We start from the raw sequence: 116,365 nt of genomic DNA, 5'->3' as shown, positions 1-116,365 counted from the left end.
CTAATTATAGGTAACCACTAAAAAACTAAAAAAAATACTTGCTTCCATCAAAGGTAACTGCCTAACTGCTCTATCATCAGACCTCAGAAACTACTTTTGATCAAAATAAACCCTATGTACTGAACATCTGTGTCCTTAAAATCTGATTTAGTTTTGTCAATACTGATGAAAGCGACAACGAATTGATTTCGACCTTCATTTTACTTAACTGTATAGGACTTACGTAATAATAGATATCAAGTATTTAGTAGAAAGATAAAAGATTAGGCCATCTCGCGATAGCGACAAGCTGAATGTTGTTTAAGTATAATATCTACTGATACGATGGATTTTTTAGTGTCTGTGACTATTGATACAAGTTGAGTCATATTAATTGCTGTACTAAATATGTTATGTGCTACAGAGGAACAAATTATGACGTTTTAAAATATAACATTGCGTGTTATGGCGGTTACGCTTTAACTCTTCGTGTTTAGTATTTGCGATTTGTTCATTCCATATCGTTACACATGTTAAACCCATGATTTACATGTAAATGTCGTATTTTTGGTCAGACGTTTCGTTTGCAAAGTTTAGATTTGACAATAACATTTGATGTTTTAATGACGAACAAAGATCTTGTATTAAGTGCCATTGTAAAACTTTATTTTACTCTATAGTAATACCTCGTAATCTCAGACCAAATAAAAAATAAAGATAGAATTCTGCATGCAACGAAGTACCTACAGTAAAATCACGCATGGTCTTGTGCGTTTGTGTACAATTAACTAGTTCGTTTGTTAGGCGGTTTAGTTGCGCCTATAGGCGTAGTTTTAGTAGTCTCTCTTTGACGTTTCCTGATATTTAATTTTTACCTTGAAACTGGTCTGAGGCTGTAATAAATTTGCTTATTTATAATTTTTGAAAATTGAACAACGATGCACCATTTTAATGAATGAATTTTCAGAAAACGAGTTTGGTACAATATTTTTAAGTGTGAGCAGTTAGCTCGCTACAAGGTAAAGTTATGTCTTGTGTGTGAATGTATGTAGATCTCTCCCACACAAAAATAAAGAAATTAATACAGTTGATAAGCATTAAGGCATTGCATTGATGCATTACTCTTGTATATGCAAAAATCCTAAGCGACAGATGCCATTTACGAAAAAAAGATGTTAAGTATCGTGGGTAGATGTGAAATCAGGATACTTTTTGAAAATTCATTCTTTAACAGTTTTTATAAACTTGCGTATTTTTAATATTTAAAACAAATGATAGCATTATCAAATCAAGTACACAAATCAGCTTTATATTTTACTGTGTTAAGTTTTTGTTAATTATTGTATACATATATTCCAATGCCCTGCCTGTTAACTTGTTTAGGTAAGTGTAAATGTAAAATGTAAAGTACATATTTTGTGATGTTAAAGATAACCGTTAAATCAATGAGTGAAATATTTTTGTCCTATGTCATTGTTGAAAATGTTTTCAAATTAAGTATAAAGACCAAGTTTTATTATGAATTTGTTTTTTATTGCTCCTATGCAGAATATGTGTGATATGTAGGATAATGAACTGTTATCTGGGTCTTGCCTCTTACCCCAGCTAAGACACCTTATGTTTCGCTACAAGGATGAAAAGCAAATTAGATGTTCCGGAACGAAATTGAAAATAAAAATACTTGTATTCTTTTTTTTGAAGGCCGGCAACAGACCAATGACTCCTTGGTTTTGGTACTCGGGCAGTTTGATCATTAGGTACAATCCCTGAGCGCTCATAAAAATAAAAAAGTGATATAGTAACTAAACTGGTAAAACTAATTTCAGTCAAGTAATAATTGCATAATTGCATGTTTAGGATAGCCCGAATGATCGAAGAAGTATAATTGCAGTTTTAAGATAATTTAAATTTAGTCAGAATTTAAATTTTGTGAACATTTAAGTTAACTAAACTGGTTATAATGATAATAAATTAAATTTTGGTTATCTTGTCTCTTGTCATAATGCTTTGTATGTACCTAGTTGATAATACTGATGATATGTAATGAATGCAGATAATAACGATGTTATGCAAAGGTGGTGTAAAAAATAAACTAAATAAAACATGTCCTTGCCCAATGCACTATGGCCAGTGACTGCAAGAAACGTGATTTGATTAGATGAACTGCTTGCGATATTCAAACAATAATAAAAGTTTATTTTAACGGTAGACTTCAAAAAACAAAGACAGGTGTCAAAAAATTCAAATTTTATTATTTAAGAAATACCGGCAGTGATTCATTTTCTTCCTATTTTAAAAGTGTTCTAATTCTAAAGTCGTTTTGTGGTTTAAAAGAATGCGCGCAACCTAATTTAACTTTTTTAATTCGTAAAGGTAAAAGAAAGTGCCTGTAATGTCAAACGTGAAAGTGAAAAACGTTTTTAGTGATTTTAGGAGTGTTTTTATTTTGTGTGTGTTTTTGTTTGGTAATAAATGGTGCTGGTGGGTGTTTTGATAATGGTTGGGGTTGCTTGGGGTCGGATTGGCTATCGGAATTATGTCCCGCGCTGGACGTCATTGGATCAGCGGTTACGGATTTATTTAAGACACACTCTATACGTAAGTATGATACAACTTTAAATTTTGATGACCTCTTCATAGTGTTTAGTCGATACTGAGGAGTTTCGGGCATTGCTTTTTCATTTGACATGCTCATGAAATTATTATTTGTGCTGGATACAAGTTGGCTAAAGTAACCTTTTATGCTCTAGTAGTAAAGCAAAATCTTCGTTTAAGACAAGGCATACAGGCGCCAACAGCTGCAATAGAAGTTTATAAAACATAGTTTTTTTTTGTTTTTCTAAATGGCGTTTTATCTTAGTTTTATATTACTAACTAAATAAATAAAACTAAAAAATTGTAGTAGCTAATAAAGCAGTAAGTTTTACATATATCTAGATATATGTAAAACTTACTGCTTTATTAGCTAAAAAACTTTTATGTTTTACGCACTGCTAGATCTAGATCTAGCAGGGCGGAAAACATAAAGTTTTTATTTAGGTATCTTCTAAGTGAGTGAAAAGCAGATTATATTTATGACTGACCAGAATGATAGGTTGCTAATATGTATACAGGGATGTCGACAGAGACAATTGCAGCTTAAAGAAGTGACTATTTAGTCCACAATTTTTTGCAGGGTTTCGAACCGGTACCTACCAAAAATACCGTTACCTACTACTTTAGTACCGGTGTTTTCGGTATTAGTGCTTGAAACTAGACTAATAGTATCGGTATTAATAGTTAACATACTGATATATACTGTTTTAGTACCGGTAATAAATTACCGGTATATACTGCCTTACTACCGGTATTTTTGGTACTAAGTGATTGAAAGTAGAATGAAAGTACCGTTACTAAAGCCTTCTCTTTTTTTTGGTACCGGTTTCCAACCCTGATTTTTGATCATGTAATTTACAATTAGCTAGTGGCTATTAAGTTCCGATTAGCTAGAAAATACTGTTTCCACACTTTAAAGACAGTATACACAGTGTGTCTTACGCACACATGTTGCTTAACGTGCAAGTGCGCCTGCGCAGGTCACGGTTGCCAAATCGCCTTAAACGCACGTTTTAGTGGTTTAAATAAATGTTAGAAATTGATTGATTGATTATAATGACACGAGACTTATTCTACTTTACTTTAAGTTTTTTCTAAATGTCGAGCGAGATCACTAGAAGTGGTGAACGTCGAATGCAATTTAAACTATAATAGTAGCTATACTTAGTTGGGCGCAATGACCAGGTGTGACTAAGGGCGTCGCGAGCCGATGGCCCAGGAAGGGGCAAGTTGATATGGAGAATGGGAAAAGTATGAATTGTAGGTATTTATTGGAATTGGTGAATTCATTCGAGTTTCGGTTTCGACGTACGGGAATGAACGATCAAGCAAGTCAAGTCAAAGACTTAGGACTGGTTTGGTTGCTTTACATTTGACAACCTAGAATCTCTTGGGGGCAGCTGCCCCTCCCTGCTCCCCGGCGACGCCCTTGGGTGTGACTCTTGCTATATGATAACCGGACTATGGTCATACCGTGTGATCTTGGGCCGAACTGACCAGCCACGAACTCAAGATCCGTGCAGAACTTCGTCCCTCTAACAATAGTACATTACTGCAGAGGCCGGGAAATAAAGGCTTGTAGGCCGAGTATGTATACGGAGTAGGCTGGCATGTTCTTTCACGCCGAGGCTTGTATAGCGCTTTTCTCAAACATGCACTAAAAGAAATAAAAACTCCTAGAAATCAATGTTTTATTCGTAAGACAACTAAAATTGTACCAGACTCAAATTATAACTACCATCTATATAAGTGTTTATTTCATTCTAACATGATTTTTTAAAACGTTAAAATAATCCCCATAAAATCAAATTGCAAAACATGTAGATATAACGGACTGCAACAATAAAAAATCACGTTTCTAAACGAAACTTATGGAATGACAATGGAACTTACTTGCAAAATGGTTAAAACCCAAGTCCAGTCAATCAAAAAAAAAAACTGATACTTTTCCCGCCTAAACTTTTTTTATTGTGTTTGCTGTTCGGCTTTTAGGGCCATTATACACGAACTGCAGCCCATTTAGTCAGCAACATTAATACTTTATTATATAAATTAAATTGTAATTTAACGTAAAACGCGTCGGTAATATTTATATTTAATTTACATATAGAATATTCATAGTCCTGTGAATTAATTCAGTAACTAATACTATTAAATGAACCATAGAAATTCAGGTTATTAATTTCAAGTCGTGTATAGTCGGCCGTTATCGTGGATATTTGACGTTTTGCATTGAAACAAAAGACTGTTGTTTGCAGGCCTAGGCCTGTTTTATGGAACACAACATAAACATTACATAGCATGTTTGAGAAAACCTAATTTACGGCACTGTAACTGATAAAACCTTTGAACCGTAATTAAATAAATAAATAAATAAATATTATGGGACACTTGACACATTGACCTAGTCCCAAACTAAGCAAAGCTGTACTATGGATACTAGGCAACGGATAAAATCTTATATAGATAAATACATACTTAAATAATTAAAACATCCAAGACCGAGAACAAAATTCGTGTTATTCACACAAATATCTGCCGCCGGGATTCGACCCAGGACCTCAAGCTTCGTAGTCAGGTTCTCTAACCACTTACATCCGGTCGTCAACAATTATTCGATTGAACGATAATCACGATCTTGCCTACTTATTTTCAAAGACGGCCTCTAAACTCAACGAGACTCAACGTTATTTTTGAATTTTTCAACTGCCTACCAGACGAAGAAGGACCAATCACGTCACAGCTGGTAACCGAGTCCCTCCGATGCGGGCGCGAGATCTCCCGAGCGTCGGCGCGCCGGGGCAATGACCTCGTGAGGAGCGGGGTTAGCCTGGAATATTCCACACCCGCCATGCTCCATCTCTTCTCAGGTAAAGCAAAGTGTAATGCAAATTCTAAGAAGAAAGAGTACATATACAAAGCTTTGAATCAGATGTTACTTTTTAAAGGTCCGTAAACGAAAACAAAATTAACTTCAAAATTCGGTGATTGCAAATAGCAAGATTTTGGGCCATGTTTGCAATTGATTAGCATAACAATTGTGCTCTATTATAAGTAGCTACGGTAAGGGCTGTCCCGCGGCTTTGTCTCCCCGTTCCTGTTTTTTTTTAATTTTGCTTAGCTACCTACCTGAGACCCCTACCTGCTACCCTTGTCCTGACAATAGAGTATTTTTTCAAAAAGTTGTCCCGTCTGGAAATTGATAAGAAATCTTTTTGTCAAGAAATTATTAACACTAAGGACGAGATCATAAAACATAAACTGCATAAAACATCCAAAATTTCTTGACGTCAGGAAAACGTCAATCGTTCAAAGGATAACTGGAAGAGATCTTTAAGGGATAAGTTCGCCTTTGTAATCTTATTATCCTGTGTATGTTATTTCATGTGTGTTATGTACAATAAAGAGTTAAATACAATACAATACAATACGTCACGAAATCTTGTGAGGAAAAATCTTAATTTTGTAACTATTTACGAGGGTGATCCAATGTAATGATAACTAATATGTAAAACAACTCAAGTGGCCGAAAACTAAATTTATTTCTCAATGTAATCTCCACTCTACTCACTTAATCCATCTCTTCTCCAGACCGCGAATTTCTTTTAAAAAAAATATTTTGCGACTCTCCAAATATGCCTCTACAGCGGCTATGACCTCGTTGTCGTTCAAAAATTTTTTGCCTCTGAGGTTACACCTCTTGGTTCGCGCTTGTTTCATGGCTTTTCACACGAATGTGGAGAGGCTATAATATTCTGAACGTGATCAGTGAAACAAACTTCCTTTCAGGGAAGCTGCCCGCGGACGCCAAGGCTGCAGCAGAAGTGTCCCACGAGATCCTGACAGCGACGAAACTGTTGCAGTTGAAGCTATGCTCTACGTAGGATTTTAATATAATAAGTACCTACAGCTCCTGGAGGTTTAGTCGGCCGCCATATAGCTAAAGTGCTGGTTTGAGTTTAAATACCTAAGGTATCACTAAATTAATCCGAAATATTTCGTTCAGTTCAGTGGTTAAACGCGCCAACATGAACAACACACTTGCAAAGTATTTTCACTGAAAAATTGCAGTCAAGGCAACGTAATTATGTTGTCTCCTTATCCTGAAACTACTTAATCGATTGGTTAAACGTCACTAGACAGATCGAGTGTACAGTCGAGTTCATAAACTTGTGAGCTAAATTATGATTAAAAATATCTGAACACGACTCGATTGTTAATGGCGTAGAAGCGTGTTAAAATATTTTTGATCAAATTTGAATTCGATGTGTTTCGGACACTTTGCGTAGGTACTAGACGGTCCCGAAAGTCCCGATTACGATCCGACTAGTGGCCGCAACGACCAGATGAACTAAAGAAACCATAATGAACGCACACTTGGCCGCAACGGCCGGCTGGCCGTTTCTTTACTTAAGTAATCTGGTCGTGGTCGTGGCTCTTATGCCTGAGCACAGAATAAGTAATAGTACAGGCCTGAGGTGCCTTAGCTGATCAACAATTATGAAATCATAGCGTTTCATGATAAATATGCCTACGAATTTCACGATCGTCAGTTTGAACATCTGTTGTACTGAAATTTTTGACAATCTCTATTAAAAGTTCTGGATTTTCTTTTCCAAGAGTATTCAGTTACTCTAATAATCCTATTCGCCACAACATAAAATATTTCGGATTCATTTTGTGAACCTGTGTCACTCCAAGCGCCGTCCAAAAATACGTTATTTCAAAGAGATAAGTATTCAAGTATTCAGACGATGTTTTTTTTAAATTGATAAAGGAAGCACTCAACCACATGCTCCAATATTTAGGGGCTGTTTCACCATCCATTGATTAGTGTTAACTGACGGTTAAATGTTGATGCCGTCTCCGTCTATTCGAACAAAACAAATAGAGACGGCACCACATTTAACCATCAGTTAACACTAATCAATGGAAGGTGAAACAGCCCCTTAGAGTATAAATAGATTTTTTTATGATGAAAATAGCCTGAATGGCTTCGAGAAAAGTATGGTACGGCCGTGCCTTTGTTTTTGTTTTGCTCGACTTGGTGGGGTGTTCCGATTATCCGAGATTCCGGTACTAAGTATGTACCTATCATGGTTTTGTAGAACGTAATATAGAAGATACACTCAGCGGCACAAAATTTGGCCAACTCTACAAACAAAACTTACCGATTATACTGCATACATTTGAAGGCCAGATTTTTGCCGTTCAGTTCAGGTTGATGCTTTTAAGTTTGGACGAAACAGTCAATAAGCAAATAACTAATTTTGTTTGTTTGTAGCTCTTAAACGAGTGAATCGATTTGAATGCGGTTTTTTATTTGAAAGCAGGTTTTGTAGCAATGGTTCTGAGACATGTTTTATCAAAATCGGTTCTGCCGTTTTTGAGATATTGAACTTTGAGGTGACAATATCGGGGGTTTTCCAATTTTTCGTTGGTTGGGTTATTTCTTCTTCAGTGGATGTGGACATGGCTCTTAACTTTGTTCTTAGTTTACTTCCAGAAATAGTTAAATGCCCTGACCTATACTCAGCGGCACAAAATTTGGCCCACTCTACATACAAAATTCATTATTTCTGCATACATTTGAGGGCCAGATTTTTTGCCTCTCAATATATATTTTATTATGTGATCATTTCGTACTGCCTTTCTTTCAATAAAGCAAAATTTCACCCGCAGCACCAACGTGACCCCAAACACTTTTATGTCCTTCCTGGAGCACCAAGTCATCCGCATACACGACCCTCGCTACTGCAAGCCTGTCAGCGTGAGCTGCAGCAGCAGCAAATACCGAAGCATGGACGGCACGTGCAACAACCTCGCGCGGCCCGGCTGGGGGCGGAAGGGGGCACCGTTCACCAGGATCGCCGCACCGCGGTATGCTGATGGTGAGATAGGCTAAGCGTAATTTAAGTTTTTGTTTTCTTTTTAACCTCCGGCACAAAAAGAGGGCGTCTGTCTGTGGCAACGTAGCTCTCAAACGGATGGACCGATTTTGTTTTGTGGTGGTTCTTATCATCATCATCATCATCATCCCAGCCTATATACGTCCCACTGCTGGGCACAGGCCTCCTCTCAGAACAAGAGGGCTTGGGCTATAGTTCCCACGCGGGCCAGTGCGGATTGGGAACTTCACAATTGAATTGCTTCGCAGGTTTGTACAGGTTTCCTCACGATGTTTTCCTTCACCGCAAAGCTCGTGGTAAATTTCAAATGTAATCCCGCACATGAATTTGGAAAAACTCAGAGGTGCGAGCCGGGGTTTGAACCCAAGACCCTCTGTTTGAGAGGCGATAGGTCAAACCGCTAGGCCACCACGGCTTTTTATAGCTATGCTTAAATAGAATCGGTTATTAAGCCATTTTTGAGATATTGAACTTTGCAATGACTATGTCGAGGATTTTTTAAGTTTTCCAAGCTGATTAGGTTATTAACGCGCGTCCACACTGCTGCTTAAAAACGCTAACAAAATACCACGCACCGATACCTCCAAGTAAGTTGCTTGCCCCTACCGAGATTGGGCGACTAACCACTCGCTATACCCGGCCGGTTCACGCCGAGTTCCGTCGCTTCACCCTGGGTACTGTAGTACCCAACACTATTTGGACGTTGCTTTAGCTTGGGTAGGTAATATAGTGTCCACGACAGGGTGAGTAGTCGGAGCTCACAAAATATATATCTTATTTACTTATTCTTAAGAATAAAACGGCTAGTAAATGTTTGTATCCTTTTCTTCAAAAAGCTACCCTTATATCGACCGCCAAAAGGCGCGGTGAATCAACGGCATTTTGGCCTCTGTCACGGATGAAGCAACGGTTTATTGAGGTTGGGTACTATAGTACCCGTAGTAAAGCGAGTGGCTAAAGCCACGACTTTAGAGACCCCACACTATATAGCGTCTCTCGAGCGTCGTCGTCGTGCCAGCATCCGTGTGATGATGACGCTATTGCGATGCAATCGAGATTGCTATGCTAGTGTTGGGGGACTCTAAGAATACGGGATTAATTTGGTTAACCGCTGAAAATCCTCTTCCAGGTATATATGCCATGCCGGTGGCCCGTAGTGGCCGTCCTCTGCCGAACCCTCGGGCTCTCTCCACCAGGCTGTTCGCTGACCAGCCCATCGCCAGCTATGCAATGTCCAGCATGAACATGCAATGGGGGCAGTTCATCACCCACGACCTAATGTTCCACGCTATGGAGACCACTGGTAAGACACAAGTGTTGGGTATCTCGGTCCTTTATTTTATTGGTTGTAGGAAAAGATGGAGTTATTCAGGCAGCGATCTTATTTGTTCATCGGTTTATTGGAAGAGGACTCTGTGACATTCACCATATATATTGTAACCTACGGCGTCGAAGGCATTCAGCTATAGTTATTTATGCAACTGTATCGTAATAGGGGTCCTTAAAACACGAGTGTGGTTTAATAGGCTGTGGATAATAGGGTCACATGAATGTTCTAAGGCCTAATTACGTACAGTTGCATACAATATTTTATCTACATCCATATATTAAGTCCTCTATCATGTGTTCCGCGAACCATTGAGACCATTGATGACCTGCATTAACTCTAACTAGATAGGTATGTCTGCCCCACGAGCTGCGCCCGCGACGACCTGCTGCTGCTCGTGCGCGCGGCGCGCAAGCCCCGGTGCTGTAATGATGTATGAAAACTCATTACGATACAGATATCTGTATCGTAATTACCATTACGATGCAGCCGTGTTCGTAATAGAATCCAATGTCGTAATACTGGTCATTATATATGGTTTTTGAACGAATAATAGAGGATTTACTATATGGGTGTAGATAAATTGATTTACATCCTCCATTTCGCCATGATCACCTTTTACGTTCGCGTTATCGTACTTACGTATTTTTTGTATTAGTTATAGTTGTAAATTAGTATTATATAAGTGTAGTGTGATAGTATCGTGCAAGGACACATAAAAAAATAATATCTACCTATAAACAATATTGTTGTAGTAATATGTGTAGGAAACATGAGTAGTATGTACGTACACAGTCGCCATCACCACTTCGGCGAATTTATAGATAATATTTTTAAATTTAGTATAATAATAATAATAGAGCGGCAAAGAATCTGGTTTCTCTAGACACAGATATTAGACAATTTTAAGTCAACTTTCATACTAACATTATTTGTCGGTAGGTAATTAATTAATCTAAAATAGACATCGACAACCCTAAGCGTCCGCGCCGGAGTAGGCAGTTAAGTCTACTAAAGGGTCGGAGTGTGATTACTTGTTCTCTTTTACTATGATTATGCTCTATACCGCCATTCTGAACCGTTTGAAAGAAAGAAATGGTGAATTATACGATTGTGATTTAGATTAGAACGTATGTATTTGGTTTATGAGGGGCATCATTTTAAACAGAATAGCACATAGGATAGGTCCACTGTTGAACAAATACCTCCCCCTTAGAACGCCACAATGAACGACAACTGGCCACTTGCATCCACAGATTGCCTACAACTCTCAGTTCACCTAGTCAGAGGCCTGCCAACACATCGTCCTAGCTACGGGTAAAAGTTAGTGCAAAAATAAGGTTTCTTCAGATCATTAAAATTATTAGCACATAAAAAATCTCAACTGCTATCTTAAAGAACTCTCTTGAATAAAACCACAAGAAAGGATCCTCCCCTTTATTCCCATCTTGAAGCCAGATAGATACCTTAGCAGTTACTATCGAAAGGGGAAAAATATTCCCGATTCGAATAAAGCAAAATTTTCAATTCGTAGCTAGCTATCAAATCTGGCTTCGAGGTGGGACAATCGATCCCATTAGGTAGCTAGCAACAAAATGGGAAAGCTCAATTCCTCTTTCGAATTTTACTACCATATCTGGCTACGGTTGGGAAAAATCGGTCCTGTTTGGTAGCTAGCTACCAAATCTGGCAACGAGATGGGAATAAAGGAGGTTTCATTGGATCTCTCCAGATGAGGGTGGTATCCAATGCTGTCTCGGCAACGGCGCGGACATGCTGCCGCCAGAGTTGCAGAATGACAAGTGCATTCCAATCTGCGTGCCTGATGACGACCCCTTCTACCGGTACTACGGCATCCGGTGCCTGACCTTCGTGAGGAGTGTGACCACGCCGAGGGAGGACTGCAGGTTGGGGCATGCGGAGCAGGTAAGGTATTGTCAATATGTATGTGTCAGTCCAAGCCATCTCATTCTGAGCCTGATGAGATGAGACTGATGAGATTCATGCCCAGCAGTAGAACGCATGTAAACATTTTTAAAAACATGTGTACTTAACAATGTTTGTCAATTTGTGTACACACAGCTGCGTCACCAGTTCCTTTTTCTTTGAACTTGGGTGGACACACTTCCGCGTGTCTAGGTCACTGCTGGACAGCCTTAAATGGGTATTATGCTAGACCCTGATGCTGCCACTTCTTCCTCAGATGAACACGGTCACCAGTTTCTTGGACGGCTCCCATATCTACGGCACGGATCCATCGGCCGCCAAGAAGCTCCGGACCCTGAGTGGTGGTAAACTGAAGGAGGAAACCAGGAAGCATTGCCAGCGAGGCTTTCTGCCCACTGTTGATGTCAAGTCTGATGTGTGCGATTTGAGGAACTCTTCTGAACCATGTTATCTTGCTGGTAAATGTTTTATAAACTACAGTCTTACGTGGGGTGACCTTTGGTGTTAGTACGCTGATGTAACGATGACCAGCAGTGGTGTAGCGGTATAGCACGCGGTACGGAATACCGAGGACCTGGGTTCGATTCCCAGTGCTGGTCTTATTTTTCTGGTTTTTCTGTGCATCTATATTTCAGTTTGTATTTTCAATTTAGGTTTTACGGGATGACCGTAAAAGTAAAAATTTGGAATTGAAATAAAAAATACAAAAAGATTCCAAAAAACCAATCTTAATTTGATGTCTTAATAACGATATCTCTTGTCCGGGTGAGCGGTTAGTTCCAATGGAATGCCGAAAGTTTCTCGATGAGGGCTACGGTATAGATGTCGCTAGCGTCACTGCTTAAGTGGCTAAATAAGAAACAAACAAGCTGAGATATGTGGTGCATAGGGGAAATTCGTGTCTGTACCGTTGTCCAGCAGTGGTGTAGCGGTATAGCACGTGGCACGGAATGCCGAGGACCTGGGTTCGATTCCCAGTGCTGGTCTTATTTTTCTGGTTTTTCTGTGCATCTATATTTCAGTTTGTATTTTCAATTTACTTTTAACCAACTTATTTTTAATTGACAAATAATTAATAATACGAATACTTAATGCAGGGGACATCAGAATAAACCAGACTCCAACTCTGGCAATGACTCACACTATCCTGCTCCGAGAGCATAACCGCATAGCGACCATCCTGGGATCCCTTAACCCCATGTGGAGTGACGAGAAGATCTACCAGGAGGCGCGGAGGATCGTGATTGCCGAGCTGCAGCACATCACTTACCAGGAGTGGCTGCCTTTGAACTTTGGTGAGTACCGCTTGCAGCGCCGGCCCTGGGGTAGAGCATCAGGGGCGGGCACTTTAGGCACCCTTTTCCAGTTCCAAGTGCAAAATAGAATTTAGGTGGTGCCTTTTAAGAGGCGCCAAAGCGGTGTAGACAATTTCGCTCTACCTTGATGAAGGGCTAGAAATTAGGCTTTGAATTTATTTCTTTGAATTTTGTACAATGTATAAATGTTTGACGTAACCTACCCCTCTGTGCACTTCTGTGTAGTTCCGGCCCCCTCTGTGTGCGCTCGTGCCTCACCTCAATAAACGTGTTGGTATTCCAGGCGAGAACTACTTCCGCTACTACCGAATCTCTCCGTCGTCGTTGTACAGCCGCGACTACAGCGACGCCGTGCATCCAGGCGTCATCAACAGCTTCGGTCATGCTGCTTTCCGGTACCTGCACTCCATGGTAACCGAGACCATCATGAGCTGCCCGGCCAACTACCAGACCGCTTTTGTTCACAAGTGAGTTTTATGGTGGTACAATCCGTGAGCGCTTAGAAAAACCTTAGGGTTTCGGGGGAAATCGGAAGGATTCGTGTAGTAGAAAATGACAATTGTCTTTTTGACTTAGTAGCAATCCATCACTTGTTGGGTTTTCATTGATTTATATAGAGCAGTTAAAACCACCACTTACTTATTTATTTAGTTTGTTATTTTCCGAAAATTTATTTCCACGGGGAGTCAACTTAAACAGGGTATTTCTGTAAATAGCCAATCAAGGGAAATTGTTTATCATGTACATAAATATTTTGTAAAGAAGCTGAAAGTTTTGATCTTAAATATTTTAATAAGGTTTAAGACCGAGTTATAGAAGCAACGAGGTTTTCGAAAAGAACCTACTTACATTAAAAAAATATTAAACGAAAGCAGACCAAATAAAAATCATTTGACCCAAGAAAAGTAGGTACATTACAACACTATAACAACAGCTCTATATACTTCCAAATAAATGTAGTCTGTTAAGGCGGAGTGTTCTCTATTTAAATTAACGATGGATGAATTCGAAAATGCTGATTTTGTTTTATTTGTATCATGACAAAAAGTCATTATTGTGTTGAAATTAGAAAAAGATAAAGAAGCGTAATATTATTACAGTAAGGTTTATTTTGTACTGATAGTTATTCTTTACATAAATTTTTCGGTTTTTGAAAGTTGATAATAGGGAACCGCATATCACGATCGCGTGTCATCGTCTATACCCGAAGCATGCTTCTAAAATCCGAAGGTTTTTTTTAAGAGCTCACGGAGAGTAGGTATCTGCCGTTTACCTTTACTTACTTGCCCGAATTTCACTTGCCATACCAACGTTTGCCATAATATATATAGAACCGTGCTGTTTTCAGGATTTTTTTAAATGTTATATGATGATATAAGTAGAATGCAGTAGGTTAGGTTAGTTTAATATCAACTCTGAAGAAATTACTATTTCAGAAATAAATTACTTTATGGCAAATGAAAATTCTAGAAAACGATACATTCGCGGGCATATGAAATTCGGGAAAAACATACAACTTGTAGAGTTCCTTCTCAGGAATGTTCTGATATTGTAAATTATTTGATTAGATGAATATTAAAATAACCTAACCATAAAATTTTCATTTTAAATACAAGCTTTTTTTGATGACTGTACTTTTTATGATGATGGATGGATGGATGCATGGATGTTTGGATGGATGGATGGATGCATGGATGAATGGATGGATGGATGGATGAGTGGATGGACGGATGAATGTATGGATGGATGGATGGATGGACGAATGGATGAAATATTTCCTCATTTTGTTTGAGAAAAGCACTATACAAACCTCGGCAAGAACAGGGATTGCTGGACTCGTCCATCAATCCCTTACTTCATGGCCTCTGCAGTAATGTACTATTTATTACGTAGGTACCTACATAGAGGCTGTTCCGAATTCAATAGGAAGTTGTTTCAAAATTGATTGATATTGAGAAAATCAAAAATTACGTATCCATTATTTTCTTATAAGCCGATGGACGGACTAACTAGCCTATTATTAAGTTCATTTTTAATTTGGATTAAAAATATCACTTTTTTTCAAGGCTTAGCGACCACTACTTCAACCCAAGCCTTCTCGAGACCTACCCGGACTCTTTCGACGACATAGTGCGCGGGATCCTTGCACAGCCTGCAGCGGAATCTGACCCTTACATGACTGGACAAATTACCAATTTGCTATTCAAATCCTGCAACCCTTGGGGCTTGGATCTGATTGCCATGGATATTCAGAGGGGGAGGGACCATGGTCTGGCTTCGTACAATGATTATAGGTAAGTCTTGTTTCGTTCGCATACAAAAACAACACCAACACAACTATAAAAAAACAAGAATTACAACAAAACATGAACAACTTGTACAACTTAGTGATCTTCAAAAAACGAGCTTACTCTTCTCAACACATCCGTAACTCAACTTGTGTTATGTTATGGTGTCCATGGGCAGCGGTGATTGCTTGTGGTGGAGCCGGTCATGGCCCAGTGGTTTGGCCTTTGAAGCAGAGGATTGTGAGTCAAATTCAGGCTCGCACTTCTGAATTTATTGGAATTGTTGTGCGAACCATTACATTTGAAATTTACCACGAGCTTGGCACACACACACAAATTGGCTAACAAGTTTTAAGTTTCCTGATGTGGTTTCAGAGAGATCTGCGGCCTCAGAAGAGCAAGGAGTTTTAATGATTTGATTGGAGAAATATCTCAAGATGTAAGTTTTCTTAAAATATCTACTACCTAAGTGTCTCGACGTACAATCGCTTGTATTAATATCTGCCACAGCGAAGCGTTTGAAAACATCTGATGGCCCTACCGGCCCTAGAAAGAAATAGAGCCGTATCAAATATTTGTGTACCTAGGTACGCTTTGTTGAGTCTGATATTGGTGATGGTGACTGTACCTAACTACATAAAGTTCATTGACTAAGTTCGATTTCGCAAGCCCCATCAGAGCCTGACATAGCGACAACCCAGATCAAAATATTAGAGGATATTCGCACTAATATTTAAAAGCACGCCTTTAGCAGGCATGTACGTATGTACTTAAACTCTTTATTGTACAAAAAATAAACAAGAATGGACCAACGTTAAAGCTTTATCTTCGCGGATTTAATATAGGCAGTACGTAGGTATGTACATAGAGTTAGTGTGTAAATTGTGTCTGGGTCTGACAGCAAACATATTAGGAGCAAGAAATCGTACCATTTGATTCCTGACCCACCGTCGAACGTTCTCACAATGCCGGATTCCAAGCTGGTCGGAAAGTTCGTCGGACTCCAAGTTCGTCGGATTTCAAAATCGTCGAATTTCAAGTTCGTCGGACTCCAATTAAGTTATTACATAGACAATTTAATTTGAGTTTTTTTTATTTATTCATAAAAAGTATAAAATTTATTACGTATAAAAAAACGGTTCTGGCGCTTCGCTGGCCACAACCGCGGCACGCTCGCTTCGCTTGCTCGGCTCGCGCGCTGTTGGGTCGCAGTTCTACCTAACACTCCTCGCTTCGCTCGTCGTCTTACTCTTACCTAACGGTGACATGCCTTAAGTTAGGTTGCTTTATAAATTTAATAATTTGATTGCCACCAATCCGACGAGTTTGGAATCCGACCGCTTGGAACCCGACGAGTTTGGAATCCGACAAACTTGGAATCCGGCGAAGAAGGAACCAACGCACAGTGAACCACAAATTCAACTGGCTCGTAGTACCTACAAGGGTTAGCTAGCTAGCACATCGATATTTCAAAAATGCAGGGTCCCAAGGGTATTAAGACACCTTGTATACAGGCAACTCATCCATTTTTCAGCGCATCAACGCCCTAGCACAATTCTACGAATGCGTGGACGACATAGACCTCTTCGTGGGAGGTTCTCTCGAAAGCGACGTCCCGGGTTCTATCCTGGGGCACACCTTCCAGTGCATAGTTGCCGAGCAGTTCTACCGGACCAGGGTTGGAGATAGATTCTTCTACGACAACATCGAACAGCCACATTCTTTTACATCAGGTAAACCTGTAGTAATCAATAGCTCTAGACAAAAGACATCATAGCGTTCATTCTTTTTACGGCCTTGCCGAGAGTCGTGGCCCACGTCTCGCCCGGAATGTCGTCAGTGGAAGGCCTGTTAACGCTTCGTCTTCCGGTTCGTGGTCGCCACTCGAAGACTTTTCTCCCCCAATGGTTATCTGTTATTCGAGCAACGTGGCCCGCTCATTGCCTCTTCAAATTCACTTCAGATCACGAAATTCCTAGGCATATCGTGAAATGGCGCCATATCATGAATTGGCTAAGGGACATCCGCCATATCGTTCAAAACTCACTGTTTAACGATTTGCCTAGTGACGTTTAGGAAGATCATTAAACTCCTAGGTATATCATGCTACGCCGCCATTTCATGATTTGGCCAATATAGGCAGATCATAAAATTCCTAGGCATATCATGAAACGCCGCCATATCGGTTCTGGCTCTTCGCCGGCCGCTGCTGCCTGCTGGCGCCACTTCACGATATGCCTAGGAATTTCGTGATCTGGCGGATTTTACGATCGGCCGCCGGCACATATTTTTGGAGCTATGTTGGTGACTAGTTCTTCCGCGACTGCTTGCTTGCTGCCTAGCATGAACTTCGCTCACATCTGTCAGTGCTTCAGGCGCTATATCCTTACTAACATTATAAATGCGAATATAATTATGTTAGAATCACTTCGTCCAAAAATCAGATGGTCTAAAAAGCAACTGTTCTCAACCTGTTTGTGATAGAAACTTGAAAAAAAAAAACATGGGCTTGGTTAGAGTTGTCAAAACGCGGAAAGGGACGCACTCAGATCGACTATAATAATATAGACGTTCGGGGAACTTTTCAGACCACTTACCTATATACGAGTACTACTTATTGCTAGACCAGTTGCTTATTAGACCGTTGCTACTTAGACCAGCTGCCTTTTAAATGAAATGATACTTACTCGCGCAACCGATTGATTCCTAACACTCTACGAACAAATAATAAGTCTTATTATTATACTAAGTTGTCTTACTGAGTTGTAAGACTTGGTTAAGATCGCGGGATCGCGGTGGATGCGGAAAGCACAAGACCGGTCTGAGTGGAGAGCCTTGGGGGAGGCCTATGTCCAGCAGTGGACGTCTTTCGGCTGGCATGATGATTATACTAAGAATCAAGTAGCTAAATAATAAACAAACGTATCCACAGAGCAACTGCAAGAAATAAAAAAGTCGTCGATGGCCCGGCTGATCTGCGACAACACGGACGGCGTGTATTTCGTGCAGCGTCGCGCTTTCGAGACAGAGTCCCCGTACAACCCCAAGTACAGCTGCGACGACTTCCAGGCCATCCCTTACGTGGACCTCACGCCGTGGCGGCGGCCCGTGTTCGACTACGACTGAACGTGAAACAATAAAGTATTAAATCATCTAAAGAAACTTTCAATGCCCCTGAACAAGTGCTTCTCCGGCCGTATCTGCGCTTACCATCAGGTAACTTACCTGAGGTAAGATACAGGTTTTTGCTGAAATATTTGTCATGAATGTCAGCTTTTTACAAGCTTTTATTTAGTTTGGCCTGTTTGTTTGTAGGTCAAATCTTGCAAAGGAACTAATTTTGTTTCACTTCCAGAGTGAGTGAAGACATAGATACTTAAAATATGTAAGTTGGGTGATTGATAATAGGTACAATACATTTCTTACCTAGTGAAATTCCGGCAAGGATCGTCTCCGCGATACGGAACTCCTCAAAAGTTATAAGCATAGATTTGAAATTTTGTACGGAAATGAAGTTTGGCTGACAATGCAGGTACAATCAACAAAAAATACAGTCAGCGAAAAATTTTTGTTCAAAACAAAAACTTTTTGTTCAAAGTACCTACTTAAGTGAATATGTTGTATGAAACTGCGCTCAGCGAGGATAAGTAAATGAGCCGTTTCTATTGTTTCATGACAAATACATTCCTCGTAATGGTGAAAATTATGCTAACGAATACAGGAAGGGGTGGCGCTGTCGGTAAGTATTTTTTTTTATACACACTATACTGGAAAGTCTGGAAACCACAGGTACTACCTACAGTCAAAAGTTACAAAAATATGTATACACGCCCTGAATGTTAAGTCAATAAACTCGTGTATACATATTTTTGTAACTTTGACCGTATCGATCCCCTGTCGTCGACTGTATCTGTTTACCTATCATTTGTAACAAAGGTTTACTTTATATTACAAAATAAAAACAAACTTATTCGATTTAAATTTATTTATGTAAACAATTAAATAATAAATACGTGTATAAACTTTGCCTTAACTAGCCTTATTATAGATAACACTTAAGAAGAAATGGACGAAAGATAGTTACGTATTATTGTGGAACTTTCATTAGGTAAATATAGGACTTCCAATCAATAGAGATTAGGGGTAAAATACTACGATTTGATTAATTCATTACATAGATACAATTTCAAATTTAGTTAAAAAATCTCGACACCTTTACTTATATTTTATCTGGTTCTTTGAGTTAGCGCAACAAATTTGTCAAATTTTGGCATTGTCAATATGTCAGGTACTCTTATTAAAAATTGGGTCAATCAACTTTTTTACCGACACTAATCTGTCCGCGACATTTTTCAAACAATTGCAGATTTTTGTAAGTAAACATGTTTTTTCTGTAATTTAATTGATGGTGTACATGAATACATGCCATCCTCCGTAAGTTTAAGCTATTAAACCGTGAAATATCTTGTTGGAAGTACGATTTTATGGTAACGCTAGAGACAATTTTGGTAACACAGGAGACGCCAAAAGTGTCGGTAAAATAGTTGATTGACCCAATTGCAAAAATCATTAGAAAAATCTGTCTCAAGCTATAGTTCAATGTCTTCCGTCCAGCAGAAAAGGATGCATTTATACGTCAGAGCGAGAGAATCTCGCTTCTTTGTTCTTTTGTACAGCATTGTCCTTTTCAGCTGAACGTTTTGGGTAGAATTCAAAATGTTGGGTTACGGTAACTGGTGGACGACGAAGACCGGATAGGCGAGTGCTTAGAGACCCTGACTACAAAGCTTCGGTTTTCAGGTTCAATCCCCGATCGGAGCACTATGAGTATATAAATAAATAAATATTAATAAATATCATGGGACACTTGACACCAATTGACCTAGATGAAAAATACAAATGTTTGTTTTCTAGTCTCGTAGTAAGTAGTTTGCCTAGTACAAACACAAGCTTTGCTTACTTTTGGGACAAGGACAATTGGTGTCAATTGATAAAATTAGTTATTTATACAAAATGATAGGACACATTGCCGTTGTGACATGAAAATTATTCATACATTTGTATAGTGAATAACTGCCGGTATTAAATGTAAATATTTTTGAACTCCACCCATTTAGTTTTAATCATGTTCAATTTAGTTACAATTTTACGAGTATATTTTTAATAATATTACAAAATGTCAACTCTTACTTTAAAATACTCACTTAATTTAGAATTTGTCAAAAATTTTAGAACATGGACACTAATCAGTCGTTCATATGAAACACCAATAGGAGACAAACATTAGATATATAATAAACACGTTATAATGTATTGCTATGGAATACAGTCCAATGAGGGTTTCTTGACAGGCGGAAATATCGCTAGATGGCGTTAGTATCAAGAGGTCTGTTTTGACGAGAGAGCCGATTGCCTCATTTGTTATTTTTCATCACACTTGCTCGTAAATAGTGTCGTAACATGCAGGCTACCTTGGTTGCAACCCCCAAATAAAATCCTCGACCTTCTTGTCATGAAACCCAAGGTCGGTCGCATGAGTCATTGCCCGTACACTGCTGCGGGAGGGGAAGGGGCCGTGGGGTGCTGGCGCTGCCAAGAGCGCAGCCAATGGTATCGGCAATATACAATTTTACTCGCAAATGTGATGAAAAAGATTGTATGTCGCAACTAGACGGGCGGTACTAGAATTACGAACATCGTTTTTGAGTTATTGCCGAAAAACTGCGCTTCTCAACAAAAGAACGTAAGTGCCGTGAAGATGCGCTCTTTTTCTGGTAATAGATTTTAAGACTGTAGTGTTTTACTTGTGTTATAACGCACATAATATAACTTGATTTTTTTCGTAATGGCTACGGAACCCTATCTTGGGTGTGTCCGATACGCTCTTGACCGGTTTTTTGTGTAAGTATTAACCGATATTGATGATTAGGGAGTAGATACCATCAATCAATAAGGGTTTCTCTGACAGGCTAGATGGCCGTTGGCCGATGGTCCGTTCGACAACTTTGAAGTTTGTGTCACGTTTATGTATGATTGGTTAGATAAGTAAATGAGACAATCGCAAGCAAGATCATAACGTTAAACGGTACTCTCGATACTGCACGATTTTTTCAAGCTGAGATATTGTAACTATTTGGAATTTAAAAAGATGTTTTTCGGCGTACTTTTGACAACCAGAAAATTATTTCAAATTATCAGTTCGACCACGCAATCATGGATACACATGTTTCAATAAATTATACCTTAACATTTTTATCGCCAAACAGGTATCAGCACATGTGACGCGGACACGGTAGAATGTCGAAATTGATTGATAAAATGGTAAGCTATCGGAAAATCGATATAGTTTTCGTCACTGGTTACATTAGGTACATCATGAATGACTCATTGGCAATATTTTACGATGACTCTCTTGAGTACTTACCTGCTAATATTGTATGCAACCATTTTTTCTTAATAATTTAAAGAGTAAGTATTTTACTCTTTATAAACATGTTTTTAAAAGAAATTACTTTTTGCAAATTTTCTTGCGACGCTTCTTGAAGATGTTCTTTTCGGAAGCGCTAGTAGACCCAAGAAAACAACATGTCTGCGATCAAAATATTTTGATTTTTGATTTCATTGCCAAATAAACCCTTTGTGCAACTTATATTTCAGTGTTCATTCCCAAAATACCAGATTTAAAAAATATAATATTTCCAGAATTCTAGACAAGCATGCTTGCCAATTACAGTGCATTCAGCTTTTTGAATAAGTTGACCGCTTGCATAAAAAAATAATAGATTAGTGTCAGTTGACAGCAAAATTGTAGCAAAAACTAGTTTTATTGAAATATATTTGGAACGAGCAAATGTAATGGGAATTAATTTACTTTGTATTTATGATTTATCAATAGGGAATATTACTGCAATTTTATCCCGTCAGAGTGCAGCACTAGCACATACCATATGTTTATGGTTTATGTTTTCTGAGTATCTTAAATGTCCGTAGGATGCCGTAATATCATAGGTATTATTTCAATATTTTTTTTGAAATATAGCTCTTTGGTCATGATCCGTCATGGCGACAAAATATAAAGAGAACTGACGTTGTCATGGCGGTTTCATTACGGTTTGTGCTAGTGTCGCCCCCTGCGCAGAGCTTTGCCCTATTGCAACTGCAACATGAATTCCTTATTACCTCAGATGAAAGATGAAATAGAAATATTTATCACAACCAACACCTTAACGATTCAAATTGTAAATGACAATTATTGCTTGAAACTTTAGAACATTTAGTATTTATATAGTCTCATTAGAATGACTTAGGTATTTTCTTACGCTACGATACGGAATATAAGAAACAGGTTGGAATGGCTCTCGTTACAAATGAATAAGCTATATTCTATTTGTTCTAAGATGATTCAAATGACACATGTTGATTATGTAACTTTGTGAGGCGGTAACTAATTTTTATTTTTTTCCAACAGAGATATAATGCTTCAAAAAAATGAAATCGCATTAAAACTGCTGATTGTTCGAATATTTAAACTCAAATTTGCTAACATAGTTACTGCGTTGCGTAGGCACTGTGTTATATTAACTTACTTTCTTTAATGATCGCCCTTACAATGTTGTTTCAATAGGCCGCAATTGCTAGAGGTGAGGGTTATCGGTAAAAATTAAAGCGGTAAAATAAACGAACTTATTAATAATCTGCAAGATTGTTCGTCAGAGTCGGAAAGTGACACTAGTAGTAGTAGTGACACAGTGACACACAGTGAATAAAATTATATTTTAAAATTCAAATAAGACTTTCAGTTCGATAGCGTAACGTTTAAACCAACAAATAATGCTATTGTCACTTTTAGCACTAGGTACATGCAAAAGTATCGATAGTTTGCGTAACAGTAGGAGGGACTCTAGTTACGTCAGTTTGGCATCTGTCATTTGAATCATGTTAGAACAAATAGAATATAGATGATACCTGATTAAGCGGGCGAGGTTAATGTACGTCCAAGTAATTTTAGTCCCGGAATGTAGTATTTATGACCTAGACGTGGAGCATCAGCTTTGTTATTTTGGAATTATTTCAACATACTTAAAATTCTTTATTCAATGAACATTTGTTCTTTATAAAGTACCCAAGGACTCATAAGGTTGAAACAGGCACACTGAATTTTCAGTGAGTTTACTTACTGAGCTCATCCAATATCTTTGCCTTCTATTCCTTCAGCTTCCTATTTAGCTTTTGTGAAAAGCCAATGTATTTCTACACAATAAGTCTCATCAGAGGTAGGGCTGGATTTAGAGGTCTGAAGGCCTTGGGACAACAAAGGAGCGGAGAACATCTAAGTTTGGAAGAAAAAAAAAGAAATGTTGATCCATCATAATGCGGATATTTTTTGCTTTAGCTGTGGCCTCGGATGCTCTGCCCTAAATCCGGCCCTGATGATAGGTCATTTTGGTTGGACCACAATAAGACGTTTTTTTTGCTTTCTAAGTAATTTTGAGTGACAAAATCCACCTACTGTGAAAACAACCATTCTCAGACCAACATGCTCTCCGTAAGAACGTCGAAACTAATGTCATGTATAGACCGTTTCAACACGCGTTTGTGCCACGAATTCAACCACATAAATCTGCCTTCGATAGCATTAGACATTCAAATCAACAAATTCCTGTTATCCTGTTTATCCTTACCCCAAAGGGAAGAAATTTTATTCTGCACACTGCTCCAGCTGACAGAGGTTTGCATGAGCTGTGAGATCCCCCCGGAGTTCGGCTTCACTATCCTCTCGAAGAACGGCCGCCTGTACAGCCGCTGGGCTTCGGATTTCTGGTCCTCTGTTACTTTGCGGTCGTCTAAGTGGCTCAGTGACGGGAACTGAGATATTACGAACAGCCTGGAATGTGCAAAGTTTGAATAACAGTTTAGAAGCTGATAAAATCCATACTTTAATATTATAAATGCGAAAGTGTTTGTATGTTTGTCCGTCTTTCACGTCGAAACGGAGCAACGGATCGGCCTGTTTTTTTGTCATAGAGATAGTTTATGGGCCAGAGAGTAACTTAGGGCACTTTTTATCCCGAAAAAATGCACAGTTCCCGAGCGAACAGCGCGCTATATCCGAATTCCACGCGGACGAAGCCGCGGGCAAAAGTTAGTCTATCATAAATGTATTTAACAATCAATAGGGTACTGTACTAAAAAATCTAATTAGTCCGTCAGTTAGGGCGGTTTCAGACTAGCGTTTTTTTTATACGGTCGCATACGCGCTACGGATAACGAGTCCGAACCGCTCGTCATTCCTTTTCATCGCATTATTATACGAAAAGAGCAAACCTGCAAACTTGCGTTAGTTTTTCTCGATTATTTGTCTCGCATAATAATTGGAGTAGACACATTAAAGTATATACAGAACAATTCTATCAGACCACATTTTTAATTTTCATTCCAACTTTTATGGAATAATCGAGAAAAACTAACACAAATGCAACGTTGCCAGCTCAGAAGGTATAAGCGCTCTTAAAGGGCTGCCATAAACAATTTACCTGTACTGCAAGTAATCATAGAAGTTCCCCCCATTCAGATAGCTTGGTGCTGCTGGGTTACCCATGAGGCATAAGTACTGAAGGTTGGGACACGACTCTTTCAGCTTCTCCACCCATGGGTACAGAGATGCAATCTTGCAGTAGTTCACCCTAAAAAAAAGTTGTCAAATATATTTTTTTTTTAAATATTTGTATTGGCCATAAGCAATCTGTAGTATACACAGCCTCAGCTGTTTCAATTTCTAAAACACCCAAACGTATTTTTTTACAGTTGTCACCTGTGTAATGTGTATTTTCTGAAATAAATATCCGATATTTGTAAATGAATGGTTTTTTTTAAGTAGTTTATTAATTTGTCTCTGTGAAAGACGAAAGAAAAAAGATATTTATTCACTATTACAGAAGACACACAAATACAATAGAAACATTGACTGTGAAACCCTTGGCTGCTATTTTCACAATTTGACATTCCTAAGCCCAAAAAAAAATCAGTAAAAAAATAATTCATATTTTAATAGCTATATGTATTGTTACTGTGAGACACGCAAAATAATAAATAAAACTATGTTATGTTGTTTACCAATTACCTAAAAAAAAGTTAGAAAAATGTCATAAACTGATAAATTTATACCCAGAGAGTACCAAAGTTAAGGCCTAAAATATCTGTTTTCCTAAAATGTACAATTCTCAAAACGTCTGCGTTTTCACAATGTTAGCACTTCTATTTTGTCAGATAGAGAATAAGACTTTTCTGGAATGCCAAAATTGTAAGAAGGCGGATATTTTGAGGTTGCGCATATTTTGGGAATAAGCACTTTCTGAAAAGCGAACATTATCGAAAACCGGCCATTTTAGAAGACTGTCATTATGCAAAAAACGTGCTGGTATTACAGGAAAGCAGACATTTTTGGGAAAAATACATTTTAGGAAAACCTACATTTCAGGCCTGAGCCGAAAAGTCATCCCAATAGCAATTGATATTTTTGTTGAAATAATGCAACCCGTGAAAAAAAATACGCTGACTTTAATAGAATCTTGGACAAAAAATTACCCAGGCCAATTTACGACTGATGGCACTGTGATTATCTGCAAGGTTTGTGAAAAGCGAATACCTTCATAAAAAAATATCAAATAAAATTAGAAAATAAACGTAAATTCTAATAATAAATGTTTTTGATTGTGCATATTTCGCCTTTTTTTAGTGCATATTTTGGCATTTTGACATTGCATATAACATTCATAATTAACTATTTCTAAGCAATATAGTCATGGGCCACAAAAATAAATATAAGCCACAAGCCTCATGTTCTATCTTTGTTCTTACCATAGTAACTGCAGCCTTGGCAAGGGTGGCAACACACAATTTTCAGTTATGGGGTTATCATCAGCGATCAGGGATGTTAAGTGCTTGAAGTGCACTAATGGGTCCAAATTCCTGAAAAATAAATGAACACATTACGACATTACTCTTGTCTTTAGCTAGGGACTTAGGTTTTGATACATTTTCATTAATAATAATTAATGGTATGTTAAAATAATGTACAGATTAAATTAATTTGAACAACATAGAGTACTCCAGTGAAATGTAAAATTAACTGACAAACTTTTGACCATGGCAACAATTTCTTATGAGATTTATTTGTACTTTTCTCATTGTTATGTGATTTTGGAAGTTATTTTAATAGGTATATTTAGTTTCATGACATTGAAAAATTGGTACTCTAACTCTACATAGTACAGTACCTGATAATAAGCATTTTCGCAGAGATAAGACCAAGCTAGATTGATTTGTCATTCCCGAAAACCCACATACATTAATTTAAGTGCTGAATTGTTAGTTTTATTACTCTTTACTTACTAAGCTATGTCTTTGTTTTGAAGAATAAAGATTATATCTATCTATATATATCTATCTACATACCAAATTTCATCAAAATCGTTGGAGCCGTTTCCAAGATCCATAAAGTATGTGAGGATTGCCATGATTAATACTTACGTAATTTTATTGTGGCTGATGTCTAGATGTGTGACATGGTCTGAAAATTTCTCAACAATTGTGCGTGGGATCTCATATAGTCTTTCATATGCTAATGTCAGTCTTGATGGGTCATCTGCATTCTCCCCGCTACCTTCTGTAGACCTGCAAGCCCTTAATATTTTTAGAACATTTTGGATTGAGACACAGAGAGCGAGATGTTCCATATGGCATAGAAAATCACAACAAACAATCACAAGAAAAAGATCATTATTGTCCCGTTAGTATTATTATTATTATTATTTATAATGACGGTATTCGGTATATCGGTATTCGGTTTCGCCTGATAAGTGTGGACTCCGGTGCCCCCCCCCCCCCCCCTCCTCTAATTTCAGTATTTCAGTACAGGCAGTTATACAACTAGAAACTAGGCTGAGCCTGTACCTTGGCACTCACCGAGTCAAGTTACAAATCAGACAGATAAGTAGAATGTCCCATATACATATTGACGCTTGAAAGGAGAAATTGAATAAGCAACATTTTTTTACGATAGTGAGTTATATACATGTTCGGAATCAGTAAATTTTTCTCTGTCATTTGAGCTATGTCACAAAATGTTGCTTAGTCAATTTCTCCTTTCAAGCGTCAATATAGTGTAGTTAAAATTAATGTTAGGAACACTACTAAGCTATTACAAGATTAAAACAATATAATGTATCTTTGATGGCAAAAACAAAGAACAGTGGCGATGGTGATGAGAAAAAGAAATAACATTAAAATCAAAGAGCTAAATGCAGTTTACATTAAGGTGTGTGCGTGTATGTGGAATATGGAAAATATGTCTAGTGTAATTCTGTGACCTGTTTCAAGCTGCAGGTATATGCTGTACTGATTTTAATATCTTGACATGTCTAGGTACAGTGGAGGAAACTGAATCACATACAGGTGTGGAACCTTTACATAAGTAATAAATTTCGCTACGATTTCTTTCGCATATGTATGGAAAGAAATACGTAAGTATGAAAATGTTCCTCCCTGGTACATGGTTCAGTTTCCACAACTGTACTCAGAAGACCAATTGTATAAAATTTTAAACCAGTAGCAATTAATTGTAGAGTGAAGTTAACATAGTGATCAGTTAAAATTATAACAGTTGAAACAAAGTAGACCTAGGTAAAATTAATGCAAGTTTAATATATTAATGATATAAATACAATAAATAATATTATACTTTGAATGGTAAAAACTTACATGATTAAATCAGGAGGAACTTCTGTAACTGAATCTACGAGAAAGTTACTTGAAATATCAACGGAGATCACTCCTCCATCGTTACTAGTTGATGTACTCGGCAAACTGGGGAAAAAGCGCTTTGAGAATATTTGGTTAGCCACACAATCAAATAACAAGAAAAATAACAGGAATTACCTAATTAAAAGCAATAATCTACTAAAAAACGCAAAATATGAAATAGGTATCGGAACGCTACAGAAATTATAACAACAACAACAGACTACTTAAAGATACTACGTAGTCTACGTATAGTATAATATGACGTATAACAACAATGAAATGAATGAAACAAAGACTATTAGTACCTATAGAAAGAACCAAGGTGACACTCTTTCCCGGCCCGGATAATACCGACATGAAAATACCGTACCTGTTTTTCGTGTACACGCCCATGGAGGCTCATGTCAGTTTCTATGGGCGTGTACACAAAAAACAGAGTCGGTATTTCCATGTCGGTATTATCCAGGCCGGGAAAGAGTGTCAACGGCTGTCAACCAAATGAATTGAAATGTCATTTTGTTTGTTCAAGTCATTATTATTGATTGGAATTTGAGAGTAATTTCTTCAGATAAAAACCTTATGAAATCAATAACATAATTTTGAAACATCACAATAAACTTACAAAATATTTAAAAGGCCAAAAAGTTAAGTAGTATAAAAATTCTTGGGACGAGGGTGGAAAGAATTTTATTTATAAAAACCTTTACTAAAATAGTTTTTAAATGTGACAAGTAACAAAAAAGAATAGTATTTCAGTAAATCATAACTGATCAGAGTAAATTATACAATTAATATTATACTAGGAATCTATATCAACTAATCCTATCCTATCGTAATAATTAGAATTTGGATCATTGGAAATATGGAAATATGTTTATTACTCAATCATACATGGATCGATTTAGACGGCATTTGATAAAGAAATATTAGATAAGTCTCTATTAGGAAGGATAAAGTTTTTATTCCAAAAAAATGCATGAATTCCTGTGAAGTAGGAAAGTACGCGAAGTAGCGATGAACAAATTATTTGCAAACGAAGTCATGGGGGTGACGGCTGGTGCAAAATAAGTGCAAAGGTCACAGTCTTGAGTAAACTTAAAAACAATTTTAATGTAAATTGGGTATTTAAAAACAGTGCAATACTCTTCTATTCAATAAGTATATTTGAAATTAAAAAAATAATATTATTAAGGAAATACTTACAATAATAATTCTACAAATTAAATCTACGTAGATATTTCTAATATGCCAAGCAAAAATTATACCAGTTAATTGCCTAGTTATACAAACAATTATAATTATGCCTACTTTTAAAAATTACGCTTTTTAAAAATATTATTCTAATTATTTACTTACTTTTGATCAACAACAGATCGATTTCGGTCCATATTTTCAGATCTGCGACTACCTACGTAGGTATTTTTATTAACACGTTTTAACAACTCATTTGCAATATTTTTAAATTTCTATCACTTCGAACTTAGAATAATGACACCGCCTTGTCGTTGGCGTGGTTGAGAATTATCAATCTGAATCAAGAACGCAAAACCGCAAACAACATGATAAGAACTAGTTTAGTTAGGTTCATGTAACTTTGTGTTATCTATCAGTATCAGTACTTATCAATATGCAGCATTACTTAGAATACTAGTTATTTTTGAAAAAAAAAAAAAAAAACTTCAATCCTAAATTTTTGTAGTAGATATTTAAGGGGTCAAAATTATTCATAACACATATAACTTCAAACTCGTTGATTTTTAATTCACTTAGTTTATTTTATCTAGTAGAAAATTGTCTAGGCTGGCAAGGCAGGACTTCAAGATGTCAAAACTTTGTTGACAAGTTGCCACTTTCCACGTCACGTCATATCATCATCATCATAATAATAGAGCATATTCACAGTTTATGTTAAAATTAAACATAAATTTGTATAATACTTACAAATATGGACGTGAGTAAACCCACGCGCTTAATTTCATTCCATACTAATAAAATGTCGAATGGATATTTCTCAAGTTAACCTTGCATTTTAGGAAAGCCACATACCCATTGACATAAATATTGGAAAATTGCAAGACTGGCTGGTCAGCCGACGGCACGTGAACAAAGAATGGCAGAAGAACATCATAGCGGTTCGGGAAAAAATAAACAATGCTATACAGGACATGCCAGTTCACCAAGACATAGCAGCTTTACTTTCAGGGAGTTACATCAATTATTTCCATTGCCTAAAAATCATAGAGATTTTAAAAGAAACTGAGGCAGACACTAAGAACCTTTTTGGAAGATATGGATCACAGAGGATGAAGGACTGGCAGGATGTAGTTAAGTGTTATGAAAAAGAAAATTTGTATTTAGGTGAAGCAGCACAGATGTTGGTCAGGAACATAAATTATGAGATTCCAAGTTTGAAGAAGCAGATTGCTAAAGAGGAGCAGTTGCAAGTTGTAAGTGCTCCTTCCACATATTTCTTTTTAGGGATCCAGGCCTCAAAAAAAGAAAATGGAACCCCTATAGGACTATGTCTGTTGGTCTGTTCATTGGTTCATAAGCTTTTTTTTTTCATAAATTATATATTTAAAAAACCTATTTGAGCTTCTTGACTGTATTTATTATTTACTCAACACAGGCTTTTTTCTAAACTAATGCTAATATCCCTTCAGAAGTACTGTCTGTACTGTTAAACTTTTATTCTTTTTTAGAATACTTTCTGAAATATATCATACCATTATAACTTTCTAATAGGTATCAACAAATGCTTGTGATCAAAGCATTCTTCAATAATACATGATGAAAATTTCACAATATATTTATTTTTCTATTTACAATTCTTATTTTTTTTTTCAGGAATATGAAAAAAAGAACACAGATTACTTAAAGAATGAGGCATCCATGAAATCAGAGTTTCTTGGGCAGTGTCGCCAGCTTGGCATCCAAGGTGACCACATCAAGCGGGAACTTGTGGAGCGCCTGAAGGAGTTGCCTGGGATATATGAAGATGTATGTTGGAATTCCCTTTTTTTACACAACAGGACTAGGTACTGGTCAGATCCAAAACTATCCTATCTATCAACAAAGGACCAACCATTTACATTTTAGTGAAATTGGTTTAGAGAATTTGGAGATTAATAAGTATAAACATAACTATGTCAAAAGCCATGGTAGCCTAGTAATTTGACTTATGGCCTCTCAAGCAGAGTGTTTGAGCCTCTTAAACTCTAATAAATACTAGAAAAGAAAAACAAGTCTTGTAGTCTAGAACTCGACCCCTCATATGCTGGAACTAAAAAAAGTACTGAATTCTAGTCACATCTGTTTTAATAAGCACAAAATGTGCTAATTAAAAAAAATACAAAATTTTTGCTTTAAATTTGACACCATGTCTTAAGTAGTGTTGGGCCGAATATTCGTTTTATATTCGGTATTCGGCAGGTTTACCGAATATTCGGCTAAATCATCGAATGTTTGGCACAATGATTGGATGATGCAAGAACAACTTCGGGTACAGCAGTTTCAGCAGCTTCCATCCGCGCGCTTTGTAACAAGAAGTTCAGACTTGTATTGTTTACGTAAAGGAATCAATTATGCCGAATATTCGTATTCGGCGAAACCCATGTTCGGCCCATCTCTAGTCTTAAGCCATACAAGGGGTTAAAAATTTAACAGTCGGGAACTATTATTGGAAATTTTTGCAGTGGTCCTGACTGTTGAACTTGAAGTTACTAAGTTGTAGTCTAGAGCACTAGAGTTGTTGTATCCTTTTTTTGTTGTTATTTATAGTTTTTTTATAGCTTTTTGTTTTTTATTTCCATTCCGAGCTGTCTGTTGTTCAATCAGTATTTCTAAATAAATCTTATCATATCTTTCAGATCGGCAACTCCCTAAAACTTATCCAGCCTGGCATAGACCTTTACTCAGCGTTTACAAAGTACGTCCTCCGTGACAAAGCACCTGAGGTGCTTCCGTTGCTGCAGTTTGTGGTGCACCATGGCAATGTCACCGTGTACGAGTGGAGCTACGGAGAGCCCCCGCTGTCTGTGGAACCGGACCCTGTGCATATTGAGCTGGATGATGAAGACAAGGGTAGCGGAGACAAGGTAATGTGCAGTCCTAAAATAGCAGCCTGCTTAGGGCAGGCCATATAGTACAGAGTACAGATGACAGTAGCACGTACATATTAAATTTCATAAAAAATGCAAATGGGAATTTCCAAAAATTACATCATTGTTTTTATCAATGTTGCATTAAAAACAATCGTTCTATCTTGACTCCATCCAGCAGCTGAGATTTCAAGGTTTTATCCCGATCCCACGGGAATATCGAGATAAAAAGTAGCCTATGTGTTATGGCAGGTCTCCAGCTATCAGAACAGTAGTACAATGTAAGTACTGTTAGTGCAGTGAAAATTATATGTTATGGAAAATTCTAGTTATGCAATATTGCAGTATCACCGATGATATCAAATTTCATCCGAATCCGTCCAGCCGTTCCAAATACACACACACACACACACACCGACAAACTTTCACATTTATTAGTAGGATTAGTGGGATTAGGATTAATAACGTAAGTTTCCTTTTAGATCGACTTTGGCGACTCAAACGAGATAGACTTTGGCGCTGTAGACGCGCCGGCAGACATAGATTTCGGTGATGGAGACGCAGCTCAGATTGACTGGGGCAACATCGACAGTGGACCCGCTATAGAACTGGTGAGTTGCCAAGATTTAGAAACATTAGAGTAGTGACTTGTAAGTACCGATAGATGGCACCACATGCCATTATTGGATGCTTGCGGTCAAGTTATTTGCGTGCAGCAGAAATCCCTCCAACTCTCTCCTCTCCGTAGTTAAGCTCCAGAGAGTTGGGGATGTGCAGCCGGATTTTTTAGCCAGTTCGGCACTCTCTGGACCCTACCTAATAATCCACACCACATTTCTAATAATCACTTCATAATAACTTTTAACAATTAAAAACAAGTAAATAAACGAGTACGTAAGGATTGCAAAGTACGGGTGAAAAAGTCCTAAACCCCGAACTTGTCTTCAGGATCTGTCAGCAGAAATAGCGTCAGTGCCGTTAGAGGAGTCTGGAATAGTGGTCGAGGCGGCGGGGGTCGCGGGGGGCGCGGCGCGGGGTCGCGATGCCCTGACGCTGCTCGACAACCCCCTCACTAGGAGCCAGATCATCGACCAGCTGGTGGAGGTAACTATACTGTGCATACATTCCGCTGTAGAGCGGTGTCAGTTACCTGTGCACCATTCTAATTACCGTGCCGCTTTTTTCCCCAGCCAATAGTGGAACAGTAATGGGCTAATTAAAAAAAAAAAAAACTAATTGGGCCGGCAGTTAGATTGTCAGAAAATATTGGACATGTAATTTTTCTTTTGCCCGAACTTTGAGGCGCTTCATCTTTGTTTACCCAGAAAACTACCCAAATAAAAATATCCTATTTTTTTAAAGATTTAATTTTGAAGATATAAATGTAGGATTGAGGCCAGCGTTGCCAGACGTCTCGATTTTGACGGGACGTCCCGATTTTTAAATCAAAATTAAATGTCCCGCGCGGGACAGGCTCAGTCCCGCTTTTTTGAAACGCCATATTTTTCTAATGAATAAAACTTTTTTGATTTTGATTTTTTTTTTATTCTGAAGACGAATAAGACTCAACTGTTCAGCGATAGGTTAAACCTGATTTTAAATATTATATTTTTATTAAAATACACATTCTTTGGCTATTTTTGCTATCTATTGTCACGTAAACGTAATTTTAATTCAAATAAAAAGATAAATAGGTATTTGAAAACTTCAGATTATATACGTTTTTTTACTATGTCCCGCTTTCGACGAAATAATCCCGCTGTTTTCACCGGAAAAGTTCAAAAATCCCGACTTGGCAAAAAAAAACTGGCAACGCTGATTGAGGCGGACGGGTGCGCTCCCTGTGACTTGGGATCATCTCTGCTTACAGGTTTAAAAATAAATTCAATCAAAGTTTTATTTGTCCAGTTGGAGTCGTTCCTAAAGATGCGTCTCTACGAGACCAGTACGGGTGCGGAGCAGGGCTTCTCGCTGGCGCAGGAGCTGCCCACTGAGAGCGCGGACGCGCTGGCCGGCATGCTGGCTGGCGCGCAGGCCAGCGCGGCGCGGCTTGCTGCCACCGCGCATCTGCACAACGTGAAGCACTCGCCCAGGTAAGGAGGTCGCGGGAACGGAGCGAGGCAGCGGAATGAGGAGGTAATGCAGAACGGAGTTGCGGACTGGGTCTGGGATAGGCGCGGAGGTAGATAGTGGAGCGGAGCGAGAAAGTAATGCGGAGCTTGGCAGCGGAGCGAGGGGGTAAGGTGGCCACGAGCATAGAGCGAGCCAGCGGAATAAGGGGGGGGGGAAACTTGAAATGTTGTCTGAAGGGAGGTATTTATAGCACAATCATTAAGAAAAGTTTTTTCCTTAGTAGAGGGCCTCTGCTAATACTGGATATTTATAAATACCTACAAATTTGTACGGAATCCTCGTTGCGTGAGTCCGACTCACACATGGTCGGTTTTCTGTTTAGATACGTAGACATGCTAACGGAGCAGCTGCAGCAGAAGCTGGCGGTGTGCGCGAAGCTGGCGGGGCTGGCGGCGCGCGCCACGCTGCAGGCCCGCGCGGCCGCGGCGCGCGCGCACGACGCCCGCCCCGAGCTGGCCGCGCTCACCGAACGCACGCGCCGGCTACAGGCCGAGGTGAGTGTTCAATACGGAATATTACTGCAATGAGGGCTATCGTTTTTTGTCTCACTACATGGCGCACTGTCGCGTGAGGTTTTTAAGTGTGGCTTTCAGTCTGTTATTACGGGCGTGAAAACAAAGTTTAGATTAAAGTCATATTTAAAACACCTTAAAACCGTACCATAAAAATATCCAGCCACCACAGTGTTGCTTAGTCCGGTTTTATTCGGAAAAAAGGGAGGACAAAGGTTTTCGAAAAACAAATCTGTCTCAAAACACAGACATTCATTGCCCCGTAACGCATAATTGCCATAATTAATTTCAGGTAATGCAAAATATTCACAAAATTATTCTAATTATAAATAAACCCGCGTAGCTCACCCAAAAACTATGAGATTTGACATTTCGGAGACCTCACGCTACACTAGCGCCTCTAGCGGCGAATTCATTCGCGATAGCCCTCATTCTCTGCCGTCAGAGTGCAGCACTACCACAAACTGTAAATTGTTTCGAGTATCTTAAATGTCCATTAGGTGTAGGTAGGCATGTAGGATGCCATAACATCATATTATGTAGCTATTTCAATTATTTTTTTGGAAATATAGCTCTGTCAGGCGTGGTCTGAAGGAGGGGGGGGGGGGGGTATTTTATTGTATTGTAAAATGTAAAATAAGATGTATAAAGGCGAAGTTATCCCTACACACACGCACACACACCAACATGCCGCCAAAATCGTATACATCAAATTGAAAAATCTTCTAAAAATTTACAAAATGAAAAAAGCATTTTTTTGCCCCTAGCCGATACTTATTGTATCAAATAAATTCACATTAATATTTAGAAAACTTAATGAATCCAATTTCTTTGATAAATATTTGTTTCTCATCTGTATTATCCTGTTTTTTTGTAAGGAAATGAAATGAAAAGTTTTTATTGATGCAGAAACAGTGTAACATATACAGGGGAAAGGGTTTGGCAGCCGGCATTGATAAATTCAGCGGTGTCGAAATAGTAAGAGAACACCATTTAGCATAAAGTAACTACTTACCCCCTTATTCATAAAACTTAACAAGCCTATGTTAACTAACAAATGCTTTGTCCCTTTCTAACAAATACAAATGTCGAAGTGACAGATAAGGACAAACGAATTTTAGCGGCATTTTAACTAAAATAGGTTTGATTGTCGTTTATGAATAAGGGGGTTAGTATTTATTTGTTTCCAGTCAAGACTTTAAAATTTTTGACCGAACTAAGAATTATATTTTTTGTACTTCTTTTGTTTTAGATCGAGAGCGATATTTCGAAGAAATATAAAGGCAGACCTGTCAACATTATAGGCGGTGTCAAGTTTTTATAGGGAAGCTCAAATTGTACAAAATTACCAACCTGTATATTGTTGATGTCTGTGTTAAATATATGGATTTTTTCGTTTAAAACCAGCACGTTTTATTTATATTTCACTAGTATGCTTGTTATTTTGATGTCTCACTCCACGCAGATGTTAAGCCCAGTGTAGACAAGCAAGAAAAATAGTGAAGCATTAAATAATATCGCAAAAGTGGTCAACCGAGCGCTGCCTGTGGAGTAAAGCATAACTGAGCTACTTTTGTTCTGCAACTTTTTAAATACATGTCCTGTGGATTTTTTTTTTCATAAAGACTAAGGGGCTGTTTCACCATCCATTGATTGGTGTTAACTGACGGTTAAATGTGATGCCGTCTCCGTCTATTCGAACAAAACAAATAGAGACGGCATCACACCTAACCGCCAGTTAACACTAATCAGTGGATGGTGAAACAGCCCCTAAATATAATTTTTAATGTATGCAATACGATACCAAATTGACAGTACTTTGATAAATGTTTATCTTAGAGATTTCAAATTATTAAAGACCCCCGTTTCAAGGAAATTTTGCCTTCGTATTATGAAAGACAGCGATAACATCACCATTACGATACACTGACTTAACAATTCACCTTTTACAATGAAAGCGAGTGTATAGTCTATCTATTGCAAGACCGGCAACGCACCCGCAGTCCTAATAATACTGTAGGTGTCCATGGGCGGCAGTGATCACTTATCAGGTGACCCGCTCGCTCGTTTGCCAGCTGTTAGATTGAAAAAAAATCTAAATATAAGTTATTTGAAATGTTACAAAATAAAAAGTAGCTCTGTTATAATACGCGAGTAGAATTGAACCTTATATTTAAAATGGGCTTTAAAAACAAGGTTCGATTCTACAGAGGTCAAAGGCCTGTATTCACAACCGGGACATCACTACGGATCGTGACGTGATACAATAAGGTGACAATCCCGTACAGAACGTATGGATAATCTACCCATCGAACTTGTATATTGCCATTAATAAAAAAAATAATAATAATAATAATCGATCAAACCGCCAGGCAGTGCTCGTCGACATCACCATCCCACATGACGAGAACCTCGTGAAGGCCGAGAAGGACAAACTCAGCAAGTACCTTGACTTGGCTCACGAGGTGACTGCTATGTGGGATGTTGACTCGACGATCATTGTCCCGATAGTCGTTTCGGCAAACGGTCTAATAGCGAAGAGTCTCGACCAACATCTCAAGAGACTCTCGCTAGATGGCTGGATCAAGGGCCAGATACAGAAGGCGGTACTTCTGGACACGGCACGCATCGTCCGGAGGTTCCTCACTCTGCGGCCCTGACCACCGGTAGCTTGGGCCCTACCCCGTTACCGGCGGCAAACTAGGTTAGGTTTTTATAATATTTTTATTTTGTATGTACTTTTCTGTATTTTACTTTTTATAACTATTATAAAAACCTAATCCTAAGAATGAAAAAGAAATAAAGAAAATAATAATCTACCCATAGATTGCACTTGTCAACTTCGTACTGTGTTGCCTCATTGCATTGCTCTAAGTATTAAGCAAACGTGTGATGTTTGAACAGCCAAGGTGTCAGTTGTTGACATAGTTTGCACAGAAATATTGGTATTTATTTCGAATTCATGTGACCTATGTAACTGAATTTGACCTTGTTGTATGCACAGTTGATTTACGCGGGCACATTTTTGTAGACATGGTAGAAGATTTACAAGTTAACTAGTAGAAGTAAAGCACGACTAAAAATATAATCAAATAGTTATTTGTGTCACAAGGGAGCAAAATAGTGTATTTACGGCGAGGGCGTACATTGAATCCAGAATGTAGCGAAGGATTCTACAATAGAATCCTGAGTGTAGCGAGGGATTCTAAAGTAGAATCCTGAGCGTAATGAGGGCTTCAAGTGTTAACGCCCAAGATGAAAATAATTTTGCTCCCGAGTCGCTCATACAACTTTTCACACCGAGCATTGAAAAAAAATCTAAATATTATTAAAGTACAACCAGCATAGAAAATGGAGTGGCTTTACAAATTATTAACTTAAAATAATAGCATTTGCAATAAAACACTTAGAAAAGCCTTGAACAGAAAAGTTGCACTTTGCTCCCTGTCGTCAGGGAGGAAAAGTTACTTTTCTGAAGGAGAGGTGTGAAAAATATCATTAAATTCTACAGACCTTTCATAAAAAATGTGACCGTTATAATTTATGCAATTAAACCCTCACCCAATGTGTGAAATTGTGTTCGGTACTTTTAACAAAATCAAATGGTTTTTGATTTGGATAATGCAATAATTGGGCATTTCTATCTACCGTTGTAGGTACCGTGAGTCTCTCCGATTTCAACAAAATTTGGGGGTAGACCCATGATTCCGAGCTGAAAAAACAAGGTCTCCAGATGTGTCCCCAAAATATTATATGGAGTCAGTTTTGTTACGATATTTCTAATAATTTTCGTAACAAAACGGACACACCCATAAAATATTTCGGGGGCACATCTGGAGACCCTGTTTTTCCAGCTCGGAATGATGGACCTCCCAAATCGGAGAGATAAACACAGGGTACAACGGTAGATAGAAATGCCCAATTAGGCATAATTATCAGTGACTGCAAACTATGGCGTTCTAAGGAGGCCTGCTACCAGTTGTTAGACTAATAAACCACAACCACCGTTTTAATTTGTCATCTTCCAGCTGATGATGATGATAATGAATAAAATATCAAAATATTAAAATATCGTCGGGGATAGTGCAAATCCGCACAACTAACATTGGATCATCATCATCATCAGCCGGAAGACGTCCACTGCTGGACAAAGGCCTCCCCCTTAGAACGTCACAATGAACGAAAACTCGCCACTTGCATCCACCGGTTTCCCGCCACTCTCACGATGTCGTCAGTCCACCTGGTGGGAGGCCTGCCAACGCTTCGTCTTCCGGTTCGTGGTCGCCACTCGAGTCATTGGATAATACTGCGTAACTGACAAATTCAGCTAATTTCCTTTTTTACTTACTTCAAATTTGTTGAAGTTTTGGTTAATCTAGCTTGGATAGATTTAACCATTAATTTGACTATAGATATGGGTAGATATTGATTTTTGAGCGTTGCAACCGCCTTAATTTTCATGGCAACATTTTTTTATGAATGGGCTGTGCTTAGAATTGGATGCCAATTTTCGATTAATTCGTAGACGTCCTGTACTTCTACTAGATAACCTGGAAACTAACAGAATCTTCTGCCATCTCAACAGAAATGTGCCCACGAAAATAACAAAAATAAATGCTCGAATGACACATAGGTACTTATGTGAGCATTGTTCAAGATCACGAGAGAGATAGTTTGATTGTGAGATTGTTTATGATTACGATTATGATTACCTATAGAGGTACTATGCATACTAGGCAACGGATAAACATACTTAGGTATATAGATAAATACATACTTAAATATAGGTACTTATATTAAGCATCCAAGACCCGATAACAAACATTCGTATTATTCGTACTTGGTTCAATCTATTATTGTAGCTCTGCATTGGCAGCTGTCTTGTCTAGAGTTTCGTAGCGTCTCGGAAAGTAATTGCAAGTTATTATGTGACAAGTAGTTAGGTGTCAGTAATTAAGTGAACTTTCGTTTGTCACGTTCCATTTGTAGCTCGCGATATAGACGTTAAAACACTTTCGCTGACTGTGCAGGCGCAGTTGAATTCAATTGATCATAAAAATGCGTAGGATTACCTTCGCAAGCCTAAACAGAGTTTATAATAATATAAAATTTACGTTACTTACTCTCTGCTCTTCATTTCTGCTCGTCATTTCAGTTGTAATGACGAAATTAAAATAAAACAAGTGCCAGTCGGATTCGCGCACCATTGTTCTTTGTGAATGTGCAGTTTTGCGAGATTGCAGTGATATTTGAAGATATGACACATTACCAGCTAGTAGTAGATTGTAGGTATAATAAGTTCATTGAATGCACCATTTTATCCGAGTTATTTATATCCACAAGAAAACGAGCAGGCTGTCACCTACGAAATAAGGACCTACCTATCTACCTAATATTTTTATATCTCACCGCATAATGATTAACAAGCTTGTTAATAAGTCTGTCTGTACACAATTTAGTAATCTCTAGAGGTCGCTCACACTAAGTTAGCGACAAGACTTAGCGTGAGTTATAATTAATTCTCTAACTATATTATTCCGTAGATTTAATGACCAAGTCAGACTAACTTTTAACAAACTATTTCAACATTGTTGCTAGATTTGTCATAAAAATAAATAAGACGTAGTTTTGTTTACATTATTAAACCTACTTGAGGAATAATAGATTTCGTTTTCTAGAATTTTTTTACCGTACAACGGCAAAAACTACTAGACACTGGCAAAATTGTCCTCCGATGGACAGAGCCATATTTTTTAAAGAAACAACAACAAACCTACTTGAAAAAGTTGTGGTATAACCTAGTGGTTTGACATAATAAAGGCCTCTTCAGCTAAGGGTTGGGGGTTCTAGCCCGGCTCGATCTTTGAGTTTGTCTTAATTTATGTTCGAAATTATACCTATTTGAACATTTACTATAAGCTTTATGGTGATGGTAAACATCATGAGAAAATCTGTACACATTCGTAGAAATTCAATGGTATGTGAAGGTTCCAATGGGTCTTCTCATTTTATGAGGAGGCCTGTGCCCTGTGCCAATATAGGTCAAAATAATGATGAGTTAAACAACTTGTAATCATTAAGAAGTTTTAATTAAAGCATTTAACTAAAGATAACATGCTCTTTTTGGATGTATTAGCCAAGTAAGCTTGGAATACGGGCGTGGTGATAAGTCTGGTAAAAATCAAATTCACGGTATTTTTTTCGCAATTGCAATAATGTCAATTTATAGTTGAACCTTTCCGGAGATAAAATAGTTATTTGTGTCACGAGGGAGCAAAATGGTGTATTTACGGCGAGGGCGTACATTGAATCCAGAATGTAGCGAAGGATTATGCAATAGAATCCTGAGCGTAGCGAGGGATTGTAAAGTAGAATCCTGAGCGTAATGAGGGATTCAAATGTTAACCCCCAAGATTAAAATTATTTTGCTCCCGAGTGGCTCATACAACTTTTCACACCGAGCATTAAGAAACTATTATAATTACTTATTTGCATGCCAAATTTGAAGTTTCTAATAATCATAGTTACAGAGATAGAGCTACTTTACTTTGACTCTTGCGGACCACTGATGGTCATCGGATCACTGGTTGGAAGCCACGGTTCTAGAGTTTAGAGAGCGAAATGGTGGTAGACCTCCTGCAAGATGTAAAAACGATCGCGGCGAGCTATAGGATGCGGGTATCATAAAACCGATCGTAGAGGAGATCCTTAAGGAAAGACATGATGCCCAGTGAGAAATCTGTGCATAATTTATGATATTACAATACAATACAAGACGTCATATTCTAATTATTTTAAATAAACACCCGTCGCTTAGCGACGTCCGTAATAATAATATGGATAATAATAGTACGCTGGATAGTAGAAAGGATAGTAATACGGGTAGGGAGCAGTGGCGCCCCAAGATTTAGGATAAGTCACGCATACAGTGAGAGAACCATTGTCATCCTGTTTCCTCGAATTGTAGCAACGTAGCGTCTTAGATTTTCTTGAGCTTATATTTTCACGATTCCTCCACGAGTTCTTTAACGGTTCAATACCTTGTGCGTAATTTTTTATTTTCTTGGCTTTTTTCACCTTTTTTACTTTCTGTTTTAATGTTTCTTTGTATTTCATTTCCTGTTTGAGTGTACTAAATATTTTTAACTTCTTCAATGTCGGTTTCTTCTTCTTTGCGAGAGATTCTTCACTTTTTTGGCTTCCGAACCAATCTTCTGCGAACGGCGAATCGTCTGCGTCAGATTTCTCCTTTATTTTTATCTTCTTCGCCCTTGCCCGGGAAGTCAGACGTTGGTCCGGATTTTTGTAATTTGTTGAGAGTTCTCGTACAAGGAGCTTTTGATCCTTTATATCGTCTGCTGATGACTGTATTTCTTTTAATAGTTGCTTTTTCAGCTCACATAGAGTTAATCTACAAAGCGGTACCATGTTTGATAATGCTCCATCTTTCTGATATTCAAATGACGTATCTAAAGGAACTACTAAATCTGAAAGTGGGGGTTTAGATGAGAGAACCTCTACTTCTGAAATATAATTTGAGTTGAGCGATGATAAAAGAGGAAGCTTCTTTGAATCAGATTTCTGAAGATACAATGATGATTCTTGGCCCTTTGAAAAAATGGATGATTTTGGTGGTTTTGATAGATTTGTAGATGCTGAATTATAAAATGGTGATGATGTTAACAGATCATCCAATGACTGTGATGATTTTGGTGGTTTTGATAGATTTGGAGATGCTGAATTATAAAATGGTGATGATGTTAACAGATCATCCAATGACTGTGATGATTTTGGTGGTTTTGATAGATTTGGAGATGCTGAATTATAAAATGGTGATGATGTTAACAGATCATCCAATGACTGTGATGATTTTGGTGGTTTTGATAGATTTGTAGATGCTGAATTATAAATGGTGATGATGTTAACAGATCATCCAATGACTGTGATGATTTTGGTGGTTTTGATAGATTTGGAGATGCTGAATTATAAAATGGTGATGATGTTAACAGATCATCCAATGACTGTGATGATTTTGGTGGTTTTGATAGATTTGGAGATGCTGAATTATAAAATGGTGATGATGTTAACAGATCATCCAATGACTGTGATGATTTTGGTGGTTTTGATAGATTTGGAGATGCTGAATTATAAAATGGTGATGATGTTAACAGATCATCCAATGACTGTGATGATTTTGGTGGTTTTGATAGATTTGGAGATGCTGAATTATAAAATGGTGATGATGTTAACAGATCATCCAATGACTGTGATGATTTTGGTGGTTTTGATAGATTTGGAGATGCTAAATTATAAAATGGTGATGATGATAACAGATCATCCAATGACTGTGATGATTTTGGTGGTTTTGATAGATTTGAAGATGCTGAATTATAAAATGGTGATGATGTTAACAGATCATCCAATGACTGTGATGATTGCTGCTTGTATAGGAACGGCAGTAACTTTGACTCTGACGGTTGCACATTTGCTAGTTCTTTTAATAGTTTAGATTCTGCGCTGCCAAAAATGTGGAGACATTCGTCAGCTGGTACCAGAAGAAGGATCACGCTGATTATCACCAGTAGAAGTTGAAGCATCTGCAATAATGTTAATGCTCTTGATAGTATTATTTTTAACTTGGCATGGCAAGGTATACTGTGGTTCCGTTTTATTAGTTGTGAAACGAAATTGTATGTACCTAGGTACATAAAGCTTTTAAATAATCAAAGATAGTAATTAAAAAAAATTAATTTATTTGACATACCTTGTCCTGTCTGTGGATACCCCTAAACTATTTTGTTTCAACGGTTGAAGTTCAAAAAAACAATTGATAAAGTGAGAGATTATTATGATTTAAAATTCAGATTATAATTGCATTTTGTCTGCATATTGGTAAGTTGATTGCCAAATTTGTGTCGGTTTAGTTAGAGATTGTCTGCAGCGAATTGGGATGGTTTTAAATTTTAATTGAATGTGCACTGATATGAAATTTTGAGTAAATCATTATTGTAAGACATAATTAGATTTCCATTCGAAGTTTTCTGTTTCGAAATTCGTCAACAAATTCAATTTAGTTCCACATTTTAGCCCTTGTCATATTAAATTGACTGTTTTGCAATCTTTGCATGTCAAGGAGACGCAGCAACGACGATAATATATATTTTCTTCTTCTTAGTGAGATACGACAACTTCCAGCAAGAATGCAATCGTCATCAGAAAATCGTCGATCGTATTCTCTGATATGTTTGAACTATATTATTAAATTCTCCTACGGGAACCCGTTATTTTCGAGAAAAAAATGTCTTAGGTTAGGGTGTAAGCCATCTAATCTATGTTTTAAAATAACACACATACATATCATTTAATATGAGTGTCTCAGTAGTTTCATGTTCATATCAGTATTGCCGATTCGGCATGAAATAGTTACAAACATGCACACATATACAAGTATCTCAAACTATCACGATACCAAACTATATCCCTAAAATTAGGCAAACTGAAAATAGGCGAAAAGTTGTTAGGCAAAACAAGGTACAACCATGTGTTGATATTCCACAACTACTCGTATGATAGGCAGATGCAAGACGTCTGTATGTGCAATTTACGCTGGCTGCTGGTAGATTTGAACATCTATTTTAAAGATCAAAGTATAATAAACCCAAAAAATAAGAAAAAACTAGCATTGATTGAATCATTAATAAGCAATAAAAAAAGGGCATATATATATTATTATTATACATATATTTAATTTAAAACTTTTTAACCGACTTCAAAAAAAGGAGGAGGTTATCAATTCGGTTGTATTTTTTTTATGTTTGTTATTACAGAACTCCGTCATTTATGAACCGATTAAAAAATTTTTTTTTCGTTCATCTGGGAATACTTTCAATTAGGTCCCATAAGCACGACTGCCAAAACTAAAAGGAAGAAAATAAGTCTAGTGGTCTAGAACTGTTAAGTAGCTAATTTAAAGTTCAACAGTCGGGACCCATTACTAAGAGTTTTTGAGCGTCACGATTTAAATGGGTCACGACCTTTTTTTTATAATTTATTCAGCGTAAGTAAGGTACGTCGGGCAAACGCGACAGCAGGGGGTAAGCGCGCCTACCATTAAAATATCGAAAAATATTGATATTGCACTACTAACGACATCTTACAGGTCAGGTATTAGGTGGGTGGTTGTAAGATGTCCTTATTAGCAGTCCTGGATTTATAAATAGGCCGTATAGGCCGCGGCCTAGGGGCGGAAGATTTCAAAAAAATATTATTTTAGAAAGTTACATAGGGCGGCGGATATAAAGTGGCCTACACTTATAAAAAACATAAATCCGTAGCTGCTTATTAGTGCTAGGGAATGTGAAGTTTTCTGTTATATTAAAACAATAAATGTGTTACCTTTTGGTATTACCTATACTTGCAGATTTTTTAGCGAATGATAAACCCAGGGTTCTCTGTCCGCCTTAACTGTTGCGTGCGTATAGATAGTGAATAATAAAACAAATAAAAAGTAACATGTGTTATGTAATTTATTATTATTTAATAATTTGTACCCTTTTTCTTTTCCGTACCTAAACAGATGTTTGAGAAACAATTTATTGAATCAGGCGTTACTTTGCGGAGGTCCATGTCAGTGAACTGAAATAATTACTTTGCTCACCCGCGACCTTATGATAGCTACGTTTATGCAAGAAATGTGTGTTCATGCAGTTTGGCCAAACGTAGCTATCATAAGGTCGCGGATGAGCAAAGTAATTGTTTCAGTTCATTAATATGGACCTCCGCAAAGTAACGCGTGATTCAATAAATTGTTTAAGTCTTATTATGCATCTTTTAATTTTATTAATAGGTACCATTTTAATATGGAGGAAAATCTGTTGTAGTAGACTTTGATAACTTCAGATGTTTAGAATCTACTGGCTGCCTTAAAACAGTCTTTATGTGCTCCTCTGGTTCTCGTTGGGTCTTCAAATATAATAGAAATGATGCTATTATGGATAGTTCTGATAACTCCAACTTACTAAGTGTTGCTAGGGTTTGGTTCCTCGCCAGTTCTGTAAGTTTCTGCTCTTGCTCTGAAAGCATGACTGTTTTCTCTCCAGACCGGAAATTCTTCGAAACTAATATTTCCAATTCTGGTGGTCGGGTCATATAGTTCTGAATTTCTCTTGGGTTCATCGTTGAGGCATATGAGTAGGGAGTCGGTTCCCACTGGTATATTCGGTGGCACTCGTATGTTGTTAGCAGACACACAAGCAAGCAAAGATTTGTTACTAAATACAATTTAGACATCTGGAATATCCGTGTTCTCCAGATACCTACTATGAAAAGAATCTAAAGATAGCTTACGACAATATGAGTAATTTTGAAGCTTCCTAGTATTCTATCGTAAATCTTATGGTTGAAGAATTCTCATTTGACGGAGGTGAAAGCGAACTAAATCGATTAACATGGCTCGATTAAGGATTTAAAGAGTTTATAATTCTGTTTCTGATAAGAATTGTGAATTTACAGTACATGTCCTCTTTTATGTGGAAATATAGTATACCTTACGATTTTAATGGTAAGATCTTGTGTTCAGAGGGTCCAGGTGCATACAACTTAATATGGAGTTGCTAAAGCCCGTGGTCAATATAAATATTGATTACCTACTGGTGATCAACGGGCTATGTCTCCTTCAACAAATTTACATCACCGTTTAGCGAGTAACACTTTCAGCCTTCTGAGCATAATGGGACGCCAGCCTTAGTAGTTTTGACTATTACTTTTTATTTGTGGAAATTTTTCATTTTTTGTAATTCTAAAATGTTAAACTAACTGTTGAATTTTAATAAGGTCATCGATAATGCCTCCCAATTCTTTGGCTCGTTTCTTCTCAGGATGAATTTGCAGTTCTAAATCTTTTAATTCTTGCAGTAAATATACCACATTTGAATTAGGTTCATATTCTCCTGCTGACGATTTTAGTTTTAAATCTTTCAGTAATGGTATTAATCCATCATTCAGGTCGGGGAATATTACGTCTGGTATTTCTGGTGTAGAATTAGTTTCTTCATCTAACTTTACCAAATCAAGAAAATCTAAATCAGGTTTAGGCTCTTTTGGTTTTGTTTTTGCTTTTCGGCAATCACTTAACGCTGTTAAACTTAGTATTATGTAGAATAGTATCAAAAAATGGTGGTGAGGCATCTGAAATAAAATAGTTTTAAAATCTGCCATTTGAGCAAAATCTTATTTTGAGCAAAATTGGCACGTTGTGGATGACATGATCGAGTGATTTGCTACAGTCTTGTGCTCTGTGGGGTTGTCTCATCAGTAAATATTATTAATTAAACAAAATATCCCGAGTTAACTTTTCATGAACATGAATGTGAGTACAGTAGATAAATATCATGTTGAATTTAGTCTGATCAAAATTAAGTGTTTAAGTTAAGATATGTGACACGTGTGTTAAATGATAAAATAATATATAAATAGAACCTACATCATTTATTCCAATGAAATTTGGAGCATAAGAGTTTACTTGAAAGATTACTAATGATAAAAAATAAACATGGAATATTTGACACCAATAATATTGACGGAAGCGAAGTAATATATTGCTTTTTTAGCATTAGAAAGAAGGTACGCTTACCTTACTATCTTGACGTGTCTTTTTATTGAACACTTTTGAAAAGTCACAACAATAGTAACAATTAGAAAGGACATTATGATCATTTACATGCTTTTGGTCTCATAAGTAATAGATAGTTACTGTATCGAAAATACAAACTGAGACATGGATGCACAGAAAAACCAGAAAAAGAGACCAGCGCTGGGAATCGAACCCAGGTCCTCAGCAATCCGTGCTGCGTGCTATAACCCCTACACCAACGCTGGACAGGAATCTAGACACGAATTTTTCCTATGCATACATATCTCAGGTTGCTTATTTCTACTACGCTACTTATGCAGCAGCACTAGCGACATCTATGTTCCGCTCTCATCGAGAGACGTCACACTCTTTCGGAACCAACCGCTCACCCAGACAAGAGATGTCGCTACTAAGCAATCAAATTATGATTGTTTTTTGTAGTCTTTTTGTATTTTTCATTTCAACTCCAAATTTGTTACTTTTACGGGTATACCGTGGTCATATGGTTTCACGGTATACCCGTAAAAGTAACAAATTTGGAGTTGAAATAAAAAATACAAAAAGACTCCAAAAAACAATCAGATAGTTACTGTGTTTTTTAAAACGTTTTTCAATAAAAAGACTCGTCAAGGTTGTTTACCTTTTTTTGTAATTCTAAAAAAAACGAAGTTTAGGCCAAAAGTAAGCAAAGCTGGTGTAATGGGTAGTAGGCAAAGGATACAAACATAATACATAGGTACTTAAATATACTAAATCTGAAAAATATGTATAAGAAAATTTGAGTCTCGTAATTAACTCATTGAACAAGAACAACCGCACTGTTTTCTTCTCTAACAATAACAAATGTTTTTTTTACCTTTATTACCGGTAATTATCTTATGATTCGTCAATTTATAGTGCAAATATCTTTAAATATTGGGATGGAGGAATTTCTAGTATTTTTGTAATATTTAGTGATCATAAACACGGTTGTTCGAATACTTTTCTAATTTAAATGATTTTTTTTTACAGTCGTAAACGCTTTTAATAGTTAACTAGTAATTAGATTTCTACACTGTTACTGCATTAAATAAGTACTCATAGGCGTACCAGAGTAGAACTTTTTCACAGTAATTTTCACGATGATTTCTTTAGTAAATGTATGGAATAATTAGGAAATTACTACAGTGTTTACTCGTGATCATGACCGCTGCAATATTTAGGAATTTAGGGATAAAAAGTAGTTGATGTGTTATTTCACACGTTTAGCTATCATCATACCAAATATCATCCAAATCCGTTTAGGTGTTTAGCGCGAAACAAACATAATACACGCACACGCACGCATACACATGCTCACATCGCATTTATTACAATTGTGTACCTTATTTTCTTGGATGGTCCATATTATATTTTTTTATCGATAGTAGATTTAAAATGTAGCTCACTCCTGTAGATAGATATTTTTCTTCGCTTGCCGTTTTTTTATGAAAATAAATTGAAACTCTATTTCGACAAACCACACGTTTCGTGAGGTTTTGTGCCTTGTTCTGTTTGATTTAAAAAAAGAGGTCGTATTGACAACTGTGTAGCCCGTTGACGTGATTGAAACGACAGATATAGTTTTGATTGGTTTGATTGACAAGTAGCGGCCTTCACATGCACTAGACAACTCAATGCACTATACTATATCATATCCATACTAATAATATAAATGTGAAAGTGTGTGTATTTGTGTGTTTGTATGTTTGTAATGACAGCTAAAGTTAGCAAATAAAGTTTCAATATATTTTTACAAAAAAACAGAAAGTGAAAAAAAAAAACTATCTACAGGAGTGAGCTACATTATAAGTCTACTATTGATAAAAAATATAATATGTACCATCCTAGAAAACTTAGGTACCCAATTATTACACCAGTAGAATAGAATAACTAAAGATTAAATGTCGTGGGTAACATGACCTATAATTCTATGAACAATGCACACAAACACCAGGAGATAGTTCAAGCGACAACAACCACTCGTGCATGGGATAATCGCCCTTACGCAACGCTTATAATGGGTGCGTAACTTTCGAAGTAAGATGATAAAAATCTTAATGAAATGTACGTACTTAAGTATACGCAGTTATGTTTATAAATGTATTAAATTAGATGTTCCGTGAAATTTATGATGCTATTCGGGTGGAGGTAGTTTGTTGTACGTCGTTATATTTACTTGTATAAATGAGCCAGGCTATGCTTGGATTTTATTTGCACGATAATCTGGAATACGGAAATTTGTCGAAGAAAAAGTCATCGACATAACTCGAACGATATGCAAGTTGAAGTGGCAATAGGCTGGACAACACATATAACCCTTGGGGGAGAAAGGTCCTCGAGTGACGACTGCGAACCGGGAGGCGAAGCGTTGGCTGGTCTTCCACTAGGTGTATAGACCACATCGCATGTCGCGGGTAACCAGCGGATGTAAGAAGTGTTTTCGGTCATTGTAGCGTTCTAAGTGGAAGGCTTTTGTTCAACAGTGGACGTTTTCTAGCTGATAATACATATAGTAGATTATATTCGTGTAGTATAAATACGATTCTTTTTCCTTAATTTCATCTCGATGTATAATGAAAGCCGTGGTAGACAGTAGTTTGATCTCTGGCTGACAAAGGGTCGTGGATTCGAGCTTGGGCTCGAGATTGGCTTTTTCATTGCTCCAAAGAGTAGATGTGAGTGTTTGATATTATTCACCTTGATACCTCCACGCGATCCCGAGAAAAATGTCTTGACAGAAGGACAATAAAGGGCTCCTGTAGGGGTTTTATTGTTGCTGTCTGATGTACGGAACTCCAAAAGACGCTAACAGCATGCGCAGTTTTCTTATTGCTAAATTTTACCTCGTTCACCGCTAAGCTACCTCGCACAGTCCCCAATTTCTCCATAGGTGCCTATAGGTAATGTAATTGTAATGTTACTCCTAATTATGATTACTTTTCAAAGGGCTTTCGAAATTTTTGGGATACAATATCCCGTCAGAGCGGTTACATTGTTTTTACATACAATACAATGGCTATTTCGTACAGATTTGGAGATACCATAGAACGCTGGCCAGTCGTGCGTACAGAGAAATGTTATTTAACACCACATTTAGGGTAATCACATCAGTTACCACAGATAAAAAGAAAAAAGGTGGATCAGTTTTGTAATGGCAATTTTGTTACCAAAGTATGGTTTGTAAATTTTCTGGTTTTGAAATAGGTACGAGTACATCGGTGGTACCTAGGCTGACCACTGTCCTAGTAGTTATCAGTTTTAATCTAATGCCATTAGAAATACAGGTTTTGAGCAATAGAGGGCCCATGTCTTCTCGTGGGTGTCGTAAAAGACGATTAAGGGAAACGACTGTGAGTATATGGTACCAGTTAAAATACCGGTATATATCACTCGACGCCCTGGAGCCCAGGAGCGACGACCTGGTTAAGATCGCGGGATTGCGGTGGATGCGAAAAGCACAAGACCGGTCTGAGTGGAGAGCCTTGGGGGAGGCCTATGTCCAGCAGTGGACGTCTTTTGGCTGACATGATGTGATGATGATGATATATCACTCAATACCGATTTTTTTGCTACCAGTTTGAAGCCATGATTATATGTAATATCGAACTGGGTGCAGTGTAAATTATACAATAATAAGGTAGAATTATCATATTTAACGGTAATGAAACAAAGTAATAATTCTCATTTTTAATTTTTATTGTCACTTTATTATTTAGATCTCTATTTACAATAATAAATAGCTATATTTCTGAATCATGCGTTACTTTGCGGAGGTCCATATCAATGTAAGTTCGATAAACAATTACTTAGCTCATCCGAAAATATAATTACTTGCTCGATTATTGTTTACTGAGTGAGTAAAGTAATTGTTTGTAGTTCATTTATATTTTTGGACACGGGAGATGTCGATTACCTACTAATTAAAATATGTTCTACTAATCAATTTACATTTGGACTAAAATCATAACATGACGCCAATTATAGTTTTTGTTTGTTAATACATATATAAATAGCTTATTATATCATCGTGAATAATTTGCGACTGTCTGAGCAAAAAAAGGAAATTTACATTTATTGCCACTTTACTGGTATAAAATCGACTTTTTGTTCATTAATAATTCATGCTAATAAATATCACCAACTTTATCTAATAATAACAAAGTAAGTGTCACAATTTTATGCCGTGTATAATATAAAAGAGTGACTTACCAATATGTGAATACATCTCTTGTCATGCCATACCTATTAAAATATGAAAGTACATACCTACTCATTTACTTTACAATACTTCTGTGCTGACTGTACTTATTGTCAATTGTACTTGCATTGTCATCTAAACTGCATACTTACCCAATCAATAGTGGGCAAAATTAGATTTCTAAGATTTGACAACAGCTTACATACTAAAAACATTGCAAATTCAAAGTTTTTGTTTAAAAATGATAGTAATTACCTACTCGTAGTGTTGTGATGCCCCGCGCGCCACAGCGGTGCGTAACTATTCATGATTCGCCAATTTTTGTTAAGAGTTTCGATCACCTTTTAACATGACTGCATGTTATCTGACAGCTACAATATCTGACACAACAAAGCGTGCATCTGATTCTGATAATCATAAATTTCTAGGGTCGGTAGGACGTGTCAGATATCTTTGCACGCTCCACTGTGGCAGATATTATAGCAGGTGACGGTACTTACCAGAAATCCAAAATCACCCAAAAAAGTTGTTGGTCGCGCGACGGGCTAAGTAAAAGATAATTTTAGTTTCTCAACTCTTTTCTACTTTACACAAGTGCGAATATTATAAACATACTTAACTTTTATATGGCCTTTACGTCTCAAGTTTCTTAAAAGGTATTTGATCATGTAGGCCAGATCAACAAACAACTTAAGATAATTTTATTTACATTGAGAATATGTTCGATTTTATTGTTTTATAATAAAACTTATTTGAACGAAGACTAGACTAATGATGATGAAACTTTCATTTTTTATTATCTCTACGGCGAACATTTTTGACTGCTATTTTAAAGGCCTCGTTTCTTTGGGCCAGCAAGATCTATCTATCATACAATCTCACGATAGACATTGATATTTCGATTACACCTAGAATCGCGGCCCTTTACATATTTATTTATATTAAAAAGTAGCATTGTAATCAATCTCACTTAAATATACTCCATGCCTACGTCTATATACCTACCATATACCTTGTATAGCGTGGGTACACCACAATTAGCAAAATCTCCTACAGAATCCAAAAATCGTTAATGTTGTGTTTTGATATTTCAAGCTGTTCTGGAGTCCTTACATACATATACATAGTTAGGCCCCCGGATTGAGAGGTCTGAAGATCTCAGGACAACGAAGCAGTCCAGGCCGAAAAAGACAGCTCGAAAAAAACGGAAGAATTGCTGATCCGTCTAAATTTGGATATTCTTTTAACACGTCAGATGTTGGCCCCTCCTACAAAGACTTGCTCTCAAATGCCCCTATACAAACAAGAAATCTTCATTTTCTAATAAGGCAGCGCCAAAATAGGGACTATTGGTGGATAGAGACGGGTTAATTTTTTATTGTAGCGGCCGTCCTATGTAGCCACAGATGACCACCTTTGAATTCGGCCCTGCGTATACATACATGTCACTTATGTCCCTGTATCACGAGTCTTTAAACAATACTTAGCAGAATATTTCTACCGGAACATCAACAAGTTTTGCAGCAAACGAAGCGGTGAGGACCTGCATAGGGCCCGTCTCCTTGGACAGGGGTATCTTCTCACGCACATGGCGAACTGCCTGTCGCACTCACACAGCCTCGCTGCGCACCCGTTCACGAACTGATGCTGGCTGCTGTAATTCTCCAGGGCACAAAGAGGCTCCCCGCGATGGCACTTCCAGTAGTACGGTTGGAAGTAGACCGTGTAGAATGGGCAATAGATGTTCTCGTAACATTGATCATGCATCTTGCAGCATCTGTAAAGACATATATCTATAGATATCATGCAACAGTTGACACTAATTGACCTAGTAGAAACCGTAGTAGCTTAGTGGTTTGACCTATGGCTTCTCAAGCAGAGAGTCATGGGTTTGAGCCTGGCTGCCTGACCTGCCTGCGTGGCGGCCTGAGCGCACCTATGAATTTTATGGAATGTGCGAAATTACATTTGAAATTTACCATGAGCTTCACAGTGAAGGGACAAATACTTGCACATACCTGCGAAGAAATTCAATGGTATGCACAGTTTACAATCCGCACTGAGCCTGCGTTGGTAACTATTCTCAAGCGCTCTCATTCTGAGAGGAGCCCTGTGTCCTGCAGTGAGACGTATAATATCACTGACGTCACGTAAAACATTTAGGCAATGAGATGGGAATAGAAGGTTACGGCGCCCGCTAGGGATTACATCAGTTTAGTTAATACTAAACTCTAGCTAGACTCTAGCTACTGGCTACACCAAACAAGGAAGATAACAAGGTCGAGATACCAATTTAGAACAACTAACCAGTGTGTGGTATTATTAATTCTTGTTGTTCTGACATTTTGTTATTGCATAGGTATTATCACTAATTTTATTTACTAGGCAAACCGGTAGAGGTGTGGTGCCAAAACGTACCTATCCGTATTAAATGTTTTTTTTAGCAAAAATGTAAACAAGTTCTTGATTTTAAAATAGCATTGCAATGAAGATTATGTATACAGGTATAAGTGAAACAAAACAACCAAGAAAATCTCTCGCATTTACATTAATGAGCACAGCATTTAGATGCTTCAAACGATGGACCGCTGTCCGCTGAGGGAGACGCGTTAATAAAACATGAGTATAATATAATAAACATCGTAGAATGGTCATTGCTGCTTAATCCACTTACCATATGTGCATCTTCAAATAAAATCATAACTGACCTGTCGATTCCGTCAGTGGGTCTCCCCGATCCTAGGAAGCCACAGTAGCACCCATAGCCCTTGTAGGACAAAGGGTCACAGCCAGTCGCACAGTACATCATATTGTATAGATGCAGGACCCCACGTTTGCCGCGATTCTCGCCTTTACCAAAAGTCTGCGGGTTGATGTTTCTGTAAAACGATTATTTTTGAAATGGCTTCTGTACAATGGAAAATCAGAAAAGAGGAGATACGTAGAAGAACGAGGGTCACCGACTAGCCAAGCGGATTAGCTCATTGAAGTGGCAATGGGTAGGTAATATTCATATAATAAGAAGAACAAATGGTCGTTGGGGCCGAAAAGTTCTTCAATAGCAACCGCGGACCGGCACGAACAGCGTAGGATCTACCAACGAGATGGGTGGATAACCTGGTTGAAGCAGGCTCACGGTTGATGCAGGTCGCTTCCAACCGAAGCAACTGGAGGTTTATGGTGGACGTCCTACGGCTGATATGATGATGATGATGAGGTACAATGGGACAATTGTGTCAGCGTCAAGGTTGAGTGCTACAGGTGAATACAGGTGCGACAGGTTCCTAATTAAGTCTTGAGTTGAGATATCGAAATATCATACAAACTCGTACTGACTGGTAGGTAACTTAGCAAGACGGCACCCATTAATAGTGGGAAATACCCTTAACCCCGGAAAATAATTACAAGCAATTGACTTTTGCCTTCCTTCCACATTGTCAGCATTGCAAACGCAGTCGGAGGCAAAAGCCAGTTTTAATACACAGGGTGTAGAACGACATGGTCTCTGTAATATTGGCCTTTATTCGAATATAATCGTAAGCTGTTTTTGTAGTGAAGCAGGTCTCGTTTTTTTTGTTGCTGATAATGTCGTAATTCACGGAATTAATGTAGCATCCTCTTATGACATGCGATTTATCGTTATTTTATATTCAGATATTTCTAGTGACATGTTTTGGCTTTGAAGTTTGGTTCATTAATTATACGCTTATTATCGTGATCATCAATAAACTAATTGATATGTTTGAAAGGGGGAATAACCAGGGAATAAACACCAACGTTACTCAAACATAGCGAGATCATCATCATCATCATCATCAGCCTACAGCAGTCCACTGCTGGACATAGGCCTCTTCCATGGCGTGCCACAACACTCTGTCTTCAGTCCCTCGCATCCATTCGCCGCCAGCGACTCTCTTAAGGTCGTGCGTCCACAGTGCCTCAGGACGCCCTACACTACGTTCCCGTCCGTATAGTCTCCAAAGCAAGTAAAAAGCTGTAAGCTTGTCATCTTGAGATGCTCGTATTATTTATAAACACCGTTGTTAGAAATTGGCAGCATGCAAGGATTTTTACATTTGTTAGATTTTTCTAGAAAAAGATGTAATGCAATCTTCATTCGCTCATATATTCCTTAGATTTCAATAGATACTGATGATTTATAAGTCATTTGTTTTAGTTAATTTTTTTAATGATAAGGGAGAAATTTCCTCGTAGCCCGACTCCACGCGGCCGGAGGGAACTTATTTATGGGTAAATTTGTGTTTTATGCATATTCTCTATTGAACTCCAGTGAGTTACTAAGTACTTAGTACTATAATTAAAATTAGACATTGTATGTCTATGAATTACAAATACCTGACTCCTTTAAGGTAATCTGCTTCAGGCACTGAATACCTGAACGGATCATGTGCAACCCCAACTAGCAGCTGGTCTTTATTATTAACTGTTTTTATATTCTTAAATGCAAATTCTTCATATTCTAACTCATTATCTTTGGCATCATCTAAATATGTATCTCTATCACTAGAACTAAAGGGATTGGTATAATTTATGGTGTACTCGAATGGTGTGTGTGCAATATGTGCATTTGGCAAAATATATGGCCTTGGGGTGTGCCTTATTTGGACGTAGTTTGTATCATTGTATATTTTCTCGTAAGTGAGATGTCTGGACCAATCTGAAACAAAGAAAAATTCGTTGATTAAATTATTCAGCACGTCGATTAGGTAGGTGGGCCAATCAACTATTTTACCGACACTTTGGGCGTCTCCTGCGTTACCAAAATTGTCTCTGGTGTTACCAAAAAATCGTACTTGCAACAAGATATTTCACGGTTTAATAGGTTGAACTTACGTAGTATGGCATGTATTCATGTACACCATCTATTAAATTACAGAAAAGACATGTTTACTGACAAAAATCTGCAATTGTTTGAAAAATGTTGCGGACAGATTAGTGTGGGTAAAAAAAAATGATTGGCCCAGGTACGTAGTGTATCTGGTTGGTGTCTTTCCAGATATATTTCAACAAATTCTTCCAACGATGGTAACACACATTAAAGATAAAATGACTAGGACTAAAACAAGTTTTCCCAAAGATGAGATCTAACTAGATCGAGTTTCCGTTTCAAGAGCTCTTACATATTTCATTGAAATCGTTATTATTTAGGCCACGTTAAAAAGTAAAATAAAGTGCGTACGAAAACTGGTATAGGTACTACTAAGAAATGTTAAATCCAGAACACAGATATTTTTTGTAATACTGATGTTTATTTTACATTCTACGAGCAGAATTAATAATCGCCTATTTGGAACTTTAACTTCCGAAATTGGTCAAAAAATTACAACACCAGGTTTCCATATCAAATTCACCTAGTAAACCATTGAAAAATCGCCGCTTTTCACGCACTAGATCGTGGAAACAATGCACATCCATGGGCTAATTTTCAATGTAATGTACAATGGCTATTGTATAATAGGCACCGTTTCAATGGGAACTCAACGATGTGTGAAAACGCATGGGAGAGATGGTTTATCCTATCCCATGCTTGTTTCACACTTTATATAACGATATTGGCGTCGTTTAACGAATTTGCGCCTATTGTTACGCTATATTTTATTTTTATTCGACTTGCCGCGTCTGGTTTTAACCGGACCAATCTCTTCTCGTGGATTTCTTCTGCCAGAGTGAGCAGCAGCGCTTTCCGTTAGCAACTACGACTAACTTCTATGAAGCAAGACACTATGGGTAGATAAGAAACCCTTCCAACCCTTTCGTCTCCGTAGTAAGCTCCAGGGTCTTTTTAAGTTTTTTAAGCCGGTGAGAGTCCAGCACTGTCTGGGCTCTCTCTTCCCAGTCGTCTATAATGAATTTTCCCGAGTGCGCGCCCCGTCTCCTATAAAGCACCTCATATAAAATTTAAAAACTAAAAATACCTAGATATATAAACAGAAGCAAGCCAGGACATATTTATTGACTCTTAATGCGATTTTACCCAAAAAAAAACCTAGTCTCCAGTTTTGCGGTGCGGAAGGCAGGGGGAAAACAACACACTATTTTCTCAAGAAATTGTCAGGAAGATTCGTTACCAGAGCAACAATTTTCTGTATTCGGCGTGCAATGGCATGAAAAATCGTGCAAGTTGCATTACATTGCGGCCCTGCTTATTGACCACTACAAACTCGTTGGCTTTACGGCCTCGCAATGTAATGCAACTTGCACGATTTTTCTTGCAAGTCTAAACTCGGCCTAAAGGTTCTATGTTAATATTCCAGTCTAATAATAAGTTCAACGAATTAATGCTGGTACATGTTCAATGAGATAATGACTCATTATTAATGACTAATTAATTCATCTTTGATACACTGAAACAATGGATTCCAGTACATTGAGCACACAATGCTTAACCTCAATTGTTAATTCAGTCATAATTTGAATTTGAGGTTCAAATAATTTACTAAATTACGGTTATTGCGTGTTTTGACTTCATTTTATGAGGTCGCCGTGCTAAGAAGCATTTTAAAAACTATTTATTGGCATTCAAACTCGCAAGATCTACGTCAAACTTAGATTATTAGAATTTTAAACTTAATTTCAATCAGTAAAACAACAAGTTGACGTGTCCACACGTGTCCTAAATTTAGAACATTGCTTGAGGCTTGCGAGGTTAAGTTCTTATAGGGTTAAATCAACAATTGTATTAAAGCTGCATAAGGGGACCAAAGAAATAAACATGTATGTATTTATACAAAATCTAATTTTAACATTTACAGGTTAAATTTAGGACAAGTGCATTTTAACCTGATTAATTACTAGTAATGGCTTGATCGTCGTGCTTGACGATTGTTACAGCTATAATTTGGGTGGCGTGAGATATTGGAAGATTATTCAATGTGATTTGACACGTTTTGCTGATAGCCACTAAATTTGTTTTGGTCTGATGTAGGTACTCGTAGTTCAGTTTAGTTTAAAAACTTACCAAGCGTGAATCGCAACAGCTCTTTACAAGTTTAAGAGCTAGCATAAAAGTGTACCTACTTCATGGTATATTTCTATTAAAAAACACATATTTCTTTTACTTGTTCTGAGAGGCTTCACTTTTTACAAAATTCGATGATTTTCATACTTCGCAGGTTTGTGCGGGTGGGTTTCCTCACGACGTTTTTCTAGCCGTAAAGCTCGTGGTAAATATGAAATGTATTTACGCATACAAATTTCATAGATCAAACCACTAGGCCACCGGTTAATTATCGAGGTACGGAAAAAATAATGTCATGTTTTCATACATGAAAAAAATTCGTGTCACGGTGTTTAGTGTCGCACTTCTCCGAAACGGCTCGACCGATTTTTAGGTTTTTTTTTTGTATAAATTAGATTAGATTTATTTATAACCTTTTGAAAAAATACATTATAAACACATGTCAGTTAATTACAAGAAATTCACAAAAGGATCGTCAAATGTATACAAAAAAAAATCATATTAGAATAAATTGTCAGCCAAAATAAAAAATAGAATTTAGAATGTCAAATTAGAGTTCAATTCAATAATAATAATTAAAAGCAAAACAAGAATATACTTAAATCTATATTTGTTAGCTATGAGAATAAGTCGTAAAGTATTTTTCATTCCCCTACCGCCACACCCCATTTTCTAATCACGATTTTAGTATTTTTGAATGAAAAATATCCAAACATACTAACAAGCTCGATTGCTTTAAAAAAATATATGGCAGAACAACGTTAGCTGAGTCAGCTAGTAATACAATTAAAAAAGCAGTATGACGTCAAAAACGTGTTGCACGCAGCGTAATGCAAAATAAGCATTAAATTACATGATAGCACAAGAAGTGCAAGGTTTATTGCAAATAATGATGTTATTACGTACATATAGTTAATATCTGTTACGGATTAATAATGATTAAATTATTCTTCTCTAATATTTATCATTATTTGATATTTACTATTATGGTAATAATAAAATACAAAATATCCATAGGACTAAAACTACTACTAAATTAAAACAACTAAAACTAAAACTTTAATTAAAAAAGAGAGGTGGGCCTCTTGGCATGGTGCCCATCACGCAGGCAGCATTCCCGCGTTGAACTGCGATTGAGATTCTTTGCGCGAGAAAGCTGCCGGCGCGAGGGTTGCCTGTTGCCTCCCTTAACCTATTGCTGAGCTCCCTGTGTAGCTCCAGCGCACCCTTACCCCAAGGACCTAGAGTCTCGACGCCGAAAGCAAAGAAATGATATTGGGCGCCGAGACAGCTATATTTTGTGACCTTGAGGCGTCCCCGGGCGTCTGCCGCCGCCCCCGCACATTTGGTAGTTGCTGGTAGGTAGGACGCCGCCAGGGTATCTGTACAGGTAGCGTCCCACACCAGCGCACGGCCAGTTAAAATTATAGTTAAAAAGAATACAAACAAATAAAAGACGATCACGGTCATTCAGCTCCGTGTAGGCAACCTCTGTTTGTGATTGCTTCTATATACGAAATAAGCTAATTGCTGACGTTGGTGCAATAGGGCTGCTGCTAGGGTTGCCAATTCACTTCATGTATTTTTAATATATTTTGAATAACGATATAGTAGGGTAAAGGTTCCGCGGATCAAGCGTAGTGTAGGACGTCCACCAACGAGATGGTCGGATGACCTGGTCAAAGCCGTTCACGGTGGGTACAGGCCGCTTCCAACCGAAGCAACTAAATAGAGGTTTCTGAGGGAGGCCTATGTCCAACAGATGACGTCCTACGGCTGATATGATGATGATGTTGATGATCATGATGAGGTAAAGGTTCAATCAGGGGACATATAGGTAGGTCATTCGCTGGTCGATATGAAATAAAAAAAAACTTATTTTACGGGCTATAAAATATCTTGGTGATGTGTTCTGGATGGCGATGTATTGGTTGGACGGTCTGGTAAGAGCATCCTGCGCTTAGCACAAAAACGATCGACTACAAGAATACAAGTCCTGCGTTTCTTGTAAAACTAAATCTAAATTATTTAGCCAGTCTATAGCCTCCCCAGAGCATCATAAATGGTGCATTAAGTATAAACAACCGTGCCAAATTTCATGACTCTATACCCAGCGGAAAAGATTTCAAGGTTTTATTCCGATTCCGTGGGAAAATCGGGATAAAAAATAGCCTGTGTTATTCCAAATGTCCAGCTATCAACATGCAAAATTCCATCCAAATCTGTCTAGCCGTTTTAGCGTGAAGGAGTAACAAACATACACAAACACATACCAACTTTAGCATTTATAATATTAATAGGATTTTGACCCCTTTTCTCTTATATCTTCCATTATCCATTATGCAAAAACGTCTCATTCGAACATTTGTCGTCTCACTTGTGCTCTGTGCGTCATACATTAGCCTCGTTTATACCTACAGACATACTAGCAAGGGTTTTATCTGTAAGAAAGTAACACAGCACAGTAACACAGCCACCCACACACATCCGAATCAATCTTTTTGCGACCCTACGTGCACATGAGTTTGAGCGATTTAATCATTGTGCAAGCAGCCCCATTCCGTTTGGCGATCTCTTCATGTCAAGGTGACGAGTGGTGTAAATCGTGAATTGACGCTATTTTTAAAGTAATTAATTATAGAGATACATCATACTCGATTTCAAACAACTTTCAAACATGTTACGACACCGGTGAAAATATGAAGAATGCATGTTTTAGTTTGCAAAACTACGATATTAAAATAGCTATGTTATTAATAAAGGATCCTTTTTTAAGTGATAAATGGTTATTTTATTTGTAATGTTTTGACACTTATACAATTTTATTGTAGAATTGTCTGTAACGGATTTTACCTAACTCAGTTCATCGATATTCGAATATTTCTACATGATTACGTTTTATGAATTGTACAATTAAATACAATTATGGGGCATGACCATGACACCCCGATCTATAGCTATAGACAGAAAAAATTACCTACGGCAAAAGCCTTTTACAACACTCACTTAAGATATTGTGTTTAAATATTGACCTTTCTTGACCCGAATCCAGATTGACATTAGAGTTGATCATTTGATTTCAGTGTATTCACTTTTGTTTCCGTCACCCCAAGAACAAAATAAAATAGGGATGTTGACGCCATTAAAAATAATTCGAAGGCACGACTCCAGTAAAAAACGCTTTATATTAGCCCTGAAAACCTGATTAATTTTCGATTTACTGTAAAATTAGATTTTTCTTGCTTTAAAACAAATAAATAGTTAGTTGATTGAGTTGGCGTACAAATAGCGACTTCCTCGCTATTGCCATTGAAACTCTATGGGAGAATTGTGTTTTGACAGCTCATAAAAAGTATGTCAGTTGATTGGTGGTGTCAACATCCCTATTACTAAATGACAGTTAACACATTGGCCATAAAGACGCACGTCGATTTTTTATAGCATCACGCTTTTAAAATTCGAATTACAGCAGATTGCTGTCAGTCAGAACGATTCTTGAAATTATTGCCGGCCAGTAATAATAAGTTCGGGGTAATGTGAGAGAATCGGGTCGCGCTCACGATGTGGCAATTGCAATGCAAAATTGTTTCCATGAACACTCCCTTAATGAAAGTCGATTTTTTTTTAATTTACTTTGGTGTGATGGGGTCAAAGTTTGTGGAAAAATATTGAAGAGAAAGACAATCTTATTATGTCAGTTTAAACCGGGTTCCTATGATCTGAACCCAGATGGCCAGCTTCCGATATGATTAGTGATTTTGACTTAAATATCGGATACATTGAGCAAACTGACCTGCGGCAGATCTGAAAGACTGTACAACCGCATTATGTGGCCTTCCCACGGTCGGCTGATACACGCTCATCGGATCGGATCGGGTCGTGGGAAGTTACCTTTAAGGCGCTGACAGACTAGAAGCTAGCTAGTCTCTATAGTACAGAGCTTTGAGGAATGGAGCTTTTCATCAGAATCAAGTTTATGTTGGTGTACATTGTATAACAACGCCTGAAATACCTAGTCTAATGGTTAGAGAATATGACTACGTAACAAAAGGTTGCGGGCTCGAATCCTAGTACCTACATGCAAACTTCCTTAATTAAAATTCATTTGTTTTCTATGTAGCCGCGGCCTCTCATCGTGTTATTACGAGGCGTGTAAGAAGTTGTATGAACTTAATTATTGATTCACCGTCAAACTGTCTTTTTTAATGCAGTAGGACTATCAAATACCGATGATTGTAACATAACATATGACTCATCATAACATCAAGATTGACGGCGTCCTTCAATAAGACGAAATTAGCACATACTAATGTCATGGCATTTAGGTTTCGCGAATAGTTGCCACATAGAATCGGTATCACTATATTAAACAACGTAAAGATTTCATCAGACGAGCCTTTCTTGTAAATTGACCCTCAGGTTAGGTTAGGTAGGTAGTATATATTGACATAGTGATGATGAAACTGTACCATGTTCGATGAAACAAGTGAATGAAATTAGCTTCTGATTAGCTAATTTTAAGTAGACAATTTTTTTTACTGCCAAGTTAAGAGTTTTCAACTAGTGTGTGTTGCCAGTGATGGCCTAAGGTTGTGAGACGCGGTCTCTTGGCGAGACTGGCTGGCTCGGAGAATCCCAAATACGGGTATTCGCCGAATTAAAGTCACTGACTTAGTTCGAAGAATAATGCAAATTGAAGTGGCAACGGGCGGGCCACATCACTCGAAGAATACATAATCGTCGGGGAAGAAAAATTCCTTGAGCGGTGACCACAACCCGAAAGGCGAGACGTTGGTTGCCAATTTCTAAATGGGGGTTGAATTCTGTCTTTGTCCTGAGCAGCAGAAATCTACGTTACGCCACTAGTTCACCCGTTTTTTATGGCCAGTTGAAGTGACTTGAAACATCCGGTGTGCAAAGACCATTGAAGCTCATTTAAATTAGTTTTAGCAATTGACTCGCTCTAAAAATTAAACCTAACCTTGCCACTCCCACTTGTTTAGCAACGAGAAGGCGGATTACTTGCAAAAGAAGAGTAAACTTGCATTCAATTGAAATAAGTGTGTTCTTGCACAACTTGTTTCTACGTAGGGTACACATATACTTATTTGACAATAGCGCTCTTGCGAGGAATATAATAATATATGCATAATTACGATTCAAACGAAATCAACAAGATTACTAAAGCATTTAACAAGCTGTGTAAAATATTAATTGTAATCATTATACATCGATAAATCACGTGATAATTTTTCGATCATTGTTTTTTTCTCTTTGTAAACTGTTTTAGTGCAAGATTTTCCTATATAACTTGAAAAAAGTAAGACTTATAGTTAGGTACGTCAAAAAATATAGTTAGGTACTGCCCCTCATATGGCAGAAAGCGGTATCTAAAAAAACGCACTTGAGTTATTAAGCTACACAACGGCATAAATAATTTAAAATAGTTTATTTTGAGATATCGCCTAAAGAGGGCAGAGAAGTCGTAAATAAGTCCCAAAGTATATTAGTTATAATATAAAACATTGCATTTACACGCGCCTTCTCTAAATTAAGTCGCGCTCCAGCGTCTTAAGTCTCAAATAATAAAAAGCGTTACGTAAGTGAAAGTGCGTGATTATGGTAAAAATGGTGAACTTCTTAATTCCGTTGATCACCGGCGAGCGACCGGCTGACCGTCAACGAAAGTGGTTGGGAGCGTGTCCACTGATCCACTGTCACACGTGTCTGCGCTCGCTAAGGTCCCTCTAGTGTGATCTGTTTGTGACCAAGGTTGCGTGTTTGCGACCTACCTTACGAGACTGCGGGGCTTCTACGAAATTCTAAAATCGAAGTTCGTGTATTTCCGTCCCTCTCACTCTCGTATTAAATAATATAAGCGTCAGCGGGACGGCAAGATACGAAGTTCGAATTTTGCGTTTAGTAGTACGGGCCCTGGAGATGGTATGGAAGCGAGAACTAGAGATAATGCAGGAAATGGAAACAACAATATTTTTGTATTTTCCTTTGAAGTAATTTATTTTAACTAAATTTATTTTAATAAATAATACATTTCCAAATTAAAAAAATGTTTTTATTTAAATAAAGAAGGCATTTTTGATGTTTTAACTGTAAACTAACCATTATTGACACTATCCATTACTTTGAGTAAATGAGTTGCAGTTAACTTCTGTTGCGCTATTGCCACCAATTTATCGTAGCATTTAACCTCGGACGCATGTATTAGCAAGTGACTTGCTAATTTTATGCGCTGACTTACTTGACAATGAACGTTAGAACATTGCAAACAACTGACGTATTGACTGTGCACCATTAATTGTTGCAAAAGTTGTCACTGTCTTGTTTATTTACGTACTAGCTTTATCTGCAGCTTCACTCAACTGCAATTGTAACTCCCGGATTTTCCTTAATACCAAGAGAATTCCTAAGAATAATATTTACTTACGTCACAAAGAAGCGGCAGAGCTTTTGAAATATGGTATACATTTCAGATATTCAAATGTATCTATGATGAGAATCTATGTATTAAATTGAGTCCAAATAATAACCCATTTTAGCTTGAAACAGTAACGACAGACGCTCAAAACGAACTCACAATCTTTCCCATTTGCTTACGAGTAGTAGGATGTACCGTGTATGCAGGACGGTGCCAAGATAAATGACGACGCTGTTTGTCGTACCAGTTTTGACGTAGTGTCGTGGAAACAATGTCTATCGGTCATGAGTGTCGTGATCGTGAAAATATTATTTATACCCATAGCATTTTCATCATAGCATTTCTTTTCGTAGAAAGTGACATTGATTTGTAGAAATGATGACACACCGCTTATTGATTTGGAATACGTTACTATTCAGATATTGTTTACTGCAGTAAATATATAGTTTCACGCGTTGACGTAAATGGGAGCGTGATTAGGTGGTTGTTCTTTTTTTGCGTTTGTGCCATAACGTAATTTGTAAATTTACGTGTTTCTTTGTTTAAATCCTTATTTCATAAGATAAGTCCGCCTTTGTACAAGTATCTCAAAGTTTGTCAATTGTGTTTTGTTTCTTTTTTTTGTACAATAAAGGCTTTACATACATACATACATACATACATTTCATTAATTATTACTTATAAATGTGAGAGATGACGATGATGACAGATGCCTGCGAGGTCTATAGCGTAACTCATCTAGATATTATCTTAAGTATTGAAAGTTTGTGCCGGTTTGGCTTTAGCTGTAAGGGTACAAATTAATTTTAATCTATCTATATAAATAAAAATGAATCGTAAAATGTGTTGCTAAGCGCTAAACTCGGGAACGGCTGGACCGATTTCGCTAATTCTTTATTCGTTGTGTTTGTTATTGTCAGGAGAAGGTTTTTATGAAAGAAAATTTGGAAAAAATTACAACGGGGGCGAAGCCGCGAGCAACAGCTATGGTACAAATTAATTTTAAAAAATAAATAAATAAATGTGTTGTTTTATTATTATAAATGTGAAAATTTGTGATGATGTTTGGATGTTTGTTAGTCAATCACGTCTAAACCGCTGAACCGATTTAGATGAAATTCGGTATAGGTACAGATAGTTCGAGTGCCGGGGAAGGACAAAGGATAGTTTTTATCCCAGAAAATTGCATATTTCCGGCGGGATAGCGATAAACGAATACTTTAAAAAACTACGTGGACGGAGTCGCGAGCAGTTGCTAGTTTATTATACATTCAAAAGTAGCTCTGTTTATCTATCTGTCTGTCTATCGTTATGTTACCATTTCACCTGTAAACCGCTAAACCGATTTAGATGAAATTTGGGAAAGACGTAAGATAGTTTGTATTCCGCAAAATATTGTAAGTAGATTCCACGAGATAGCGAAAACTAGTTGGTCATATTTGATATTAAGTAATACGAGTATTGAGGTATCCCATCTTAGCCTTTTAGGCCTCTAGGTTGGGAACGCATCGGCACACACACACACACACACACACACACACACACACACACACTCACAAGCACTCGCACGCACACGCACACACTCACGCGCACACACACACACACACATTAACACACACATTTCATTTTTATTTTTATTTGTAATGTTCCTCTGCTTGCGTTTCTTTCCTTTTTGTTTTATATTCATTAATTATAACATTTTTGTAAGTAAGTTTAAAACCTATAAGCCATAGTGTAACTAAGAAAATTGGTAAATTTGTAAACCGACTCAGTTGAGTGCCAAGATACAGGCTCAGCCTAGTTTGGTACTCACCAGATATATCTAGTATATTGTAATAGTGGTCATTTTTAGATAAATAAAAATTATTCTTATTCTTATTCTTATTCTTAATCCCCTGGTGTTGCAGGTGTCTATGGGCGGTGGTGATCTCTTACGATCAGGAGAACCACTTATATATTAATTTGTATCATATCATAAAAAACACAGTTACTCGTATTTATAGGACTTTTGCCTGCAACTTCATCTGCCAAAAATTCGTATGTTCACGGAAAGGAAAGGATAGCTGAACTAGTTTGGCTACTTGACGTTTAGCCAAAATTTACTAATTAGGAACCAAAATAATACTAATATTGCAAAACTGATTTTGTAAGACGACTAGGCCTTAGTTTTGTAGTCCCTCAAGTTATGTTACAAGCAACATTTTTTTTTGTTACTGTTAGCAAATCTTTTTTTCAGTGTTGCTATTTCGCGGAAACTATTACTATTGTAAGATTTTTGATATGATATAACTAAGAATTTTCCGTTTTCGATTTTATTTTTTTGGTTATGCATTGCCTTGTTTTATGATTCTATCTACTTGTACAACAATAGTGAGTACCTACATACCTATTGTTATTGTGAAGCATAGAGCAGATGCCAGCCATTCAGTTTAAGATCGTAAGCTCTATATTAATATAATAAAACATATAAATGACGTGCTTTCTTGAAACAGGTTGCGCAAAGTTCAAATTACGCGAAAATATGACATAGGCATATTCTCATTTTGATCTAGACAAGCAGTAGTGAGTCCGGCCAATTTGAAAATAAAAGTTTGCATTTACGAATTATCTTATATTTGGCTAATCTATTAATCGTTATACCTACGACAGTTAATGTTGGTTAGTAAATTGTAAAGTCTACAAATCTTACTTGAAAAAGTAACCAATCTTGAGCTTCAGTTTATCTTCTTTGCTTTGTCTTTTACAATTATCTATAGAAACTGCCACTCAGGTTCTTTTTCTATTGTCGACAAAGCCACTTATTCTTAATATTTATTGAACTTAGTTCCCATTTTTACTACGAGTAAATATCATATTTTAGACGTCCTTGTACAATAAGCAATAAGGCTTTCCACCCAGCAAAATGTTCACATTGGTGATCACATATATTTTGTAACATCTTTGTAAATATATATTGTGGAAGAGCAATAAAGTATCGAGTATTGAGTATATCCTGAATAGCTTACAGTTTTAGAAAAAAAATCGATCGTCCATATGAAACAGAATAAGTTATTTGGGAAATATATTTTCGGCGTAAATTCAGGATCCCACTTAAATCAATTACGATTTAATTTTGCAGGAAGTCATATCATCACAATAATATGCTTCCCCTTTGAAAAAGACTTTGGAAACTAAACACGTATGTGACTAACTGTCGAGAACGACGACGCTTAAGTGATATAATATACAAATGATAATATTACTGGGCTTTTGAACTTGCCAACTACGTGCGGTGTAGACAAATGGGTTTTATTTATCTTGGTGTACGAGACAAGGACTATTTAAACAAATGTATACGGAAAGAACTTGATTTCCGACAAGCAAAATGGTGTAGGGAGCCTATCAGACTTCTATCTACGTATAGGCATTTATTTAAATCAAATAGGAGAACGTACAAGTGAATTATCAACAGACATTTCAGTTGCCAAACTAGAAGGCTATTTTGTAATGCATCTTGACCCTGTGAGTTAAATGTTATAAACGTTCCTATCCCGCGGGAAGTTTGCATTTCCTTTGTCATAGGATAATCCGGGAAAATGCAAAGTACCGTCGGGTAGTATGATGATGGAACTTGGCAGCAACGATAAGGTTAAAGAGATAATTATTTACTTATTGATAAAAACGTTTACATGACATTACAGTACTTAATGACCAATTCATCATGAAACTTAGACTATCTATGAAAGATTATTGTTTTAACGAATAAACACTAACAGGTAACAAACAAATTATATTGGAACAGTAGAACATCTATCGTCCATCGCCTCACAGTACCTCAAGCATTCAGTACGAATTGCCGCCCATCGCCACGCAAACAAGTCGCACTCAGGTGTCGATGCCAGGAGCGCATTGAGCTGTGTAAGGGCACGGGGCAGCGGCGAGTTTCTGTACGACACGGTGCGCGCCGGCGGCACGGCCAACAGATCGCGTCGTCGCGGTCTGATGGCTATCCTCGGGATATCCGGGACATGCAGCAGACATGCAATTATCACATCTGATACAAAATACAGATTTATAAGACCACAGATGTAACTCACAGGTTCACGATAGGGATGCAGCCTAATATCGGTCAAAGCATCATGCGTCTTACTCTCCAAGCCGTAGTAATAAAACACATATTCGAGGATACTGAAGGGGACTACTGGGATGGAACCCATGATTTTCTTTGGCAGATGTATAGAACACGTCATTTGCAGTGAAAATGTTCCATCCTGGGTGATTCAGTTTCTTCGACTGTGCCTGCTGGCAAAGCTAAAAACTAGGATGTGATTTCTTTGTCGTTATATTACATGCTCTCAAGTAAAGATTTATCTTGAGTTGTCAACCTCCATGCAGATTAAGTTGTATTTATTGCTCTCGCCTTTTTTGGCTGTGAAAAAGGAGACAGCGCACTGCTGACACAAAGTTTAAGTAACTGTGGCTTTATAGACTTATATTTAAAGATCGGCGTCACCTTTTTCGTTGAACTTAAGAAGCCTTAAATTTTTTTGCTACAACCCTGCTAGTCTGAAACTACACAACTACTGGTACTTACTTCTTGTTGGTTACCACTTAGTGTAGTTGTGAATTAGCAAAATCAAAAGTTGTAGTTCATGGACATGGATATAGGTACTCGTAACATAAACTTCAGCAAATGAACTCTTGTATCGATCAATTACCCTGTTCACTGTTATCCCTTTGTCATCCAGTTCATTGGTCAAGTATGCATGTAAATCTCTTCATTGCACAAAAAAAAAACAATCGGCAAATTGAGGAACATGTACAAAGAGATGTAACCATGAGATGTATGTGATGTTTTACCATCATATCCCCTGAGGCACAGGTTACAAAGTAGTTTAGGGGTCGAAAGCTCGACCACTTACTTAAGATCTCTTTGTACAAATTTAAGTCTATGCTGTCTATGACACTTGTTATTGTGTATTATAAACATTTTTATTTTATATTTTGTCCGACAAAATAGGTACGATGGAAAAACGTTAATCACTATATCTGTACTGTCTTTATATCCTGTATTGTGTTAACCTTAGATTACTTTGTTAAATAGTAGTTACAGACATCTGGGGGTCTCTGTCACACGGGTCTGACTGTAACTAAGTTCAATACTGATGTTGTAACCGGTGGTGGAGAAATAAATAATAATAATTATTATTATTCTTATTAAAGGTGCACTTATCCTTTTAAGGTTAAAGTGACTTTGTCGTTAAATAATTTTATGAGTTTTACTGGTTATATTCAACTTAAAAAATAGATAAAGCCACATACTCTTAAACAGCTTTACCTACTTTGTATTAGTTCCAACGTTATGGAAATTCACTGATAAATACCTAAACTTTGATACCCAGAAAATGTATAAACTTTACCTTGTGAGACGTGACTGTTATTTTTATATTTAAATGTAATATCAATATCAACAAAAATAACTTGTTATGAATACAACTTTGACTATTTGGGCGTGTTAACCTCCTGCGTCATTCAAAATATCAATGGGAGGGCATATCAACACAATTTTTTGATAACTATCCGATATCTGTCTGTCTGTGTGAACTTTGGAATCATTTTTTGCTAAGTAGGTACATGGTTCAATATTTTACGTTTATAGATAAGTAGACCCTTCAATAAGGGTTTCTGTAACAGGCTAGAACGTGAATTCCGTTCGACAGCTTTGACGTTTGCTTCACGTTTGTGATTGGTTGATGACTCTGCACTCTGCTGGACCTGTCGATGCTAACGCCATCTAGGGATATTTCGCAAGAAAAGAAACCCTGAGTGCCGAAACAAGTGGCGTTTTAGTACGATAATATGAGTAGAACTCCACCTGCATAGTCTGTCTGTCCGTCAAGTTTTACAAGTTTCATAGCCTTCCTTTTATTTGCCATCGTAAGTTCACGTGAATAAACTGAAGATAAAAATGAATGGAAATTTTATAGTATCGTACACGGATATTCAGATCTGGCTTGTGACTAAGAATTTATGTCCTAAGGTGTCTTATTGACGTAGCTCGTATAAAATATGCGACATTGTAATCCGGTAACCGGTTGCGAATACTTCACAGTATGTCTCATGGTATGTGTAGGTACCTATGGTAAATGCATACAAATATTTATGTATAGTAAAAAAAACAAAGAATGGGAGTTTATGTTAGTTTTTTTTTTAATTTTAGAGCTCTAGTTTAATTTTAATCACGCGCAAGAGTGGACCCACCTTTTTCTGATCAATTTACGATGATTTCTTTAACAGATATATGGAATCCCAACGAGAGATATTCAGGTTTCATTCTGTTCGCAAAACAGGTTCAGCGACTACACGTGACAGTAAAGCGACAAGGAACATAAGTGACCAGCTACTTTTGTTGTTGATTGTACCTTTATAAACAATCTTGTTTGAGCGGTTGGGTTCTACTAAAGCAACCTATTAAAATACCTTCCGTAGCATTTTATTTGATGAGACCACATTTGCTTTGTAAGTATTCGCACGTTGTGTAATAAAATCACTAAAATGAATTCATCCAAGTAGCAATACATTGTGGGCTTTGAAAAATCCATCACAACATAACTAGTTCTAGTTCTGCAATCTATAGCTATTCAGTTAATTTTGCTGATATTGTAAAAGATCGGATTAAAGACATTATCATGAAAAATTTGTTGTATTTGTGTGTCTTTGTTAATGTGAATAAATGCCTTCTTTCTTTCTTTCTTTCAAAAAAGTAAATGGGCCCCGTGGGCGCCAGAAGGAGATGAACTTGCATCCCCTGGCATAAAACAAAATACCTACACAGAATAAGACTAAAGTAGAGAATATAAGTAGAACCTTTAAATAGGTAGACCACACCACCAACCAATTGTTGGACTTTCTATGAGCTGTTAAACACGATTCTTCCATAGAGTTTGTACCACAATACCTAGCTATCAAGACACTTTTTCGCCAATTCAGTATTTATTAATTTTAAAGCAACTAATATTCTAATTTTGCAGTTATTTGAAAATTTATTTTATTTTAGAAGTATTTTTTATTAGAGTCACGTCTTAGAAATATTATTTTATGGCGCCAACCACCTTGATATAAAAATGAATGTACCCTTATGTAAAAGTTTAGACTTCAAAAAAATCGTGCAATTCGCTTTACATTGCGGCTCTCGATTTACCACTTTAAACTCGTCTGCTTTACGGCCTCGTAATGTAATGCAACTTAGACGGTCTTTCTTGCAGGTCTAAGCCCAGTTAAGGTCTAATGCACCCCCCGAAAACAATCCTGCCGGTGCCTATGGCGGGGACCTTTAGTAACGGCTGCCTCCGGTAATTTATTCCGGTCCCTTTAACCGTGGGATAGCACGGTTAAAGTGGAACTAGTGATGCCGTAGCAACGGAGCATTGCTCTGATAACCGATCACGTATAACCATCACCGAACAGGTTTGATTCTAACGTAGATTCTAACCGATAATACGGCGGCATTGATTTCCACTCTGTTTTATAACTTTTATAGAAATGTTATTGCCCGCGAGTTCGTCTGCAAATAATTATTTTATCGTCTGTGGGGACTGTTAAATTTTTTGAGATGAAAAATCCTATGGCTTTTTCAGGGTCTCAAAATAACTCCATATTAAATTTTATAATGATCGGTTGCTTATTTTAGGCGTGAAAGCGTGACATATAATCGTATTTTTTTATTCGACTGGATGACAAACGAGCAAGTGGGTCTCCTGATGGTAAGAGATCACCACCGCCCATAAACATCTGCAATACCATGGTTATTGCAGATGCGTTGCCAACCTAGAGGCCTATTACGCTCGTATTACTTAAGGTTAGGTAAGTAAAAAAAAGCCATGGTGGCCTAGTGGTTTAAACTATCGCCTCTCAAACATAGGGTCGTGGGTTCAAACCCCGGCTCGCACCTCTGAGTTTTTCGAAATTCATGTGCGGAATTACGTTTGAAATTTACCACGAGATTTGCGGTGAAGGAAAACATCGTGAGGAAACCTGCACAACCCTGCGAAGCAATTCAATGGTGCGTGTGAAGTTCCCAATCCGCACTGGGCCCGCGTGGGAACTATGGCCCAAGCCCTCTTGTTCTGAGAGGAGGCCTGTGCCAGCAGTGGGACGTATATAGGCTGGGATGATGAGGTAAGTAAATATGGTTTTTGTTGAAATTACTCTAAATTAGACTAAATGAAAACCATTACAACCGGAGAAAATATAAATGACCTCACCTGTCTCACAAACAACCGATGGCACTAAATACACTATCAGACCCGCATAAATGGTCTCCAAACTATTTAATTTCCACCGTTTTCTAATAAACTTCGTCCCACAGCAGTTACTATTTGACACAAACTCTGTACACTCCATCACTTTACCAATATAACGGCAAAATAAAACAAAAGCTACATGCTTTTTTAAAAAGAAAACAATGCGTACATTCTGATTTTAAAACTGGCGCGTCAAAAGCGCGGGAAAAAGACGCGCGAGGCGCATGCGCGGAATCCGTATAATGAACCGCTTTTTTTTCTCGGGCTGGCACAGACCTCCCGCCATAATGCCATTTCAAAAGAAACGTATCTGATTACAGCACCTACAATAAACTGGATTCCGAATAAAACGAATCGACATGGGAATATACCTGACACTGTCACTGGATGGTGAACTTACGCAAAAAAATTAAAACAAATTGTTTTCTTTGTGTTCGTACCTTTGCTGACGTGATAAACAATTGAAAGTGTGTAAGAACAATTGACACTTTTATACTTTTAGGGTTCCGTGTAGTCCTACAAAGAACTCTAGAGTTTCGCCATGCCCGTCCGTCCGTCCGGCTGCGAATTACTATACTTACTCGTATGTGTAGACTGCTATAAAGCTGAAATTTGGCATGGATATGTTAACACTCTCGTTACAAAGCCATAAACTCCAAAAATAAGTCAAACTTAAGTCTGGTTTTTACAGCTCTATTGTCAAACTTTTGTACGTACCTATTGTATTGTTATCTAATTCATAGATCGAAATGTAAATATAAATTGTTAAACTAAATACAACTAGGAGCAAAGTAATAAACTGTGCATGGGGACCTACGATAGTAACCTTTTTGTTTACGTGAAGGCATTACTTATCATTTGAAAAATAGATAAGACTGACTAGATTAAGTGCCGCCCGGGTACAGATTCAACAACAAAAATAGGTACAACATTACAATAGGTATACACTATTGTAATTTTATCTAGTATTTGATGCCGATTAGTACTTAACACATGAATATAATTAAAAACATATCACACCGTCAAAATCATCGGCTCAATTAACTTTTTGAACAAAGGCATTCTTTTACAAACCTTTAATGTGAGTTACAGAACATTTAATATGAGGAATAGAAATGTTGCTTGCCTAATGAATTTATTACAAGTTAACGAGTAAAAGAACCTTCACTTCGTTTAGCCCGACACGCACTTGTTTATAGATGATCGCTGTAGAAACAGCGAATGTACATAGAGTTTTACCTGCTGTATTAAAATATTTTTTTGTGCCTTCAAGATACTAATAATAAATAACTTATGAACCTTCATTGGTGTCAATATTCCCATTATAGTTATTTCTATAGCAGGTTACTTGGCGCTAGTGTCGATCGAGATGTCCGTTTGACAACTTTGACATTTGTGTGACATTTGTGATTAGTTTCTTCTTCTTCTTCTATGACCTTTCTGTCCTAATTAATAGGACAATTTCACCACTCTTTGAAAGGGACGTTGTACGGTGATTGTAGTTTTGCAACTTGATAGTAAAATTCCACAAACCACGCGGAGACAACTTGCGCATTAAAAAATGTCAGATACGAGAGCAATATAGAATTTTGTGATCACTGTTCACTGTTAAGGTGAATCGCCGCATAAAACACTATCAAAATTATACTTCAACTAGCCAAAGAAACAGAAATAGCAAAATTAGATATTGTCTACATCCGCCATGTTCGAATCTTTGTGATTAGTTAATAACAAGTACCCGTAGATTATGATTGTTGTATGTGTATACTCGTAGATCAGCTGTTTGAAATGTAAACCAGTCTGCATACTGCACTTATGTTTGACTTACGTCCTCCCGGTTGTAAAGCACGGCAACAGACACACATACTTATATGTATAGATAAATACGTACTTGAGTATATATTAAACAGTCCAAGACTCGAGAACAAACATTCGTATTATACAAATACCTGCCCCGACCAGGGTTCGAATTCGGGAATCAAGCATTTTACTTTTTCATATCTACTTCTCAAGTAAAAGTATAAGATTCTGCTCTTCAAAATACTTGTTAAAGCTGGTTTAGGCGTTATTTCGGTGATGTACCGTTAGCTTGGTTTTGGAATTCAACTTGTATTACGTGTTTGGATTAAAATTTACTGATAAAAATGCTGGACGGAATAGCATAATAAATTCCGTAAAACGACTCTCTTTTAAAGTAGAGTTGGAGCCATGGTAAAAACGAGAGCGTTAGTGGAACGAAACGCCAGCTTTTCATGTGCTGTCTAGAGTAAAACTAGTTATTTAAGAAACCTTATGTTTGGTTTTTTTTTCGTCAAAAACTACTTAACGTTATTAGAAGAAAACAAAAAAATAAATAAAATACGAAAAACCATTCCTGAGTTAAATTGTGAGATGAACGATTTATTTTCTGTAGGTTTATGAATAGGTCTTACGAGAGCTTACGGAATATTAGAACCAGTGTTGTAGAAAAGGATGACCATACGGTTGGACATTTTCACTAAGTATTTAAATTAATTCAAATTTTATTATATTAATAAAAAAATAAACTATCTTTCATTGGTTCATTTGGCACTTTTTAGGGTTCCGTACCCAAGAGGTGCCAACGGAACCCTATTGCTGAGACTCTGCTGTCTGTCTGTCTGTCCGTCCGTCTGTCACAGGGCTCTATCTCTTAAGCCGTAATAGCTAGGCACTTTAAATTTTCACAGATTATGTATTATTGTGGCTGCTATAACAACAAGTACTAAAAACAGAATAAGATAAATATTAAGGGGGGCTCCCATACAACAAACGTTTTTTTTGCCATTTTTTGCTCAATATTAATAACGGTACCAGGTTTACCGACGCTAGAAATATTCACAGAATATTTAATTGTATGATCACTTTAAAAATAAAGAATTAAATTAAAATAAAGTCAATATTTAAGGGGGGCTCCCATACACCAAACTTGTTTTTTTTTTGCCTTTTTTTGCTAATATCTAATGTTGTATAGATAATGTACGGAACCTTCGTGCGCGAGTCCGACTCGCACTTGATCGGTTTTTCTATTAGACACACCAACTTGTCTCAGCCACAGCAACAGCATTTTGAAAGTCACTGAAAAAAAAACCGTATCTTGCTGCTCCAGTGTCCATTCCGCTCGCCTGTCGCTGCCAGCGAGGCCGTAGCCTTAAAGTTAATACGTGTGTGCCGAAAGTCACATATTATCCACATGATGTCGGCTGTGACATTAGCTAACTAATACGCTGTTTGACGTAACATTAGATGGTCGAGCGAAATATGGCTCGAACCATCATCATCATTATCGTCAACTCGGCCTATATACCTACGTCCCACTGCAAGACACAGGTTTCCTCTCAGAATGTGAGGGCTTGAGCCGAGTGTGGATAGGGAATCTAAGTAAGACCAATAGAAACAGACTAGAAATGTCACGCGAGATACAGCAGGAACCACCTATGTATAATGGCATAAAAAGCAATAATACTGATTTATTTATTTCCTAGTCCAATTTGAAAGGAAGTTAATTTTATGATTTAAATTCGGGCTTTGGTCCACGTACCTCGATTTTAGAGAAGCTCGATATTTTGGCACAGAATTGAGTTACTTAGTCAATAAATGCCTTATTGCAGAGTTTTTAGTTCAAAAAGCACACATAGATTAAAAAAAACTTCTAGTCGGTTCGGGCTTTGAACCCGGTCTATAGAAAAATAAAACCTACCTTATTTCTATTTCGATATCGATCGTGTAGGTCATAGGCAGTAATTCAGTTTTTATTGTCACTAAAATGGATGTCATAGTTCCTAAAACAGATATTTGCATGTCTTATAGTTACAGACTTGCCCATACTGACTAATCTAATAATCACGTAAATGCCACCCTGTATAATTAAAGATCTCTACCCTGTATTACACCGTATCATGTCATGACCGTAATATGAATGTGTCAGGAACGGAATGCCAAGCGCATAATAGTAGATTATTGTCGTGGCCTGGAAGTAGGCAATTGCTGGCTGAGTATGAGTATTAAACGGACGAGCTTGCGAGTCCGTTTAACTAATACGAAGCCAGCAATTGCTATTCCAGCCGAGACTAATATAAAGCTTTTCTCAAAAATGGTGAATAATTCTGAAATAGAATAAACTTTTTCTCAAAATATATTGTAAAATTTAATTTTATTCCAATATTTTTCTTATGCTTTCCCGCCTTTTTTCATTAAAAAATAAACTGCAGGTGTATTTTTCCACCGAAAACACCACAAGCTATTTCAGACCCAATAGAAAAAGTCCGGAGTTCCAACAAAATATCTGATACCGGCCATTAGACTTGGCTGTATGTATACGACTTGTGCCAATATTGCCATGGCCTTTTTAACTTTAAAAAAAATGTGACTGATTGCAGGCGCGCTAATTCATTATTGTCGAGCTAGCGCGCCTGCAATCATTTTAACTTTTTAATTTTTCGCTGACCATAAACTATGCACTTCACCTTCTGATATGTAAAGAATAATGTCAACTTTTACGGTCATTTTTGAGAAAATGACACGTGACGGCGACGGATGGTTACGAAATATGCTAGTGGGTATAGTCTCATTCTTTTCTATACAAATACTTAATACAGGTTGTGGCCTGTAATACGAGCAAAAAATTATAACGTAGATCGTCCTCGTCAAACTGAACAATATTAGTTCAGCTACTTTTAAAAATAATGGAGTATTTGAACTTTCCATTTTTCATACTAATTAAATACTGCTAACAATGTACGCTATCTCAGAACACAACTGACGTCGTCTGTCATGCTACAAACATCAAGCATTTATGCTTTACATTGCTTTTTCGAATAAAATTAAAAGTGTAATAAAAATTAAAAAACAAATTATTTTTAATAGTCGCTGAACTAATGTTGTTCAGCTTGACGAGTATGATCTATGGTCTGTCCAGAATTCGAGATACTAAAATGACAGTCTGAAATGTCAAACGTAAAAATAATGTGGCCAGCATAAAAGGAACAGTGCTGCTCCGTGATTTCGGTTTCGTAAATAACCGATAAAATGTTTATTTTACGATAGCAAAAATAACATTAATGCATTCAATATTCTACTTTCCATTTTACTTTATCATACGATAAAGTGATGAAATCTAAGCACAGGTAAAAATACAGTGTTCATCACTTAGTGCCAATGTAAAAAATAATACAGAGGGGCTACTACAAAAGTAAGAAAAACGAAGTTTGTATGGCACCGTCCCTTTCACTCGCGTATTGAATGAGATAAGAGTCAGCGGGACGGCAACATACGAAGTTCGAGTTTTGCATTTCGTAGTCAGGCCATGCAGGGCTACTACGAAATTCGAAAATCGAAGTTCGTGTCGTTCCGTCCTTCTGACACTACTATTTAATTTAATACGTAAGTGAGAGGGACGTTACGGTACGAACTTTGATTTTCGAATTCCGGAGTAGGCCCTCAGATATCACACAACGTCATTGCTCATGTTTTTCGTATTCAAGTGGTATTCAACTGATTTTCGTTACTTTGCTCGTATTGCCATCGGATGTGATCAGTGCGTTTTCTCGTGTTATTGTTGCTGTTGACGTTATTTGTTAAATTTGTTGAGATAGACTTTTTATTTGTTAATTTTGTTTTGTTTGGTCGTGTTTTTGTTGTTTTGTTTGATTAAACATGGACTCTGAGCAGCCAAGTACTTCGTCGCATAGACGACGCAGCGAAGAAATACTTTCGCCTCGGAAAAAACGGAAACGTCAACCTCTTATAGCAAAGCCGAGAAGTGTATGGTTGTAAAACTTACTTAGAATGAAATTGAAACTTAAACATCAACATCTATAAAAAGTCGAAATATCTCGAAAACGGTCGCATTTTTATTAGACCTATTTTACCTTTTCTAGAATGTCCTAAGTGCCCTACATTTTAGTACATCACGGATCTGTTCATATCTTAATATTTTACGACATACATACATTGGTACCTACAAAATCTTTCGGTGATAACCGGTTGCGGCACATCACTATTTATGAGACGCAAAAAACAGGTAACACATGAAACGTCATTTTAGTATCTCGAATTCTGGGACAGACCATATGTGTTAATTATTTGCTCATATTACAGGCCACACCCGGTATATTTTTGCCTGACACCTTGCTATAACGGTCATGGTATGTTACGGTGTAATGGGTAGAGACCTTAAACGGAAATTTGACTTATATTATCTTGAACTGAATTATATTTTCTTTTTGAAACACCATTTACATGAAAAAAACCCTACGCTTTCATAATTAGCGTATTATAAAACATTCATTCAAGGAAAACCCTGAATTAATTACATTATTCAAAATCAACTTAATAAAAACAGGGAAAAGAATTTCATTTCAAACAATCTACAATCAACTCAACTGTTTTCTTACTGGCTGACATACTTGGAATCACAAAGGTTGACTGGAGATCCTTTAAAGGGATGTTCATCACAGTCACACCAACAGATGCACCAGCAGATGTTCCTGCACTCTGACTTCTGGCCGGAGGGCGTGCTCTTCCTTTGCTTTAAGGAAGCAAGGATAAAAATAAAAAGGGGGGTTTGGGCTGGATTTTTGTGTGTATTATAGTATTTTGAATCGGTAGCCCAACGTCCTGGGGTCACTAGACCCTACTGGTGTGGACGCGGCCCACCTAGCACCACTCTGTATACGCCTATGGTGCCACGGCTGCTGACGGGGACCATCGCGAGTGCTGCTTTCTGGCTGAAAGACGTCGTGTTCCGGTGGTTCCCCGGAACCGGAACCGGAGGTTAGTAGAAAAGACACCGACTTCATTGAACCCTGTCCATGATATCAGCATGGTTTCATTACAGCCACCCGGCACCTGGCACCCGACCAGCACCGCCTCGCTTCGAGCGGTTAGTATTCTTCATATGGATTTGTATGGGTATGCACTCACTACATCAACTCCGTAGCGTCACCGGATCGACTCACTTGCGAGTGTTGCCACGCGCGGACGGCGGATGGACCACTCGGTGACAGCCCGCTGCTCGCCGCCATAGTGACTACTAGGACATTCGTGGAGCAGGCGAGGTCCACTCGTTGTCAACGCGGCGTCCACCCGTGGACCACCTGTCGACAACGAGTGGACGCCGAAAGTCGAGGCCGGGTGCCGGGTGGCTCTAATGAGTTGTAACTTTTATGGACAGTCACAGTCTGCAACTCCGCTCCGCATCACCCCCTCGCTCCGCTCCGCTATCCAGTGGAAAGGCAGCCTAAGTATGTATTAACCACAAACAAAGTTTAATTACATTATTCTCAGAAAGCGCTTAGCCACCTATAATACATGTAAATAATTCGAGCAATGAGGGTCCCGCCACCTTGAAATGCGCGAGGCATAAAAATTATTACTCATTCGGTGCAAAAACACGCGTTTTATCAATAAAAATATGCAATAACTGTTTTACGGCAGTATTATGAGTATTGGACGTGGTTACATTTTGATTACCGAGCCGAGAACATGGAAGTTACCTACATCATTTTAAACACAATATTCTTTTTTGCTAAAATAATCCTAACTTACGCAAGCAATATTGCTGTCAATTCTCTCTCTCTCTTTCTTCTTCAGCCCTTATTCAGACCTTATGCTGAGTCTAGGCCTCAAGCAGTGCACGCCATCTTTCTCGGTTTTGTATATTCCTCATCCACTCCTTTCCGGCAATTTTGACCAGATCATCGGTCCATCGTGTGAGTGGTTTACCGACATTTCTATGTCTTGTTTTGGGTCGCCACTCAACTACTAGGTACTAATTTTCTTCAGTGGTCGTCCCTGGCGCGAAATATTGGCACGGCTGTTAATTAATCTTTAGGTACTAATATTACAAATGCGAAAATAATCCGTTTGTCTGTCTATCTGTTATCTCTCCAGGCTTAAGCCGCTGACCCGATTCAGTTAAAACTTGGTATGGAGATACTTTCTGCCAAGTTTTTTGCGGCGCATTCTTCGTGGCAATAATGGTCTTTCCGAAAGCGCTGGTAGTTTAAAAAATTACGTGTAAAAGTGCCCATTGCGGCCTATTTACTGAACAAATTATTTGGATTTAGTTTGAGAATTAGGATAGTGTTTATCTCGGCAAGTTGCATAATTCCTGCGGGCTCGCGACGAATGAATCCTTTGCAAACAGAGTGGCGGGCATCAGCTAGTCAATTAACAATCTATAACCACTCACTCCCAGCGGCCGCCGAAGTGAGAGTAAAGGTGAGGGCCAGTTGCCGCGATATTTCTGCTCCTATTATTAGTCGTGGAGATGACGGTTGCATACATCAACATGTATCGTGTATGTATGTATGTGTATTGGCTAAAAAGCCAATTGTTTATTTTATTACATTGTCAACTGAATCTATAAGAAGTTGACTGATATGGAAATGGGTTATTGCAGAGATTGAGAGGATAAAACGGTAATTAAACTACGATAAGTAAGTGCTATAAAAAATCTATGTATTGAACTAATTCAATTCTATCCAAAGAAATAGGTTACCGGGTAAGGGTAGTAAGGATATACTGGGTAGTAGTAAATCATGGGCATTGCAGGGACCATAGGCATAGGCATAGAATCAACAGCCGGTTTTATTGTACAGTTTGTTGGTGATTGTGTTCTTCCAGCATTGAAATATACCATGAGCAGTAGCAGTTCAATTTTTATAAGCATGTCTGAAAAAAAAAAAGTTTAATTCATCAAGATTCTCAGCTATAACAGTTAGTTATAAAATACAATATATGCATATAGCTATTCGCAAGGTATCAAAAGGTAAGGTAAAGGTATGATTCATTGTTTCCTTGGTAAATTATAATCGTTCAAAATCGTGATAATTTGACGCCTACGAAAAGTAAACGGCAACGATTTATTCGGCTTCCAGAAATAGGTTCATTACCTAATAATTTATTCTGATTTATGCTATAAAATTGAAATAAATTACTGTTTTACGTAATATTCATCACTGACACAACTATTTTTAACCAGTTTATGTAAATTAGGTAGGTATAATTACCGACCGAGCTAAAATCGTTTTTTTTTTGTAGTTCACGTATTTGCTTCAGTAGAACTGTTTCAATCAACCTCTTCAAGTTTCATGGTTTTATCTTCGACAGCGACGAACTTCCACCATATAAACTTTCATCCCCTATTTCAACCCCTTAAAGCCTCTTTTTCGCGATAAAAGATGGCCTTTGTTCTTTCCCAAGGTCTATTCTATCTCTGTACCAAAATTCATCCAAATCGATTGAGCGGTTTTGGCGTGAAAGCGTAACAGACAGACGGACAGACAGACAGACAGACAGACAGACAGACAGACAGACAGTCAGAGTTACTTTCGCATTTATAATTTTAGTATGGATGGATTAATACTCGTATAATAATCGCTACGTTTGACAAATAAAGTGTCAAATATGTGAACTTACAAAAGTCCTAGGCTAAAAGTCAAAAATAGGTCAAATACAGAATAGTTTTGGTCAAGTTGGACTCTTTCCAAAGGATCAAATTAGTTTCACTAACATTTTAAGCAAAAGTTCTCATTACTTGCGACAAATTCGCTAAGTTGGCAACACTGGGATGCTTTATAACGGATGTTTTACGGATGCTTTATAATCAGCAACAACCTGTTAGTGAGTTAAAGCCACTGGCCTAATTTTAACTTCAACAGAGCTATGACGTTCAAATACCTGTATCTCAACTCGTGTATCCGCCGTTGTCTTCTCAAATAATAATTAATTGTAATCGTGATTGAATTTCCGGAGGCTTCCATTAAATTCGGGACAATAAATTATTTCCCTAAGTAATGGCTTTTAACGGGAATTTATTAGCGGCAGAGGTTTCGTAAAAACAATTTGTTGCGGCCGAGTCTTGTGTGGGATTAATTTTCTTGCTGATATTTGAATGGTTCTAGACATTAATGGTTAGCTTGTTAACTTAACTGATAAGGAATAGTTATGGCTTTATTAACTTCTAGTTTTGTCGAACGCATAACCTAGTCTTCAGTTTAGTGACGCAAAGTTATCTCGGCGAATGATATAAGATATAATACATTAAAAGAAGTACAGCTGTTATGATATTAGCGCATTGACAATGAAGCCAAAAGAAGCAGAGAGAATTGTAGTCTTTGGCCTCATACGTGATGTTAAAGAAAAGGATAATCGTAGGTATTTCTTTCGCAACGGGAGCAAAAAAGTTACAAAACGTGTATGTATGTGAGTGTTGTCGCTGCATCTGGATCATGTTTTTCGGTTGTTTTAGGTACTTATGAAATTATTGGAACCAATCAAAACTGGTACCAATGTGGGAACAATATCCAATGTCAATGTACCGCAACTGCAGCGGAATTTGTGGTTGGTAGCGGGTTTTGGTTGATTGAAGTGTCTCTATTGCTATTCAATGGGGCAATGCTGCTGGCATAATAGGGACCTTAGTGTGGGACGAGTCCCTACTGGGTCTGACCGAATATACTAGCTTAGCACTAGCCAAAGCATGTTATGTTGCGGATATTTACAAACTTTTGAGACAAATCTTGTAAGTCGATTTTAACCCACTTCCAACGGACACATGTTACATGAAAATAAATGATTTGAATTTGAATTTATCTAGGTTGGATGACAATGTAAGTTCCATCTTGCTACTGGTCAGTAAAAAAAAAAAAACGGCCTAGTGAGTGTCGGACACGCCCGAAATAGGGTTCCGTAGCATTACGAAAAAATTAAGTAATAATAATATTTTTCTAAGGATTTCGTATTTTATACGAAATCTTACAAGTTTAGGTATATTTTATACCTTAGGCTGCTATTTACTCTTAAACTACTAATAATTCTCAAGCAAACTTAGCCGTTATAGTTTTCCTTGAAAGTTTGATATACTTACTACCATCATGATTTTTTTCAAAATTTTCCACCCACCGGTTTAGATTTTAGAGAGGGGGGAGGAACGCTTGATTTTAATGAAAATTTGCACTTTAAAGTTGAATATTTCGCAAACATATCACTGAATCGAAAAATCGTCATAGCGAACCCCTAATTGTTTTAAAAGACCTATCTAACGATACCCCACACTATGGGGTTGGATGCGAAAAAAAAAATCACCCCCACTTTACGTCTATGGGAGATACCCTAAAAATTTTTTTTAAATTTTTTATTGTACCATTTTGTCGGCATAGTTTACATATTACAAAATTACAGCTTTCTAGCATTGATAGTCTCTGAGCAAAGCCGCGGACGGACGGACAGACAGACAGATAGACATGGCGAAACTATAAGGGTTCCGTTTCTGCCATTTTGGCCCCGGAACCCTAAAAATGTAGGTATTAAAAATAAAGACATAACGAAATGTTTCATTCTTTAATGAAATTATTTTATAAAGTGGCACATGGGGTATAATAGAAAATCTAATTTTACCTAAACATTTATCAATATTCGCCGTTGTTTTTCTCGCTTTGTTTCCCTTTAAGTTGTTCGTTTCATTGGAAAAGTTTCGTTTGTGGGCTTATGGCTGAATAAATTTCTTAAAGTTGTGGGACTTAAAAGTGGTAGCCTGTCATTTTTAGATAAAATTATTAATAGAATTAAATCGATTTAAACATTTTTGGAGTTCCGTGTCTTAAAAGGAAAACGGAATAAAATAAAATCGGGATAAGTACTTAATAACATAATGATTGTATGAAATATAATGTACCTAATAATAATGTATGGTCTTGTGTTCAAAAGTGGATGTCTTCCAGTTGATGATGATGATACTATCTGTGCTAAGGTATCGATACAGCTAGGTACTCTCTTCCCTGCACGATAGGTAGAGATGTCATCTTATCTCTTTAAATGTTTAGAGTTAAGTTCTTAACTAAAGGACCCCCTATCCATGTAAAATCTAAATATTTATTCTAATATTTCAAATTCAAATTTTAAAAAACGGCATTCTGCCAAAAACTCTTGCGGCGCATTCTTCTTGGCAACGATGGTCCATAAATTACGGCACACCAATTTTGTCAATTTTTAGCGCCCTCCCCCGTTGTCACGCTTAATTACTATGAAAACCGCTATTATTTTGTTCCTGTCTCACAAACCACCTGACCCCCCCTCCAAATTTTTTTTATGGTATAGGGTGCACACGAGCAATCGAGCAACCTGCCGGTAAACGATTACCGTCGCCCATGGACACCTGCAACACCAGAAGAGTCACAAGTGCGTTGCCGGCCTTTTAGGTAGGAGTACGGTCATATGTCATATCGGTCCGGGAATACCGCAGGCGATAGTTCATTCCAGAGCTTAGCTGTGCGAGGCAGGAACAACAACCATCTATATGGTGAGGATGGAAGTGTTGTCGCGTAGGGCGGTGGCGGAAGGATGCGGCAGGGATCAACCCGAATAACTCCTCGGAGCACTCCCCGTTGTACCATCAGCCAAATATGTGGTCTACCACCCTAAAGTTGATAATCGTTTGCATGTCATAAAACAATAATGCCAATAGACGTGTCTGTCAACTTAAAAGTTCGACTTTAGCGACATATTCATTTGATAGGAACTTGTTTAAAAATTGGTAGACCACTTATTTGGCTGATGGTACATGCGATAGAGGATGCACAGTGAAGCTACATCTCTACGCAGCGCCAAGGAGTCAAGTCGGTTATAAATGTGTGACGTACTTTATATGTGGTCCTTTTAACAGTGACATGTTACCTAATTTTTGCAACCTAATTATGGAATTAACTTCTTTTTCATCACACTTGCTCGTAAACAGTGTCGTAACATGCAGGCTACCTTGGTTGCAACCCCCCAAATAAAACCCTCGATCTTAATGTGCTTGTCATGAAACCCGTGGTTGGTAAATGAGTCATGGCCCGTACTAATTTTGTTGTTATGAAGCCCAAGGTCGGTAAATGAGTTTGTTACTGCATGGCGTGCTGCTCGTGCTGGCTGGAGCGCGGCGCGTGCACGTCTTGGGCACATGCTGCGGGGCGGGGGGAGGTCGGCGGGGAGCTGGCGCTGCCAAGAGCGCAGTCAGCGGTATCGGCAATTCTTGAAAATATAATTTAATAGTTTTTCTTTTACTCGCAAATATGATGAAAAACATTGTTCTAATAAACTCTCGTTCGTAATTCCTTATTTACCGCCCTTAAGACACAATGTACTATTTACAGCAGCCAGTGACTATCGCAGAAACTAATCTATCACAGAAAGTGAAAATACAAAAATATAATACAAAAAGCGCAGTCAACAACTAATAAAAGCGAATGAGAGTGCAGACCATTATGGTAATGAGTGCCATTGATTCAGCGCAACCGGTGCGCTCCGCCGTTTGTTTAAATGCTTCGTTATAAAAAGGCAGTTAATACATCTGCAATTGAGAAACAAAAAAAAATATAGGCTTTAATTTGCGGTGTCGGGTTAGAATTACACCTCTCCATTTCTACCGTGGATGTCGTAAGAGGCGACTGAGGATAATAGGTTAAGGTATACCGTAGGCGACAGGCTAGCAACCTGTCACTATTGTACCTTTTTTTGTCAATCTTTAAACCTAAAATTGCTAAAAGTGGCTCCGAAGCGGTAACGTTTCGTGTGCTCTGCCTACCCCATTTGGGAATACAGGCGTGATGGTTGTGTGTGTTTAATTTTTTGGCTCGTACAGTCACCAGCATTAATATCTGCCCCAGCGGAGCATGCAAAAATATCTGACACCTCCTTCCGACCTTAGAAATAGAGTCGTATCAAATATTTATGCACGCTTTTTGTGCCCGATATTGGTGCTGGTGACTGTACCTAAATGTCTCAGAGAGTGACAAAAAAGGGTCAGAATATTTACAAATCCAATTATTAACTACTAGCCCTTACCCGCGTCTCCGCGGGAACTATGCAGTTTTATGGGATAAAAACTATCCTATGTCCTTTCATATATATTTCATATATCGTGTTAGCGGTTTAGACGTGATGAAGTAACAAACAAACAAACAGACTTACAGACTTTCGCATTTATTATATTAGTTGCAAAAGTTGGATTAAAAAAGCTTAAGTCTGTGAGTATGTTTGTTATTCTTTCAAAGTTAAATTAAATACGTTAATTTTATTTTGATTTTTTTACAGTCATTCAATTAAAGAATTTACAATATTAGAAAATTCCGGAGAAGGAACTCTATAACTCAGGATTATGGTCTATGTCCAGAAGGTTGTATAATTAGACTGAGACACGTTGTATAATGATGGATGATGATGATGACATTGTCATACCTATTGTAGTGTTGTCAAAACAAAAGACGTACGTAACCGACCACAAACACGTGAGAGGACGATTATTCACAAATTTTGCAGCTAATACCGACCTAGTTTCAATAGCGGGATTATGCTCATTAGCTCTTATTTGACAATCACTTTGAAAAGCATAATATGGCTTATATGGATTGACACCGTTTAGAAGTTAAAAGCCGTAGTAGCGCAATGGTTTGACATGGCATCTGAAGTAGAGGATCCTGGCTTCGAGCCAATAGCAAGACTGAGTGCCTATCGCATTCGTATAACGCCATCTAGCGATAGTTCTGCCATCATACGGAAATAAGACACATCCGACATTTCTTCCCGAAACTTGGTTATGTATATTCAGATGCGTCCTATTTTTACTGATCCCTAATTATGCATTTAACTTAATTTCGAAAGGAAAAATGTCAAATGCGTTGGTTTACCGTAGACGGCAGAATTTGTCTGTCATGAAATCCTCATTAGGCTCTCTTAAGTCTTGAAACGCTCGTACTTAATCCATAACATTTGCTTCGAAATGCCTAACTTATCAGATGTAATTGTACTAGGATATTGATAATAATAATAGCGCCTAATACAAATCATGAAAGGGGTACAAAGTTTCCGGGCAACATTGCATTGTATTGTTAAGCAGGCATCTTCTTAAAGTTAAGATTCACTTCCACGACTGGAATTCATGCGACGGGCACCGGAGCAGCAGGCCTACTAAGAAGTTCGAAAATTGAAGTTCGTGTCGTTCGGTCCCTCTGACGTTTATACTAGTTAATACGAGAGCGAGAGGGACGGTACGATACGAACTTCGATTTTCAAACTTTGGAGTACCTAAGCCCTTATACTTTGAATTTCGTATAGATGCCCAGAGTGACCTTACCCCCGAGCTATCTTCAAGTGGGCATTTGAAATTTAGTAATTTAATCACGCAAAACTTAATAAGCGATTATTATTGTACAATAAGCTATTAATTTAGTCACATTAAATTTAACGATAAACTGCGAATATTTTGCAATTCATGTGTAATGTTTTCTTATATACGTATACAAAGGCGTGTGGCTGTTACTAAAAATGTATAACAAAATGCTGAAATTTAAGGTTTGTATTAAAATTGATTCAAGTAGGTACTCGTAATGTTACCGCGCTAAAGTTGCATTTATCTATTTTGTGTTACTTCCTGTTCATTTCTAACTGATGCACTTTAAATTAAAATAAACTAAAGTAGCGCTACCATCATTTTTTTGTGGTACTTATATTTCAGAGAAATGTTCCTGGCTGTATTCGTTTTGCGTAAACCAATCGAAGTAAATAATTTATTGAATCAGGCGTTATTTTGCGGAGGTCCATATCAATGAACTAAAAGAATTTCCTTGCTCACCCGCGACCTTACGATAGCTAAGCTTATGCAAAATATACGTGTTCATGCAGTTCCTCCACCTCCACACTGTAAGAACACACACAAATCACACAAACCCACCTATCACCACCACCACACTACACTGACGCGTTTCGAACTCAACCAGAGCTCATCTTCAGAGTGACACAACCGTACACCATGCTACCAGTTGTTAGACTAACGAACCACAACCACCGTTTTAATTTGTCACTGTAAATCCCCAAGTACCCACATATGTTTTATGAAAGAAAACAAAACTACCCACATATTATTAATATTTTTTTTTAACCGACCTTGATTTTTATTTATTTACTGCCAAGGCATGTTTTATTAACTACCATTGCTGAAATTAGATCCAAGCCGTAGCAAGGGAGATGAAACTAAATTTACCTGCTCATTAATAATAGACCCCATACTGTTGTATATAACTATCTCCATGCATTCTAAAACATCGAGACGAAACCCCTTGCCACAATAATGTAACACTTCATACGAATCTGAGCCCGATAAAGAATGATTTAGTTCCAACAAATGTTTGGCAAAATTCGACTTATCAGAATGCTCATTCCTGTATGCCGAAAATTTTAAAGAGCATGTTTCTGGCATAAAACATAGGCTACTTTTTATTCCGATATTCCCACGGGAATATATCAAATAAATTATCTAGTAAACGAAACATTCGGGCAAATGAAGTTTCGGGCATATGAACTTCGGGCAAATGAAATTATGGCATATAACTTTCGGGCAAACAACAGATAACCAACTTTTAGAGCATGAGAAGTGAAAAAGGTGTGTGTGTGTGTTTATGTGAATTTTATTAAAATTTCATGGATGGTATATTTTTCAAATTCGGGACATGTATACTGTTTCAATGACGATGAAAAAGTCAAATATCCCCAGAAAAAAAGTTTGCAATAGAAGTGTACTTACTAAACTACTTTGTATGTTTCATGATTTTTTATTGCAGGTCTTCCTTCTCACCCTATCATTCATCGCAGTGCAATCAAACAGGAGGCCTCCCAGTCGGCGCTTCCCACTACCAATACCAAAACTACCCGCATCCCTCGACTCAGACTTAACCGACCAGCTTCGGATCCCTAACAAGGCCTTCTGCGACAAAATGGAGTCACAGCCCATGGACTCTGGCAAAATTCTGCCCTGGTGGACCGACTACTGCCAGCGATTGAGGGAGAAACAAGAGAAAAAGAGACTCAAAGACGGGGTGATTGATCTGTCACCTTATAGGAGGGTGCTGGATAAGTTGAAACAGTACAGACTGAAAGAGAAGAGTATGCCGAGAGACTAGTTGTGTACTATTTACAAATGAGGCTCGAGAAATTATTTCGGTACAATGGTAACTTTTATTTAGTACTATTGAAAGTAATGAGTTAATAACGTTGTTTTATTTATTTAACCAATACTTTAGGCCATTTTCTATACATTTGGGCATTGAAAAACAAATTTCAGTAGCAAACGATGAGCAAACGCCTACAGATTGAACTTGACTGATTTAAACCTAATTCCTAAATGTATTAAATTTGTAAGGCGCTCAAATGATTAATTTTCTCAATTTAGCGTAATTGTCAATTACTAGAAGTGGGATCCCCATTGTAAGTCGTAGGTACGTGTGTTTGCGAGTTATAAGGAAAAAGCTTCAATAAGTAAATGGGGTAACACCGAAGATCTTACACGTAACACGTGGGAGCATTACGAGACTGTCCTTATTCTGAGGACAAATTATCTACACAGCCTTTGCAAAAACGTTATGGTGGTTATTACCTGACTGTATTTCACCTGCTACCTACTTATTTCCCAACTGCCGTCTGCCCACTACCACTACGTTTTCAATTATAGCAAAACTGCAAGCAAACTGCATGCTAGCTGCGTTTTAAAAATGTCATAAATATATAATTGTACTCGTACTAAAACGCACTATCAATATCATAGATTTAAAGAATAATTTGTATTTATCAAAGTTTATCTTGTAGGTAACTTATCAAATTTTTGAATAGTTTATTTTAATTTGAAATGTATCTAGGCTTGCTACAGTGGAAATTATATGCGCAATCAGCAGTTGCCAGTTATACGTTACAGTCGGAATGCAGTCCGTCTAGTGGCTCTAAAGCGGCACAGAGTCACATAAGTCTACTACACGTCTCGTTCTGTTCCCCTTGTTGACCGAGCGTGTGCGAAGAGCGAACGAAGCGTCTCCGTTTTGCCTCAGGAAAAATACTTCTGTGTGTCCGGATGCCCAGCAGTCCTCATCTTCATCATCATCATCATCCCAGCCTATATACATCTCACTGGCTGGACACCGGCTTCTTAGAATGAAAGAGCTTAGGCCGTTGTTTCAACGCGGGCCCAGTGGATTGGGAACTTCGTTCGTCGTTGAATTGCTTCGCAGGTTTGTGCAGGTTTCCTCACCGTAAACCGTATTATCGCACATGAATTTCGAAAAACTCAGAGCTGTGAGCTCGGGTTTGAGCTCATCTGCTTAGGTCAAACCACTAGGCCACCGCGGCTTTGTTTTCATTGATTCACGTGAAAATTTGTGAACATTTGAATTTTATAGTCGATTCAATTTTGTTTTTTTTTTCTAAATGGCAGAGCCATAAGAATGGAAACCGTAAAACATAACCCTCCTTGGACGTCGAGTAAAAACATACAAACGACCAGACATACATACAGATGATAAAGTCTATTCGTGATAAAGTTTTTTCGTGATAAAGTCTATTCGTGATTAAGTTTTCGTGATAAAGTCGTTCGTGAAAAAGTTTTCGTGAAATAGTTTTCGTGATATGGTATTTTCGTGATAAAGTCTATTCGTGATAAAGTCGTTCGTGAAAAAGTTTTCGTGAAAAAGTTTTTCGTGATTAAGTACTGACACCAAATAAAAGCCTGTAAGAAGTGATTTTAAACGTCGCAGGAAAGTAATAACCAACTTTTTCTCCTTTTGTTCGCTAAACTCGGTTTTCCCTTTTTTCAACGTGATTCTTAGCAGTCGGTTTTCTCGGACGTTATTTACAAAACACCTCGTTATGATTTCCTCTACAGCTTCAGGAGTTTCATTGTGATGGGACATATTCGTTAACAGCGGACATGGATTTTCTATTCGTGGTAAGACTTACCCATTCTTTTTAAGTAATTTATTAAAACTCGTGTGATAACAATTGCTTTTAACTAAATTAAATATTAAAATAATGCGGCCAAGTGTGAGTTCCGACTCGAGCACCATTCGAGGTTCCTTACAAATTCGTAGGTATGTTGAAATACAGTGTAGGTCATTTTATATTGAATGATTGAGACACCTTAACGGAACCCTTATAGTTTCGCCATGTCCGTCTGTCTGTGTTTCCGTCCGTGGCTTAACTTACTACAGACTATTAACACTAGAAAGCTGTAATTTTGCATGGATATTATGTAATTATGCCGAAAAAATGGTAAAATATAATCCAGCAATTTTTTTTACGTAGATACCTCCTGTGTGTTTGTCTGTTTGTGTTTTTCTTTAAGCTGAAGGTAAACATAATTTCGCACGCAAATTCAGATAATTCAGAGATTGGAGCATGGGCATTCACGACCCTCTGGGTAGGCTATCATGGTTTACATAATGTAACGAATAACAAGTTAAATGATAGCATAACGTTTCCCAATTATTCCAGGTAGCACTAGCCTTACAGATCGCAGCCATCGCCTCAAAAAAGTACGACTCATCATCAGACGAGAGCAGCATAGAAAACATACTGTACTATAAAGACTGTAGCCATAAAGCGAAACAAGCGCCAATCGAGCAATTGAGGGCGGTAGTCTCTCCCCCAAAACCACAGACAGAATGTGTTCCCAAAATGTGCTGCTCCATGTCCTGTGCTAACAATTGTGGCCAAGACGCAAACCAAGGTGGTAATCAGTTTCTGCAGTCACAGAGCATGCCGATGATGCAACCGTTCCAGCCACCCCCTCGCCAACCACTCCCGCTAAATCAGAGACCAAAGAAGAACAAGCAGCAGAAACCAATAGGAGGAAGGAGATCCATGGGAATGGGATTCACAAGAGAACATATAAAGACACTGATTTCTCAGGATGAGGATATAAAGAAGATTTTGAAGGATCTCGTGAGGGTTACGATGCAGAAAGTGGATCTGATAGACATGATCAATGCTCGGAGGAACGCCAATAAGATTGCCCAGGCGCCGTCAAGTGGTCGGGTGTTTAGTATTAATCATAGTGAAGAAGATGATGACGAGGCTGATATGTGATTTTTAAAAGTAGTACATAAATTAACGTTTTAAACTTTCCTGACTTTCACTTATAGTCAAAATACGTAAGCACACGAGTAATATTTACCTCGACTTTTCGACCACACTGCAGTGGCCATGGTCAATGTTACTCGTGTGTTTAATACAAAATTATTTTTAAAATAAATGTACCTAGTTGATTTTATCGTCTTGTAACTTCTTTGAGTCTTGGATACACGTCATTCAAAATAAGCATAATATTTTCTTTCAAGCAGCAGCTTGTAATTCAAAGTGAATAATTAAGAATAAGAACAATTTTTCGCCAAAAAAAAACTCACAGTTCAATAGGGTTTCCGTTGTTTCCTTTTCAATTGCGGAACCCTAAAAATGCCCAAGGTAAGTAGCTAAAGAATAATGACAAATTAATAGACAGTGACGAAATGATTCCCATTGCGCTTAAACCTTTTTAACGCAAGAGATATTTTGAATCTTTTGTCCAAGTTAGCAACTTGACGGGAGAAGCGCGGATGAGCGAAGAATTTCCAGCGCCAAAAACTTTTGGCAACAATTATCATGTATTATGTAAAGTTGAATCTCGGGAATGTTAACAATAAAATGAGAATCTTTCAGGAAAATGTCAGGCCTGGACGTGGACAACATAAATATAAATAATCGATTGCCAAATGTATAATTTTAGAATGATTGCACCTATTTTGCTAGGAACTATTTTTCACCACATTAGCTGTCTTCTAGTTCGGATCCAGCGAGCAAAAACATTTTTTTCAAGCTAGCGTGGAGAAGGTACTGTTACGGGGTGGGTTTTTGAAACTACTATTGTCCACAAAAATAGTTTATTAAATAAATTCGAGTTACATAAAGTTGGGTGTCCGCCACGAGTTTCAAATCTAGACTGGTCTAAAAAGCAAAAAGAGTGAATAACGTGAGTGCATTGCGTGAGTGCCGCGATTGAGAGTATAATAGAGTATGTTTAAACGCAACGCAACAAAAATAGAGCATATAGCATTGAGATTATCATCATCATCATTTCATCATGTCAGCCGAAAGACGTCCACTGCTGGACATAGGTCTCCCTCAAGGCTCTCCACTCAGACATCTTGTGCTTTCCGCATCCAACGCGATCCACACACAAAGTAAGTAGTTATAATTTCCATTAACTTTTTCCATTGTGACACGAAAATTAATCATACATTTGTATGGTTAACTACTACCATACGAAAAATCATTTGATTATAATTGGTGAAACATACTGAAAAAAATCAAAAACTAGCGAAAGTATTCAAACACAGCAGCAGTTCAGTAATCTTTTGTGACAGCCATACGTCAAATTCAAAATAATACACTCTTTGTTGCTAGGCAACGAACACGAAAAAAGCGAACCTTCAGAAGGCTCTCTCTACATTCTTGATACTTGGATACTTTCGTTAGTTTTTTTTTTCAGTATGTTGCACCATAAATAAATGTATACCTCGTTACGTTTCTTGCCGCATTCTTCTCAACAGAGGTTTTTCTGAACCGGTGGTAGATTTTTTTTTGCTTGATAGCCTAAATTGAATAAAGATATTTTGACTTGAACTTTGACTTAAATTAAGAAGTTATTAAACACAGAGTTCGTTAAGGCCGTATCCCCCTACCCCCCCATCCGCATTAAAAATCCAGGTGGCTCCACATCGGAAATCCATCTTAGCAACACAAAGATCAATCCTGCTGAAGGAAACCTTTGGTTCATCAATAGCCGTATTCGTCGTTTTTTGGTCGTGTACGCACACCACTAAAAAGGTTTCTATAAATTTCTTTCAGTTTTGCCTTTTTGTTATGAACTTCAAGCGATCTTCCTGATTACGCTCACTACAGTAAAATTTCAAGGGAAAACTCGACGCTGTAGTTAATTGAACACATCCTGTATGTCAGAGAAGATATACCTTTTGCCCTCATGTTGGCACAACTGGGAGCCGTAATTCTTTTGTACGAAACTCGATTCTCCTGTGTTTATGAGATAAATATCGCCGCATACGAACTGTGTGCTATGCCTGCTCCTTGGCTTTTCTTTATCCACTCTGTAGTGTGTGCTAGTGATGCGCTCACGTGATTCGAATTCTAAAAAATTGAAACTCGATAAAATTAATTTTGGAAAAATAAAAAGTAGTGAGTAAGTCTCAATTGTTCAACGCTATTATAATAAGGAATTTGAAAAAATAGTGAAATACTTCAAAATAATAAAAAATAAGCAATGAGCGGCCTTAAGGCTGTAGAGCGGTTTATTCCAATTTAATTGCAATAAAATAGGTACCATGTTTTAATAAAATACATACTCCTGTAATTATATTGATTAGTATGTAAATAAAACTAGTTTTTGACATAAATTAGTTTACTAACAAATGGATTTATCTTATAGCACTGAGTTGAAAACAAAAGAGATTTAAGTTTATCTGTCATAAAAAAACAATAAATTTAAAAAATCAAAAACCCGACTGCCTTAAAAAATACAAAAAAGAAGAAAACAAGGCTAGTGGGCTAGACCTTTGGTTCAACAGTCGGAATTCATTACGTAAGAATTTTTGAGTGTCACGATTTAAATGGGTCCCGACTGTTGAACCAAAGTTCTAGCCCACTAGACTTGTTTTCTTCTTTTTAGTATTTTTTAAGGCAGTCGGGTTTTTTGATTTTTTAAATTTATTGTTTTATTTCACACTTTTCTGTGAAAATGGTATATTAAAACGATTATAAACTATATATATTTAGAATGGGCTAATTATTAGCTTTCATTTGATACCCCACTCGATAGGTTTGAATAAAAAACATTTTTTGAAAACTTACAATTTGGGGCCATAAAATCGCCATTTTGATTTTTCAAGAATTTCATGTACCCAGTGTCACTCGCGTCATTAAGACGAATCCAATGACGTATCATTTATCAAAATCGGTTCAGCCGTTGAGTAGTTACGAGAGGACATAGGAATAGACATACATACATACATACGCGTCAAACACATAACCCTCCTTCTTCGCAGTCGGGTAAATAGAGCGTGCATTTTAATGGATGTCATAATATCGTACTTCCTTAAGTGACCTTCAAGTGTTGAAAATTTGGATGAATTTTTGTATGCAGGAAACTGAATCTTTGAAATAATAAATAGGTTTATTTTCCCAATATTCCCACGGGTCGGGCAGAAAATACCAAAATTACTACCGCTAGATTTTAGAGAAAATAAATTTAATGCAGATCGCGACGTTCTCATATATCGATAACTCAAGTCGAAGTCACATCACTATTTTAGCACAAATCTCGAACTACTTAAGCTGGAGCGTGCCTAGCAACAATATGCGCACCTGGGCACATATCTTTATTAGTCAAAGTACGAGGGTTCGCACACTGCTTCGAGTACACATCCTTCATTCTTCTATTGAGAATGGAGAAGAATATTCCATTATTCACATTTAACAGGACTGTGGCTTTCTCCGTTCCCGAATTCCCTATTTTGTGATTATTTGGCAAAATCCTTCCTTTTCCTTGTCTACGTTCATTATATTGTGCTTTTTGCTAATTTTCGGCTAGTTACAGTCAAGTGCAAAAAAAGTATGTGAGAAGGGGGCGTAGGCTGAAAATCAGTGCTGCAAGGTTTTTGCTGGCAGCGTATGCTGAGCTGAGCCCATTGCTATCTGCTTATGTTTACCTAGTACCTACTTGTTTTTTGCGTAGTCGTATTTTTTTGTGGCATTAAAATGAATTTTAGTTATTAATCTATTCATGATCATGATCATGGAAAACGTCTACTGCTGAGTAAAACGCCGCCATGAACGACAACTGACTTGCATCCACCTGTTGCCCACAACTGTCACGGGCTGTAGGGCCAGTCTGGAGGCCTGCCAACGTTTCGTGTTCCGTTTCGTGGTCGCCATTCGAGGACGAAGTTTTATCTAATCGAAACACTCATAAATATTGTACCATGGATGGGCCTTATTAATTAGGTACATCAGAATAAGAGACAGAAGGTTTTTGAAGTGTTGGGTAAGTTTTTATTTTTACACTAAACTCAACTACGATCGGGCGACGACGCATAGGTTAGGGCAGTTTTTTGGGATGAATTTTGGAAACAGAGTCTGCGTCATTCGGTGAAGTTAAAAAAAAACTTATTGCCATTAAAGTGGAAGCATCTAATTGGCGCCTTATACATACATAATGGAAATCCTCGTCACAGACGAACCACGAGAAAATCAAGATTTGTAGCCAAATAGAAGTGTGTTAAAAAAACCGTGGTGGCCTAGTGGTTTGACCTATCGCCTCTCAGAGGGTCGTGGGTTCAAACCCCGGCTCGCACCTCTGAGTTTTTCGAAATTCATGTGCGGAATTACATTTGAAATTTACCACGAGCTTTGCGGTGAAGGAAAACATCGTGAGGAAACCTGCACAACCTGCGAAGCAATTCAATGGTGCGTGTGAAGTTCCCAATCCGCACTGGGCCCGCGTGGGAACTATGGCCCAAGCCCTCTTGTTCTGAGAGGAGGCCTGTGCCCAGCAGTGGGACGTATATAGGCTGGGATGATGATGATGAGAAGTGTCTCGCCCATAAAGTCCCGCGACTTACCTTTTATTAATAGTTTTGTATAGTGAATATTATTGATCGTGCCCTAACCTACCCCAATACGAAGGGCAAGCAAATATTGTTTACCATGGCTTCTTCCTTCGTCGTATTGGGAAAACACTTTTATACCTTACTACGTAATGTTTTTCACATTCAGGGGGTTTCCACGTAAACAAGCAATTGTATGGCTTGCCCTTGAAACAAAAGAAAAATGATTTTTAGCGCTTAAACGGATATAAACAGCAAACCTAGATGAAGGGATTTTCGATTAAAAATGCTGTTAATACCTACGAGTATGTGCTTTTAAAATCATATAATAATAATAATAGTAATATCATGGGCCACTTGACTCCAATTGACCTAGTCCCAAACTAAGCAAGGCTTGTACTATGGATACTAGGCAACGGATAAACATACTTATGTAGATAAATACATACTTAGATACATATTAAACATCCAAGACCCGAGAACAAACATTCGTACTATTCATACAAATATCTGTCCCGGCCGGGAATCGAACCCGGGACCTCAAGCTTCGTAGTCAGGGTCTCTAACCACTTGGCCATCCGGTCGTCAATATGTTCAAAAGTTTGTCAGTGAGACAGGGTAAAACGACTAAACGACGGAATAAGTACAAAAATCTTTGATCCGTATCAAATAACTTCGTTTTTCATAGAAATACATTGAAATATAAACTCACTCTCCAATAAGATGGAGCGACGACCTGGTTAAGATCGCGGGATCGCGGTGGATGCGAAAAGCACAAGACCGGTCTGAGTGGAGAGCCTTGGGGGAGGCCTATGTCCAGCAGTGGACGTCTTTCGGCTGACATGATGATGATAAACTCACTTGCACTTTTATTAAAATACGGAAACATCACTGCATTAGTCCACTGTGGCTCTTACCGCCGTTGTTACATGACATGTATAAATGTCTCTAACTTAAATTAATTAAACCAATTATTACTCATTACTTGAACAGTTAACTGGAATAGCCCTAATTTAACCAACATATATAACTTATAGTTACAATACCTAAAGTCATTCGTTATAATCTGTTACCTACCCAACGCCACAGTATAAACATGGTAATTAATCTACTAACTAATTGCAGATTTGTACCTACTCACACAGGAACAATGTTTCCGTACGTACTACACAATAAGATACATTACAAATATTTTCACTTGCTGTTGCTTACGTACGACTCAGTCTGCAAAGAATTCCTTCATCGCTATCCCGTGGGAACAATGCAATTTTCCGGGTCAGTATGTAGGTGGTTGGACCTTGTGCAAGGTCCGCCCGGATCGCTACCACCATCTTGCTCGCTAATCCTGCCGTGAAGCAGCAGTGCTTGCACTGTTGTGTTTCGGTGTGGAGAGTAAGACAGCCGGTGAAATTACTAGCACTTGAGGTATCCCATCTTAGGCCTCTAGGTTGGCAACGCATCTGCAATACCCCTGGTATTGCAGGTGTCTATGGGCGGTGATCTCTCACCAAAGGAGACCCACTTGCTCGTTTGCCATCGAGTCAAATAAAAAAAAAAGGTATCATTTGTGTTAAACCAGGTTATAAGCAGTTTGAGAGTCATATTTCATTATAATATGATGTGTGTTTTGCGTGCGTCAGTATTATGAATGATGCGTATTGAAAGTAGATAAATAAATAGTAATAAATTTGCTTATTTCCACCAACTCAGATAATATTCACATAAGTATAATTGCAAAATTTAAGATCAAAGAAGTATAAGGTTCTGATTGGTGCCCAATTTACAATTAATAAATAATTTAAACAGTGTCTAATAAAATAATTTCATAGACGGGCTGGGAGAATATTTGGCTTTTTAGTAATGGAGTGTTCAGAGTTCCTCGTTGCCCGGACGAGCGGTGGAAAGCGCTGGAAAATGACACAGTGGGTGAGTGCGCTTTGTCGAATATTTCGAAGCGTTTGCAGATTGGTTACTGGTTTTATACTGTGCCGATTGTTTTTGTCGATCCCTACGCTTCGATGCCGCTATGACGCAGGTCGAATGCCGAATTCGTCGAACAATCGAGTAATGAATAGAATAGTCGAATTTATCTTCGGCCGATGGAAACGCGAGATATGTAAGTATATCGCTGGATGAATTTTCGGTTGTCCCTTTTTTTCAGGATGCATCGTTAATAACTACCAACCCTTTACCGATTTCTTGAGGGATGTGGAGTTATTAATTATTTTTTGCTGATTGTGCTTTTTGTTGATTATGCTTAAACTAGTGCTTACCCTCGGTTTGGCACCTGTAATCCATTGGATACGGCAGTTGAATTAAAATTTCGGGTTTTTAACTAAATTACATCGTCGATTTCATTAACGTTGTATATAAAACATATACGCAAATTTTTATGTCTTTTATCATAGCGGTTAAAATTTAGAATTTTTTATTTTGGAATATCGGGATAAATCATAAAATCTTTTATTGTTTGAAAATAATGTTAGAAAAGGTCTTAATTTAACAGTTAATAGTACATTATTTCACCAAAGATAAAAGTAGCCTATATGTTACTTCAGACATTCAGCTATCTACTTACATGCTAAATTTTACCCAGATCCGTCCAACAAATATGGATATATGCACACACACACACACACACACACACACACACTTACAAAAACTTTTTACGTATGATATTAGAAGGATTGACATCCAAATCACATATCACAGTGGCTTTACGCGTCAGAGGTGTCCTATCAACTAGACCACGGGGAATCCGACCAATCAATTGAAAATTGTAATCTCTTGCAAACGCCAATGATGGCTATTCAACAACTACAATAGTGGTATGTGCAAAACACAGGAGGTGCTATTAAGAAAATAAAAATAAATACATAATAGTTAAATAAAATAAAATGATAAATGACGTTTACAAATATTACGGCCACACGAGGGATCAATTTATCCACAATTTATCGAACCTCTAAAAAATTTCCTAACAATAATATAATTTCAAACGAAACCTCCACTTTATTAAGCCATTTTATTAATATTTTATTAGGTAATTCGCAACCTAAATTTTTATTGAATCAGTAAAGTAGTGACGAGGGAATTCTTTAATTGAACAAACACTTCTTTAAGTCTTCAAGCACGTACAATGGACGCAGAAATGGTAACTATTTGTCAACTGACCCTCGTAGCTGTCTAATATCAAGATGGTGAAAAGGACCAAAACTAAGTTTAAGTATGTAAAAAAATATTTTTTATTACAAACTTTTTTTTCTAGCTGTATTTGCATTGTCATCTAAACTACTTACATTTTCATACCAAATTTCAAGTCGATGTCATTAACCGTTGAAGAGTTCCGCAGGGAGACGATACTGGCCGGACCATGAGAATTTCACTACCAGATTAATGTAGTCACCGGACTTACATAAGTATGCCAAATTTTAAGCCAGTACAACCACTGGAAGTGGATTAAAATGAACTGCAAGATTCGTCCCAAGAATAACAGAGCAAGTTAAATAAAAGCTAGTAAAAAAGCTTGTGTTAAGGTAGTGGCTACTCTGAGCACAGCTGTATACTCGTGTCCCGAAGGACACATCATTATTATATCTTTTCATAAGTTTATAAGAGAATCTTTATTTTGAGAATGCTCCTTCTTGCTGTTAGGCGACTAATTCAATTGCGTCACTTGTAAGTGACGTAGGAATCCATTATTGCGGAACACTATGAAGGAAAAATGGTTCGTTGAATTTTTTTATTTAATCGTTAAATGTATTAACATACCCTAGAGTACATAATGAGTTTTTAATCTAGGTTTCTCGCTTACGAGGTCTGCAATTATGATAAATAATTATAGGTAAGTAGTTAATTAGGTGTTTGTGTAGAAATAGGGTCTGCGGCGGTTGTTGCGCTCGGTGTTTGTTATTTTTTAGTATGTATAATATGTTTAGTAAGTTTAGTAGTACTGGCTCTAACTCAATGGTCTTTTGGTTGACCAGCCATAGATTAAAACTAGTAAACTACCACAGTTTATCAAATGGATCGAGATAATTTCTAGTTCACCTGTCTTTGTTTTTAACTATTCCTAAATCATAAATAATCATTTGCATCTGTGGTATGAAAGAGAGTTTCACATGTTTTGTAACTAAGTATAAATGAAGTACGTCCTTTCTTTAATGTGGAGGTAAGTAATTAGTTGTGTTTAATAATGGAGATAGATTACCATCCCACTTCCCACTAATATTATAAATGCGAAAGTTTGTAAGTCTGTTTGTTTGTTTGTATGTTGGTTACTTCATCACGTCTAAACCACTGAACCGATTTGGCTGAAACTCGGTATACAGATAGTTTGAGTCCCAGAGAAGGACATAGGATAGTTTTTATCCCGGAAAATTGCATAGTTCCCGCGGGATAGCGATAAATGGATTCTGCGCGGACGGAGTCGCGGGTAACGGCTAGTATTAAATGTTTGCTTTACGCTCGAAATTTAGATCACCATAATTATTATCGCCATATCGTTTCATCAATCAAACTTGAATGTACACTGATTTACAAATCAAATTATAAAAAATACATTACAAGGGGCCATTCATTTATTACGTAAGACGATTTTGGCCAGGTGACCCCTTCCCCCCTATATGTTAGAAAAAATAAGAATGGGCCGACCCCCTCCTCCTCTGTGTCATATTTAATACGTAAGAAGCTAAAGGAAAAAAATGAATACACGTTTGGATATTTAGCGACGTGCTGTGACTGAACAAGTGACGACTAGTTTAAAAGCGGGGTCAGTTCCCGAGAAGTGCAGTGCAGGCGGAGCGGATCCGTTGCTATGGAAATCGTTTACCTATAGGTACGCATATATTATCTTATTATAATCTTAACTTTGCGCTTTTTTGTGATCTTACGTAAGAACTATCAAGACCCCCTCCCACCCCCTTGTAAGAAAAAATAAGATATGGTCGACCCCCCTCCCGCCCCTAAATCGTCTTACGTAATAAATGAATGCCCCCAATCAGAATGTTGTCGCTCGGGACTCGTCGATTTCCTTCGTTTTCCTGAAGATTTAAATGAGAAAGAAAAAGAAACCCCCCCCCCTAAATCGTCTTACGTAATAAATGAATGGCCCCCAATCAGAATGTTGTCGCGACATTGGTAATATAATTCAAGTTTACTTATTTACATGACAAGACGTTTACATGAGCTTGCCTTCGGAATCCAAAAGTTTAATGGTTACTTGACCTGAAATGTAAATTTCAGAATTAATTTATTATTATTATAATTTTTTATTTTTTTAATTAATGACGGTGGAAGCAGTCTACACTTCCACTGAACGTAGATTATAGTTAGAGTTTAGTTTTGTAACTAAGGGACCCCATACATCCCTGTATTATTATTATTATTTTTTGTATTTTCTTTTATTTCATTGTATACTGTAGTTTTTAAGTATTTTATTTGTAATTATTTTATGTTGAAAAAATGACTTTCTGCCAAGTTTCTTGCGGCGCATTCTTCTTGGCAATGATGGTCTTTCCGAAAGCGCTGGTAGTTTTAAAAAATGACGTGTAAAAGTGCCCATTGCGGCCTATTTACTGAATAAATGATTTTGATTTTTGATTTTGATTTTTGATAAATTTCGGTTATAAACGTAGATGCTACGTCGTACTGCTCGAACTGAACTAGTCACCTTACAATGAAATACCGTCTGTCCCCGCGCAGCAGGCCCGCCGTCCTGTAATGGTCCACCTTTGTACCACTACTATGTGACAAATACGGAACAGTAACAGTGATAAGTACATTTTTGGCACCCTTAGACTTTTCTAGATTCTTCTATTTTGCCGGCTAAGGCAAAATCTTCTAGTAAAACGGTACGGGAACTAAGTATATTTCTGTACAAGTATAGCGTTTTCGTTACACGCTGCAGAATATTGAGTAGAAATATGAATATATGTATATGTCACGAAGCCCGATATTGATTAAACTGCTCGAAAAAAATATAATGTTTTAAGGTTTTATTGTTTTAATAAATTACAACATTATTATTACGTTATTTTGTACAATTATGAGTTTACATACATAAAAAAGAACTAACCTAAGATATCTTAATCTATAATATAAAAGTGAATGGCCAGAAGGGGAAAAAAAACAAGACAGAGCAGGACGGCGCTCTACAACATCATTTTGACACGTTTCTCCCAAACAACGCATTATTTCTCTGGAATTTTAAAGCAATTCGATTCTTTGACCTTGGGAATCGCGAAAAACTTGAGAAAATATGACATTGGGTGTATACATTTTGTATATTAAGCATAATAAAATCACAAGTTCGAATTTCGAGCCAAAACGAGCGATCTATACCAATGTTGCCATTCTGGGAAAAATAAATCTATTCATTATTCTGCATTGCAGTCTGTAAAGCTCTTTAACCCATTCATTGCCGCGCGCCAGATTACATACTTCGCTGCGATGCCGACGCTTCTGCAGAACAGACGCCCATCGGCGTCAGCGGCATCCAGGGAAAGGTAAATTAGACGCCCATCGGCGTTTTCGGGTGCAGGTTTCCTCACGATGTTTTCCTTCACCGCATAGCTCGTGGTAAATTTCAAATGTAATTCCGCACATGAATTTCGAAAAACTCAGAGGTACGAGCCGGGGTTTGAACCCACGACCCTCTGCTTTTTTATTATTTTTTTTTTTATTATACGACTGGATGGCAAACGAGCAATGGGTCTCCTGATGGTAAGAGATCACCACCACCCATAAACATCTGCAACACCAGGGTATTGCAGACGCGTTGCCAACCTAGAGGCTTGAGAGGCGATAGGTCAAACCACTAGGCCACCACGGCTTTTACTTATTATATTATAATTATAAATGCGAAAGTTTACTTTATTATATTGTAAATGCGAAAATTTGTGTGTGTGTGTATGTTTGTTCCTCCTTCACGCTAAAATGGCTAGACGGATTTGGATGTAATTTGGTACGTAGGTAGCTGGACATCTGGAATAACACATAGGCTACTTTTTATCTCGATATTCCCACGGGATAGTTGTTCTTAACACAACACCTCAATGAAGATTACGATATAAATTTTGGGATTTTCCACGAGATTTATGTAAAATCACGGGATTTCAATTGTAACTACCAGATCGAATAGTTTACGCGTGCGAAGCCGCGAGTAAACTCTAGTTAACTATAACAATGAAAATTATAAAAAGAATACCCCGTCTAAAAGGTTTACTAATGTTTCGGCGAATAACGTTTGCCAACCTAGAGCATAAGATTTCACCGGCTGTCTTACTCTCCATGCCGAAACACAACAGTGCAAGCACTGCTGCTTCACGGCAGGATTAGCAAGCAAGATGGTTGTAGCAATCCGGGCGGACCTTGCGCAAGGTCCTACCACCTGGAAGTCACATCGCCGCGTCACCTGCCGTCTGGCTTGCCATCGTCCCTTGCCATGTCGGCTGGCTTTAAAGCCGAAGGTACTGAACCAGTGGCAAGCAACTGACGTACTAAGTCATTGATGGTGCTATGACGGAACATACGGCCGGCCCTCCTAACACAAGAAAGACCATGTCGTCACAGTTGCTCCACCTTTTTGCTACAAACGCATAAGTGAGGAATGCATATTCTGGCCCCAAGTCTTACGGAAATTGGTATCCGCAAAGAATTTGGGTCCAGAATAGTGCCGATGTTCCTCGACGGCAAGGCGTTTAGTAGAGAGCAGAAACAGCCAGCAGTCGGGCGCGTTCTGAATCGTCCGGACAGTTTTCCAGGAGCATAGGTTGCATTAAGGCGGGGGGTGTCCCAGGCCCTCTGGATGTGTTTGACGGTAGGGGTATCCGCTCCCGGACACGAGTCACACCAAGCTTTTTCGGCCTCCGCCAGGCTCACTAACTGAACGTCGGGTATCTGTGAGTTATTTATTTAAAATGATACCGGCGAGAGACAGCGAGCTGTAGGCGGAAGACAGGAAACCAGGTAATGCCACAGTGGACGATGAGCGAACACCCAAGCCACCAAATCGAATGGGGAGAACCGCTTGAGTTCACGAAAATGTATCGAAGAATTTTGGATAGAGTGGTCTGGAAAGAATTGTCAATGGACGAGAGAATGGACGGAAATTTCCAAATCGGGAAACTGCAGAGTAGATACATGAATTTTGGTGTGAATACACAGAAACGAATAAATAAAGGGCCATGTGCGGATTTATCTGATAAAGGAGGTTTGATGTAATATTGAATAAATTTAATTTACAGTTACGAAGTAGCTTATGTAAATTTCCACGGGAATTTTTACGAAGTCCAGGAATAGATTCTTGAGGCAGATACTGTGGAAAGACGACAAAAGTTGCGGGTAAATGGTGAATGCAGGTGGTAAGTTGTCGTTCAAAGTGACGTTCTAAGAAGGACTCCTTTAATCAACAGTGGCCGTCTTTCGATTAATGATGATTATGTTGATGATTTTTTTCTATAAATAATTTGCTCTTAATATTTATTGCTGACGACGTTCTCGTTTTTGGCTTTCCTGTAACCCACTTTGATAATCACGGTATCTGACAACTTGATACCCTGTTTTAATATTCTATCCTTGACTATGGGATCAGCAAAAGGCTCCAAACATGGGGCTTTAATCAAGGGGTATTAATCAAACAAAGGTTTTATTGGAACGGTATTACAGGAGAACCTATGAGTAAACACACTTAAAATATTTTTCTCTTTATTCATAAAACCTTGTACCTATGTGTTTCCTAAACACTACAATTTGGCCGCTTTCAAGTCCAGGGTGAATGAGCATTTACTAAGCAAGCGTGCTCCATCGTAGGCCTCATCCTCGCTTTCCATCAGGCGTGATTGTGGCCAAACGCAAGCCTATACTGTATAAAAAAAAAATAAAAAAAAACATTATTGTATAAAAATAACGGAACATACACAATTGACAAACGATGAAAAAATGATGAAACGTTAGAGATCCTTTACAGGCATAAGTTCGCCTTTGTACCTACGTGTAGGTATCTGAACGGTTGTCAATTGTGTTTTTTCTTTATTTTTAATCCCCGACGCAAAAAGAGGGGTGTTATAAGTTTGACCGCTATGTGTGTCTGTCTGTCTGTCAGTCCATGTGTCTGTCCATAGCACCGTAGCTCTTAAACGGGTGGACCGGTTTGAATGCGTTTTTATTTCTTAGACATGTTTCATCAAAATCTGTTCAGCCGTTTTTGAGATATTGAACTTTGAAGTGATAAAGTCGGGGGCTTTCCAACTTTTTTCCAACTAACAGCGCTTTCGGAAATACCATCATTGCTAAGAAGAACGCGCCGCAAGAAACTTGGCAGAAAGCAATTTAATGCCCTAATGGAAATAAGCTTCCTCTAATGGATTATAATATCTATTAGAACCCTATTTTGATTGCGTAAATTGTTTTCGTGGCGATGAGTGGTTGCCTCATGAATCCGACAACAAGTACTTAATCTGATGATAATAATATATGCGATAACATGCAGTATGAAGTGGCTGCGATCATTGCCTTTGTAGAAAAAAAACAGCTAAGTGAGACTCAAATGCGCGCACCGAGAGTTCCATACAAATAGCCAATGTTACGATCGTGAGGGATAACTATAATTAAATTTGAACCTTATTGTCATGAGTTTCTCAAGGTCTATTATCGTTGTCCTTTTCAAACTCGACAGGTTGGAAAGGGGTATCATTTATTTATTTATTTAACTCGTATTTTATTTTAATTCATTTTATCATCATCCCATCCCGCTAATATTTCGAATGCGAAAGTTTGTAAGTCTGTTGTTTGTCACTTCATCACGTCTAAATCAGTGAACTGATTTCGTAAGTTTGAGTCCCGGGGAAGGACATAGGATGGTTTTTTATCCCGATAAATTACATAATAGTTCCCGCGGGATAGCGATAACCGAATTCCATACGGACGAAGTCGCGGTAACTGCTAGTTTTAGATATTTACTGACATAGACAGACATACACACAAAATTAAGATTTTCAGACTTTTCTTATCTTGTGTGCTATAAGAACTACCGTCATGCTAAATTTCAAGTTTCTAGGACAACCGGAAATACCTTAAAGGTTTTTCGGTTAAGGCTAGTTGTACATACACAACTTTTAATGACTGTATCCTTTGATAGCGTTGCCTCAGAATTCGATTTTTTACCTCTTCAAGGTGTACCAGATCTTAATTTTCTCTAAAAATCTAAGATAATTTCTGGTCCACGCTTCCTAAACAGTCGTTCAGTAAACAAAGTGCATACGATACGTTATCATAGCTCATAAAGGCTGTACTGTGATTAAATCCTGCTGCGGGCTAATAAACCTGAGCCAACAACCCAATCAACTGATTGTAGTTATTAACACGATATGACGAGTCATCAAGCTGTATTGAGCTACATTTTCATGACCACAGGTATGGAGCTAAATAGAAGCTAAAGTAAAGTCCAAAGAGCGTTTAAAATTAACTTTTTGTGGGATTTTTTTTACATTATTAAACTTCAAAATAACCTATAAATAAACCAATGACTGAAATTTCAAAGTTCAATATCTAAAAAACGGCTGGACTGATTTTAATAACATTTAGTTAAGAATCACCGCAACGAAACTCGCTTTCACATAAATAAAACCTGCATCGAAATATGACCCTCCGTTTGAGAGCTACCATCCCAAAGACAGAATAAGACCCATAGTAGTGAATGAGCAAGTCCAAATTAACATCCTCACTAAGATTTTACCGTAAATTTTCATTCAAGATGACAATAGCTTCGGACAAGCTACTCTTTGAACATCTCTTCGGGAAATTTTTAACACGATTTTAACTTAATTGAATCAATCTGCTACTCAGTAACTTTGTGGTGCATTATAGACATTATCATTCACTCGTTCATTTCATTCATGCCAGCTCTTGTCAATCGATTGTACTCAGTTGAACTTACCCAGTCACTAACTGAAACATTCTGAATACTACTAGTGATATTTTGTATTCATAAAATCATACATTTATAACATCACTACAAAACTTCAACAAAGTTTGTGAAAAACTGTTCAAAGATTTATATTAGAGTTTAAGGCGTGAATGAGACGACAGAGACAGCACGACATAGACATAACATAGTCGTCTCTGTCTAACCGTAAATCTGAGCCGCGACTGGCCTGCGAGCGTAGGGCGGGAATATGGGACTGAATAAACTTTAGAACTGGCGTATATTCTACCAATGCCTTAAATTATAACATCTATTTTAGTGTCAGATTGATGATTCAATGAATGTTAGTATTAGGAAAGTAACGTGGCCAAAATTTTGATTGAAATAACTTTTTAACAAATAAAGCTGGTACCAATTTAATTGGATAATTGGATCTTATAAAAATTTGGTCGATAATTTCAATTTATTATCATCATCATAATGTCAGCCGAAAGACGTCCACTGCTGGACATAGGCCTCCCCCAAGGCTCTCCACTCAGAATGGTCTTGTGCTTTCCGCATCCACCGCGATTCCTCGATCTTAAGAGAAGTTTCCCTGCCCTGCTGTTAGGTATTTGTTTGGGATGGTCTTTATCGCTCGTGACATAAGCGCTCGCAGCCGTCCCCCCCATGCCTTCCGTAACGACGTCCGTAACTTATATAGAGATAGCTGTAGGCTTTTCAAGATTTGGGCGGTACGAAAAGTACCTATAGCACAGAAATTCTCTTAACCAGAGGCCGTATTTTTTGTGTGCGAAATCTGTCATTTGATTGCGATCGCGAGCATCAGAAACGTTAGCCAATACGGCTTCTGGTCGTCGCTCCATCTTGTTGGAGGCCTACCGACTGCTCGTCTCCGGGTCTGCGGGCGCTATTCGAGAACCTTTTGACCCCATCGGCCATCAGTCCTGCGAGCAATAGGTGATAATTTATAAAAAAGTTTGTACATTTGATTTGCGACTCCGATTTGGATAGAAATTTGCAGGTATGTAGAGTGAACGATACTGAGTCTAAATAACATAGTCTTCCAAAATGTCCCAATTGGTTTGTATGGAAATTTACTTTTTTGTTACCAAAACTCTATCCGACACGCTCTTGGCCGGTTTTTTGTGTGTTTTTGTATGTATTTGAGCTGTAAGCGCACTGGTTTTATTACTGTAATGCTGTATTTTTTATTGATAAATAAATAAGTTAGTTAATTTTACTCTTTATAAAAGTTCCCTACCGAGAGCCTTATATGAAATTTATATTAGTTTATTGTATGAGTTTATATCTTATAATTTTTAAAGCATCGTATTGTCACTTCCACTATTTCTGATTTTAAACTCTTTTTTATAAGAGGGGAAAAGCGAGCAAGCGAATCACCTGATAAGTGTTTACATACAAAACTTATTGACCACAATTCTTTCGCATACAAATAATAAACCGCGATAAACAAATGACTGCGTGTCACGCACCTCGGCAGATACCTACAGTATACCGCCCAGCGTCACGGCACCCACGCCGCCTCTCCCCGCTCGAAGCTCTATGGAGAGCTTATAAGCTCGCTCGCCGCCCGCCCAAGCGCATTCAACACTTGCAGCGCCCAAGAACATGTGCTGATCGCCACCTTAAGTACACGTGAATAGTTTGCCACTGGATTTCTGTAAGTAGATTTTTGTCGAGATTGCTTTTGAGTTTGACTGGTCTGTGGATGTTTTAAACGAGTTGATTAGTTTAAGAAGAAATGTGTTTTTTTTTACGATTTTGAGGGTTAAGAGTAAAGCTTGTTATGTCAAAAAAGTTTCCACAGATAATAAAAACAATGAAATTCTAGAACCTGTACCATTTATGATTACCAAAAAATAAACAAAACTAAGTAACAATTATTAAAAAAAATATTTATTAGTTAGACCATTTTTGAATTATAATTGTAAATTGTTGTTTAATTTTTTAAGTTTATATTAATTCGAAGGATATAAATATTAATGGCCAGTACAAAAAGTGGATTTTGTCTTTAAACCTAGTTTAACTTTTTTAGCTTAATTATCTAGATTTATATTTTCCAGCAAGTGACCATACGAGTAGACTTTATTTATCGCTAATAGAACGTTAAACAACTTTACGCTGAGAATTAGAAAGGATAATTTTTAAAAATATGAGTATTGAAATTCATAGCTTGATAAGAATGATAATAGGTCAACCCCCATAATTTCCCCGCGGATGGAAATAGTTATTCTAATAGAGAAAATATTATTGTTTATATTCTTCCGGGGTAAGATAAGATTTTAAATTGAACACTTTTTACTAAGTGACGTTTTCAACATTAGGTAATTAAATCACCATAATCAAGACCTAGAAGTCTACTACAATTTTATTGTCAAAATCGGAGTCAAAATATCTTTATTGAATTCATTAAGCTGTAACAAGCACTTAAGAATGTCGATAAATGTAGCACCGGTTCGGAAAAAACACTGTTGAAAATAATTTGACTAGAAACTAAACTGTTTAGGTATAATTTTTTCAAAGCAGATCTACAATATTATTTAATTACATCCAGAATAAACAAAAAAAAAATAGTTTTTTTTTTTATCATAAATAAGTCTAATAATGTAAATATGGTCGGATTCCTTAACGAAGGGTCCCGTACCTACTCTCCAATAACCATCAAATTCAGATCTAATAAAAACACCGAAAAAACAGGTTTCATAACAATAAAAATATATATATATAAAAAGTTACCACAGAAAAAAAAACACTAAAATTCATCTAAATCGATTTGGCGGTTTAAGATATTAGTAGGTACGGATAGGTATAAAATTATTAATAAAAATCTCTAAAATATAAAGCATTCTAATAATAGTCCAGTCTTTAATTCTTTCACACTAGAATTAAGTTTTTATAAATGACTTTATTTGGATTCCATGAAGGAATTCGTTAATAAACTGTACCTCGTACGTGTACTTATATATATTTACACATAGGTATTCTTAAATCTTTTAACTAATCACCGTTTCGCCAAAGTATCATTTTCTTAGCAGTTCGAAAACTTCCTATTTCTCGCTAACTCTGGTAACTTTTTAACATCAGTGTTTAAGCTTTTGATATTTAAAATACACAGAAAAGTAACAGGTTTCAGCCGAAATACAAACAATTTAACTTCTGGTAAATAATAAATCGAGAGATTAATTTATCTTTTACGGCTGAACGAACATCAATATGTGGTGTGGCATGTAATATGAGCAAATAATTGAAACACAGATCATACTCGTCAAACTGAACAACAAGTTTAGCGACTTTTAAAAATAATTAGTTTTTTAATTTTTATTACACTTTAAAGTTTATTCGAAGAAGAAATGTAAAGCAAAATGCTTGATATTTGTAGCGTGAGAGGCGACGTCAGTCGTGTTCTAGGATGGCGTACATTGATAGCACTCTTTAATTTGTATGAAAAACGGAAAATCTAAAGACTCCATTATTTAAAAAAAAGTCGCTGAACTAATATTGTTCAGTTTGACGAGTACGATCTATGTTTTAATTATTTGCTCATATTACAGGCCACACCCGGTAATAGAAGTATTATTTAGCTAATTTAATACTGGCCGTTTTCCTGTCATTCTTGATATTAAAAAACGGCAAAGCACAACAACACAACAACCAACTCTGTCCTTGTACCAAAAATCTTTTATCATATTTTTAAAGATTTATACGGCAAAAACTATGGTCTGCCAGTGCCTTAGTGTAAGTTTTCGTTAAAAAAACGTCTCGATCGCGTTCGCGTTAAAATCTCAATTTGTATGGAAACACAACAAACGTTCCGCTACGCTGTCGTGTTTGCATACTGAGATTTTAAGCGAACGCGATCGAGTATTGTAACCGTATCCTGATGGCAAGCAGTTACCGTATCCTATAGACGCTTGCAACGCCAAGGAATTGTATGCTCGTTGCTAAAGCTTTTTAAGAACTAACATCTACACTCTGCTTTTGATGAATCCCATATTATATGACTATAATGTAATAGATGAGAGACTTCTTGGCATATAAATAAAGTAGTAGGCTTTAGAACAAAACAATTCAAGAGTTTGTATTCTCACATCTTACTTCCGTTGGCACTACAGTTGATTGTGGGTCTTGACGTTCTCTGAAATTTTCCTCTATTTATTACAACGCCTGTGATCTTTCCTAGTAAGCTTTTCCTTCTTCCTCAGATCCAGTTAGATAGAATCACTTCAGCGTTTTTTGGCCTGCCAGTAATTCTAAAGTTAATACAGACTTATAGGTACCTACAGTAAAAAATCAATGAAAGCGGATTTCCCGCCGAAAAAACTTAATCTAATAAGTGTACTAACTCAGTTCTAAAGCCGGTATTCTGAGAAAATCGTTGAACAGCGTGTATCAGGAAAAACCACGGACTAAAAATTATATAACAAAAAATAGAACCGACTACAAAAAACCATCAAAATATTTTTCTACCAGTCTGAAATCGGTGCCTCAGCACGAGCCAGCAGGAGTGGACCTATAATCGTCTACCTCACCTACAACTATACGAGTATATTGGGCTTCAATCACTCCTGCTGGCTCGTGCTGAAGCACCGACTTTAGACTGGTAGAAAATTATTTTCATGGTTTTTTGTAATCGGTTCTATTTTTCACGCTTTTTAGTGAAAAATTGCTTTTTCCGATGAAGAGACGTTCATTATTGAGGAGTAATGGTGCTTCATCACCCGTTCGATTTCACCATTTTGAATTACGATGAGCTTAAATTGCTCAGCAACTGCGTTAAAGTAATTGAAATTCAATCCGTGAAGTACTTGTTATTGAGTAGTCGTTCCATTGGTCAAATTTGGTCTTCATCATCAGTTCCACTTCACCAAATGATGATTTTCAAGAGCAAATGCACGAGTTACTCCGATATATATCTAAATTACCATAGGCGTTCCTACAATATTTTAAGAGTTTCCTCGATTTCCTTAGGATCCAATATCCAATCATCAGATCCTGATTTGGTGCTTATGGGACCTAATTGAAAGCATTCACGAACGAAAAGAACATTTTTTAAATTGGTTCATAAATGCCGGAGTTCTTAGGTAATAAACATAATAAAAGTTGCAACTCCTTTTTTGAAGTCTGTTAAAAATTACAATCACTTTTGCTTTAAATCCTGTAATAAATAAACGTGGCTAATCTTATTACTAAAGCTTCACTTTTAACTACGTTACATTACGAGTACAAACTAATTAAGTAAATAAATTTTGCAGATCATTAATTCATCAAATTTTAATATTGTTTGAACTACTATAGGTAGGATCGTTTGTTGTTGTACTTAAATTCTTGTATTGTATAACTCTTTATTGTACATAAAAACACATGAAAATAACAGAACACAGGCTAATATGATGTACAAAGGCGAAGGCGAAGGGGATGTTACTTCAGAATATGTTTTAAGGCGTGTTTGGAAGAAGGTAGCGTCCTCATATAATTTTTACTATTTACTTACTTCTTACTATGTCCATAACTTGATCATTATTTGTTATACTTCGGTATAACGTAATCTGTAGTATCGTAAACACATACGTATAAACAAAATCTCTCTGGATTAACACTCAAACTAATAATATTTAGATATATTTCATGATAAGCTATTAAGAATTTTTGAGCTGTCACGTTTTAAATGGGTCCCGACTTTTGAACTTTAAATTAGCTACTTAACAGAGTTCTAGACGACTAGACTTATTTTCGTCCTTTTAGTTTTTAAGGCAAACAGTTTTTTTAATGTTTTATTTTATGCTTTTTTGATATTTCTGTGAAAATAGTACATTAAAAGCATATAAAGAATGGGCTTTTTATTCGCTTTCATTTGATATCCATATTGTTACAAATATTTTTTTTCATTCCTCCGCCATATTTTTTTTCGCGGTCGCCATATTGAATGAAATATTATAAGTGTAGTCCGACAGTTATGACGAATCCAATGACACCTCATATGTTAAAATCCGTCCAGCCGGTTAGGCTGCAGCGAGGACCAAAGAAATGGACATACATACAGCCAGGTAAATAATTCTACATAGTTTACAAACAGGCAAACTCTGCGTCGATGGTAACGAGCATTCATTATTTATAATCCAGTCCCGAACTAGAATTATAATTAGAAACTTAAAATTACGGGTCGAAATTAACCTAGTGACCTGGGTACACTAAAAACGAATTTTCGTCAGAACGTAATTTTCCGAGTTGCCCTTTATTTATGAGTCTATCCTGAGCTTTGCTTTATTTATTACTAGTTGTTGCCGGCGACTCCGTTTGCGTAGAATTCACTAGTCGCGGGGATACCTCGAGTTCTATGCATTTTTACGGGATAAAAAGTAGCCTATGACCTTCCTCGGGACTCTAACTATACCTATACCGAATTTCGCCAAAATCGGTTCAGCCGTCCAAGCGGGAAAAGGTAACAGATAGAGTTAAGTACTTATTATTACAAGGGATTTACAATCAACACACATATAATAATATTAAACAGCAAAAATCAAAAAGAATTAACCTAACTTAACTGAAAATGTAAAAAGAGATGTGAATAAAAAAATATAAAAAGCAAATCTAGGAGTATCCAAAATATCTTCCTATGGCAGGGTTCCCATGACGCTGGGGGCATTAAAAAAAATCAATTATTTTATTATTGTAGATTGTGGGTACATCACAGATAGTTGTTACAATTAGGTATTTTATAATCGAATCAGCGCAACCAGCCAGTTTTTGGCATACAATATTTTTTAAATTAGCTAGGTACCTACTTTCACTTAGTTACATTACGATCCAATCAATACTCGCTTAATTAGCTACATATTAAATGAATAATAATAATATTGAAATAGTTAAAATTGCATGTCAATTACGTCTAGCTATAAATAATTATTGCATTACTTAACTATTGGATTCTCAATTTTAATTAGATATAACTATATTAATTGTTTGTTTATCAGCCCATTAGCTTACCTACATAATGTCAATTATTTTTGTTTTTATCTACAAAGTGATCATCAATGCTATAGTATGCCCTCTCCAGACAAAACTGGTACAGTTTAGATTTATATTCGGGAAACTCAGATCTTTCGAGGTCTTCCGGCAGGTAATTAAATATTTTAACTGACTTGTCCGTTTGGTCCGCAAATACGGTCCGCAGATACGCGTAATTTTGTCTGCTTTAACGGAACCTGCACTTTTTTGGTATGAAAGTAGCCTGATTGATCAGGGACATTGAGACTTAATGAATTATCAAAAATCACCTCGAAATTCCAGAGATTATCTACATAAAAACACACAATTTAAGTTCGCTACGCTCCACCTGGTGATTACGACCGGGTAGGTATACTATTCAACAGTATGGCGCCCTGTAGTGTGGAACCAGCATTATCCTTAGGCAACCCGGAAAGTGAAAGAAGCTCGAGTTATGTATGTACGAAACCGAAACAACTGAGAGACTTAGGGCCTGTTGCACC

The 116,365-nt window shown here is 37.4% G+C and overlaps 6 protein-coding genes and 3 long non-coding RNA genes across 9 annotated transcripts; 4 read left to right on the top strand and 5 right to left on the bottom strand.

The window, feature by feature from the left end:
- Positions 1 to 2,396: 2,396 nt before the first annotated feature.
- LOC141434526 (salivary peroxidase/catechol oxidase-like) lies at positions 2,397 to 18,517 on the top strand (the record flags this gene model as incomplete). Its single annotated transcript, XM_074096950.1, has 13 exons — positions 2,397 to 2,577; positions 5,292 to 5,444; positions 6,364 to 6,454; positions 8,257 to 8,465; positions 9,613 to 9,786; positions 11,543 to 11,736; positions 12,014 to 12,215; positions 12,855 to 13,052; positions 13,357 to 13,540; positions 15,140 to 15,367; positions 15,737 to 15,800; positions 16,896 to 17,094; positions 18,294 to 18,517. Coding segments are annotated over 13 exons (2,271 nt in total), but the record flags the coding sequence as incomplete, so codon positions are not given.
- A 2,521-nt stretch (positions 18,518 to 21,038) lies between these two features.
- LOC141434188 (leucine-rich melanocyte differentiation-associated protein-like) lies at positions 21,039 to 29,750 on the bottom strand. Its single transcript, XM_074096547.1, has 6 exons — positions 29,519 to 29,750; positions 28,121 to 28,225; positions 26,891 to 27,034; positions 26,219 to 26,329; positions 24,895 to 25,044; positions 21,039 to 24,245 (listed from the first exon to the last, which is right to left on the bottom strand). Exons 1-6 carry the CDS (start codon positions 29,548 to 29,550, stop codon positions 24,005 to 24,007), a joined length of 783 nt encoding a protein of 260 aa, XP_073952648.1. The 5' UTR covers positions 29,551 to 29,750; the 3' UTR covers positions 21,039 to 24,004.
- A 228-nt stretch (positions 29,751 to 29,978) lies between these two features.
- On the top strand, positions 29,979 to 36,313 carry LOC141434184 (CDK5 regulatory subunit-associated protein 3). The gene is made up of 9 exons (XM_074096537.1): positions 29,979 to 30,113; positions 30,196 to 30,609; positions 31,010 to 31,162; positions 32,032 to 32,259; positions 32,745 to 32,873; positions 33,211 to 33,366; positions 34,171 to 34,355; positions 34,718 to 34,889; positions 36,160 to 36,313. Exons 1-9 carry the CDS (start codon positions 30,108 to 30,110, stop codon positions 36,229 to 36,231), a joined length of 1,515 nt encoding a protein of 504 aa, XP_073952638.1. The 5' UTR covers positions 29,979 to 30,107; the 3' UTR covers positions 36,232 to 36,313.
- A 5,318-nt stretch (positions 36,314 to 41,631) lies between these two features.
- Positions 41,632 to 43,851, bottom strand: LOC141434409 (uncharacterized). Its single transcript, XR_012452058.1, has 2 exons — positions 43,672 to 43,851; positions 41,632 to 43,504 (listed from the first exon to the last, which is right to left on the bottom strand). It is a non-coding gene; the product is annotated as an uncharacterized lncRNA (long non-coding RNA).
- A 1,559-nt stretch (positions 43,852 to 45,410) lies between these two features.
- LOC141434204 (uncharacterized) lies at positions 45,411 to 48,579 on the bottom strand. Its single transcript, XR_012452029.1, has 2 exons — positions 48,395 to 48,579; positions 45,411 to 47,093 (listed from the first exon to the last, which is right to left on the bottom strand). It is a non-coding gene; the product is annotated as an uncharacterized lncRNA (long non-coding RNA).
- A 2,655-nt stretch (positions 48,580 to 51,234) lies between these two features.
- Positions 51,235 to 73,712, bottom strand: LOC141434186 (uncharacterized). Its single transcript, XM_074096542.1, has 4 exons — positions 73,416 to 73,712; positions 56,114 to 56,435; positions 54,466 to 54,636; positions 51,235 to 53,534 (listed from the first exon to the last, which is right to left on the bottom strand). The coding sequence occupies exons 1-4, from the start codon at positions 73,552 to 73,554 to the stop codon at positions 53,255 to 53,257; spliced, it is 912 nt and encodes a 303-aa protein (XP_073952643.1). The 5' UTR covers positions 73,555 to 73,712; the 3' UTR covers positions 51,235 to 53,254.
- An 8,202-nt stretch (positions 73,713 to 81,914) lies between these two features.
- LOC141434203 (uncharacterized) lies at positions 81,915 to 83,385 on the bottom strand. Its single transcript, XR_012452028.1, has 2 exons — positions 83,157 to 83,385; positions 81,915 to 82,148 (listed from the first exon to the last, which is right to left on the bottom strand). It is a non-coding gene; the product is annotated as an uncharacterized lncRNA (long non-coding RNA).
- A 5,312-nt stretch (positions 83,386 to 88,697) lies between these two features.
- LOC141434199 (uncharacterized) lies at positions 88,698 to 90,501 on the top strand. Its single transcript, XM_074096560.1, has 2 exons — positions 88,698 to 88,808; positions 90,074 to 90,501. Exons 1-2 carry the CDS (start codon positions 88,782 to 88,784, stop codon positions 90,410 to 90,412), a joined length of 366 nt encoding a protein of 121 aa, XP_073952661.1. The 5' UTR covers positions 88,698 to 88,781; the 3' UTR covers positions 90,413 to 90,501.
- Positions 90,502 to 92,093: 1,592 nt separating this feature from the next.
- LOC141434193 (uncharacterized) lies at positions 92,094 to 93,399 on the top strand. Its single transcript, XM_074096553.1, has 2 exons — positions 92,094 to 92,223; positions 92,769 to 93,399. The coding sequence occupies exons 1-2, from the start codon at positions 92,206 to 92,208 to the stop codon at positions 93,360 to 93,362; spliced, it is 612 nt and encodes a 203-aa protein (XP_073952654.1). The 5' UTR covers positions 92,094 to 92,205; the 3' UTR covers positions 93,363 to 93,399.
- Positions 93,400 to 116,365: the final 22,966 nt, after the last annotated feature.

Source organism: Choristoneura fumiferana, chromosome 13 (assembly GCF_025370935.1).
Source record: "Choristoneura fumiferana chromosome 13, NRCan_CFum_1, whole genome shotgun sequence".
In the NCBI taxonomy this organism is placed as follows: domain Eukaryota; kingdom Metazoa; phylum Arthropoda; class Insecta; order Lepidoptera; family Tortricidae; genus Choristoneura; species Choristoneura fumiferana.
Note: the sequence above shows the minus strand (reverse complement) of the source record. Positions and strands in the feature narration are given on the sequence as shown.

Coding starts and splice junctions, on each gene's coding strand:
- LOC141434184 (XM_074096537.1), top strand. Junction 32,260..32,744: donor ACAAGGGTAGCGGAGACAAG/GTAATGTGCAGT, acceptor GTTTCCTTTTAG/ATCGACTTTGGCGACTCAAA. Junction 32,874..33,210: donor GTGGACCCGCTATAGAACTG/GTGAGTTGCCAA, acceptor ACTTGTCTTCAG/GATCTGTCAGCAGAAATAGC.
- LOC141434199 (XM_074096560.1), top strand. CDS start 88,782: ATGTATAACAAAATGCTGAAATTTAAG. Junction 88,809..90,073: donor ACAAAATGCTGAAATTTAAG/GTTTGTATTAAA, acceptor TTTTTATTGCAG/GTCTTCCTTCTCACCCTATC.
- LOC141434188 (XM_074096547.1), bottom strand. CDS start 29,550: ATGGACCGAAATCGATCTGTTGTTGATCAAAA. Junction 25,045..26,218: donor CCAAGGCTGCAGTTACTATG/GTAAGAACAAAG, acceptor ACTTTTTTTTAG/GGTGAACTACTGCAAGATTG. Junction 24,246..24,894: donor TATGATTACTTGCAGTACAG/GTAAATTGTTTA, acceptor TGCACATTCCAG/GCTGTTCGTAATATCTCAGT.
- LOC141434186 (XM_074096542.1), bottom strand. CDS start 73,554: ATGGAGTGTACAGAGTTTGTGTCAAATAGTAACTGCTGTGGGACGAAG. Junction 54,637..56,113: donor GATTACCTTAAAGGAGTCAG/GTATTTGTAATT, acceptor ATCGTTTTACAG/AAACATCAACCCGCAGACTT. Junction 53,535..54,465: donor CCCACTGACGGAATCGACAG/GTCAGTTATGAT, acceptor ATGTCTTTACAG/ATGCTGCAAGATGCATGATC.